The sequence below is a fragment of the Anomaloglossus baeobatrachus genome, chromosome 6 (genome assembly GCF_048569485.1).
Source record: "Anomaloglossus baeobatrachus isolate aAnoBae1 chromosome 6, aAnoBae1.hap1, whole genome shotgun sequence".
Taxonomy (NCBI): domain Eukaryota; kingdom Metazoa; phylum Chordata; class Amphibia; order Anura; family Aromobatidae; genus Anomaloglossus; species Anomaloglossus baeobatrachus.
The window spans coordinates 100,588,876-100,733,054 of record NC_134358.1 but is presented as its reverse complement, the minus strand read 5'-3'; positions in this window follow the sequence as shown (position 1 = coordinate 100,733,054).

Genomic DNA, 144,179 nt, shown 5'->3' with positions numbered 1-144,179 from the left:
CTGAGATGAAACAATGGTGGTTTATTTTGTCCAAAGGTTAAGGACATGCAAAAGTACAGCGGTCCAAGTACTTGGCATTGTAGTTCTCCTGTGATGCTTGTCTCTGAAGCTACTATGGTCAGAAGACTTTGCTTCTAGCAGCTCCAATAAGGGATGTTGTTCTCACAAACTCTGGTTTGGAATGAACATACCAGGATGGGATGCAAGAGGGTCATCAGACACTCCCATGGGCTGGACAAAAGAAACAAAGGAGCCGAAAGATCTGACCAGTAGATGGCAGCAGAGACAAGCATGAAAAACATTAAATAACAGTTTTAACTAAGACAAATAGAAACAGCATACTCCCCGTCTGAAATTCACTTTGGGGATTTCACTATTATGTCCATAATACAACCTGAAAGGAAAGGCATGTTAAATGCAAAAACAAGATCAATTGAGTCCAAACAAGGAGGATGGCTCAAAGTTCAGGTCCGGTAGCGTTCATCCCGTAGGGACGCTCTCTATGAGCAACAGCAGAACAAGTTCGTGGATTGGCCTTGCAAAGGTCTTCGTCTCACCTTTCCTGATGACCTTTAGCTCTACCTTCCGAACATTTCCGTCCTGGCTAGGCAGTATCCTAGTAATCAGTCCCATAGGCCAGTCAGTCCTTTCTGTGGTCTGGTCTTTCATGAGGACTAGGTCTCCTTCCTTGAGGTTCGGCTTGGGATGTCGCCACTTCTTTCTTCCTTGAAGAATGGTGAGGTATTCCTTCCTCCATCAGTTCCAGAAGTAGTCAGCCAAATATTGAACCCGTTTCCAGTGTTTTTGATAAGCGTGGGTGAACTCTCCACTAGGCATTACCGCGTTGTCAGTTTTTTGGGTAATAAGAATAGTAGGAGTCAATATGGTTGGTGTTTCTGGATCCATAGTCACCGGCACAAGGGGTCTTGAATTGATAATGGCTGAGACTTCAGCTAAAAGAGTGACTAGAGTCTCATGTGTGAGTATTGAGGAATTGACGTCCATTAGCATGGAGTTCAAGATGTTGCGTGAAATCCCGATCATCCTCTCCCAGGAGCCTCCAATGTGAGAACTGTGAGGGGGATTGAAGATCCAGGTGCAACCTTTCTCTGCCAGCTGATCTTGGATAGGTTTGGTGTCGATGTTCAGTTCTCTACATGCACCGACGAAGTTGCTTCCACGGTCAGACCTCAGCTGTTTCACTGGTCCTCTGATGGCAAGGAACCTTCTCAAGGCGTTGATTAGGCTGGAGGTATCCATGGACTCTAACACCTCAATATGAACGGCTTGAACACTCATGCAGGTGAATAACACAGCCCACCGCTTACTGTTTGCTTGGCCGCTGCGAGTTCTGTGTGTGGATACCATCCATGGTCTGAAAACGTCTAGGCCCACGTAGGTGAAAGGTGGCTCTGTAAAAAGTCTGTCTGTAGGCAAGTCAGCCATTTGTTGGTACAGTTGTTTTCCTCTCGCTTTACGACAGTGCACACAATCGTGTAGTATTTGTGCTACACGTCTCCTCATCCCAATAATCCAGAGGCCTGCAGACCGTAAAGCGCCCTCTGTAATTTGCCTGCCTTGGTGTTCAGTCTTTTCATGGTGGTGTCGGATCAGCAAGACTGTAACATGGTGTTTGTTGGGAATGATGAGAGGATTTTGTTCTGCAACTCCAAGATGAGTCTGATTTAAACGACCGCCAACTCTCAGTAAGCCGAAACTGTCGATGACTGGGTTTAAATTGGCGAGAGGACTTCTTAATGGAATCTGCTGTTTGTTGTATAAACACTTCCATTCTATGGCAAATTCACTCTGTTGGAGGTGGCGTATTCTGAGGGACTCACTATGGGAGATGTCCTCAGCAGAAAGGGGTTTGTGGCAGACATGCCAGCGATGACAGTCTTTGTTTTTACGGTCCGTATGATAGCATCTGGCGATGTGCACTAACCTAGCGACAGTCCTGACGAGCCTCATCCAGCTGGAGAAACGTTCAAAACGTTGGCAACCGAGGTTGGAAGTTTTTTCTGCACTGGTGGCCAGGGTATTGACTTCAGCTCGGACATCTGGATCGTTGTCTGGATCTAGGATGCTGAAGGCTTCCTGGACACCTTCTTCTGACTGTCTCAGCAGGAACTCTGGACCTGTAAGCCAAGAAGAGTTAGCAAAAGAACTTAAAGACGTAGGTCTAGTTGCGTGATCTGCTGGATTCAGTTCAGCTGGTACAGGTTCTGCCAGGTTGTTGCAGACTTTCTTGTCCATAAAGGCGACGCTGTGTTCTCTCATTTCAGGTTTGCTGTTCATAGAACGCTGAAGAGAGTTAAATCTGGTCTGAGCTTGAGCTCGGTTGTTTGGGAGTCTTACCCGGGTAGATTGGAAGGGTAATGGAGAGACCCAGTGGTTGGTTTTGTCTTTAGAAAACTCACAATCCATTATTTTGATGAATTCTCTGTCCTCTACTGACAAGGCTACTTTATCGTCGTCCTTGGTTCTGTGAAAGACTGATCTTCCCAAGTTATCGATATGCAGAGAAGAAGCGATGTCAGGTAGCTGAATTGTGTCTGGAGACTTCTCTTTCACTACATAGTGATGAGGACATGGCTTTAAGCAGGTTGTGCGCCCATCTCCATGCACATAAGTCTTGAATGAGTCAATTTCTGATTGATCAACGCACACATTTCCTATGACTACCCATCCCAAGTCCAGTCTCTGAGCGTATGGTGCATAGTCAGGCCCATTACACTGTTGTCGCACCTTGTGTACCCTTAGATTGTCTCTGCCGAGCAGGAGTAAAATCTCTGCGTTATTGTCCAAAGGTGGGATAACACTAGCGAGGTGTCTTAGGTGCGGTTGATGAAATGCAGCTTCTGGGGTAGGAATTTCATTCCTGTGGCTGGGTATTTGGTCACATTCAATGAGCGTTGGTAGAGGTATTTCAGTCTTCCCATTGATAGGAGAAGCAATGAATCCCTGGGCTCTTCTGCCGCTAGTCTCTATGCGACCCGAGCAGGTGTTCAAGGTGTAGGGTTCTGATGGTCCATTAATTCCGAAGGCTTCAAAGAATTTGGTTCCTGCTAGGGACCGGTTGCTTTGGTCATCTATGATGGCATACACCTTCATTGCCTTTTCTGGATGTCCCTCGGGATAAACCTTGAGGAGGCATATTCGGGCACAACATTTCTGCATTTGGCCCTCTCCACATACCTCTGAGCATGAGCAGAAGACGGCTGTGGTGGTGTCAGTCTGATTCTTGGACTCCCCGCCATGACTTGGAGTGGGAGCGGTGGTGACTGCAGCCGGTGTGTCTCTAGCTAGCTGGGTTGGGTGCATGGCTGAAACGTGTTTTTCGCTATGACACCCCTCACACTTGATGATGGATTGACAGTCCTTGGCCATGTGCTCAAGTGATGCACAGCATTTGAAACAGATCCCAAGCTCTGTGAGGACTTTCTTGCGCTCCTGTAGGGTTTTGGATCTAAACCCTCTGCACTTGTTCAGTGAATGCGGTTTTTTATGGATGGGACATTCTTGATTGAAAGACTTATCTCGTGATGAGATGGTGTACTGTTTATCTGTGGGTGCTGCAGTTGATGGAAGCTTAGTCTTCCTGACACTCACAGTGTTCTTAATGTCTCTGCGTTTGTGTATGGCACCTTCATACCTTGATGATGATGTTGCAGCTGCCGAAGTGTTGAACTCTAGGAAGTCGAGGCTGGGGTCGTTCCTCATCTGGGCCTGCTCGTCGATGAACTTGCAGAAGTGAATAAATGGGGGAAAGGTGACGTCTTGCACTCTTTTGTACCTTGAGACTGACGTTGCCATTTCTTCTGCAGACTGTATGGCAGCTTCACCATGATTGGGTTCACTCCATGGGCTGTATCCAGGTAGCACAACCCAGACTGACAAGGATCTCTTTTGGCGAGCTCCAGTTCCATGAGCAGATCACTTAGGTCTTGAAGCTTGTGGACTTCTTTAAGGTTGATCTTTGGGATGTCCTGCGGTCTCTTGAATAGGGCTTTCTCTATTGCTTCTGCACTGCCAAAGGTGCGTTCCAGTCTTTGCCATGCAGCAGCGAGACCTGCTTCTGCTTGTCCCACATAGACGGTTCTGAGGCTCTTGATACGGTTTGTAGAGCCTGGGCCCAACCACTTGATCAGGAGGTCGAGCTCCTGTTCTGCAGTTAAGTTGAGATTGGCGATGGCTGCCTTGAAAGTTGCTTTCCAGGCCCTGTAGCTCTCTGCACGATCATCGAATTTCGTGAGACTAGTGTTGATTAGCTCTCTGCTCACCATGAACCTGGTAAACTCAGACATATCTGATTTCTCACCACTTGTTGCCACGACGACTCGTGATGCCCCTGGGGCGTATGGGCCGCCTGGCATGAATGGATGAGATGTTCCCGGGTAGAATGACGTTGCTGCAGGGTTGAGCTGTGGTTTAGCCTCTGTAGATTCTGATGACTGCTGCTTGAGCTGTGGAAGTGGGTCAGGAAACACTTGATTGCCATCTTGCCGTGGTGACTGTGTTTGAGAGGGCACCTCTTGGTGACTGTTATTAATTTGCTCAGGTGCTTTAGGTGGTACTGGCACTGGTAGAGGTAAGTTGGAGGTTTTGGTGTTGTCGGCTTGGACGGTACTGCAAACCGGGGTTGCTACAGGTAACTGATTCAGTACATAGTCTCTTGTGCGATCAACTGGATTGTCTGCTTCCAGTGGTGGCGAGTGAGCTGTATCAGGACCTTGGATCAATGCTTGCTCAAGTAGTCTCACTTTAGCTAGTGCAACTTCCTCTTCCATCTGTGACCGAAGAATCTTTATCCGAGCCTCCGCTTCTGCCCTTTTGGCTTCTGCTTTAGCGGCTTCTGCTTTTCCAAGGGCTTCTGCTTTTGCGGCCTCTGCTTTTGCAAGGGCTTCTGCTTCTGCCTTTTTGGCCTCTTCCTCTACTTCTCTTTCTGTGAAGGAACGTCTCACCTTGGATTCCTCTGCTCTTATGCGGGCCTCGTCATGGCCAAAAGTTTTGAGAATGACACCAAAATTATATTTTCACATGATCTGTTGCCCTCTGGTTTTTAATTGTGTTTGTATGATGTTTACATCACATATAGAAATATAATTGCAATCATATTATGAGTACCAAAAGGTTATATTGACAGTTAGAATGAGTTAATGCAGCAAGTCAATATTTGCAGTGTTGACCCTTCTTCAGGACCTCTGCAATTCTCCTTGGCATGCTCTCAATCAACTTCTGGACCAAATCCTGACTGATAGCTGTCCATTATTGTATAAGCAATGCTTGCATTTTGCCAGAATTTGTTGGGTTTTGTTTGTCCACCCGTCTCTTGATGATTGCCCACAAGTTCTCAATGGGATTAAGATCTGGGGAGTTTCCAGGCCATGGACCCAAAATCTCTATGTTTTGTTCCATGAGCCATTTAGTGATCACCTTTGCTTTATGGCAAGGTGCTCCATCATGCTGGAAAAGGCATTGTTGGGCGCCAAACTGCTCTTGGACAGTTGGGAGAAGTTGCTCTTGGAGGACATTCTGGTACCATTCTTTATTCATGGCTGTGTTTTTAGGCAAGACTTTGAGTGAGCCGATTCCCTTGGCTGAGAAGCAACTCCACACATAAATCGTTTCAGGATGCTTAACAGTTGGCATGAGACAAGACTGGTGGTAGCGCTCACCTCTTCTTCTCCTAATAAGCTGTTTTCCAGATGTCCCAAACAATCGAAAAGGTGATTCATCTGAGAAAATGACTTTACCCCAGTCCTCAGCAGTCCACTCCCTGTACCTTTTGCAGAATATCAGTCGGTCCCTGATGTTTTTTCTGGAGAGACGTGGCTTCTTTGCTGCCCTCTTTGAAACCAGGCCTTGCTCAAAGAGTCTCCGCCTCACAGTGCGTGCAGAAGCACTCACACCAGCCTGCTGCCATTGCTGAGCTAGCTCGGCACTGCTGGTAGTCCGATCCCGCAGCTGGAACAGTTTTAAGATACGGTCCTGGTGTTTGCTGGTCCTTCTTGGGCGCCTTGGAGCCTTTTGGCAACAATGGAAGCTCTCTCCTTGAAGTTCTTGATGATGCGATAGATTGTTGACTGAGGTGCAATCTTTGTAGCTGTGATACTCTTCCCTGTTAGGCCATTTTTGTGTTGAGCAATGATGACTGCACGGGTTTCTTTAAAGATAACCATGGTTAACTGAAGAGAAACAATTATACCAAGCACCAGCCTCCTTTTAAAGTGTCCAGTGGTGTCATTCTTACTTAATCATGACTAATTGATCGCCAGCCCTGTCCTCATCAACACCCACACCTGTGTTAATGGAACAATCACTAAAACAATGTTAGCTGCTCCTTTTAAGGCAGGAATGCAATGATGTTGAAATGTGTTTTGGGGGGTTAAAGTTCATTTTCTTAGCCAATATTGACTTTGCAAGTAATTGCTGTTAAGCTGATCACTCTTTATGACATTCTGGAGTATATGCAAATTGCCATTAGAAAAACTTAAGCAGTAGACTTTGTAAAAATTAATATTTGTAGCATTCTCAAAACTTTTGGCCATGACTGTAGTATCCTGTCGCTCAGGGCTGAGCTTCTTGAGGATGATGACCCGGATGACCGAGAGGAACGTCTAGATGAGGTTGATCAGTGTGATCTGGTTTCTTGCTGGTGAGAGATACGGTGTTTGGCCTTGTCTACGGCACCTTGTCATTTCTTTCCTTGTCCACCTCTTCTGCCTTGCTCAGGTCTGAAAGAGCTTCATCAATTTTAGAGTCTTTTAGAAAGGTAATGTACCTTGTTGACAGTCTCTTGTATCTTTCATGAGCTGTGTTCAGCCGTTCCAGAGCGGCTTGTAAGCATGCAGCATCACCTGATGAGGATTCAAGTCTTGACATGTAATAGGTGACTCGTTCCCACTGTTCTTCCAGGTGTTCTCATAGCTCATCTTTCATAGTGTGATAGTTTTCAGAGGCCTTTATCGTGGGTTTGGAAGAGCGCTTCGGTCGGACAACTTGGTCTGCTGGAAGCGCGGGATCTGCCTCCTGGGCTTCATAATGGACAGTATCAGATTGTATTTGCTCTGTTTCAGCAGTGGGGAACTGTCCGAGGTCTTTTTTCGGCCATTTTGATTTAAGGTGTACTGTCTCTATAAGAAACGACTTTTGAATAGGGGCCCGAAAATTGTTGTGCAGCTCTACAAGGACTCCCTGATGAAATTCCCAAGGTGTCTTTAGCAAAACTTGGGGTTCGCAGTCCAGCAATGTGCAGTAATGAGGTACAATGTACTGCAAGTCTATAGAAGGCGTATAGCAAGAGAGAAACAGCAGGTGCATAAACTGTCCCTTTACAATGCAAGCAGAGGTGATAAAGGATGTGGCAGATGGGAGAGCTTCCCCTTAGGCTTGTCCAGGCATGCACTGTTGCAGGCAGACTAGGCACAAGGCTTGTTGCTAGGCAGATTACAAGTGAAGTTACAGGGTTCTTAGGGATCTGTAGCCGGGGTATTGAGCTGTTAAGCAGTCTTCTGACTGATTGGGCTCTCAAGGAAGTTTTTGCTTTGGGCTGTTAAGCAGTCTTCTGACTGTTCTATCCCCACTTAAAAGCGATGGAAAGTGCGTAGTTGTGAGAGGTTGTGAGAATCTTACCTTCGTTTTTCCTATAGGTGAGGCAGACAGGACCAGAGCGCTCCAGAGTTAAACATGCACATGCTGAGATGAAACAATGGTGGTTTATTTTCTCCAAAGGTTAAGGACATGCAGAAGTACAGCGGTCCAAGTACTTGGCATTGTAGTTCTCCTGTGATGCTTGTCTCTGAAGCTACTATGGTCAGAAGACTTTGCTTCTAGCAGCTCCAATAAGGGATGTTGTTCTCACAAACTCTGGTTTGGAATGAACATACCAGGATGTGATGCAAGAGGGTCATCAGACACTGCCATGGGCTGCACAAAAGAAACAGAGGAGCCAAAAGGTCTGACCAGTAGATGGCAGCAGAGACAAGCATGAAAAACATTAAATAACAGTTTTAACTAAGACAAATAGAAACAGCACATATTGCTATGATCAGTAGGAGTCTGACCTGTAGGACCACCATGGATCCTGAGACTTGAGGGGCTGGATGACTGGTTTGGTTCCCTGCACAACGCAATAGCCAGGAGCAGCGGCGGGCTGGCCCAGGGGGCAGGGGGGCAATTGCCCCCCGGGCCGCCATCCCAACCGCTGTAAAGGGCCGGCCGCATGCTGCATAATGTCATCATCACACACACATGGCCGCGCACAGTTCACTGCGCACGGCCGTGTCTCTGGTATTGTGATGCCGCGGGGCCGCATTTAAACAAAATTTGACCGGTGCAAAAGTATGGGCACCTCAACACAAAAGGGATATTAATATTTTGTAGACCCTCCTTTTGCAAAAATAACAGCCTCTAGTCGCTTCCTGTAGCTTTTAATGAGTTCCTGGATCCTGGATGAAGGTATATTTGGCCATTCCTGTTTACAAAACAATTCCAGATCAGTTAAGTTTGATGGTCGCCGAGCATGGACAGCACGCTTCAAATCATCCCACAGATTTTCAATGATATTCAGGTCTGGGGACTGGGATAGCCATTCCAGAACGTGGCATATGCCACGGGAAATGCAGAGTGATAATGTAAACGCTTCATTAAATATGACCTGCCTAACCCAGGAAGAAGTGCAGAACCGACTTAGTAACATTAAAATTGACAAATCACCAGGCCCTGATGGCATTCACCCTCGGGTATTAAGGGAGTTAAGTAATGTGATAGACAGGCCTCTATTCCTTACATTTAAAGACTCTATAGAAACTGGGTCTGTTCCACTGGATTGGCGGCTAGCAAATGTGGTACCAATATTCAAAAAAGGGTGTAAAAGGAAACCTGGAAACTATAGGCCGGTAAGCTTAACATCTGTTGTGGGTAAAATGTTTGAAGGGTTTTTAAGGGATACTATTATGGAATGTCTCAATGTTAATAATTGTTTAACTCCATATCAACATGGATTTATGAAGGATCGCTCCTGTCAAACTAAAGGTCCAGTCACACTAAGCAACTTACCAGCGATCCCAACAACGATAGGGATCGCTGGTAAGTTGCTAGGAGGTTGCTGGTGAGATGTCACACTGCGACGCTCCAGCGTTCCCACCAGCAACCTGACCTGGCAGGGATCGCTGGAGCGCCGCTACACAAGTTGCTGGTGAGCTCACCAGCAACCAGTGACAAGCCCCCAGCGCCGCGTGGAAGATGCTGCGCTTGGTAACTAAGGTAAATATCGGGTAACCAACCCGATATTTACCTTGGTTAGCACCGCATGTGCAGAGAGCTGGGAGCAGCGCACACTGAGCGCTGGCTCCCTGCTCTCCTAGTTACAGCACACATCGGGTTAATTACCCGATGTGTGCTGCAGCTAAATGTGCACAGAGCAGGGAGCAGCGCACAATGCTTAGCGCTGGCTCCTTGCTCTCCTAGTTACAGCACACATCGGGTTAATTACCCGATGTGTGCTGCAGCTACATGTGCACAGAGCAGGGAGTAGCGCACAATGCTTAGCGCTGGCTCCTTGCTCTCCTAGTTACAGCACACATTGGGTTAATTATCCCGATGTGTGCTGCAGCTACATGTGCACAGAGCAGGAGCCGGCACTGAGAGTGAGAGCGGGAGGCTGGTAACAAAGGTAAATATCGGGTAACCAAGGACAGGGCTTCTTGGTTACCCGATGTTTACATTGGTTACCAGCCTCCGCAGAAGCCGGCTCCTGCTGCCTGCACATTTAGTTGTTGCTGTCTCGCTGTCACACACAGCGATCTGTGCTTCACAGCGGGACAGCAACAACTAAAAAATGGCCCAGGACATTCAGCAACAACCAACGACCTCACAGCAGGGGCCAGGTTGTTGCTGGATGTCACACACAGCAACATAGCTAGCAACGTCACAAAAGTTGTTCGTTAGCAGCGATGTTGCTAGCGATGTTGCTTAGTGTGACGGGGCCTTAACCTGATCAGCTTCTATGAGGATGTAAGCTCTCACATGGACCGAGGAGAATCATTGGATGTCATTTATCTCGACTTCGGTAAAGCATTTGACACTGTCCCACATGAAAGACTGCTAAGTAAAATGAGAAAGCTTGGGCTCGGGGAAAATGTGTGTAGATGGGTAGGTAGCTGGCTTAGTGGTAGAAAACAAAGAGTGGTTATTAATGGTGTGACGCCCTGGGCAAGCCAGGGGTCACAGGTCATTACACCACCACACCCTACACCCCAGTTAGGAACACACAGCTAACCACAAAATCCTTGATGCCTTCCTCCAGAGGCTGATGTTCACACCAGGGGGCGGGCCAGGCGGTTGGCTCCGCCCACCGAGGAGTTCACAGCTCTGGAGGCGGGAAGAACCAGGCAGATTAGCTCAGGGAGAGCTTGAGTGAGGAGTAAACAAGTAGTAAAGTGAAGTGGTAAAGGAGGAGTAAGAGAAGCTGAAGGAAGGTGAAAGGTGACAGAAAGAAAGCCTGAAGTGAGTCCAGCTGTGTGCAGGACAGGGTCAGCAAGGTCAGCAGACGACGGTGACTGTCTGGAGAGGTGACTGTTCGGGAGTTCCTGGAAGGACCGCGGACGGGTGGTGACCCGGCGGTCTGGAGCAGCGTGCAAAGCACAGTCAGCACCAGGGCAGGGGCCTCTCGGACCCCGGCAAGGCTAGGAGTCGCCAAATTTGCCGAATCCGTCAGTAAAGGGGACGTAGATCCCCCAACAACCAAGTCCCGATTGAAGGCAACAGCTCAACCATTACAGTAGAGACACCGCCACCGCCAGGGCACCAGTTTCTTAGGGCCAGCGCCTGCGGGCAAAGAGTAGAGCTCCTCCGGTCCAGCTTGAAGCCGGGGAGCGGGTTACCGGTGGGGACCCATCGCTACCAACACACGAACATTAGGTGCAGGACAAAGGGACATCACCGTTACCTACTGGGGACCGCAAGTGCAGCCGTCCGTGGGAACCGTCTTTCCAGCCGTGTGGTTTACCGTAAAACTGTGTCAACGTCTCAGGCTGAGTGAGTACCACAGTGCCGCAAGGCACAGCGCTGCCCCTGCGTCCCCGCGCCCACCAGGCCCTGCATCCCACATCTAACCCCATCTCCGGGCCCCGGGATCACCAACCCCTACCCACGGAGGGGCAACACAACAACTCGCTGCTATACATCATCACTCCCGGGATCCCCATACAAAGCAGCGGTGGTGAAATCACCATAACCGTGGGTGGCGTCACGGACAATATCCCAACACCCAAACCCCCTTTCACTCACGGGCGAGGAGCGCCGCTCGAGAACCCCCGGGATCCGGCCCACCGCTCGAGCCACCACTGAGCAGCAGCTGCCGGACCCGAGCAGAGGGGTGAGCGCAGTGCTGACACCCTCCTCCCCGCCCGCGACAACTTGGCGTCATGAACAGGATCTTACCGCTCTGCCGTTTGGTAGAGGTGCGCCTTGTTACCGCCGGAGGTATCCGGCTGAAAAATTTCAGAAGCCGCCATCTTTGGCGCAAAAAGTCCCCGCTCGAGCGTCTTCTCGAGCAGTAGAGGCGCGAAGGCCAAAACCCCACCCCAAAAGGGGAGTGGCTGAAGAGAAGCTAAGGGGGACGGAAACAAGATGTCTGCGCCCGACGGAGCCGCTGGAGGAGCGACGGTCGCAGCCGCAGTGGCACCCGTGGATGGGAATGGGCCTGCCCCGGGCCCAGTCGCGCTAGCGGGAGGTGCCGCGGCCCCCGCACTCGCTTAGGTGATGCTGTTCTCCTTGCCCTATGCGCCCGGAGCTACCTGGCTATCGCAGTATGACGGGAAACCTGACGCTTTACAGGTCTTCCGGAAAAAGCTTAACCCGTTGCTAGAACTGTACCCCCTGACCGATAAGCAACGTGCGGCGGTAGTGTTGGGCCAGTTAACCGGCGCGGCGGAGCAGGAGGCGGAGACCTGGGCCGAGGGGGACCGGCTCTCTGTAGCCGCCATCTTTGAGAAGCTACAGACTGCCTTTGAGACCCGCACTGAAGCTGAGCTGAGGATGCAGTTTTACCAGTGCCGGCAACGGGCTGTGGATAGCATTCGAGACTATGCTTTACGTCTGCAAACCGCCCTCCGCACGCTAAAGCGGGTGAACCCCATCAATGAGGTGGATAGCAATAAGATATTAGTGGAGCAATTTGTGCAGGGAATGAAATCCCCCGAGGATCGCAAACAACTCCGGCTGTGGGCCCTAGAACACCCTGATGTGGACTTTGCTGTGTTAAAGGAACGGGCTATTAAAGCACTACAGCCTCCAGCTTCAGAAGTCCTGGAGCCAGCCCCGTGGCCCGTCGAGACGGCCCCCGTTGTGGTGGCTCCTGCCCCGCCAAACTCTTCAATACCTGCAGCCCCAAGCAGCATCGTGGAGGAGCTGGCAGCTCAGGTCCGTCGCATAGATGGAGACCTCGCCAAGATCCTTGCTGCACTACAACCTTTGACCCGATCCCAGCCTCCCGCACAGATACAGCTTGCTGACAGCCCCGAGGACGTTCCCTGGATGCAGCGGAGAAGTACTAATATCCCGCAGAGCCGACCTCCAATCTGCTACAAGTGCCGTAAGCCTGGTCACTACTTCCGACAGTGCCCGTTAAACGAGCAACCCCTGGGGCCCCGGGCCAATCCTCAGGAGTAGAACATCGTGGCCCCCCGGACTGGCGAGACCGATATATCGGGGCCCGACCCATCATCCCCGTGGCTGTGGACGGCATACCAGTGATGGCTCTCTTGGACACTGGATCACAGGTAACCACCATACCATACACGTTGTACCAGCGGTATTGGGGAACAGACGAACTGGCACCCCCAGATACTAGTATAACACTAATTGCTGCCAATGGACTCCCATTGACCCAAGTGGGGAATAAACAAGTGGCTATGACAGTGGGGCAAGCTGAACTGCAACATCAGGGTATGATTGTGATTATGAACGAACCCAGTGATCATAACCCGAAGATAGTGCTGGGAACCAATGTAATGGAGCACTGCATGACTGATGTGTTGACCCTATTGCAACAGCTGGCCGCCACAGCGGCGGGAAGCCGGCAGAGAGCTGTGCAGCGTGAGATCCGGGCTCTAATGTACCACCAGCATGTAAGCTCAACAGGAGGGGAGATTGGTGGAGTGAGAGTAATGGATGTTGCTCCGTTGACTGTGCCCCCTAGGAGTGAGATGATGATTTGGTGTAGGGCAGCAGTAGGGCCTCAGGGGCGTGACTACCCGGCCATGATGGAGCCCATACCATCTGAGCACTGGCCCACTCTAATGGCCGCCCGAGGGGTGGTGGATGTAAAGAAGGGGAGAGTGCCTGTGAGGGTGTTGAACTGTGGGGAGGAAGAAGTTAGGCTTCCCCGGTATGCCACCATTGCCAAGCTGCTCACCCTGGATCCCCACACTATCCATGAAGCCAGTCCCTCAGTACTCCCACCTACCACCAGCACTTCCCCGCCCCAAGGGGAGGCAAAGGAGTGGCACCAACAGCTACATGTAGGCACTGATGATACCCCTACACATCACAGGGCAGGGGTATACAGGGTGGTGCAGGAGTATGAACAGGTTTTCAGTAAACATCCACTAGACTTTGGGCAGATCAAAGGGGTCCAACACCACATCCCCACCAGTGAACATCCCCCTATCAAAGAGAGGTATAGACCTATTCCCCCTGCACATTACCAGTGTGCCAAAGATATGCTGAGGAATATGAAGGAGGCAGGGGTTATTCGGGACAGCTGTAGTCCCTGGGCCGCTCCGTTGGTACTGGTCAAGAAGAAGGATGGTACCATGCGGATGTGTGTGGACTACCGGAAGATTAATCAAATAACCCATAAAGATGCCTACCCACTGCCTTGTATCGAAGAGTCTTTGGCTGCACTAAGAACTGCAAACTACTTCTCTACCCTTGACCTCATCAGTGGGTACTGGCAAGTGGCCGTGGCCCCGGAAGACCGGGAGAAAACCGCCTTCACCACCCCGATGGGGCTCTGCGAATTCAATAGTATGCCGTTCGGGCTGTGTAATGCCCCAGGAACCTTCCAACGGCTGATGGAGTGCTGTCTGGGACACCTAAACTTCGAGACCGTCCTGTTGTACTTGGATGATGTGATTGTTTATTCCCAGACGTATGAAGCCCATCTGGAGCACCTGGCCGAGGTGTTCGCATCCCTTGCCAAATACGGGATGAAATTGAAGCCCTCTAAGTGTCACCTGCTGAAACCCAGAGTGCAGTACCTGGGGCACGTGGTAAGTGCAGACGGTGTTGCCCCCGACCCTGAGAAGATCACTGCCATCCAGAGCTGGCCGAGGCCAACCACAGTGAGGGAAGTAAGGCAGTTTTTGGGCCTGGTGGGGTACTACCGGCGCTTCATCAAGGGGTACACGAAGATGGCTGCCCCCATGCAAGATCTCCTCGTGGGACAGACCAAAGGTGGTAGACCCATCGGAGCCCCACTGGTGTGGGAGGAAAAGCATGAGGAATCCTTTTGCCAGCTGAAGGCGGCCTTGACCGGAGACGAGGTCCTGGCGTACCCTGATTATGGCCGTCCGTTCATCCTCCACACAGACGCCAGTAATGTGGAGTTGGGAGCAGTCCTGTCCCAGGTCCAGGATGGAAAGGAGAAGGTGATTGCCTATGCTAGTCGAAAACTCCGGCCGACTGAAAGGAACCCTGAGAACTACAGCTCCTTCAAGCTCGAGCTCCTGGCGTTGGTATGGGCTATCACGGAGCGGTTCCGCCACTACTTGGCTGCAGCAAATTTCACCGCTTTTACGGACAACAACCCGTTGACTCACCTGGACACGGCCAAGTTGGGCGCGTTGGAGCAGCGGTGGGTGGCCCGGCTAGCCAACTATGATTTCACCATAAAGTACCGAGCTGGTCGTGTCAACATAAATGCTGATGCACTCTCCCGAATGCCCCATTTGTCAGAAGAAGGGTGCGAGGATGACGACCTCGAGGAGATCGAGTTGCCTGCATTCCACCAGCCGCCCACTGAGAAGGTACAAGTACACCAACAACGGGTGGATCTGGACCCACGACACAGTCAAGAGTGGCAAGAAGCTCAAAACCAGGCGCCGGCTGTCCGCCTCGTCAAGACCCTGTTGGAACAGGGTGCTGTGGGAATGGACCCTGCCGCTCCAGCCGAAGCCCAGCGCTTGTGGAAGGAACGGAAACGGCTTTATCTACATCAAGGGAGGCTGTACCGTGAGCTGATCAACCCGAAGACCCATGAGAAAATCTGCCAGTTGGTTGTTCCTCAAGCTGATGTGGCTACTGTCTTGCGGGCATACCATGATGGTGCTGGGCACTTCGGGTGGAAGAAGCTGGAGATGCTGTTGAGGGAGCAGTTCTACTGGAGTGGGATGCGGGAGTCGGTAGAGGCCTGGTGCCGGGAGTGCGGTCCTTGCACGCTGAGGAGGAAGGACGAGACCAGCCAGAAAGCGCCCCTACACCCGATCATCACACATCAGCCACTGGAACTGGTCGCCCTAGACCATGTCAAGCTCACCCCCAGCCGAAGTGGGTACACCTACGCGTTGACCATCGTCGACCACTATTCAAGATTCATGGTGGTTGTCCACGTCAAGGACCTAACTGGTCGAACTGCTGCTCGAGCGTTCCAGGCTTATTTCTGCCGACCACATGGGTATCCAGAAAAGGTGCTTACTGACCAAGGACCAGCTTTTGAAGCGGAGGTGTTCCACGAGTTCTGCCAGTTGTACGGCTGCAAGAAGATCCGGACCACCCCTTACCATGTCCAGACCGACGGCATGTGTGAGAAGATGAACCACTTGGTCCTGGGACTTCTCAAGACACTACCGCTGGAAGAACGGAACCTGTGGCCGGAAAAACTACCCGACTTGGTCGACATGTACAACAATATCCCGTCCAGCTCGACGAAGTGCACCCCAGCATATCTGATGAGGGCTCGGCCTGGCCGCCTGCCGGTGGACCTGGAGATGGGGTTGGAGGCCCCAGAAGCACTCCCTTCGACAGTTGAGTGGGAAAGTCGGAGGAGAGCACAATACCGGCAAATTCAGGAGTACGTGGAGAAAAATCTAAGTCGAAGTCGAGAACGGCAAGAGCACCGATTCAACCAGAAAGCGTCTGCGGGTCCTTTCCAGCCAGGGGATGTGGTGTTAAAGCGGAAGAGGAAGACCCACAAGCTGGATGATCAATGGGAACAAATCCCATACGTCATACAACCCACAGAATGGGAAGATGGAAAGGCCTACCAGATCAGTCGTGACCAAGGGGGCACTCTGGCCACGGTTTCCCGGGACCATCTGAAAAGGTGCCCACCGGCATTGAGGGTGGCGGCAGAAGTGCCAGTACCTCCACCAGCAGAGAAGGCAAAAGAGGTGATTCACACTGTCATGGGTGACTTCCCAGCAGACTGGCCTACACAGAACGGCGCGGTGATTCTTCCAGTGATACTGTTCCCACAACCTGTGGATGAAAAAGTGGTGGAAGCAGTCAACCGTGAGCCAGAACCAGTGCCAGTGCCCAGGGATGAACCTGTGCCCAGCTCCCCTATGCCTCCTCCTGCCCCACACGATAGCAGGGAGGAGGAACCAGTTGTTCCCTCTGCCCCATTGCATAGCCCCACCGACACCGGACCCCGGAGGTCCACCCGTTCCAACCTAGGTAGACCCCCACTTAGGTACAGGGAGACCGTCCTTTGAGTAAGGGGGTCAGGGAGTTTAAAGAGTTGTTTTGTTTGTTTTGAAAGTTTTGCAAAATGATGAAAATGATAATAACCGTGTACCTCACCTGATTGACCGTGATTTGCAACCGGCCGGAGCCGGCACTGTTGTCCCCGTGGGGACCGTTTAAAAAGTTGGCATGGGAACTATCCATGGACAAGCCCGTGAACTTGCAGGGCAACCACAGACGCTATTGGCTTGTAAATAATTGTTTACCGTTACCGTTTTCCGCAATGCCGCCTCCGGAGAGGCAGGTTGGAGGGAGGGCCCGCAGCAGAGCCGGCTGGGGCCCAGCCACCATAGGAACCGGTGGCTACCCTCTAGAGGGGAAGGACAGATCCCGCTCGGGTACCGTGTGCTGGACTGTGGGTCAAGGGGTGCTGCCTGGGTTTTAGGGGCAGCATCAGGGCCAGGTTACTTGGGTGGGAGAGAGCGGAAACCGTAACCGTAAACCGTTTGAAACGTTAAAGTAATGTGCCTCCCGTTGTGGGAAGAATTATTAAAAATGTAAATATGTTACCGTTTACCCTTTTATGCCTTTTCAGAAAAATAAAACCGGTGTTGGACGGGCAGCCCGCGGATGGTCTGCATTTTGCTAAGGGGGAATGTGACGCCCTGGGCAAGCCAGGGGTCACAGGTCATTACACCACCACACCCTACACCCCTGTTAGGAACACACAGCTAACCACAAAATCCTTGTTGCCTTCCTCCAGAGACTGATGTTCACACCAGGGGGTGGGCCAGGCGGTTGGCTCCGCCCACCGAGGAGTTCACAGCTCTGGAGGCGGGAAGAACCAGGCAGATTAGCTCAGGGAGAGCTTGAGTGAGGAGTAAACAAGTAGTAAAGTGAAGTGGTAAAGGAGGAGTAAGAGAAGCTGAAGGAAGGTGAAAGGTGACAGAAAGAAAGCCTGAAGTGAGTCCAGCTGTGTGCAGGACAGGGTCAGCAAGGTCAGCAGACGACGGTGACTGTCTGGAGAGGTGACTGTTCGGGAGTTCCTGGAAGGACCGCGGACGGGTGGTGACCCGGCGGTCTGGAGCAGCGTGCAAAGGACAGTCAGCACCAGGGCAGGGGCCTCTCGGACCCCGGCAAGGCTAGGAGTCGCCAAATTTGCCGAATCCGTCAGTAAAGGGGACGTAGATCCCCCAACAACCAAGTCCCGATTGAAGGCAACAGCTCAACCATTACAGTAGAGACACCGCCACCGCCAGGGCACCAGTTTCTAAGGGCCAGCGCCTGCGGGCAAAGAGTAGAGCTCCTCCGGTCCAGCTTGAAGCCGGGGAGCGGGTTACCGGTGGGGACCCATCGCTACCAACACACGAACATTAGGTGCAGGACAAAGGGACATCACCGTTACCTACTGGGGACCGCAAGTGCAGCCATCCGTGGGAACCGTCTTTCCAGCCGTGTGGTTTACCGTAAAACTGTGTCAACGTCTCAGGCTGAGTGAGTACCACAGTGCCGCAAGGCACAGCGCTGCCCCCGCGTCCCCGCGCCCACCAGGCCCTGCATCCCACATCTAACCCCATCTCCGGGCCCCGGGATCACCAACCCCTACCCACGGAGGGGCAACACAACAACTCGCTGCTATACATCATCACTCCCGGGATCCCCATACAAAGCAGCAGTGGTGAAATCACCATAACCGTGGGTGGCGTCACGGACAATATCCCAACACCCAAACCCCCTTTCACTCACGGGTGAGGAGCGCCGCTCGAGAACCCCCGGAATCCGGCCCACCGCTCGAGCCACCACTGAGCAGCAGCCGCCGGACCCGAGCAGAGGGGTGAGCGCAGTGCTGACACCCTCCTCCCCGCCCGCGACAATGGCACATACTCAGATTGGGCCAGGGTTACCAGTGGGGTGCCACAGGGGTCTGTATTGGGCCCCCTACTATTTAATATATTTATTAATGATCTGGTGGATGGTTTACAGAGTAAAATATCAGTATTTGCAGATGATACAAAACTAAGTAAGGTAGTTAACACAAAGGAGGACAGTTTGCAACTACAGATGGATTTGAGTAAATTGGAGAATTGGGCTGAAAAATGGCAAATGAGGTTTAACACAGATAAGTGTAAGGTTATGCACATGGGAAGGAGAAACAGATGCTACGATTACTTACTAAATGGGAAACCGCTGGGGAAATCAGACATGGAAAAAGACTTAGGCATTTTAGTCAATAAGAATCTAAATTGGAGTGCCCAGTGTCAGGCAGCAGCCACCAAAGCAAATAGGGTGATGGGATGCATTAGAAGAGGTCTGGGGGCACGAGATGAAAACATCATTCTCCCTCTGTACAAATCACTCTTCAGACCACACTTGGAGTATTGTGTGCAATTTTGGGCACCGGTGCTCAAGAAAGACATTACTGAACTTGAAAGGGTTCAGAGGCGGGCTACTAAAATAATAAATGGTGTGGGTGCATTACAATACACGGAAAGGTTATCAAAATTAGGTCTATTTACTCTAGAAAAGAGAAGACTTAGGGGAGACCTAATAAATATGTACAAATATATCAGAGGGCCATATAGAGATCTCTCCCATAATCTGTATGTACCAAGGTCTATGACAAGAACAAGGGGACATTCTCTTCAATTGGAGGAAAGAAAATTCCTACATCAGCATAGAAGAGGGTTCTTCACGGTAAGAGCAGTGAGGCTCTGGATCTCTCTTCCTGAGGAAGTGGTGATGGCCAACTCACTGATTGAATTTAAGAGAGGAATGGATGCTTTTCTTGAGAGCAAAAGCATAGAAGGTTATAAATAGCATAATCTTACAGGTAGATAGAAGAGCGACCTAGATTATTAGAGGAATGGGTGGGCTGCAATACCAAGACAGGTTATTAAACTTGGGGTTATTTAGTTTGGAAAAACAAAGGCTTAGGGGGGATCTAATCACAATGTATAAACATATGAGGGGACAGTACAGAGACCTTTCCGAAGATCTCTTTACACCTAGGCCTGCGACTGGAACACGGGAGCATCCGCTACGTCTCGAGGAAAGGTTTATTCATAACCACAGACGAGGATTCTTTACTGTACGAGCAGTGAGACTATGGAACTCTCTGCCACATGGTGTTGTAATGAGTGATTCACTACTAACATTTAAGCAGAGCCTGGACGCCTTTCTTGAAAAATATAATATTACCAGTTATGTATATTAGATTTTATGACAGGGTGTTGATCCAGGGAACTAGTCTGATTGCCGGATGTGGAGTCAGGAAGGAATTTTTTTTCCCCATTGGAGCTTATTTGACACATTGGGGTTTTTTTGCCTTCCTCTGGATCAACATGTTAGGCTACGGGTTGAACTAGATGGACTTAGAGTCTCCCTTCAACCTTAAAACTATGAAACTATGAAATTGTAATTGTTCCTCTGCATGAATGCCTGAGTAGATTTGGAGCGGTGTTTTGGATCATTGTCTTGCTGAAATAGCCATCCCCTGCGTAACCTCAACTTCGTCACTGATTCTTGCACATTATTGTCAAGAATCTGCTGATACTGAGTTGAATCCATGCGACCCTCAACTTTAACAAGATTCCCGGTGCCGGTAATGGCCACACAGCCCCAAAGCATGATTGAACCTCTACCAAATTTTACTGTGGGTAGCAAGTGCTTTTCTTGGAATGCCGTGTTTTTTTGCCTCCATGCATAACGCCTTTATGTATGACCAAACAACTCAATCTTTGTTTCATCAGTCCACAGGACCTTCTTCCAAAATGTAACTGGCTCGTCCAAATGTGCTTTTGCATACCTCAGGCGACTCTGTTTGTGGCGTGCTTGCAGAAACGGCTTCTTTCGCATCACTGTCCCATACAGCTTCTCCTTGTGCAACGTGCGCTGTATTGTTGACCAATGCACATTGACACCATCTGTAGCAAAATGATGCTGCAGGTCTTTGGAGGTGGACTGTGGATTGTCCTTGACTGTTCTCACCATTCTTCTTCTCTGCCTTTCTGGTATTTTTCTTGGCCTGCCACTTCTGGGCTTAACAAGAACTGTACCTTGTGTTCTTCCATTTCCTTACTATGTTCCTCACAGTGGAAACTGACAGTTTAAATCTCTCAGACAACTTTTTGTATCCTTCCCCTGAACAACTATGTTGAATAATCTTTGTTTTCAGATCATTTGAGAGTTGTTTTGAGGAGCCCATGATGCCACTCTTCATAGGAGATTCAAATAGGAGAACAACTTGCAAGTGGCCTTTGCTTAAATACCTTTTCTCATGATTGGATACACCTGCCTATGAAGGTCAAAGCTCAATGAGGTTACAAAACCAATTTAGTGCTTTAGTAAGTCAGTAAAAAGTAGTTGGGAGTGTTCAAATCAAGAAACTGATAAGGGTGCCCATACTCTTGCACCAGTAAAATTTAGTTTAAATGCGGATTGCACATTTTCTGTTAGTACAATAAACCTCATTTCAATCCAGAAATATTACTCAGTCCATCAGTTATTAGATATATGAAACTGAAATAGCTGTTGCAAAAACCCAAATTGTTATAAAGAAAAAAGGTTAACATTAATAGGGGTGCCCAAACTTTTTCATATGACTGTATACTCATTATATCCTATGGTGCTGCTCGCATGTCTGTGTATTTACACAGACCGTGTGTCCATGTGATCCACATAGCGTTGTCTGTTTTTTTTGCTGCAGCACAGATGACTGTGGTCAATAGAAGTCTATGCGTCGTGAAAAATACGCACAGCACACGGATGGCATCAGTGTATAGTCCATGTGCCATCAGTTTGCTGTGCGTGTTTAATATTGAAAATATAGGAGAAGCAACAAGTAGTTAGCTAGGTTATGTTACTGTAACTATGTAGTAAGCATGGTTTTGCTCCCATATCTATATAGTAAGCTCAGTTATGGTACCATATTTAAGTAGTAAGCTTTGTTTTGGTACTATGTGTATGCAGTAAGATTGTTCTGTTCCTGTATGTATGTAGGAGCCTTGGTTCTGTTGCTGTTTCTATGTAGAAGACTGAGTAAGTACGATTGTGTTCCTGTATTGATACACTAAGCTCGGTCCTGTTCCCATATCTCTGTAGTAAGCTCAGTTCTGCTCCCATATCTCTGTAGTAAGCTCAGTTCTGCTCCCATATTTATTTAGTAAGCTTGGTTCTGCTCCCATATCTATTTAGTAAGCTCGGTTCTGCTCCCTTATCTCTGTAGTAAGCTTTATTCTGCTCCCAAATCTCTGTAATAAGCTTGGTTCTGCTCCCATATTTCTGTAGTAAGCTCGGTTCTGTTCCTGTATCTCTGTAGTAAGCTCGGTTCTGCTCCCTTATCTCTGTAGTAAGCTCGGTTCTGCAACCATATCTCTGTAGTAAGCTCGGTTCTGCTCCCATATCTCTGTAGTAACCTCTGTTCTGCTCCCACATCTTGGTTCTGCTCCAATAAGCTCGCTTCAGTTCCCGTATCTACAGTATCTAGTCATCTTGGTTCTTTTGCAGTATCTATGTACGCAGTAAGCGCGGTTCTGTTCCCATATACGGTATATACGTACCAGCCTGTTCATAAAGCCTATTACCACTGCTGCTTTCAAGCAGAGGCCAGAGATGAACAGTCCAATGGTGGGCTGCCGCAACTTGAGGGCAACTGCTTTGTGATTGCCCCCCAGGCTAAATTGTGCCAGCCAGCCCCTGCTCTCCAACATACAGTACCATATGTAGTATGTAGTAAATCGTGCACAGGATCTCCCGGCAGCACGACAGCAACGACAGCACTCCTTCTCACTCCTCAAACTCAGCCGCCGGCTGACAGATCCTCCCCACCCCCCCCCCCCCTCCTCAATCTCAATCTTGACCGCCGGTGCCTAACAGCCTCCTCGTCTCAGAGATGCTTACCAGCAAATATTTTTTTTTACAAAAAAAGCACTGACTATAATCCTCATCTTTCTTGCACCTGACAGCTCAAGTGGTGCATTCCCTGATGCTTCAGTTTCCAGTGGCTGGAGACATCACATTCCAGGTGCCTCATGTGACCGCTGCAGACAATCACTGGTTTCAGACTCTTGTGCCGTATACCACTGACAAGCTACAAAACACACAGGGTATCCAGTTTGTGCCATCTCCAATGTAAATAAAAGCATTGGAGACAGCGCTGAAGCTGCAGCAGATAGATCGGTGGCAGGACTGTGCTGTGTTATAGTCAGATGGTAGATATGGAGCTTATTTATTGTTTAGATTTGATAGTTGTGTCGTCAACTAGGAAAAAACAGTAGAACCTATATGTTTACATTTTTTTGTTGTGGTATAAGGGAGGAAGGTGGAGGCCCAAAAAGATTTCTTGCACAGGGGCCCCCTGCAGTCTGTGTCCGCCCCTGCCCACACCCCTCTGCTACTGCGATGTACCACAGGTCCAGAGCTGCATCTACAGACTAACTACTAGCTGGAAATGAAAAAACTGCCTACTGCGAGTCTTTTGTTAGGACCTGTTTGAGGCCGTCGGCTCAAAAAGGCTTCCAAGGACAGACTTGACACTAGCCACTCTATCCTACAGGTTCCAAAGGAACCCTGACCTTCACTTTTACACCCCTGTACAGAGATAGAGACTTACCACAGGCAATGGGTTGCATCTACAGAGTAGCTGCTGGCCGGAGGAGCGAGCTTGAGGCTAGTGGTTGATTCAACAATAAGTTAAATATAGCAAACAAAAAGGCAACAGTATTTATCTGCCCAGGTCACAGGTAACTGATACACTAACAGGATACAGTAGGTCTCCTTGATATAGATGAAGGCACAACAGGGGCAAAATACTGATGAGACAACCACTCACAACCTACCAATTCATGGAGGGGGTGATTGCTCAGTATTAAAATTGCACAGGCATTAATTATGTCACCCAGGGATAAGGGGTACCCAGATCCGGGCCAAGGGGGTCACTTCTGTGAGTCTCACGGTGGCGTGACCCGGTCTGTGATCCCAGGCTCCACAGCAAAAAGGGGATTACCGTATTTTTCGGACCATAAGACGCACTTTTTTCCCCCAAAAGTGGGGGGTGCATCTTATGGTCTGAATGTAGGGCTGCGCGGAATGAGGGTGCTGCGGTGGAGCGTGTCATCGGCGGCACGAGCAGGCTGCAGCAGCACCGGCCGTGACCACGTGGCCCCGCTCATTTAATATGCACACCCATCCTCCCGCCCATCATCTCTCAGCGCTGACAGGTGATCACCCCTGGCAACTACAGCCTGGAGTGATCATGTGCAGCTGTATTTACTGCCCCCCGTGCATCATCATCAGCGCTGGGTGCAGTGAATCAGTACACTCACCTGTCACCGTTCCCCTGCAGTACCGCAATCTCCTCCTAGTGGCCGGCGGCCGCTGAGTGGAGCCGTCCCCGTTCCCCTGCAGCACCGCGACATCCTCCTGTCTGTGCCGGGCTGCGGCCGCTGAGTGGAGAGGCAGCCGTCAGCAGCCAGGAGGAGATCGCGGTACTGCAGGGGAACGGGGACGGCTCCACTCAGCGGCGCTGCCGCTGACACAGACGGGAGGAGGAGCGATGCTGCAGGGAGTGAGGTGAGGTAAGGTGAGTATAAACGTTTATTTTTTTTAAGTCCCACAGGATGCGGGCCGTATACCAGCATGGGGGTGTATAGCAGGATGGAGTGTATAGCAGGATGGGGGTATATTATGAGCAGAATGGGGGTATATTATGAGCAGGATGGGGGTATATTATGAGCAGGATGGGGGTATATTATGAGCAGGATGGGGGTATATTATGAGCAGGATGGGGGTATATTATGAGCAGGATGGGGGTATATTATGAGCAAGATGGGGGTATATTATGAGCAAGATGGGGGTATATGAGCAGGTTGGGGGTATATGAACAGGTTTGGGGTATATGAACAGGTTGGGAGTATATGAGCAGGTTGGGGGTATATGAGCAGGTTGGGGGTATATGAGCAGGATGGGGGTATATGAGCAGGATGGGGGTATATGAGCAGGATGGAGCTATACCCGGATGAGGGACATATACTGTATATACAAGGCATGTAGATCATTACCAGGATGGGGTATCTTAGTAGAGAATTTGGGGACATTACCCCCATAATAGTGTCAGCAGCAGATCCTCGCCCCATAACAGTGTGTCATGACTCAATTTTTTGCTTAAAATTTTATTTTCCTATTTTCTTGCTCTAAAACCAGGGTGCGTCTTATGGTCAGGTGCGTCTTATAGTCCGTAAAATACGGTATGTACAGGGGAATTGTCCGTGACGCCACCCGTGGGTTGCAGTGATGAGATGGTGGCACCGCCGCTGCCTCAGGGGACCGTGCCCGGGACTGGTGGTGTGGGGCAGCAAGGTGGAATCCCCTCCACGGGTATGGGAGGGGAGTTGTAGTCCCGGGGCCCAATTGGGAGTTGTGGTGGTGGCAGGGATTACAGGGAATAGTACACTCACAGTTCGGTTACCGTGGTGCTGGATGAAGCTGGATTAATGTGGAGGGTCAGGAACGCAAATGGAAGAAATACTCAGAGTCTTTTGTAAACCAAATTGCTGGTAACTGGTGCCCACGGATGTTGTGGGGACGGGTCCCACACCCGTGTGTGTAATTCAGGTGTTGTTTTCCTGTCTGAGGTCTGTGTCTGTGTCTGTTCCATGCACCGGTCCCGACAGCTGGCACCGGGGGGCCACTACCCTCTCCCAGTCCACTTCGGGTCCCCACAAGCGGCTGGCCTATTCCTGAGGCCCTCACTACCACTTCTCCTAGCCCCACACAGGGGCTGCTTACGGACTCCTCTCCTCCTGCAGACTGACTGAAACTACATATTTTGATCTCACCAAGCTCCTCTCCCCCCTCCCATTTTACTGAGGAGGGGGCGAGTGGGGCCTGATTGGCAAGTGTGTGCTTGTGCGGGAAACTCCCCAAGGGAGAGATCTGGACCAAAAGATGGATGCAGACCTCTGTGACACCCTGGTTTTGCCAGGGCGGCACACTTGTATACGAGACTGGTAATTTAGTGCACCTGGCTTACAGCCTATTACTCGTACTGAAGCCCCTACTATTAGATCAAATGGACTACCCAGCACTCTATGATTGCACTTCACCAGGACAGACAACGTACCCAGCACTCTATCATACCTCTCAACCGTCCCGATTTTCATCTGCTCTGGGTTTTCAGGACAGCTGGGACTCAAACTCGTGAACTCATTGTCCATAGGCAGCAGCTCTACCGCTGAGCTACTGCCTCTATTGAAACATAGGAAGATATGGTAATCTTGACCTCTGTAGTACAGTAGAGCAACAGAAGCAGATCATTCAGCTACAAGGATGGATGGATGGATGGATGAATGAATGAATGGATGGATTTAGATAGATAGATATTGCATCTCTTTGTAGGTGAAGGAAAGAGTCAGATTAATTTGTTCCCATAAAACTACTATAAAGAAATGAGGAAAAAAATACAAACAGATATAAAACAATTTTCATTATTTTCACCACCTTGGATTCAAACCAGTAACTTTCAAACATGTGTCCAGTAGCCCTTAGCTGGTGAACCACAAGGAACAATGATGTAAGAGGGAGGATTTTATATAGATGAACTTACAATGCAGCCTCTGATTACAAGCTGATCACACAGGGTACAGAGCTCCATTATACAGAGCAGCATCTCTATGTTCTGTATTCTAGAGGGAGAAGAAAAGAGATTTTTCTTTTCTTCTAATAAAATTACTAAAGTAATTAAAAAAATAGAATAATGTCATTTTATTACACTTTTTTATAAAATAATAAACATCACAAATCAGCAAATAACATGGACATAATTGGTGTCTCTGTAATTGTAACGACCCGAACAAGACAGCGATCAGATTATTTATGGGGATCGGTAAATGGTGTAAAAAAAAAAATGGTGCAATTTATTATTTTTCTTTATTAAAACCCATAAAAATGAAATAAAAATGTATTGTTGAGGCCATGTTCACACATAGCATAAATGCTGCGTTTTTTTCTGCAGGTGTTATTATTATTATTATTAACTAGCTGTACTACCCGGTTTCGCCCGCGTTAATAACTGTTGTTAACAAAATAGAATGTATTAACAAAAATTTATTCTGCACACAAAAGCCACAAAACAAATAGATAGAAATGTAATTATTAAAAGGCAAAAACTAAGCTAATAGAAGCATTTCACAACATATATTTCAACACCACGGATATTCCACACAGATTTAACTAAATTGGCCAAGTAATGTGCCCCGTCCGTCTCTTTCCCCGTCCGTCTCTTTCCCCGTCCGTCTCTGTCTGTCTCTTTCCCCGTCTGTCTCTAACTCTCTGTCTCTATCTGTCTGTCTCCCCACCGACATCTTATTACCTCACATATAAGCTTCTTATACTATGAATGTCTTTTGTTCCTATAGCAACCAATCACAGCTCATACTAATAACCTGTAGTTCCAGTACTTCCAGGCTCCATTTACTTTAATGGAGCCATGTTTTTTGGAGAGTAACTGTAAAACGCGGGGTTACATTTTCCTGTCAAAACATAGTCTACGACGTTCCCTGGGTCACATGAGGTATCTATGCAAAATTTCGTGATTGTAAATGCGACGGTGCGGATACACTTTTCGTTTCACTTTTTCCCTATTATGTAGATAGGGGCAAAATCGATTGGCAAATTGGAACGCGCGGGGTTAAAATTTCACCTCACAACATAGCTTATGACACTCTCGAGTCCAGAAGTATGAGTGTGCAAACTTTTATGGCTGTAGCTGCGACGGTGTAGATGCCAAACCCGGACACACACACACACACACACACACACACACACACACACACACACACACACACACACACACATACTCGTTTTTGGTGGTTTAGAGGGACACCTGACTGGAACATGTATTGTGGGGACTACCATTCCCTGCAGTGATATTAACAAGGCAATCATATAGGAATATTTTAGTGCAATGTGTAACCACAGTTATCACTTGAGCTAATCAATATTGCTTAAAATAAGGAACCTGACTTTTACTATCCTTGTGAGGACCGTTTCATGAACAATGACCATCTGAGGACATCTGTAAATACACACATCTCAGGGTTTTAACCACCTGGGGACTAAGATATTTTTCTGCTGTTAGGTCACTAACAATGGAGGTCTATAGGAGAAATTACATTTAAGGCTCGCCCACACAAGCGTATTTGCCCGTCTGTGCAGTGTCCGCAAATAGGGACCAAAGCTTTGGTCCCTAATTGCGGATAGTGCACAGACGGGCAAATACATTCGTATGGGAGAGTCCTAACCTGTTGAAAAAAAAATCACCACAGCAAGACCATGCTGTTTTTTTAAACAAACTGCCAATTACCCAAGAAATACAAAGTGAGAAAATGCTCCATCTACAATGCTTTTCCTTTTGTGGTTATTATACTTTCCCTGTTCAGTGCTAGCCAATCTGTCAGCAGCATTTTTCTGCGAAAAAAAACAGGTATAAACATTTACTCTGTTTGAGAACAAAAATTGTTTGATTTTCCCATAATAACCAATCACAGCTTTGGTATCAACCTTTTGATTAGTTGCTATAGGTGATTAAGACAGTGATAAGTACAGGCCAATGGATTTTTATAGAAAATGGTGCGTGTAACACCAGCCTTACCAATTTTACCATTGATGTTGCATTCAGGCCCTTAAAGTTCATGTATTATTTCCTTCCCGCAAAATGACCTAACTCTACATTAAAGGGGTATTCTGGGAATACAGAATTCCCAGTACCTGGCAGGACACCTGTAAGGAGAGAAGGGGGACTGGTGCTTATAGTCTCGTCACCGGCGGCCTTCCATGCCATGCAGCAGCCTCCATCACCGGCGCCGCAAAGTCCCAAAGTGTTGGGCCGGCATCTATCGTTCATGTTACCAGCGGCTACTCACGCTTCACTGGTTAGGCTCGATCTGCTTCTGAAGCCTGTGAGTGGCTGGCAATCACGTGTACAATGACGTGGTAACAGACACTTCCGGTTTTTGTAGCGCCGGTGACGGGAGCCCCTGCTCAGGACAAGAGACCGCGGATGATGGTAAGTACCAGTCCGCCTCCTATCCCTACAGGTGTCCTGCCGGCTGACAAGAATTCTCTATTCCCGGAATACTCCTTTAAGTTTTTAAGAGACTAGTTTACAATTGACATATGGTAACATGATTTGGATGAAGTGAGCACAAAAGCAGTACAGCTGGGCTATTGCTACAATGGATGGGGTTGGAGCGAACTATGATCCCAGTACTGAACTTAGACAGTAATACAGTTAGACCTACAGTGTAGGTAAATTAATAAATAAATGTGACAGACAAATATTGAATGCCAAAGTAACAAATTTATTCAACATTTTATATAAAATACATATGTAAAACAATTGAAGTTGCAGGGTTGAAACAGAGTGGAGTAAGAACAGTTCACAAGTTGTGGAAGGAGGGCGAGTACACTGAGGTCACAAAAAGCCTTTGGTAAAACAGATCAAAATCTTGGAGTTTCTTTTAGCAATACCTTTGTTGGTCCTGAGTTTTTGGGAAACCTTCTTTCCATTTAAAATTTAAGTTGAAATTAACCCAAAACTATTTAGTCATGTTGACTAAACAACTAGACACAATGTTAGCAATGGTAAAATGCTTTAGAGAAACCGAGAACAAAAATAATTTCATTCTATCTAATACTTACCATTCAATATGTCCAAGTAAAAGCTTATGTAACTGAGCAACATAAGCTTACAGCACTATGAAAATAAGTGTGAAAAACAAAACGCACAGTCAAGATTTACAGGTGTGCTATTCATATAATAGGGCCTATTGATATCCCTAGTGTACCATATCAAATAAAGGACAAGCGGCTATATTGCACACTTGCTTGTACTATACCACTTTCAGACATGCAGGTACAAGTCTTTTATTATTAAACCTAAAGGGGTTCTGGAACCAAACAGGTGTACTCGCCTATTGTTGCGCCCCAAGGTCCTGGTCCGGACAATAATGGTGTTCCCAGAGCAATTCTGGCATCCTGGCTCTCCAGCACCTCTGTTAGAAACACTCTTCTTGAGCATTTCTAGCCACTTGTGGCTGAAGGACTAAAGGCCGGAAGGTGCAGTGTATCCGAACATCATATGATGGCGTTCCAACCCATGAATGGGGCGGCACCTTCACGAAATCCCAGGCATGCACAGTGGAATCATTGCCTGGGATGGTGGTGAGATTTGCTCCACAGCAGTCAAATGCTCCGCACCAATGCATCCTGGAATACCTGCCAGTAAACAACAGCAAAGAGGACCGGAGAAGACCTGGAGGAGCGGTGGGAGGACGCAAGTCGCATTTCTGCAACATGCTATGGCACACCGATTACCATATCATATTGCAGAAAAAAAGTTGTGACAACAGAACCCCTTCAACAACTCAACAGTTATTGTTAGCACATATTGATCATCATGTGTTACACACACTTTTGGGATTATAGGGTTTTTTTTAAACAATTGCCACAAATGTTTTCTGTAATAACTGTTTCCAGCACCTTAATCTTTTATAATTTTACTTGCCCATCATCTCTTGCATTTGTATATTGCCATACATTTTTGTTGTTTTATTGACTAGGGATGACTTTGAAGACTGAAGGAAAAAAATGTTTTTCAAATTAATGCTGGAGAGAGAAAGATCAGATTTGGGCATCTCAATCCTGATTATAAGTGAAATCAGGTCAATCTGGTTTGACCCGAACATCAGTGGGGTCGCTTGTTTTTATTGATCACTTACAAACATTTCATTATCATGGCGGCAGTTGTCCTGCTGCTGGGTAGGGCCAGCTGTTCAATAAAGGGACATTAATTGGCCTTATCATATCAATAACTCACTTGCAATGCTTGACTGTGTGTATTGGCTATTTATATTGGTTCATTTTTGTAGTTATTTTTATGTTGCCCAGGTACATGGACTTTTATTTGGATATATTAAAGGAGCTCTGTCAGCTATTATGAATCCCATAAAGTAACATATAGGGCTTAAAGGGGTACTGTCATTTGACAAGTAAGATAGAGAGCTGTGGCCATGCCGTACTGGTTGCAATACGTACGGCCCCGTTCTCCGCCCGCCTGCTATGTGTCGGGTTGTAATACCCAGGCGCATGCTCTCTGCCCAACACAGCAATGCAGTACCTCTTGAAAGTAGGGGGACCAAGGAGTCTGGGGTTTTATACTCATATGGTCACCCATTCTTGCACTGTTCTAAAACAAAAATAGTTGACTAAAAAGGAAGGAAAGAGTGGTGCCACTTGGGGATGACCAAAGCAGTAAAAAAATATATACACACAATAACCCCCTGGAAGGACTTGGCCAAATTAAATGGCTACCCCACACATGGTGGTGGGACCGCATGGTGTATACCGGAAAACTGATACGTGTTTCCGTAGAGTTTACAACAAGAGAACCAATAAAGTCACCCACGATCAAGTCGATGGAACCATTACTTCTGTAGGTCTAAATTTACTATAGGGGTATAACATGACAGTTGTTAGACGGATATAAAATGAAAAGTTTTTATTAACAATAAATACTAGACCATGGTAATGTGGCAACGTTTCGGGATCCAAGCCCTTTGTCAAGCCGTAACATAAAATGCGCAGGGTCTAGAATGAGAATACATATAATCAATTAAAATATTAATAAACACATAAGAAAATTAAAAAAGTTTACATGTCGTACATAATATAAATAAAACCGGGTTATCCTGATTCTGAATCATAAACACACAATTATGTATATACACATATACACACACGTACATATGTCGTATCTCCACTAAATAATAGTACATCATAAATCATTGTTTGTTGAATTAGTCATAGAAAATCCATTGATACACAGATATGCATAGGCTATTACCTTAAGCAGTGTATAATACCATAATATGTCCAGTTACATTATTCTATATAGGGGAGAGAGTTAAGAAACAGGTCCCAGTGACTCCTGTACAATAATGAGTTTTCAAAGATAGTGAGGAATAGCTTACCTAGAGTGCTTTGGTTATGTGACCAACGGCCCCATAGTGTAAAGTGTAGAGCTTCAGAGCAGTTGATAGGCAACACCTAAAAGTTAGCCAGAGTATTACAGGGCGTTGGTCACATAACCAAAGCACTCTAGGTAAGCTATTTCTATGCATATCTGTGTATCAATGGATTTTCTATGACTAATTCAACAAACAAATGATTTATGATGTACTATTATTTAGTGGAGATACGACATATGTACATGTGTGTATATGTGTATATACATAATTGTGTGTTTATGATTCAGAATCAGGATACCCCGGTTTCATTTATAGTATGTACGACATGTAAACTTTTTTATATCTTCTTTTGTGTTTATTAATATTTTAATTGATTATATGTATTTTATCATTCTAGACCCTGCGCATTTTATGTTACGGCTTGACAAAGGACTTGTAGCCCGAAACGTTGCCACATTACCATGGTCTAGTATTTATTGTTAATAAAAACTTTTCATTTTATACCCCTATAGTAAGTTCTTGCACTGTGTCGTTCCAAAGTCTGAGCATAAACAGAAAAGTGACTTTTCACTCTGCTTTCCCATAGAGAATAGAATGAAAAGAGTCACTCTTCTTGTGCATCTACTGACTGTGGACTAGCACAGTATGGGAATGGGGGAAGTATAAAAAATACATCGCCGGATTTCCTGTTCCACCTACTATAAGCCCCATGACTTTGAGGCTCAGAGTACGGGATAGAACTGTTAGGTTTTAGGTAGAATTAAATTTCTTTTGTTCTTTTCTAGTATTCTAACCTATAATTTAACCAAACTTAAAACCCGGTGCCTGGCTCAAAATGTTGTGTTTATTCTATCGGATTGCGTTTTAGAGCTGTTATGCGGTTCTTTATGTAAAACTTAACAGCAAGCCAGTTTCTGTCTTTCAGTGCAGATGGTTCTGCAGCGATACATGCCACACAGTCATTTTTTCCAGGCACTTTACATTTATGAATAAATTTAATCATATGTTTCTCTATAGCCTTCACTTCCTCCCTGTTCCAAGGTATCTTCTTTACAGGTTTTCGGCCTGAAAAATAAAAAAATATATATATTTTAAAATACCGGTTTTCATATCAATATATGAGAATTACATGATATAGTATTCCAATACAACAATATAAAATTTAAAAGAACACATGCATTCTGATTTCTTTAGTTTATGGTCCTGCCCAAGCTCTGACTCACTTTGGTGCCGAATTTGTTCCAAAGAAGAAAAAGATTATATATATAAAATAAATACTGTATATACTCGTGTATAAGCCAACCCCCCTGACTTTTAACATAAAAAAGTGGGAAAAAACTTTGACCCTCATATAAGCCGAGGGTGGGAAATACAGCAGCCTGTGCCCCTCTGTAGCCCCCCACTGCTCTTCTGTAACCAGTATGTAAGTCCCCTGTACCCTCCTGTAGCCAGCCTGTAGGTACCCTGTGCCCTCCTATGCTGGGTTGGCCAAGAACAAGTCGGCACCGGCAGGGTTAGCCGGGAAATGTAGCAGCCTGTGCCCTTCTGCGCTCTCCTATAGCCAGCCTGTAGGTCACCTCCTGTATGCCCTCCTGTAGCTACCCTGAGCCCTCCTACAGTCCTCATGTGCTGGATCGGCTGAGAACAAGCCAGCACCAGCAGGGTCGGCCAGGAAATGCAACAGCCTGTCTGTTTTCTGCGCCTACATAGTAAGACAGGACACAAACCTGTAAATAAAGTAAATAAATCATGGCAAATTTACCTTAGCCGCGGGCAGTCCTGCATATACAATAGAACACGAACGGCTGAATAGAAGCGGCCGCGTTCCATTAAAATCGTGGCCACGTTCTATTTATATTCGCCGCTGCAAATACAATAGGGCGCGTCTAGCTCAATAGAAACGGCCATGTTCTATTTACATTCGCTGTGCAGCGAACAATAGCAGCTGTATAGCAAATGTAAATGCCTTGTGTGGCATGGCGCACCAGCGCTTCTCACTGGTGCGCCATGCCACACAAGATTTCTTTTTCTCAATCTGTAAGTTATTGTGTATATTCCACCTGACAGGTTTCCTTTTAAATGAGTTTTTGAGTTTTGCATGTTAATGCAATATCGTCAGGATAGGCTTGAATCTGATCAGAGGGTGTAGAGCCACCATAGCAAGATCTACATTGTGAAAGGAGCCCGAAGCAGATAGCTAAATTTACTATGCAGTGGCCATGCCAGACTGCAGCAGCTCAGCTCCCATACTAGTGACTCTGAACTGAGCTAAATTAACCTGGCAGATCCATTACACAGTGAACAAAGCCATCTGCTTCTGGTTCTGTCAGGGAGACATCGATGAATAGCAGATTAGTGGGAGTGTCAGATGTCTGCACCCCACCAATCAGCATTTTCAACACTAAAGACAAATCGTGTGATTGGTGCATGACCTGAAATGTGTGTGAGTATGTCCCCACGAGCACCGTGACCTGAAAGGAAGAGGCAGGGTGCTTTGAATGTTGGTTATGAAGTCTGGATGTGGTGAATGTCCCCATTTGGTGCATGACCTGAAATGTGTGTGAGTATGTCCCCACGAGCACCGTGACCTGAAAGGAAGAGGCAGGGTGCTTTGAATGTTGGTTATGAAGTCTGGATGTGGTGAATGTCCCCATTTGGTGCATGACCTGAAATGTGTGTGAGTATGTCCCCACGAGCACCGTGACCTGAAAGGAAGAGGCATGGTGCTTTGAATGTTGGTTATGAAGTCTGGATGTGGTGAATGTCCCCATTTGGTGCAAGACCTGAAATGTGTGTGAGTATGTCCCCACGAGCACCGTGACCTGAAAGGAAGAGGCAGGGTGCTTTGAATGTTGGTTATGAAGTCTGGATGTGGTGAATGTCCCCATTTGGTGCATGACCTGAAATGTGTGTGAGTATGTCCCCGCGAGCACCGTGACCTGAAAGGAAGAGGCAGGGTGCTTTGAATGTTGGTTATGAAGTCTGGATGTGGTGAATGTCCCCATTTGGTGCATGACCTGAAATGTGTGTGAGTATGTCCCCGCGAGCACCGTGACCTGAAAGGAAGAGGCAGGGTGCTTTGAATGTTGGAAATGAAGTTTGGATGTGGTGAATGTCCCCACTTGGTGCATGACCTGAAATGTGTGTGAGTATGTCCCCACGAGCACCGTGACCTGAAAGAAAGAGGCAGGGTGCTTTGAATGTTGGTTATGAAGTCTGGATGTGGTGAATGTCCCCATTTGGTGCATGACCTGAAATGTGTGTGAGTATGTCCCCGCAAGCACCGTGACCTGAAAGGAAGAGGCAGGGTGCTTTGAATGTTGGAAATGAAGTCTGGATGTGGTGAATGTCCCCATTTGGTGCATGAACTGAAATGTGTGTGAGTATGTCCCCACGAGCACCGTGACCTGAAAGGAAGAGGCAGGGTGCTTTGAATGTTGGTTATGAAGTCTGGATGTGGTGAATGTCCCCACTTGGTGCATGACCTGAAATGTGTGTGAGTATGTCCCCACGAGCACCGTGACCTGAAAGGAAGAGGCAGGGTGCTTTGAATGTTGGTTATGAAGTCTGGATGTGGTGAATGTCCCCACTTGGTGCATGACCTGAAATGTGTGTGAGTATGTCACCACGAGCACCGTGACCTGAAAGGAAAAGGCAGGGTGCTTTGAATGTTGGAAATGAAGTCTGGATGTGGTGAATGTCCCCACTTGGTGCATGACCTTGTTGTGGAAATATCTATGAATTCACTAGATAGATAAGTTCTATAGTTCTAAAGTATTGTTCAATGTGTAGTCAAGTCTCTTATTAGATGTCTAGAAGACTGTGACCTTTAACTCTGCTTTCTCTAAACACAAAGTGTTCAGCACATTCTGTAATGTCCTAAGTAGTCTATCTATATTGCCTAAGTGGCTATCGTTGGACATTAAGACCCAGGATAAGTTGAAGTTTAAACACTTAGTATACTTGTTAACCAGTTTTCTGTGTAACCATATCATTTTCTTAGTAATTTCTTTGTCCAATACTGCCTCCAAAGGTAGGATGCTGCATTGGTACTGTGTACTCATAACTAAACTGAAATTCGTTGAAATGGAGCCCACATGACGAATATAACCCATGTTTATATATACTAACCAATTATCTTCTGTAAATTAACAGATGTTTTGTTACCTCACCATATGATATAATTGGAGGTATTTAACCTCGTCCATTGTAATTATACAATACAACCTTTTCGAAAACTCTACGACATTGTGTGGCGTAGATTTATTGGGCTTGCAAGCAAAGGGTAATGATAATTGCGGACACGAGTTAGGGTACCGTCACACTTTAGCGACGCAGCAGCGATCCCACCAGCGATCTGACCTGGTCAGGATCGCTGCTGCGTCGCTACATGGTCGCTGGTGAGCTGTCAAACAGGCAGATCTCACCAGTGACCAGTGACCAGCCCCCAGCCAGAAGCGACGTGCAAGCGACGCTGCGCTTGCACGGAGCCGGCGTCTGGAAGCTGCGGACACTGGTAACTAAGGTAAACATCGGGTTAAAGTGTGACGGTACCCTAATCCTGCTTGTGGAGCTCATTTGCATATAAATTGTGATGAGCAAGCACCAAAGTGCTCAGAAGAGGGGAAGGTGTCCGGATAATACTACTAGCAGGGAACAGCCTGCCTCAAGGTATCCCTGCCCTCTGGCGTACAGACCAAAGTGCCAGATGGAAGGCAAACCCAAGGATACACTCTTTGGAGACACGGTGGGCGGGGACAGCCTGGGAACACTCCTACAGTGTCACTGCAGAAGGCTTTACCGGCTGTCCCTTTCCACATTGACGCACATGGAGTTTCCATGTGTTCCCACCCACCAGCACGTCAAAGTGGGTGGGAAGAACAGGGACTTTGAATTTAGTAGTCCCTGCTCACATTTGTGAGGCGCTGGTGGGTGGGAACAACAGTGCGTCATCAGGGGATTGGAGCCTGCCCCTGACGCGTCATATGACGCAAAAAGATGCTGCACACAGCCCGACCCGGAAGCACTCCAGGCCAGGCAGTGTCAGGAAAGTGACACCAAAGCGCCGCCGACCGGAGGACGGACCCATTGACTGCTGGCAGCGTCTGCAGGAGCAGGGGAGTATAATTTCTTTTTTTGCCCTGACAGAACTCCTTTAAATCTCTATAATTAAATAACCTAAGTTGGTTTCTGCTGTCTGACCACCGTGCCTACCAAACAGTGAGAGAACTCCACACTGAAAAACTGGTGACAAAATTCCCTTGTTACAGTCATCTTAACATAAGAAATGACACTGGTTGACATCTATTAAAGGAATTTTTCACCAGTTTGATGCTAGCTAAACTGCCAACGGCCATGGAAAGGGAAAGTATACATCTCTGCTTTTAATTTAGACATTTTGCTGCCTTTGTTGTGCTGGTAAAGTCAGAGAGGCTATATCTTCACTGTAATGAGAGATTTCTGGGTATACCAATATGTTTAAAAGCCCTAAGGCTATATGCACACGTTGCTTTTTTTTCAGCGCGGAAAAAAACGCACCCTCTGGCAGAGGGGAGAATTGTAAGCAATGCTTTTTGAGAAAAACGCATCGAAAACGCATGCATTTTTCATGCGTTTTTCATGCGTTTTTTTAGGTGCGTTTTTTAAGACTTGTCAGTGTTAATAAAGTTGGTTGAACACAGACCTTTGGAAAAAAAAACCTGTGATGTAATTTCCTTCTTCTCCACATTCTGTTTGGATAAATGGGAGGGCTTGCAATGGAAGGAGCACCATTTGAATTTTGGAAAAGTTGAAATAAACTTCGCGCACCATGTCACATTAGCAGGGCCCCTTGGGTACCTATATGTCAGAAAACCCCCACAAGTGACCCCATTTTGGAATCTGCACCCCTCAAGGATTTTAGTCAGGAGTATATTAAGCATTTTGAATCCACAGCTACTTCACCCAAAATGTTGCTGTAGCAACAATATTCTCACTTTTAGGCCCGTTTCACACGTCAGTGAAAAACACTGACGTTTTTCACTGGCGTGTAAAACATGCACATGTCCCTCCGTGTGCCGTGAATCACGGCACACGTGGGTTGTCTAAGTGCAATCCGGGCTCCGTTCTCCGTGGCCCGTGATTGCACTTAGTAATCAACTCACCTGCGCCCGCTCCCGCTCTCCATGGTGCTGATCGCTCCCGCGGTGCAGCATCCGGCCGGCGCTGACCCTCGCAGCAGCTGCTTCCGGGTCGGCTGTGTCGCGCATCATGAATATGCGCGACAGTAATGAGCCGGCACAGAAGCAGCAAGCTGCACGGGCTGCAGAGGACATCGCTGGACGCCGGGTGAGTAAAAATTATTTTTATTTTAAAAGCACGTTTTTTTCTGGCACGTGTTTCATGGACCACACCACTGCGTGGTCCATGGAACATCAGTGATGCCAGAAAAAAATGGACATGTCTCCGTGCAGCAATCACGCACACGCGGGTACGCCGCACGGAGACACGTGCAGTGAAAAATCACTGACGTGTGAGCAGACCCATTCATTATAATGGGTCTGCGTATGTCAGTGATTCTGGTACGTTTAAAAAAAAGCACAAACGTACCAGAATCACTGACGTGTGAAAGAGGCCTAAGGCTATGTGGCCATGATCCAGCGACACGGCGTCTAGTACACAGTGTCAGCCTTCCTGCAGAGATGTGAGTGTTGTCCATGGGAGAACGCAGCTGCCCATGCCAACGATTTGGGTTCAGGCTGCTGTGGACTTTAGTTCTATTCTACCTGCAGAGAACACTCTCGTCTCCGCAGCATAAATTGACATGCTGATCCTCGGGAAGCCACGCCACAGGTCAGTTTATGCTGCGGAGAAAAGAAGCACAGTGGGCATGGGATCTCCAAAAATCCTTCCACTGTGCTTCTACTGCACAACGCAGCGTTAAGGACGCAGGGAAAACACTCAGAGCCCAAACCACTGTAAAACCTGATTGTGGGCACACAGCCTAAAAAGCGTCAATGGATGAATGGATGTCAAATATATATAACGTCCCACCCCCGCCTGCATATTCTAAGCTGGCACCTTTAGTACCTTTCATGTGGCACTAAAGGGTGCCTAGCTTAGTATTTATCCAAAAAAAAAAAAAAAAACAATGAAAAAAATGGCGTGGGGTCCCCCCTATTTTTGATAGCCAGTCAGGGTAAAGCAGACAGCTATAGCCTGCAAACCACAGCTGGCAGCTTCATCTTGTCTGGTGATCAATTTGGAGGGCTCCCCAGGCTTTTTTTTTTATTTATAAATAAAGAATTAAAAAAAAAAAAATAACGTGGAGTCCCCCCAAATTAGATCACCAGCCAAGGTGAAGCTGACAGCTGGGGTCTGGTATTCTCAGGGTGGGAAGAGCCATGGTTATTGGACTCTTCCCAGCCTAAAAATAGCAGGCCACAGCCGCCCCAGAAGTGGCGCATCCATTAGATGCGCCAATCCTGGCGCTTTGCCCCAACTCATCCCGCGCCCTGGTGCGTTGGCAAACGGGGTAATAAGGGGTTGATACCAGATGTGTAATGTCATCTGGCATCAAGCCCAGCAATTAGTGATGTCACGGCGTCTATCAGATACTAGACATAACTAATTGACAGTCAACAAAAGCAAAAAAAAAATGACAAAAAATTTTTATTAGAAAAAACACTCCCCAAATCATTCCCTTGTTCTCCAATTTAATCAAAAAATTTGAAAAAAATGGGTCCGCAGAAATCCATTTGGATGTCCCACGTCGGCTCTGGACCTTCTAGAATATGGTGGCACGTTCAGGGAACGTATCCCCCATTTTCTAGGAGGGCAGACCCTCCATTTGAGGAGAGTGGGTGCCAAAAATCTGCACCCACTCTCCACGGGTCACAGCTGCAGAGTGCGAGCAGCCAGCACAGCTCTCTGAACACAGTGGTGGCTGTCAGCTGCTCTGCTCATGTGACCGCACTGACCAGCGTCTGCTGTGAAGGAGGAGGGGGCCGCGGGGGATCAGCGCTGCGACCGGACAGGTAAGGTGGAATACCGGGGGGAATAGGGGGTGACCTGGCAGGGCCTGGGGGGCATTTTTCTGTCGCATGTCTCAAGGCACATGCGACAGAAATCATAGGAGCAGGGCGGCCAGTGCGCTACTGTGCGCACGGCCATGTTGGATTTTCGGGGGGGGGGGGGGGTCGGGGCGGGCACTTTGGCGACATCGGGGGCTTTCCAGGACTTTGCCAGGAAGTGAGGTCAACAGGAAACCTCTTGACCTCACTTCCAGGTAAATGCCTGCGTTCTGTGTGCCGACAAAGCCCGTGGACCGCAACAAAAAAGCAGCTCACTGCGGTGTAGCTGCGTTCTGACCCCACATCATTGATTCAATGGGGGAGAGAACGCAGCCACACTGCACAAAAGAAGTGACATGCTGCTTTTCTTTCCGCACCGATTTTTGGCATCCAAAACGCTGCGTTTAGAAACGCAGCGTGTGCACTGATTTTTCGGCTTTCTCATACACTTTGCTAGGAAAGCTGAACGCATGCAATTTGCCACTGAAACGCTGCGGTTCTAAACGCAGCCTTTCCGCGGTAAAAAACGCAACGTGTGCACACAGCCTTAATCTACCTGCTATAGCTATTAAATAGCAAACTAACCCCTATTCATATTGCCCTCTTAAGAGCTAAAATACATCTGAAAATATTTCAGATTTCGGATCCGAAATTCGGACCCCATTGAAATGCATTGATTTCAATGGGGTAAAACACACGTCCGAATTTTTTTCGGCCGATCCAAAAAAAAAATTCGGATGCATGTCCGTATTTTCATTTTCAGACTGAATTTCAGCCCCATTATAATAAATGTGAAAAAAAATTTCGGTCCGAAATTCGGTTGTACTTGTAAACGGAACCGAATTTCAGGCCGAAATTTTTATTTATTTTTTTTCATTTTCCCATTTAATTTACATCCGAATTTTGGATGTCCAAAAAAAATTTCGGATCCGAAATTGCGCAAATTCAAACCCGAAATTTGGATCCGAATTTTTTTTTGATGTGTGTCTTAGGCTGGTTTCACACTACGTTTATTTAACATCCGTCCATAATGTTTTTTTAGCGGAAAAACAGATCCAGTGCAAATGCGTTTTCACTTCAATGCATTTGCAATGGACTCGCGTTAACATGCGTTCACCTGCGTTTGCGTGCGTTATAGTGAGGATCCAGCGACTTGCAGTTTTTTAACATCTTTCAAAAACGCTACTTGTAGCGTTTTTGAGTTGCGTCCAAATACTGCATGTCACCGGATCCTGACTAAACAGCACGCAAACGCAGGTGAACGCTGGCGTGCTGATAGACAGGATCCTGCTTGCTCTACTGAGCATGCCCAGAACCAGTCTCGCGTGATCTGTCTCTCTCTCCTCCTCCCTCCCTCACCCTCTCTCTCTATCTCTGTCTTTCCCCCTTCCTCTCCTCCCTCTCTCTCCCACCTGAGAGCTGCGGACACTCGTAACCAAGGTAAATATCGCGTAACCACTTCTCTTAGTTACCCGATGTTTACGTTGGTTACGTGTGCAGACAGCCCTGCTCCTACCGTGTTTCCCCGAAAGTAGGACCCCCCCGAAAGTAAGGCAGGGTGGGGGTTTCGGGGGGGTCCGCCAATGTAGGGCACCCCCCGATTGTAAGGCAGGGTAGCGGGGGGGCCGGGGAATGTAAGGCCGCATATGGGTGGGGGTCCCTGGGGAAAGTACAGGAACTTACCGCTGCCGCTGTTCCTTCGCTCCATCCAGGCCTTCTCCAGTCTCGTGCCACCCGTGGTCCGCCTCCGGTGAATGGCCCCCGCAAGGCTGCCTGCTGGCCATCAGCTCGAGCTGTGATTGGCCAGTCAGCCGGCTCGCAGCTGATTGGCCCTCAGCTCGAGCTGTGATTGGCCGGTCAGCCGGCTCGCAGCTGATTGGCCCTCAGCTCGAGCTGCGATTGGCCGGTCAGCCGGCTCGCAGCTGATTGGCCCTCAGCTCGAGCTGCGATTGGCCAGTCAGCCGGCTAGCAGCTGATTGGCCGAAATCAGCCGCGACGTCACCGCCTGCAGGCTCGCTCCGATTTCGGTAAGTTCCGAAACTCTGTGTGTGTGTGTGTGTGTGTGTGTGTGTGTGTGTACGTACGGTATGTGTATGGGTGCCGTATGGGGCTGTGTGTGTGTGTGTACGTATGGTATGTGTATGGGTGCCGTATGGGGCTGTGTGTGTGTGTGTGTGTACGTGTACGTACGGTATGTGTATGGGTGCCGTATGGGGCTGTATGTGTCAGTGTACGGTACCGGTACGATATGTGTGTGGGTGCCATGTGGGGCTGTACCGGTACCGTATGTGTCAGTGTGTGTGGTGGCAGAGTGGGGGGCAGAACCACTGTATGGGGAGGCTGCAGGGGGGAGGATGGGGTGGATGCCGGATCTCAAACAATGGGGAGGCTGCAGGGGGGAGGAAGGGGTGGATGCCAGATCTCAAACAATGGGGAGGCTGCAGGGGGGAGGAAGGGGTGGATGCCGGATCTCAAACAATGGGGAGGCTGCAGGGGGGAGGAAGGGGTGGATGCCAGATCTCAAACAATGGGGAGGCTGCAGGGGGGAGGAAGGGGTGGATGCCAGATCTCAAACAATGGGGAGGCTGCAGGGGGGAGGAAGGGGTGGATGCCGGATCTCAAACAATGGGGAGGCTGCAGGGGGGAGGATTGTCATTTTTTTTCCAATGTAAGGCCTCCCCCGAAAGTAAGGCAGGGTGGGACTTTTGGGGGTAAAATTAATGTAAGACAGGGCCTTACTTTCGGGGAAACACGGTAGCAGCTGCAGACACTCGTAACCAAGATAAATATCGGGTATCCAAGCCCGATGTTTACCTTGGTTACCAGCGTCTGCAGCTGTCAGAAGCCGGCTCCCAGTCTAATTCCCCTCACTCCCGATCACATGACTCCAATGCCCGCCCCTAAACATCCAGTGACAGGATCCTGCAAAATAACAGATGCGTTTGCATGCGTTTTTTGCTGTAAAAGCAGGATCCGCTTTTGCAGCAAAAAAACGTTCCTGACGCATGTTAAATAAACGTAGTGTGAAACCAGCCTTAGCCCTAAGGGTGCTCCTTTATGTTACCTGATGTTTCAAAAATGGTGCTGCCTCAGTAACTGACTGCAGTGGATTCACATGATCAGCAGAGACAGGACATAATCTGGACTGGCTATCAACTAGGGAAAGATGGATACCCTCTAAAATGCATTAAAAAAACTGATTACTTACCACCATATTTTTTCATTCCACTGAAATTCGTACATGAAGTTCTTAAAATTTTCTGGCTCTCATCGAAATTGATGAGCTCGCCTCGATATTCTGCAGCAAAACTCCCTTTTTCGATTTCAGTTTCAGCAAACGCTCCTCTTCCTGTAGAAAATATTTATCATTACCTAAGACAGTCATTCTAATGCATGACAATATTAAGGCAATTTAGTTAAAACTTGTTTTAACTCACCTTTAAGGGGATTGATGTATTTCATGGTCAGTCCAGGTTTGTCGGTGATGGCACTGACATAAGGTATGGCGTCTTTTTCGGGCGTTATCCTTCGCCTTTTCATTGTGAAAATCCAGTTGCCTATAGCAAAGCAAATTCTACTACTTGTAAAGTATGCAGAAAATGAAATGTAGAGCATATAACATGAACTGCTTAGGAACGCATCATAGGTTAGTACTTAAAGGGATATTGTCATGTTCTAGTCATAATGCAAGCCGGACATTTTTCATGTTACCCTGTAATCGCCGGCCTGTTCTAATGCTCACAAGATATAGGCTCAGCTGCTCAGGCTCCCCTCTGCCTTCTGTCTGGGGGCCCTGAGTTATGTCCCAGACACACATGTGCAGTAGGGGATATCCCTGCTGAGATGCCAGGGCTAGAGCACGCGTTTGCTGTGGAGTAGGGGATATCCCTGCTGAGATGCCAGGGCTAGAGCACGCGTTTGCTGTGGAGTAGTGGATATCCCTGCTGAGATGCCAGGGCTAGAGCACGCGTTTGCTGTGCAGTAGGGGATATCCCTGCTGAGATGCCAGGGCTAGAGCACGCGTTTGCTGTGGAGTAGGGGATATCCCTGCTGAGATGCCAGGGCTAGAGCACGCGTTTGCTGTGGAGTAGGGGATATCCCTGCTGAGATGCCAGGGCTAGAGCACGCGTTTGCTGTGGAGTAGGGGATATCCCTGCTGAGATGCCAGGGCTAGAGCACGCGTTTGCTGTGGAGTAGGGGATATCCCTGCTGAGATGCCAGGGCTAGAGCACGCGTTTGCTGTGGAGTAGGGGATATCCCTGCTGAGATGCCAGGGCTAGAGCACGCGTTTGCTGTGGAGTAGGGGATATCCCTGCTGAGATGCCAGGGCTAGAGCACGCGTTTGCTGTGCAGTAGGGGATATGCCTGCTGAGATGCCAGGGCTAGAGCACTCGTTTGCTGTGGAGTTGAACCCTATGTGAGCAGTTCTTACCTTCAATGAGCAGAAGTCTCTTTTTTCAGATTTCAATATCTCTGTGGGTATCTGGCAGAAATATGGAATACTCTTTACTGCTAAGACCCTGTACACCACTACTGCTAAGTCACATGACCAAGACTGTATCTGTGTCCCCACAACACGACAAATGTGTGTGTGAGCCTGCATTGTGGGGTATATACAATATATTATAGAGCTGGGAAGGATCGTTCTAAGCAGTGAGCTGACCCAGTATTTGTAGGAAAATACCCAGTAGAAGCATCAAACACAGCACCAATACCTCCCATCAGTATCCCACCACAGTGCCATGTAACCCATGCCCTGCACTCCCATCTACACCAATACTATACAGGCACAAGCTAGTATATCTGACTAACAGCCCCCAAAATATGAAGAACAGCCTATAGTTGAGTGTGGATATAAAATCTATGTGAGCAGAGCTAGAATAGAAATCACTGATCGCATTGAAGTCATTCTGACCATAAATCACCATGATATCAAGGTGAGGAGTTGTGTGTTACTGCTGGGAGGAAAGGGTTAACAGTGGAATATTAAGGTGCATTTCTGTGTGCAGTGTTGCTAGTAAATGTAACAATTCAGTATGAGCTGCTCTTGGTGCCGGGGGAGGGAGATGCTCTCCTGAGCAAGCTAGATGGGGAATGAACATGATATCTATATAGTGTAAGGCTATGTGCGCACTAGGCGTTTTTGCCGCGTTTTTAGCGGCGTTTTTTACCGCGTTTTTGTGCTGAAAACGCAGTGACATTGCTTCCCCAGCAATGTCAATGGGTTTTCAGAAGTGCTGTCCTCACACAGCGTTTTTTTTTAGCTGCGTTTTTGTGGTGACCACAAAAACGCAGCATGTCAATTATTTCTGCGACGTGTACAGGAAGAGGATTCCTTCTGTTGGTAAACACAGAAGCAGGAATCCTCCCGGTACCGTCACCGCTGCCTCCACCTCCCGTCCGGTGCCATGTCAGCTCCGTGCGGCGCCATGTCTGGGCGGGAGGTGGAGGCAGCGGCGAAAAACAAAGTGAACAGTAGAAAAATAAAAAAATGTCATATACTCACCTGTCCGCAGGGTCCCGGTGCCATGCCCGCTCCCATCTCCTCCCGGTCCCGCCGCTCTGGCTGTGTGCAGTCTCCCCGGGGCAGGACCTTGCTTGCAGGACCTGGCGCTGATCACCTGATGCAGTCACCTGACGCATCAGCTGATCGCGGTGTCGCCGGCTTTTTCGGCCGGCTATCAGCTGATCCTGCCGTCAGGGGACTTCATCAGCTGATTACCGGCAGCTCCGGCAGCGATCGTATAGGATCAGACTCCTGTCCAATCGATCGCTCCAGGAGCTGCCGGTAATCACCACAGCACATAAGTGAGTATTATTATTTTTTTTTTTTTCTACTGATGCATCAGCTGATTGTATAACCGGCTTTTATACAATCAGCTGATGTGTGATGTGATTCAGGCACTTGATCCTGACACATCATCTGATCGCTTTGCCTTCCAGCAAACCGATCAGATGATATTGGATCCTGATTGGACGGCGCGGGACCCTGACCCAGGATTACTCCGGAGGGGGGTTTATTTCAATAAAGATGGAGTCACTAATTGTGTTGTGTTTTATTTCTAATAAAAATATTTTTCTGTGTGTTGTTTTTTTTTTTATCATTACTAGAAATTCATGGTGGCCATGTCTAATATTGGCGTGACACCATGAATTTCGGGCTTAGGGCTAGCTGATAATATACAGCTAGCCCTAACCCCATTATTACCTAGCTAGCCACCCGGCATCAGGGCAGCTAGAAGAGTTGGATACAGCGCCAGAAGATGGCGCTTCTATGAAAGCGCCATTTTCTGGGGTGGTTGCGGACTGCAATTCGCAGTGGGGGTGCCCAGAAAGCATGGGCACCCTGCACTGTAGATTCCAATCCCCAGCTGCCTAGTTGTACCCGGCTGGACTCAAAAATTAGGCGAAGCCCACGTCATTTTTTTTTTTTAATTATTTCATGAAATAAAAAAAAAAGGGCTTCTCTATATTTTTGGTTCCCAGCCGGGTACAAATAGGCAGCTGGGGGTTGGGGGCAGCCCGTATCTGCCTGCTGTACCCGGCTAGCATACAAAAATATGGCGAAGCCCACGTCATTTTTTTTTCTTTTTGGGCAAAAAACTGCATACAGTCCTGGATGGAGGCTGCTGAGCCTTGTAGTTCTGCAGCTTCTGTCTGCTCTCCTGCATACACTAGTGAATGGAGGATGCTGAGACTTGTAGTTCTGCAGCTTCTGTCTGCTCTCCTGCATACACTAGTGAATGGAGGATGCTGAGACTTGTAGTTCTGCAGCTGCTGTCTGCTCTCCTGCATACACTAGTGAATGGAGGATGCTGAGACTTGTAGTTCTGCAGCTGCTGTCTGCTCTCCTGCATACACTAGTGAATGGAGGATGCTGAGACTTGTAGTTCTGCAGCTGCTGCCTGCTCTCCTGCATACACTAGTGAATGGAGGATGCTGAGACTTGTAGTTCTACAGCTGCTGTCTGCTCTCCTGCATACACTAGTGAATGGAGGATGCTGAGACTTGTAGTTCTGCAGCTGCTGTCTGCTCTCCTGCATACACTAGTGAATGGAGGATGCTGAGACTTGTAGTTCTGCAGCTGCTGTCTGCTCTCCTGCATACACTAGTGAATGGAGGATGCTGAGACTTGTAGTTCTGCAGCTGCTGTCTGCTCTCCTGCATACACTAGTGAATGGAGGATGCTGAGACTTGTAGTTCTGCAGCTGCTGTCTGCTCTCCTGCATACAATGAACATTTTGAAGAAGGAAATGGCATCAGACCTTTTTTTTTTTTTTTTTTTTTCATCAACAATCTTTAATGGCATTGTGCACTGATTAAAACCGCAGTGAGCAAAAACGCAGCAAAAAACGCACCAAATCGCGGCAAAAACGCATGCGTTTTTGTCGCGTTTTTTAGCCGCGGGTGCGTTTTTTAGACAAAAACGCACATAAAAACGCAGCGTGAAAAAAACTAGGCGTTTTTGCCGCGTTTTTAGCGGCGTTTTTTACCGCGTTTTTGTGCTGAAAACGCAGTGACATTGCTTCCCCAGCAATGTCAATGGGTTTTCAGAAGTGCTGTCCTCACACAGCGTTTTTTTTTTAGCTGCGTTTTTGTGGTGACCACAAAAACGCAGCATGTCAATTATTTCTGCGTTTTCCACTGCGTTTTTCACTCATTGAATTCAATGAGATGTTAAAAACGCAATGAATAACGCATATAGCCGCGTTTCTATGACTAAAAACGCAGCTATAAACGCAATGGGTGGGCACTACAGTGACGTGTACAGGAAGAGGATTCCTTCTGTTGGTAAACACAGAAGCATGAATCCTCCCGGTATCGTCACCGCTGCCTCCACCTCCCGCCCGGTGCCATGTCAGCTCCGTGCGGCGCCATGTCTGGGCGGGAGGTGGAGGCAGCGGCGAAAACCAAAGTGAACAGTAGAAAAAAAAAATGTCATATACTCACCTGTCCGCAGGGTCCCGGTGCCATGCCCGCTCCCATCTCCTCCCGGTCCCGCCGCTCTGGCTGTGTGCAGTCTCCCCGGGGCAGGACCTGGCGCTGATCACCTGATGCAGTCACCTGACGCATCAGCTGATCGCGGTGACGCGGGCGCCCGGCCGGCTATCAGCTGATCCTGCCGTCAGGGGACTTCATCAGCTGATTACCGGCAGCGATCGGACGGGATCAGACTCCTGTCCAATCGATCGCTCCAGGAGCTGCCGGTAATCACCACAGCACATAAGTGAGTATTATTTATTTTTTTTTTTTCTACTGATGCATCAGCTGATTGTATAATCGGCTTTTATACAATCAGCTGATGTGTGATGTGATTCACGTCCTTTAACCTGACACATCATCTGATCGGTATGCCTTCCAGCAAACCGATCAGATGATATTGGATCCTGATTGGACGGCGCGGGACCCTGACCCAGGATTACTGCGGAGGGGGGTTTATTTCAATAAAGATGGAGTCACTAATTGTGTTGTGTTTTATTTCTAATAAAAATATTTTTCTGTGTGTTGGTTTTTTTTATCTGTACTAGAAATTCATGGTGGCCATGTCTAATATTGGCGTGACACCATGAATTTCGGGCTTAGGGCTAGCTGATAATATACAGCTAGCCCTAACTCCATTATTACCTAGCTAGCCACCCGGCATCAGGGCAGCTAGAAGAGTTGGATACAGCGCCAGAAGATGGCGCTTCTATGAAAGCGCCATTTTCTGGGGTGGCTGCGGACTGCAATTCGCAGTGGGGGTGCCCAGAAAGCATGGGCACCCTGCACTGTGGATTCCAATCCCCAGCTGCCTAGTTGTACCCGGCTGGACTCAAAAATTAGGCGAAGCCCACGTCATTTTTTTTTTTAATTATTTCATGAAATAATTAAAAAAAAAGGGCTTCTCTATATTTTTGGTTCCCAGCCGGGTACAAATAGGCAGCTGGGGGTTGGGGGCAGCCCGTATCTGCCTGCTGTACCCGGCTAGCATACAAAAATATGGCGAAGCCCATGTCATTTTTTTTTCTTTTTGGGCAAAAAACTGCATACAGTCCTGGATGGAGGCTGCTGAGCCTTGTAGTTCTGCAGCTTCTGTCTGCTCTCCTGCATACACTAGTGAATGGAGGATGCTGAGACTTGTAGTTCTGCAGCTGCTGTCTGCTCTCCTGCATACACTAGTGAATGGAGGATGCTGAGACTTGTAGTTCTGCAGCTGCTGTCTGCTCTCCTGCATACACTAGTGAATGGAGGATGCTGAGACTTGTAGTTCTGCAGCTGCTGTCTGCTCTCCTGCATACACTAGTGAATGGAGGATGCTGAGACTTGTAGTTCTGCAGCTGCTGCCTGCTCTCCTGCATACACTAGTGAATGGAGGATGCTGAGACTTGTAGTTCTGCAGCTGCTGTCTGCTCTCCTGCATACACTAGTGAATGGAGGATGCTGAGACTTGTAGTTCTGCAGCTGCTGTCTGCTCTCCTGCATACACTAGTGAATGGAGGATGCTGAGACTTGTAGTTCTACAGCTGCTGTCTGCTCTCCTGCATACACTAGTGAATGGAGGATGCTGAGACTTGTAGTTCTGCAGCTGCTGTCTGCTCTCCTGCATACACTAGTGAATGGAGGATGCTGAGACTTGTAGTTCTGCAGCTGCTGTCTGCTCTCCTGCATACACTAGTGAATGGAGGATGCTGAGACTTGTAGTTCTGCAGCTGCTGTCTGCTCTCCTGCATACACTAGTGAATGGAGGATGCTGAGACTTGTAGTTCTGCAGCTGCTGTCTGCTCTCCTGCATACACTAGTGAATGGAGGATGCTGAGACTTGTAGTTCTGCAGCTGCTGTCTGCTCTCCTGCATACACTAGTGAATGGAGGATGCTGAGACTTGTAGTTCTGCAGCTGCTGTCTGCTCTCCTGCATACACTAGTGAATGGAGGATGCTGAGACTTGTAGTTCTGCAGCTGCTGTCTGCTCTCCTGCATACACTAGTGAATGGAGGATGCTGAGACTTGTAGTTCTACAGCTGCTGTCTGCTCTCCTGCATACACTAGTGAATGGAGGATGCTGAGACTTGTAGTTCTGCAGCTGCTGTCTGCTCTCCTGCATACACTAGTGAATGGAGGATGCTGAGACTTGTAGTTCTGCAGCTGCTGTCTGCTCTCCTGCATACACTAGTGAATGGAGGATGCTGAGACTTGTAGTTCTGCAGCTGCTGTCTGCTCTCCTGCATACACTAGTTCTGCAGCTGTCTGCTCTCCTGCATACAATGAACATTTTGAAGAAGGAAATGACATCAGACCTTTTTTTTTTTTTTTTTTTTCATCAACAATCTTTAATGGCATTGTGCACTGATTAAAAACGCAGTGAGCAAAAACGCAGCAAAAAACGCACCAAATCGCGGCAAAAACGCATGCGTTTTTGCCGCGTTTTTTTAGCCGCGGGTGCGTTTTTTAGACAAAAACGCACATAAAAACGCAGCGTGAAAAAAACGCCTAGTGCGCACATAGCCTAAGGGATATATATTCCACATACTCCGCTTTCGAGCGGCCGCAATTGCGTCCCACTTTTGCAAGAACGGACCGCAAATGCGGCCACAAAAACAGCAGCAGTGTGAATGAAGTGCAAATAGTAAATTTGACAAGTCATTTAAGGGTACGTTCAGACGTGGTGGATTTTTCACAAGGTTTTGCACGGAAATGCCACTGCGTCCACGCCCTCCATTATACCCTGTGTGAACTGCAAAAAGCAGTTCACACTGGGCGGAAAATTGCCGCCGTGGAAAGCAGGCCGCAGTGCGGCAATTTTCAACCGCATCTTGTCAATTTGCTGCTCGGATTTCTTGTGGAATACAAACGGAAATTGCTTATAGGTTAGACTTGAACCGCTGTCAGACCGCTCTTGCAACATCTTAGCAGTGTATTTTTTGGCGCTTTTGCCGCACATAAGAGCGCCAAAAAAGCACCTCAAAACCTGCAGAAAAGGTGGAATTAATTTTGCCAATTGCAATAACAAGCATGAAGTCTGTGACAGAATTACCTAACAGATGAGAATTATGGCTCGTCCACACATGCCGGATTTGTGGCGGCTGATCCGTAGCCACCAGCAAAACCAGTACTGATGTCATTGGTCGGATTATTTTCATCCGGAAATTGATCTGGACTGCCGTTATTCTCAACCGCATCATGTCAATTTGACGGACAGGATCCGTCCGATAATTTGACATGCTAGAATGGCAGAAGCCGTGGCTAAATATCAGCCGCGGCTTCTTGCGGGAATTAGCGGTGGTAAGGAACTACCGCCGCTATTCCACCCTATTACTGCCATATATACGCCGACCAATTGGTATACATACTCTGGAATACCGCCGCATTTAGCGGCCAAAGTCCATACGGATTCCAGACGCCATACACCCGCAGCGTGTGGACGTACCCTTAGACTTAACTCAGATTTAAGGTCCACTAAGAGGTCCCCTTATCCTTTATATATTACACATATATCATGTTTATTCACCAACTATTTAATCGCTTAGGAAAGTTACTGGAAAGCTGGGTATGTGGGATATATCTATTACACTGTATACTGTACATATATCATGTTCATTCCCCATGTCTCTTGCTCAGTACAGTTAATGGAAAGCTGGGTATGTGGGATATATCCATTACACTGTATACTGTACATATATTATGTTCATTCCCCATGTCTCTTGATCAGGAAAGTTACTGGAAAGCTGGGTATTTAGGATATATCTATTACACTGTATACTGTACATATATCATGTTCATTCCCCATGTCTCTTGCTCAGTACAGTTACTGGAAAGCTGGGTATGTGGGATATATCTATTACACTGTATACTGTACATATATCATGTTCATTCCCCATCTCTCTTGCTCAGTACAGTTACTGGAAAGCTGGGTATGTGGGATATATCCATTACACTGTACTGTACATATATCATGTTCATTCCCCATGTTTCTTGCTCAGTACAGTTCCTGGAAAGCTGGGTTTGTGGGATATATCCATTACACTGTATACTGTACATATATTATGTTCATTCCCCATGTCTTTTGCTCAGTACAGTTACTGGAAAGCTGGGTATGTGGGATATATCCATTACACTATATACTGTACATATATCATGTTCATTCCTCATGTCTCTTCCTCAGTACAGTTACTGGAAAGCTGGGTATGTGGGATACTGTATATCCATTACACTGTATACTGTACATATATTATGTTCATTCCCCATGTCTCTTGCTCAGTACAGTTACTGGAAAGCTGGGTATGTGGGATATATCCATTACACTGTATACTGTATATATATCATGTTCATTCCCCATGTCTCTTGCTCAGGAAAGTTACTGGAAAGCTGGGTATGTGAGATATATATATTACACTGTATACTGTACATATATCATGTTCATTCCCCATGTCTCTTGCTCAGTACAGTTCCTGGAAAGCTGGGTATGTGGGATATATCCATTACACTGTATACTGTACATATATCATGTTCATTCCCCATGTCTCTTGCTCAGTACAGTTACTGGAAAGCTGAGTATGTGGGATACTGTATGTCCATTACACTGCATACTGTACATATTATGTTCATTCCCCATGTCTCTTGCTCAGTACAGTTACTGGAAAGCTGGGTATGTGGGAAACTGTATATCCATTACACTGTATACTGTACATATATCATGTTCATTCCCCATGTTTCTTGCTCAGTACAGTTCCTGGAAAGCTGGGTTTGTGGGATATATCTATTACACTGTATACTGTACATATATCATGTTCATTCCCCATGTCTCTTGCTCAGTACAGTTACTGGAAAGCTGGGTATGTGGGATATATCCATTACACTGTACTGTACATATATTATGTTCATTCCCCATGTGTCTTGCTCAGTACAGTTACTGGAAAGCTGGGTATGTGGGATATATCCATTACACTGTATACTGTACATATATTATGTTCATTCCCCATCTCTTGCTCAGTACAGTTACTGGAAAGCTGGGTATGTGGGATATATCCATTACACTGTATACTGTACATATATCATGTTCATTCCCCATGTCTCTTGCTCAGTACAGTTCCTGGAAAGCTGGGTATGTGGGATATATCCATTACACTGTATACTGTACATATATTATGTTCATTCCCCATCTCTTGCTCAGTACAGTTACTGGAAAGCTGGGTATGTGGGATATATCCATTACACTGTATACTGTACATATATTATGTTCATTCCCCATGTCTCTTGCTCAGGAAAGTTACTGGAAAGCTGGGTATGTGGGATATATCCATTACACTGTATACTGTACATATATTATGTTCATTCCCCATGTCTCTTGCTCAGTACAGTTCCTGGAAAGCTGGGTATGTGGGATATATCCATTACACTGTATACTGTATATATATCATGTTCATTCCCCATGTCTCTTGCTCAGGAAAGTTACTGGAAAGCTGGGTATGTGAGATATATCTATTACACTGTATACTGTACATATATCATGTTCATTCCCCATGTCTCTTGCTCAGTACAGTTACTGGAAAGCTGGGTATGTGGGATACTGTATATCCATTACACTGTATACTGTACATATATCATGTTCATTCCCCATATCTCTTGCTCAGTACAGTTACTGGAAAGCTGGGTATGTGGGATATATCCATTACACTGTATACTGTACATATATTATGTTCATTCCCCATGTCTCTTGCTCAGGAAAGTTACTGGAAAGCTGGGTATGTGGGATATATCCATTACACTGTATACTGTACATATATTATGTTCATTCCCCATGTCTCTTGCTCAGTACAGTTCCTGGAAAGCTGGGTATGTGGGATATATCCATTACACTGTATACTGTATATATATCATGTTCATTCCCCATGTCTCTTGCTCAGGAAAGTTACTGGAAAGCTGGGTATGTGAGATATATCTATTACACTGTATACTGTACATATATCATGTTCATTCCCCATGTCTCTTGCTCAGTACAGTTCCTGGAAAGCTGGGTATGTGGGATATATCCATTACACTGTATACTGTACATATATCATGTTCATTCCCCATGTCTCTTGCTCAGTACAGTTACTGGAAAGCTGAGTATGTGGGATACTGTATATCCATTACACTGCATACTGTACATATATTATGTTCATTCCCCATGTCTCTTGCTCAGTACAGTTACTGGAAAGCTGGGTATGTGGGAAACTGTATATCCATTACACTGTATACTGTACATATATCATGTTCATTCCCCATGTTTCTTGCTCAGTACAGTTCCTGGAAAGCTGGGTTTGTGGGATATATCTATTACACTGTATACTGTACATATATCATGTTCATTCCCCATGTCTCTTGCTCAGTACAGTTACTGGAAAGCTGGGTATGTGGGATATATCCATTACACTGTATACTGTACATATATTATGTTCATTCCCCATCTCTTGCTCAGTACAGTTACTGGAAAGCTGGGTATGTGGGATATATCCATTACACTGTATACTGTACATATATCATGTTCATTCCCCATGTCTCTTGCTCAGTACAGTTACTGGAAAGCTGGGTATGTGGGATACTGTATATCCATTACACTGTATACTGTACATATATCATGTTCATTCCCCATATCTCTTGCTCAGTACAGTTACTGGAAAGCTGGGTATGTGGGATATATCCATTACACTGTATACTGTATATATATCATGTTCATTCCCCATGTCTCTTGCTCAGGAAAGTTACTGGAAAGCTGGGTATGTGAGATATATCTATTACACTGTATTCTGTACATATATCATGTTCATTCCCCATGTCTCTTGCTCAGTACAGTTCCTGAAAAGCTGGGTATGTGGGATATATCCATTACACTGTATACTGTACATATATCATGTTCATTCCCCATGTCTCTTGCTCAGTACAGTTACTGGAAAGCTGGGTATGTGGGATATATCCATTACACTGTATACTGTACATATATTATGTTCATTCCCCATGTCTCTTGCTCAGTACAGTTACTGGAAAGCTGAGTATGTGGGATACTGTATATCCATTACACTGCATACTGTACATATATTATGTTCATTCCCCATGTCTCTTGCTCAGTACAGTTACTGGAAAGCTGAGTATGTGGGATACTGTATATCCATTACACTGCATACTGTACATATATTATGTTCATTCCCCATGTCTCTTGCTCAGTACAGTTACTGGAAAGCTGGGTATGTGGGAAACTGTATATCCATTACACTGTATACTGTACATATATCATGTTCATTCCCCATGTTTCTTGCTCAGTACAGTTACTGGAAAGCTGGGTATGTGGGATATATCCATTACACTGTACTGTACATATATTATGTTCATTCCCCATGTCTCTTGCTCAGTACAGTTACTGGAAAGCTGGGTATGTGGGATATATCCATTACACTGTATACTGTACATATATTATGTTCATTCCCCATCTCTCTTGCTCAGTACAGTTACTGGAAAGCTGGGTATGTGGGATACTGTATATCCATTACACTGTATACTGTACATATATCATGTTCATTCCTCATGTCTCTTGCTCAGTACAGTTACTGGAAAGCTGGGTATGTGGGATATATCCATTATACTGTATACTGTACATATATTATGTTCATTCCCCATGTCTCTTGCTCAGGAAAGTTACTGGAAAGCTGGGTATGTGGGATATATCCATTACACTGTATACTGTATATATATCATGTTCATTCCCCATGTCTCTTGCTCAGGAAAGTTACTGGAAAGCTGGGTATGTGAGATATATCTATTACACTGTATACTGTACATATATCATGTTCATTCCCCATGTCTCTTGCTCAGTACAGTTCCTGGAAAGCTGGGTTTGTGGGATATATCCATTACACTGTATACTGTACATATATCATGTTCGTTCCCCATGTCTCTTGCTTAGTACAGTTCCTGGAAAGCTGGGTATGTGGGATATATCCATTACACTGTATACTGTACATATATCATGTTCATTCCCCATGTCTCTTGCTCAGTACAGTTACTGGAAAGCTGGATATGTGGGATACTGTATATCCATTACACTGTATACTGTACATATATTATGTTCATTCCCCATGTCTCTTGCTCAGTACAGTTACTGGAAAGCTGGGTATGTGGGATATATCCATTACACTGTATACTGTACATATATCATGTTCATTCCCCATGTCTCTTGCTCAGTACAGTTACTGGAAAGCTGGGTATGTGGGATATATCCATTACACTGTATACTGTATATATATCATGTTCATTCCCCATGTCTCTTGCTCAGGAAAGTTACTGGAAAGCTGGGTATGTGAGATATATCTATTACACTGTATACTGTACATATATCATGTTCATTCCCCATGTCTCTTGCTCAGTACAGTTACTGGAAAGCTGGGTATGTGAGATATATCTATTACACTGTATACTGTACATATATCATGTTCATTCCCCATGTCTCTTGCTCAGTACAGTTCCTGGAAAGCTGGGTATGTGGGATATATCCATTACACTGTATACTGTACATATATCATGTTCATTCCCCATGTCTCTTGCTCAGTACAGTTACTGGAAAGCTGGGTATGTGGGATACTGTATATCCATTACACTGTATACTATACATTTATTATGTTCATTCCCCATGTCTCTTGCTCAGTACAGTTACTGGAAAGCTGGGTATGTGGGATATCTATCCCTCATCATCCACATTACGAGCCTTGTGTACACTTATATTCATAATCCACATTATGCAACCCTATGTGCAGTCACGCCAAACATATAAAGAGCAACATACAGCATAAAATAGAGAGTTGTTTGCTGTGGAGTTGAACCCTATGTGAGCAGTTCTTACCTTCAATGAGCAGAAGTCTCTTTTATCAGATTTCAATATCTCTGTGGGTCTCTGGCAGAAATATGGAATACTCTTTACTGCTAAGACCCTGTACACCACTCCCACTAAGTCATATGACCAAGACTGTATCTGTGTCCCCACAACACACTTTAAACAAATTTGTGTGAGAGCCTGCAGTACCTCGGTTTGCCAGAGGTGGAATCTTGAGGCTTTTCTGAAGTGTGTATCAGCTTGCAGTACCACAAAGGCACCAGAGAGGGAGTGTACACACATTGAGCACACGCACTCATACACACTCATACACACTTTCTCTTATATATGTGTATAAAGAGGACACTTGAGATTTTGATGCTAGGTGTATAAACAAGGTCTTCTCCATTGATTAGCATTGGCAGCTTTGTGGGGACCTGATTTTTGGTCCCCACGAAGACAGAGGTCCCCACACTGTTGGTGTGTATTCAGGTCCATGTCCCCACAAGTATAGCAAAACAAGTACACACACACACACACACACACACACACACACACACGCACACACACACACCTTTATATATATTAGATAAATAGATAAATAGAAAAGGCATACAAAATGCAGCAAAAATGGATTGTGTAGTTTGGTGCGGACAGCAGCAGAAAAAACTCCCCAGAATCTATGCAACGTTTGAACACGGCCTTATAGACAGAAATAAGCAATATGTCGTATAGTGACACATACAAAAGGAAGAAAATTTTGGCTGCTTTGACTATGAATCAACAGTCTGAGGCAACTGCTGAATGACCCTTACTGCAAAATGGGTGTGGCTAGAGGTGTGGCTAAAATTAGCAGCGGTGCGTGTAGCGCGCCTCTCACTTTGTCTCTCTTTCCTTTCTTCAAAAGTTGGGAGGTATGCTCTGTCATTGCACTCCACCGGGACAGACACCATAGTTTACAAGACCAGCATAGATGGGATTGGCTGAAATCAAGAATCATGTACATTTTAAATATGATAAATAAATGAGGTATTGGTTAATATTTTAGCCAAAATACGCAAGCTCACAACCCAACGTCCTCATTATTTTTTGAGTCCGTATACTAAAATTATGAGCAAAGCCACAGAAAAATTAAAATTGCTCAAAATTTCATAAGTTCAATATAGCAAAAAACGGGCAAAGGTATTCATCTGCCCAGGTTACCGAATCTAATGCTGATGAGACAACCACTCACAACCTGCCAAATTATGGAGGGGTGATTGCTCAGTATTAACATTGCACACAAATAAGGCCTGTATAGGGCAGTGCCTGGCTTACAGCCTATTAGTGACGCCCATAGTATTACATTAGGCGGGCTGCCCAACAGTCTATCAGTGCACCCCACCATCACAGACACCCTAGTTTACAAGGCCAACATAGATGGGCTTGGCTGCATCCTTCATAAAGAGATATAACGTGCAAAAATATATAATAAATTTATGTGGCATGGGTCAATATTTTGGCCAAAATATACAAGCTCGCAACCCACGTCAAGGGTCCTCATTATCTTGCGAGTCCCTACCTAACATTAAATGCAAAGCCACAGAAAAAGGAATTAAAATTCCCTGAAAGCTGATAAGTTCAATATAGAAAGAAAAAAACCCTAAATCTTTCTGTGGCTTTGCTTTTAATTCACCCTTAAAGGGGTTTACCCATGAATAAAGTTAAACTTAATTAAACAAGATCCCAGCTGATTCTTTTTGTGATGTAAAACATTTCCCTACTTGCTTTTAAAAATGTTTTACCTCAAAGAGAAAATATTTTGCGATCAAGTCCTCCCCTGCCTAGGAGTATGATCAGACCATGTCCCTGTACGGTCAGACACGGCCATTACAGTAACAGGGGCACATATATAAGATTAACTCCGCACAGGAACATTTTTTTTAATTACATCCAATTATGGAAATTATTATTATTCCAAGATTTGATTAAAATTTGTAAAAATTAAGTTTGCTCATGGGAAAACGCCTTTAACTAACTAAAGCTTTTTTTCCCCCCTCAATGTTGGGATCTGTCTAAGCACGTCAGCTCAAAAAGGCTTCCTGGGATAGACTTGGAGCAAAACACTCCATTAATGCTGGTCCCAAAGAAACCCCGGCCTACACCCTTGAGCCTCAATACAAAGACAGTTTCATAGTCTTAAGGTTGAAAGACTTAAGTCCATCAAGTTCAGCCTAAAAGCTAATGTGTTGATCCAGAGGAAGGCAAAAACCCCATGAGGCAGATGCTAATTGCCCCATATTAGAGGAAAAATTCCTTCCCGACTCCACGTATGGCAATCAGACTAGTTCCCTGGATCAACGTCCCATATAACAAAATCTAGTAACAATAACCTGCAATATTCTATTATTCACAAAAAGCACATATGCTATCCATGAACTTTTTTCTTTCAGCCGGGGAAGTAATGGAGATGTCTGATAGACACCTCTCCATTACTAACACCCGGGGTTGATGCCAGCTGTCAATTCACAGCTGACATCAACTGCAAAAGTATTAAACAGATTGCCACCACACAAGGGCAATCAAGAAAAGCCAGGCAAAGCACCAGAATGGCTGCATCTAATGCATGTGCCACTTCTTAGGTGACTGGGGGCTGCTATTTTAGGCTGGGAAGGGCCAAATAACCATAGGCCTTACCAGCCTGATAATACCAACTCCCCGCTGTCTGCTTTGCCTTGGCTAGTTATAAACATAGGGGGATCCCTCGCCATTTTTTTTTAAATTATTAATTTTTGTTCACAGCAATCATCCTCATGCAATAAAGTTTGTTAATTGGTTGCACTGCAGCCTTTCAACAAACTTTATTAGCAAACTAACAGCATTCAAATTCGGACACAGAGTTTTTTTTAAAACACTGTGTTGGAGTTCGAGCCCTGAACAACCAGTGTCTGGTATGATCCCCGAACTTTACAGTTCAGGTTCGCTCATCTCCAATCATAACACAATATGTTATAACTGGCATGCAGACACTTAGCCAATATAATATTAGAACTTGTTAAATATTTTAATCTGGTACCTTGCAATTTAGTATAAGATATACCATACAGTATCTGTTGATAATAACACTCAAGGGTAAATCCCTTCAGTAATTAAGAAAATGTCTCCAGCAACAGACAAGGACAATATACAAGACAAGATGAGATAAAAGTTCCCTCGCACTCCTAGACCTGAAGTGCTGAGATAAAGTCCAACGACACCGCCTCTTTATATCCAAAGACGTTCCAGTTAATAAAAAATCAGCTATTCAGAGCACCACCGGCGCGGGCTCTACTAACTCCACAATGATCGTGACAAGGTCCCACTCGACCGCCGCAGGTGTGACAGTGCGTACAGGTCACGCTCAACCACCGCAGTTGTGACCCCGCGTCCACTTTTGAAACGTGGAGGTTTCAGTCACCCAGTGTTACTAATAGAAATTCACATATAACAATACCTGTTCCTAAAATCAGCTATTCAGAGCACCACCGGCGCGGACTCTACTAACTCCACAGTGATCGTGACAAGGTCCCACTCGACCGCCGCAGGTGTGACAGTGCGTACAGGTCACGCTCAACCACCGCAGTTGTGACCCCGCGTCCACTTTTGAAACGTGGAGGTTTCAGTCACTCAGTGTTACTAATAGAATTTCACATATAACAATACCTATTCCTAAAATCAGCTATTCAGAGCACCACCGGCGCGGACCCTACTAACTCCACAGTGATCGTGACAAGGTCCCACTCGACCGCCGCAGGTGTGACAGTGCGTCCAGGTCCCACTCGACCACCGCAGTTGTGACGCCGCGTCCACTTTTGAAACGTGGAGGTTTCAGTCAGTCACTCAGTGTTACTAATAGAATTTCACATATAACAATACCTGTTCCTAAAATCAGCTATTCAGAGCACCACCGGCGCGGACTCTACTAACTCCACAGTGATCGTGACAAGGTCCCACTCGACCGCCGCAGGTGTGACAGTGCGTACAGGTCACGCTCAACCACCGCAGTTGTGACCCCGCGTCCACTTTTGAAACGTGGAGGTTTCAGTCACCCAGTGTTACTAATAGAAATTCACATATAACAATACCTGTTCCTAAAATCAGCTATTCAGAGCACCACCGGTACAGTCTCTACTAATTCCACAGTGATCGTGACAAGGTCCCACTCGACCGCCGCAGGTGTGACAGTGCGTCCAGGTCCCACTCGACCACCGCAGTTGTGACACCGCGTCCACTTTTGAAACGTGGAGATTTCAGTCACCCAGTGTTACTAATAGAAATTCACATATAACACCAACTGTTCCTAAAATCAGCTATTCAGAGCACCACCGGCGCGGACTCTACTAATTCCACAGTGATCGTGACAAGGTCCCACTCGACCGCCACAGGTGTGACAGTGCGTCCAGGTCACGCTCAACCACCACAGTTGTGACACCGTGTCCACTTTTGAAACGTGGAGATTTCAGTCACCCAGTGTTACTAATAGAAATTCACATATAACAATACCTGTTCCTAAAATCAGCTATTCAGAGCACCACCGGCGCGGACTCTACTAACTCCACAGTGATCGTGACAAGGTCCCACTCGACCGCCGCAGGTGTGACAGTGCGTACAGGTCACGCTCAACCACCGCAGTTGTGACACCGCGTCCACTTTTGAAACGTGGAGATTTCAGTCACTCAGTGTTACAAATAGAAATTCACATATAGCAATACCTGTTCCTAAAATCAGCTATTCAGAGCACCACCGGCGCGGACTCTACTAACTCCACAGTGATCGTGACAAGGTCCCAATCGACCGCCGCAGGTGTGACAGTGCGTCCAGGTCCCACTCGACCACCGCAGCTGTGACCCCGCATCCACTTTTGAAACGTGGAGGTTTCAGTCATCCAGTGTTACTAATAGAAATTCACATATAACAATACCTGTTCCTAAAATCAGCTATTCAGAGCACCACCGGCGCGGACTCTACTAACTCCACAGTGATCGTGACAAGGTCCCACTCGACCGCCGCAGGTGTGACAGTGCGTACAGGACACGCTCAACCACCGCAGTTGTGACCCCGCGTCCACTTTTGAAACGTGGAGGTTTCAGTCACTCAGTGTTACTAATAGAATTTCACATATAACAATACCTATTCCTAAAATCAGCTATTCAGAGCACCACCGGCGCGGACCCTACTAACTCCACAGTGATCGTGACAAGGTCCCACTCGACCGCCGCAGGTGTGACAGTGCGTCCAGGTCCCACTCGACCACCGCAGTTGTGACCCCGCGTCCACTTTTGAAACGTGGAGGTTTCAGTCAGTCACTCAGTGTTACTAATAGAATTTCACATATAACAATACCTGTTCCTAAAATCAGCTATTCAGAGCACCACCGGCGCGGACTCTACTAACTCCACAGTGATCGTGACAAGGTCCCACTCGACCGCCGCAGGTGTGACAGTGCGTACAGGTCACGCTCAACCGCCGCAGGTGTGACAGTGCGTACAGGTCACGCTCAACCACCGCAGTTGTGACCCCGCGTCCACTTTTGAAACGTGGAGGTTTCAGTCACCCAGGGTTACTAATAGAAATTCACATATAACAATACCTGTTCCTAAAATCAGCTATTCAGAGCACCACCGGTACAGACTCTACTAATTCCACAGTGATCGTGACAAGGTCCCACTCGACCGCCGCAGGTGTGACAGTGCGTCCAGGTCCCACTCGACCACCGCAGTTGTGACACCGCGTCCACTTTTGAAACGTGGAGATTTCAGTCACCCAGTGTTACTAATAGAAATTCACATATAACACCAACTGTTCCTAAAATCAGCTATTCAGAGCACCACCGGCGCGGACTCTACTAATTCCACAGTGATCGTGACAAGGTCCCACTCGACCGCCACAGGTGTGACAGTGCGTCCAGGTCACGCTCAACCACCGCAGTTGTGACACCGTGTCCACTTTTGAAACGTGGAGATTTCAGTCACCCAGTGTTACTAATAGAAATTCACATATAACAATACCTGTTCCTAAAATCAGCTATTCAGAGCACCACCGGCGCGGACTCTACTAACTCCACAGTGATCGTGACAAGGTCCCACTCGACCGCCGCAGGTGTGACAGTGCGTACAGGTCCCATTCGACCACCGCAGTTGTGACACCGCGTCCACTTTGGAAACGTGGAGATTTCAGTCACCCAGTGTTACTAATAGAAATTCACATATAACAATACCTGTTCCTAAAATCAGCTATTCAGAGCACCACCGGCGCGGACTCTACTAACTCCACAGTGATCGTGACAAGGTCCCACTCGACCGCCGCAGGTGTGACAGTGCGTACAGGTCACGTTCAACCACCGCAGTTGTGACCCCGCGTCCACTTTTGAAACGTGGAGGTTTCAGTCACCCAGTGTTACTAATAGAAATTCACATATAACAATACCTGTTCCTAAAATCAGCTATTCAGAGCACCACCGGCGCGGACTCTACTAACTCCACAGTGATCGTGACAAGGTCCCACTCGACCGCCGCAGGTGTGACAGTGCGTACAGGTCACGCTCAACCATCGCAGTTGTGACCCCGCGTCCACTTTTGAAACGTGGAGATTTCAGTCACCCAGTGTTAATAGAAATTCACATACAACAATACCTGTTCCTAAAATCAGCTATTCAGAGCACCACCGGCGCGGACTCTACTAACTCCACAGTGATCGTGACAAGGTCCCACTCGACCGCCGCAGGTGTGACAGTGCGTACAGGTCACGTTCAACCACCGCAGTTGTGACCCCGCGTCCACTTTTGAAACGTGGAGGTTTCAGTCACCCAGTGTTACTAATAGAAATTCACATATAACAATACCTGTTCCTAAAATCAGCTATTCAGAGCACCACCGGCGCGGACTCTACTAACTCCACAGTGATCGTGACAAGGTCCCACTCGACCGCCGCAGGTGTGACAGTGCGTACAGGTCACGCTCAACCACCGCAGTTGTGACACCGCGTCCACTTTTGAAACGTGGAGATTTCAGTCACTCAGTGTTACAAATAGAAATTCACATATAGCAATACCTGTTCCTAAAATCAGCTATTCAGAGCACCACCGGCGCGGACTCTACTAACTCCACAGTGATCGTGACAAGGTCCCAATCGACCGCCGCAGGTGTGACAGTGCGTCCAGATCCCACTCGACCACCGCAGTTGTGACCCCGCATCCACTTTTGAAACGTGGAGGTTTCAGTCATCCAGTGTTACTAATAGAAATTCACATATAACAATACCTGTTCCTAAAATCAGCTATTCAGAGCACCACCGGCGCGGACTCTACTAACTCCACAGTGATCGTGACAAGGTCCCACTCGACCGCCGCAGGTGTGACAGTGCGTACAGGTCACGCTCAACCACCGCAGTTGTGACACCGCGTCCACTTTTGAAACGTGGAGATTTCAGTCACTCAGTGTTACAAATAGAAATTCACATATAACAATACCTGTTCCTAAAATCAGCTATTCAGAGCACCACCGGCGCGGACTCTACTAACTCCACAGTGATCGTGACAAGGTCCCACTCGACCGCCACAGGTGTGACAGTGCGTACAGGTCACGCTCAACCACCGCAGTTGTGACACCGCGTCCACTTTTGAAACGTGGAGATTTCAGTCACTCAGTGTTACAAATAGAAATTCACATATAACAATACCTGTTCCTAAAATCAGCTATTCAGAGCACCACCGGTACAGACTCTACTAACTCCACAGTGATCGTGACAAGGTCCCACTCGACCGCCGCAGGTGTGACAGTGCGTACAGGTCACGTTCAACCACCGCAGTTGTGACCCCGCGTCCACTTTTGAAACGTGGAGATTTCAGTCACTCAGTGTTACTAATAGAAATTCACATATAACAATACCTGTTCCTAAAATCAGCTATTCAGAGCACCACCGGTACAGACTCTACTAACTCCACAGTGATCGTGACAAGGTCCCACTCGACCGCCGCAGGTGTGACAGTGCGTACAGGTCCCATTCGACCACCGCAGTTGTGACCCCGCGTCCACTTTTGAAACGTGGAGGTTTCAGTAACTCAGTGTTACTAATAGAAACTCACATATAACAATACCTGTTCCTAAAATCAGCTATTCAAAGCACCACCGGCGCAGACTCTACTAACTCCACAGTGATCGTGACAAGGTCCCACTCGACCGCCGCAGGTGTGACAGTGCGTACAGGTCACGTTCAACCACCGCAGTTGTGACCCCGCGTCCACTTTTGAAACGTGGAGGTTTCAGTCACCCAGTGTTACTAATAGAAATTCACATATAACAATACCTGTTCCTAAAATCAGCTATTCAGAGCACCACCGGTACGGACTCTACTAATTCCACAGTGATCGTGACAAGGTCCCACTCGACCGCCGCAGGTGTGACAGTGCGTACAGGTCCCATTCGACCACCGCAGTGTTGACCCCGCGTCCACTTTTGAAACGTGGAGGTTTCAGTCACCCAGTGTTACTAATAGAAATTCACATATAACAATACCTGTTCCTAAAATCAGCTATTCAGAGCACCACCGGTACGGACTCTACTAATTCCACAGTGATCGTGACAAGGTCCCACTCGACCGCAGCAGGTGTGACAGTGCGTACAGGTCCCATTCGACCACCGCAGTTGTGACCCCGCGTCCACTTTTGAAACGTGGAGGTTTCAGTCACCCAGTGTTACTAATACAAATTCACATATAACAATACCTGTTCCTAAAATCAGCTATTCAGAGCACCACTGGCGCGGACTCTACTAACTCCACAGTGATCGTGACAAGGTCCCACTCGACCGCCGCAGGTGTGACAGTGCGTACAGGTCACGCTCAACCACCGCAGTTGTGACACCGCGTCCACTTTTGAAACGTGGAGATTTCAGTCACCGAGTGTTACTAATAGAAATTCACATATAACAATACCTGTTCCTAAAATCAGCTATTCAGAGCACCACTGGTACGGACTCTACTAATTCCACAGTGATCGTGACAAGGTCCCACTCGACCGCCGCAGGTGTGACAGTGCGTCCAGGTCCCACTCGACCACCGCAGTTGTGACCCCGCGTCCACTTTTGAAACGTGGAGATTTCAGTCACCCAGTGTTACTAATAGAAATTCACATATAACAATACCTGTTCCTAAAATCAGCTATTCAGAGCACCACCGGCGCGGACTCTACTAACTCCACAGTGATCGTGACAAGGTCCCACTCGACCGCCGCAGGTGTGACAGTGCGTCCAGGTCCCACTCGACCACCGCAGTTGTGACCCCACGTCCACTTTTGAAACGTGGAGGTTTCAGTCACTCAGTGTTACTAATAGAAATTCACATATAACACCAACTGTTCCTAAAATCAGCTATTCAGAGCACCACCGGCGCGGACTCTACTAACTCCACAGTGATCGTGACAAGATCCCACTCGATCGCCGCAGGTGTGACAGTGCGTACAGGTCACGCTCAACCACCACAGTTGTGACACCGCGTCCACTTTTGAAACGTGGAGATTTCAGTCACCGAGTGTTACTAATAGAAATTCACATATAACAATACCTGTTCCTAAAATCAGCTATTCAGAGCATCACCGGCGCGGACTCTACTAACTCCACAGTGATCGTGACAAGGTCCCACTCGACCGCCGCAGGTGTGACAGTGCGTACAGGTCACGCTCAACCACCGCAGTTGTGACCCCGCGTCCACTTTTGAAACGTGGAGGTTTCAGTCACTCAGTGTTTCTAATAGAAATTCACATATAACAATACCTGTTCCTAAAATCAGCTATTCAGAGCACCACCGGCGCGGACTCTACTAACTCCACAGTGATCGTGACAAGGTCCCACTCGACCGCCGCAGGTGTGACAGTGCGTACAGGTCACGCTCAACCACCGCAGTTGTGACCCCGCGTCCACTTTTGAAACGTGGAGGTTTCAGTCACTCAGTGTTACTAATAGAAATTCACATATAACAATACCTGTTCCTAAAATCAGCTATTCAGAGCACCACCGGCGCGGACTCTACTAACTCCACAGTGATCGTGACAAGGTCCCACTCGACCGCCGCAGGTGTGACAGTGCGTACAGGTCCCATTTGACCACCGCAGTTGTGACCCCGCGTCCACTTTTGAAACGTGGAGGTTTCAGTAACTCAGTGTTACTAATAGAAATTCACATATAACAATACCTGTTCCTAAAATCAGCTATTCAGAGCACCACCGGCGCGGACTCTACTAACTCCACAGTGATCGTGACAAGGTCCCACTCGACCGCCGCAGGTGTGACAGTGCGTACAGGTCACGTTCAACCACCGCAGTTGTGACCCCGCGTCCACTTTTGAAACGTGGAGGTTTCAGTCACCCAGTGTTACTAATAGAAATTCACATATAACAATACCTGTTCCTAAAATCAGCTATTCAGAGCACCACCGGCGCGGACTCTACTAACTCCACAGTGATCGTGACAAGGTCCCACTCGACCGCCGCAGGTGTGACAGTGCGTACAGGTCCCATTCGACCACCGCAGTTGTGACACCGCGTCCACTTTGGAAACGTGGAGATTTCAGTCACCCAGTGTTACTAATAGAAATTCACATATAACAATACCTGTTCCTAAAATCAGCTATTCAGAGCACCACCGGCGCGGACTCTACTAACTCCACAGTGATCGTGACAAGGTCCCACTCGACCGCCGCAGGTGTGACAGTGCGTACAGGTCACGTTCAACCACCGCAGTTGTGACCCCGCGTCCACTTTTGAAACGTGGAGGTTTCAGTCACCCAGTGTTACTAATAGAAATTCACATATAACAATACCTGTTCCTAAAATCAGCTATTCAGAGCACCACCGGCGCGGACTCTACTAACTCCACAGTGATCGTGACAAGGTCCCACTCGACCGCCGCAGGTGTGACAGTGCGTCCAGGTCCCACTCGACCACCGCAGTTGTGACCCCGCGTCCACTTTTGAAACGTGGAGGTTTCAGTCACTCAGTGTTACTAATAGAAATTCACATATAACAATACCTGTTCCTAAAATCAGCTATTAAGAGCACCACCGACGCGGACTCTACTAACTCCACAGTGATCGTGACAAGGTCCCACTCGACCGCCGCAGGTGTGACAGTGCGTACAGGTCACGCTCAACCATCGCAGTTGTGACCCCGCGTCCACTTTTGAAACGTGGAGATTTCAGTCACCCAGTGTTAATAGAAATTCCCATACAACAATACCTGTTCCTAAAATCAGCTTTTCAGAGCACCACCGGCGCGGACTCTACTAACTCCACAGTGATCGTGACAAGGTCCCACTCGACCGCCGCAGGTGTGACAGTGCGTCCAGGTCCCACTCGACCACCGCAGTTGTGACCCCGCGTCCACTTTTGAAACGTGGAGGTTTCAGTCACCCAGTGTTACTAATAGAAATTCACATATAACAATACCTATTTAGGTATATAATATTCTATTACCAGGAGACAAAATCCAACAAGGTACCGGAATAAAATATAAAAGTTCATCTTATTTTTGGCTCCTCAATTAGTATTATGTTTTCTTGGTTTACATAGGTGACATCACCCATTTTTAGTCGGCAGATTGTATAATATATACACCTGTTGTACTGTAATAACATAAGGGTATGTAAGCGAGTCCGGACCAGGGGACCAGAGAATCTCCTCTGTAGGAGAATGCAGGAGACCGCAGCGGCCCGTGCCTACAATCAGGGTTCAGGGCGCTGTGGTCTCTTGCTTGTGTTCTCCCTACGGAGGACATTTGCGACTCCGCAGCAAACAATCGACATGCTGCAGCTCAGGAAAGCCGCACCACAGATCAGTTTTTGCTGCGGGCCGCACACGTACAGTGGGCATGTGATTCCTAGAAATCCCATTCACTGTGCTTGTACTGTACAACGCAGCGTTTTGGATGAAGCTGAAGCATGCTGCATCCAAAACGCTGCCAACACTGATCGTGGGCACGCACCCTAAGGAGTTCACACCTCAAGCTGTTTGCACCAGAACATTTTACGAGGATAACTATTAAACTTTAATAAAATGGATTTCCAGTAGGAAACAATCATTTTAATCTATGTAATATATAATAAAATGTAACTTTTGTCTTAAAGGGGATGTCCAGGCTTGAGGTTAACAGACTTTTGAATCCTAACAGGGAACTGCACTGTGCGCTGTGAGGATTTGCCTGTGCCAGTAGCTGGCAGTCGTCACCACAAGTATGTGACTTGCATACATGCGTTCAGGTGCTGACACCTAGAGCAACTGCAGACTTATACCCTCAAGCCTGGAAAACCCCTTTAACAAACCTGAATTAAAATTTGGAAATAAAATATTTACACAGAGTTTTTCACAGGACTTATCACCAGAAATCTCATAAAAAAAAACGCTAATTGTTTTGCATATTTTACACTGCACCCTGTACATGAGTCTCCCAAGGAGCTGAAGATACAGGGAGAAGTCACAAGAGACCCTGAATCCAGCGATGTGTCACTTACTGAGCCTGTTTGCCGTCAATGTTTTCTCTGCTGCAGATGGAGGAGTTATACAAAGCTCATGAATATGCTGGACTACCTTCCGCATGCCAAGTAGTCCTGTAGTGATAACCTCCTGCTGATTACACAGTGATTTTATCAAAACTACACTAAGCAGCACAGTAAGGGACACATCATTGAAATCAGGATATCTACCCATAAATTATTCAGATTAGGAAGCAAAAACCTCCTGACAGATTCCCTTTAAAAGATGAGTCAAATTCATTAAGAGGAAATGAATTTGGTGCATCTTACTCCAATGGGCGCTTCATGAAGGTTGGTATAGAAAAACACCAGCCTTGATTAAACGCCACCAAAGGGCTACATGACATCAGCAGATACAGAGGAGGTGGGTGGCATACGTCACCAGCTGGCCTGATGCTCGTGGTCCTAGGTCGTCCTCCATCGGCTCTTTTTCCATTCTGATGAAAATGTAGCGTTCTTATCCCGTTTCTCTCCAAAAAGGCAAGAGCTGCACTTATGTCTTTCTGGCTGCCAGAGTTCGGCTCTATCGTCCTGTCTCTATAGAAAAAAGTGAGAAATGGCTGTAAACCTCCCAGGAGCAGTTTGTTTAGAGCCTTTGATCATTGTGACATCACAAAGTGATGACATAGTTAAGCGTATGTACTTAACGAGTGTGATCGTGATGACATAGGCAGGCGAGTCACCTTTATTTACTTAACGAGTGTGATCGTGATGACATAGACAGGCGAGTCACCTTTATTTACTTAACGAGTGTGATCGTGATGACATAGACAGGCGAGTCACCTTTATTTACTTAACGAGTGTGATCGTGATGACATAGACAGGCGAGTCACCTTTATTTACTTAACGAGTGTGGTCAGATGGAATTTGCATATTATATAACGTTGGATGGAATCTGCATATTTCATGATGCCATAAACCTCTGATGTCACCACAATGAGAACAGACATAAACATTCCATTCAGGGCCCGGTCATTAGTATCATCTGAACCATCCGTGACTGCGGCGCACAGATGTCAGTGTTCAGTTTTCTTGTGTAGTTACAAAGCAGAGACTTAGTGCTATAAAAAGCAAATGTGCGATCAATGGTTGCCCTGAATTCACAGCTCTAGAGCCGGAGGATCAGCCACTAAGGATTCTGGGAAAATTCAGTGACAGATGTGGAACTAAATAAAAACTGAGAAATTTTTAGAAATCCGGGAGAGACCCCTGGAGATGTAATGGCGCCCGTGTCTTGTGTTATACAGCCTTGTACAATAAAATATATATATATAAATAAATGGCACTCGCCAATAAACTATATTATGGGTGTTTAGTCTCACAACAAGTCTCCTTTTGGTGATTTTTGGTCCTGCGGTCATGCTTTACACAGTACATCTCCTCTCTTATCCCGTTATATACATCCTGCAGTACATGGCTCATCTCATCTATATACAGCCCCATCCTGCAGTACATGGCTCCTCTCATCTATATACAGCCTACTCCTGTAGTACATGGCTCCTCTCATCTATATACAGCCTACTCCTGTTGTACATGGCTCATCTCATCTATATACAGCCCCATCCTGCAGTACATGGCTCCTCTCATCTATATACAGCCTACTCCTGTAGTACATGGCTCATCTCATCTATATACAGCCCCATCCTGCAGTACATGGCTCCTCTCATCTATATACAGCCCCATCCTGCAGTACATGGCTCCTCTCATCTATATACAGCCTACTCCTGTAGTACATGGCTCCTCTCATCTATATACAGCCCCATCCTGCAGTACATGTGTGGCGCCCCTGACCTGGTCAGGCACCACTGAGTACTGCACCCATGCTGGGGACAGTACAATACAGGTAATCCAGAAGGCTGACCGAGGTGTGACTACACAGGCGCATAGTGATCAGGTCTCACACATGTACCTTTGAGAGGACCCCTGGGGATCCCAGGAGGGGGCGAAGCCTCCACCTCCACCCGAGGGGTGGAGGGGGCGAAGCCTCCATCTCCACTCGAGGGGTGTGGTAGAGAGCCTGGTTGCTAGGTGGCGTAGGCAGGCACAAAAGGGAAAAGAGGAAGGAGTCTGAAGCAGAGTGTGGAGGAGTGAGGAGCATGGAAGTGGAGCTCAGACAGGAGCAGCAGTGCAGGTCCCACGAGTGAGCCGGTTTAGTGTGCAGCTCAGGGAAAGCAGACGTGAGGAGCAGACCCTGGAGCTGTGGCAGTCTAACAGCGTCCGCGCAGTGACTACCGACGGGGGAGAACGGTCACCTGGGAGTGCTACCCAAAATCCACACACAGCTAAAGAGAGAGCAACGGAGTGGAAAGTAAGGAGACTGTCAGGGAGAACCAGGCCCAAACGGGTAGCAGGTCCCAGTGCAGGGATAGATCCACCTTTCCCTTGCCAAACCTGCATGAGGGGGCACTTTACACCCCCAAGACCACACTACAGAGTCCGCAGCCACGTAGCCATAGTTAGGGCCCATAGTTCACAGGAGGCAAGCAGCCGGAGTGTCCTGGTCCAGGCTACAAGCAAACGGGCCAAAACGAAGGGGAGAGAGGCGCCAGCAACTTCCCTGGGTGACCCCCATAGGGACTAAAAGTCGGGGTTACCCCAAAACGTAAAGGGCTAAGGAAGGCGAGTCGGTAGCCACCCTCATCAGTCAGCCTGAAGGACACCTGGTTCCAGCCTGGTTCATCCCAGCTACGCCCGGGTTACTCACCCTGCCATCAACAGTGAGTAAAACCCCTGAAAGACATTCTGCTTGTGTTGAGTTATTCTGCGCCTTGTGGTTCTACACACTTACACAGGGCCCTGGGGCTTGCCTCACTCTCAGGAGGCTACTACAACTGACTGCACCCACCATCAGCCCCAGGCGTCCCTCAATCTGCAGTGGCGGTCCTCACTGACCGCAATTCTGAGAGTGGCGTCACGACAATCCTAGATAGAAGATTTCCTACCTGTGACAGGATCAAGCCGAGTGGAGTCCCTGAAGGTAATGCACCGACACAACACTTGCGGGGCTTCACACATGGCTCCTCTCATCTATATACAGCCTACTCCTCTAAGACAAGAGGAAGAAAAAAACAGCTCACCCTTTCAGGAGATTAGAGTATCAGCCAGAACGGTGCACAGACTTTTGGTAGTTAGACCTAGTTACCACGAGGTTCAGGGAGAGGAAGATAATCCAGCATCCAGTTCCAGAAATTTAAAACATCAATTTTATTCAGAAAATAGTTAAAATTCCATGTTCCATAGTTGCATTAAAAGCGCATCATAGCAGGTGTAAAATGGATACGCGTTTTGGACGTATGTGTCCTTAGTCTAGATAACACTATGCAAAATGACATGTTACTATAAGGCTAAGAACAGGAAGTGGTAGAACAATCAAGTCAAGTGAGATATACATGTTTCACAGGTTTCACAAGAGAGGAAAGGGGGAAAGTGAAATAATTTAGAGGACATTGGCAATCTCATTTTTCACATTCATGCCATGCGGCATTCTGGTTTTCAGTAGAAACATCCATTTTGCCTCTCTACGCAATAAAGTTTCCCCATGTCACCACCTCTCTTTGGTAAAACAATTTTTTCAGCTGCAACAATTTTTAAAGAATCCAGGTTGCCCGCATGCTGGCTCTGAAAATGTCTAGATACCGCAGACAAGGCACGGGTAGTAGTGTGACTGACATCATAAACATGCTCACATATGTGTCTTCTTAGTGCACGTGATGTAGAATCCACATACTGGATATGGCACTGTGTGCAAGTTACAACATATATCACACCACTTGTGCCACAATTTATCAATGTGAGGATTTTAAATTCCTGTTCAGACACACTTGAAACAGCTTTAGTAGTGGCTGTCATGAACTTGCATGACAGTTCCAGGAGAGATTTGTCCGGTCGTTGATTCCTGTATTACTCCCAATTACCCCTACCTTGTATAATTAACACACCGACACTGCTTATGACTTGGTTGAATTGGCCACAGCAGCCCTTTATTGCCTATTGTTTACACACTAACACAAGGGGGCGCCGTCCAAGGGGTGTCCCTAACATTTAACAATAGATAATACCATAATAATACAGTACGTAATACAATACGTAACCCTGGGTAGGCCAGGTCCAGAAACCACCTTCCACCACCAAAACATGATCCCTGGCCGCAACACACACCGGGCTGGAGATGAGGTATTAATCACCTACGGATCAATACTCCAACCTTGCAGGACCCCATGCCTGTAAGATCCCTGTAACCGGAGCCACTATATCCTACAAGTGACTCTCCAATCAAATAACATTATCCGTTAAACCACCTCTGGACCAGACCTACCCACCGCCATAAGTCCGGTCCAGAAGCCATATTCCACCACCAGAACACGATCCCTGGCCGCAACACACCGACTCAGATGTGAGGCATTAATCACCTGCGGATCAATACCCCAACCTTGCAGGACCCCATGCCTGCAAGATCCCTTTAACCGAAGCCACTGTACATATATTCCACCACCAGAACATGATCCCCGGCCGCAACACACCGACCCAGAGATCGGACGTATTAATCACCTACGGATTAAACCCCCAAGTTGCATCAATTATAAACGGAGCCTCAAATCCGACACCTTACTCTTCACCCCCAACCCCATGTCATCCCCGGCCGCAAACCTCCAGCCCAGAGATATGAGGCATCAATAACCTACGGATCAATTCCCCCATGTGTGTAACAGTAAACGTGAACTCAAAACCTTAAAGCCTGTTAGGCCCCTTTCACATTGCGTTTTACCTTCCGCTCACAGGTCCCGTCGGAGGATCCGTCCGAACCGCCCCTTCTCCACTCTGCCAAGCGTGTTCCAGACGCATGCGCCCGGCAGGGCCATTCACTGTGTATGGAGCGCACTGCGTTAGCGTGTGCTCTGTTTTGTGCCATTTTGTGCACATATACGTTTCTGCAGACGGACACCCGAATGTAGTCCACCTACGTTCGGGTGTCCGTCTGCAGAAACGTATATATGCACAAAATGGCACAACACAGAGCACACGCTAACGCAGTGCGCTCCATAACAGTGAATGGCCCTGCCGGGCGCATGCGTCTGGAACACGCTTGCCAGAGTGGGGGAGGGGCGGTTTGGACGGATCCTCCGACGGGACCTGTGAGCGGAAGGTAAAACGCAATGTGAAAGGAGCCTTAGCGACTTTAATGTAACAACATCCCCGGCTGCAACCAGCCCAGAGATAAGAGGTATTAATATATCCTACAAGTGACTCTCCAATCAAATAACATTATCTGTTAAACCACCTCTGGACCAGACCTACCCCCCGCCACAGGACAGGCCACGAGACACCTTGCGTGGCCTGGACCCCCCACACACCCAAAGCTTGCTTCTCTAACCTGCAAGCCGAAACCAACCGTTAAACCCTTCCATCCATCAACTTAAGCTCTGAGCCTCCAATATGCACCAGCCAACGTTACCAGCTCACCTTACTACACCGCACTACCATCATCCTTGGTGACCGCACATGCCACCTCAAATCTCTTCGAACCTACCCGTATCCCAATTTATTCACTTTTTTTTGTTTAAATCGCCCTTCAATACGGGCCACGACACCATGGCCACCCCATAACAAGGCCACCACCATGTATCAATCAACCCTGATACCACGACTCGGTACCCAAAACAACGTACATGAATCCACCTCATTCCTTTCCACACCATCCTACTTATAAGCCAGTACCACCCCGTAGTACTAAACAACTTTTAAGTAACCCTGTCTCCTCCTCAACAGGGACCCAGCCACATCACTGGCTCCCTCTGACGGCCACTCAGGCACACCCCGACACACCGTGCCACAAGCTCCCAAACCATGCCTGGATCACTGCCATGCCCCACCGGCATCAGTTAAACCAATTAACTGCAACACTGACAGTACCATCGGCCTACCCATTACTGACCAAATAAACTGCCGTACCGTCACCATGCCCCTCCTCCTGTCTCCAGCTGGATTCAACTGCAACTGGGGTTAATATATTCCAAACAGGATCACACTTACACTGCCTACTTAACTGGGTCACCTCGTACCCTGAACCAGGTTCCCCCCTGGGAAATGGCTAAAGTGACCCCCACTTGGCAATAATTCCAATCCATAACCTCCAAATTTCCCGAAAAGTCGTCCTAGCAGCCTAACCAAGAGGCGAGAGAATAAACTGCCCTCGGCCTTTCCCCAGACTCATAACACATGCATTAGACATACCACTCCCTAGAGCAATAAATCACTACCGGTCTCCCCCGACCGATGTAGCCCGTCATCCAAACCCTCTGAAAACAACAAGGCTCAATCTGCCATACCCAGAAAAGTTCCAAGACCTTCCCACGTACTCAACCACCACACTATTGGACAACCATCATCCGAATTTGGGCCCCTTAAACTTTCCAGGAAGCCCACCTGGCCTAACGGAACCATGTCCACCAAAGTTAACACGCCTACAAAACCACCACACAATCACAACCCTCGCCCTGCACCCATGGCTGAGGCAAAGATGCCGAAGCATTACTTTCAAACCCCAAGGTCCCCAACAACCTCTCCAAACAATAATTTGCGTCCCACTTCCTTCCGCAAACCACACCAACGACAAGTTGCCTGCACTTCAAAGTACACCGTAAAATTGCCCCCCATACCACTATCCTGATTGACTCCATACGCAACTATGGGCATCAGGAGACACAAACTTTCCAAACACCATGTCCAAACATATTGTTCCGAAAGGAAACCTTGTAACACACAACCCCCTGCGAGCCCTCATATCAGAGGTCCAAACCCAACTTGCATCGCCCCCCATCCTCACGGGTATACGAGGAATGCCACCGTTCCATCTGCAGCCCCCCATTGCTGATTACCGAGTTCACCAGCAACCGTCCAAAGCTGCCCACCACCTACAGGAACCCCAATTCAGGCCCGCCGGGCCCTCAGCCCCCCCAGCACCAAACTCCATAATGGGATAATAAGAGAACTAACCACAAAGTAGCCACTAGGCTACCATCCACCAAATTAATCCATCCAGCTCCCAGGACCAAGCCATACTGTCCTCGAACTAATGATACCCCAAACCGTACCAAACACGCCGCACCTAAGATGCGGTTCCAAACCCACAAGAAAAACCATGACAACAACCAACGCCACACCAGCTCCCACATTTCCGCTCTCCTTACTCCACCTATCCACAGCAACCCTAATGCCATACCGGAGCCCTGCCCTCACACTCATCACTCACAAAATCCCCCGAAAACTCCCCGCACACTCCGAACTGCGGGACCCCTTTGCCTATTTACCTCGGCCAGCGTAATCCAACCAATATGAACTACCATGCAGAATAAGATTCCTCATAAAACCCTACCAATGAACCTTCAAATAAATGCTCCAAGCCGCGATCATCAGCACCCGTAACCAATCCTCAATGACCTAAAATTGCATCCCCCACCCTGAACTGTGACCACCGGCCTGACGTCACATGCACCCCCATGGCTATACCGCCATGGCACCACCTCGTCCCTAACTCTGGCCCGGCCTCCACTACATGACCCAAACCCCCCGGGGACCATGTCTCTCACCCAACTGCAGCTCAGCGTCCCCCCGGAACTGCCGCCCCATTGTCCTCTGCCATCCATCTGTCCGAATGTTACTGACATCCTGATGTCCTTCTCCCTCCCCGCCGTCGTCCACTTCCATCTTGGATCCGTGAGGCAGCTCCGCCGCGCCTCCCCCACCACGGCCACCCATGCGAGCCGCCGCGTGGGCATAGTTGTCTCCCGCTCCGTTGCTTGTCCCGCGGTGACAGCCCCAGGACACCGTCCTGTCCCCCGTGCCTCGACGTCTTGTGACTGTGCCCCTCCCCCTCGCCGATTGCCGGGGGGTATGGCTCCACACCCGACCTCACTGACGCCCGGCTCTGGACCGCAGCTGTCGCCGTCCCCAGCCCTCCAGGGCCACTGCAGGCCTCCTGTCGCCGGGTCCTCCCTCCCCAAGGGAGACCGCTGCTACCGGGGGGCTGCACGATCAATGTACGTGACTTGGCGGTCCCTCAGAGCTCCCGCCGTCAGGCTCACTCACTGCCACCAGGGACCGGCACACCCGACCTTCTCCTGGCACCCGATCTCCTGCCGTCTGCAGCCCCGCGGTCCCCCCGCCGACTGCAAGGGGTTCTGCTGGCCTCACTCTGCCGCCGGACGCGCTCCCAACCAGGAGCCGCCGCAGTCACTCCTACTCTAGCCGGAGGCCCGGGACTGGAAGTAGGCCCCGTGTTGGCCACTCCCACCTCCCGACCGTCGCAGCCAGAACACAGATTCCTCCCGCCGGCCGGAGCAGCCGCCCGATGCTGCTACTGCTTGGCCCGCCGCGGAGGGTCACCGGAGGGGCTCTGACATCACCCCCTCGCCCCCCCGCGCCCAGGGAATACCTGCGGGGGGGCCGTGACCGCCACCCGCTGCTACTGGGGAGCGAGGGGAAGGCGCCAACGGGTAACCCCGGCAGCCCTGATGTGGGACTGCACTGCCAGGAGTCCGTGCGCCGCTACCGCTGATCACCTGGAGATCCTCTCTGCAATCGCCGTCCTGTTCAAGCTGTCCAAGCTGCAGATCTGCAATGTCCGGATCCATCAGGCTGGATGTCATGATGGAGGTTCCCCAGCCCGTCCAAGCTGTCATCCAGGAAGTGCAAGAGAAGGTAACTGGCCCCCACCTCCTCCTATATATCCATGCAGCTCCTCCTTTTCCTCCCACCATAATCCCCTCCCTAACCAATCATCATCTTCTTCCACCTTCCTATGATACCACCATTACCCCCATCAACTCCCTACCCTCCAGACTCATGTCGCCCCTACACCCTATGGGTTCCATGGCTTTCTAAGTCCACAATTTTTTTGTCCGCACTTGTAAGAGCCAACAGTAGGCAACCAACTTTGCTGAGCATTTTTATTTCTGTTTTTAGCATTTTTATTTTGGTGGTTGCTAGGGGCAACCATATTTGCAATGGTTTTATTGCGTTTAGAAACAAATTTTACACCGTCTTTTAGGATGGTCCTTAAAGTGTCATCCACATATAGAATTGGCAAATATTTTTTTATGACATTATTATTATTATTATTCATTATTATAGCGCCAGCAATTCCATGGCGCTTTACATGTAAAAGGGGTGTACATAATAGGGACAAGTACAATAATCATAAACAATACAAGACACAAACAGGTACAGGAGGAGAGAGGTCCCTGCCCGCGAGGGCTCACAGTCTACAAGGGATAGGTGAGGATACAGAAGGTGAGGGTAGAGCTGATAGTGCGGCGCTGTATCAGACTGAGGGTTATGGCAGGTTGTAGGCTTGTCGGAAGAGGTGGGTCTTCAGGTTCCTTTTGAACCTTGCCAAGGTAGGCGAGAGTCTGATGTGTTGTGGCAGAGCATTCCAGAGTATGGGGGAAGCACGGGAGAAAACTTGGATGCGATGGTGGGAAGAGGAGATGAGAGGGGAGTAGAGAAGGAGATCTTGTGAGGATTGAAGGTTACGTGCAGGTAAGTACCGGGAGACTAGGTCACAGATGTAGGGAGGAGACAGGTTGTGGATGGCTTTGTATGTCTTGGTTAGTGTTTTGAACTGGAGTCGTTGAGCAATGGGAAGCCAGTGAAGGGATTGGCAGAGAGGAGAGGTCGGGGAGTAGCGGGGGGACAGATGGATTAGCCGGGCACCATAGTTTAGAATAGATTGTAGGGGTGCGAGACTGTTAGAAGGGAGGCCACAGAGCAGGAGGTTGCAATAATCCAGACGGGAGATAATAAGGGCATGTACTAGGGGTTTTGCAGCTTTTTGGGAAAGGAATGTACAGATCCGGGAAATATTTTTGAGTTGGAGGCGACAGGAGGTGAAAAGTGCTTGGATGTGTGGCTTGAAAGAGAGATCAGAGTCTAGGGTTACTCCCAGGCAGCGAGCGCGTGGCACTGGGGAAAGTGAGCAGCCATTGACATTGATGGATATGTCAGGTGGGGGGGTTGAGTAAGGAGGAGGAAAGACAATGAATTCTGTTTTGTCCATGTTCAGTTTTAGGAATCGAGCAGAGAAAAAGGATGAAATAGCAGACAGACATTGTGGGATTCTGGTTAGTAGGGAGGTGATGTCAGGTTCAGAGAGGTAGATCTGCATATCATCAGCATAGAGATGATACTGAAAGCCATGGGACTCTATGAGCTGTCCCAGGCCAAAGGTGTAAATGGAGAACAGCAAGGGTCTAAGAACTGAACCTTGGGGGACCCCGACAGATAGGGGGCGAGATGAGGAAGTGGTGTGAGAGTGGGAGATGTTGAAAGTTCGGTTGGATAAGTATGAAGAGATCCAAGATAGCGCCAAGTCTGTGATGCCCAGAGATGAGAGAATCTGTAGTAGGAGGGAGTGGTCTACTGTGTCAAAGGCAGAGGAAAGGTCCAGGAGGAGGAGGATAGAGTAGTGTCGCTTGGCTTTGGCGGTTAGTAGGTTGTTGGTGACTTTGGTCAGGGCAGTTTCAGTGGAATGATGCAGTCGGAAGCCAGATTGTAACTAATCAAAGAGAGAGCAGGAAGAGAGGTATGAGGACAGTTCAAGATGGACATGTTGTTCCAGTAGTTTTGAGGCATAGGGGAGAAGTGATATGGGGCAATAGTTTGACACAGAGGAAGGGTCAAGGGAGGGCTTTTTGAGGATGGGTGTGATTGAGGCATGTTTAAAGCATGAAGGAAATACACCAGTCGTTAGTGATAGGTTGAAGAGATGGGTAAAGGCTACTTTACACACTGCGATATCGGTCCCGATATCGCTAGTGTGGGTACCCGCCCCCATCTGTTGCGCGACATGGGCAAATCGCTGCCCGTGCCGCACAACATCGCCCAGACCCGTTACACATACTTACTTGCCCGGCGACGTCGCTGTAACCGGCGAACCGCCTCCTTTCTAAGGGGGCGGTCCATGCGGCATCACAGCGACGTCACTGAGCGGCCGCCCAATAGCAGCGGAGGGGCGGAGATGAGCGGGACGTAACATCCCGCCCACCTCCTTCCTTCCTCATAGCGGCCGGGAGGCAGGTAAGGAGACCTTCCTCGTTCCTGCGGCGTCACACATAGCGATGTGTGCTGCCGCAGGAGCGACGAACTACATCGTTACTGCTGCAGTAACGATTTTTGAGAATGGACCCCCATGTCACCGATGAGCGATTTTGCACGTTTTTTTTTTTTTAACTATATTTTTATTCAAATTTTTCAATAACATAACATTGGCATAAGCGAATTCAGCATTGTAAATTCAACATTACATTGTCATGTTTGATCATCCCAAATTCCATACCAATTTTTAAAATCAATAACCATAACATGGCAAGATAAAGCAAAGGAAAGCAGCGACCCCTTAACCCATCATTCTTATCATTCCCCCCATTGAACCCTTGTGAACATGGTAATGACATATAATAAAGAAGTCCCACTCAAATCGGTTATTTCCCCCTCTCCTTTTAGTCACCTTTCGGCATTTCCTCCCCCACCTCCAAGCCATCCAATGTATCCTTCAATTTTTCAGTATGATACCAGACTGTGTCTTTGAAAGGTGACATAATCCTGACTATCTCCTCCCGAGTACAATAGGCCAGTATGAATTTCTTCCATTTGTTAAAGTGCTGTCGTATTCTATCCGCCCTCCTTTCTGCATCCAATCCTTCTATTTCAAGAAGATGCATGAGCTGACCCAAGATCTCTTCAATCGCGGGGACCCTAGACTCCAACCAATTTTTTAGTATCGCTCTCTTGGCTGCCAGAAGTATCACATGTATAAGTCTGGGTGGGTTAGTCATCTTCCCTTTGGTATCGTTCCCCTCCTCCCAATGGTGAAAAATAGCGAACCCAGGTGAGAGCCGAACTTCAAGACCCCACACCTTTTGTATACAACTTTTGATCTGTGACCATAATGGACTCAAATGGGGGCAGGACCACAACCCGTGAAGGAGATCAGTTCCACTACTCTTACACTTAGGGCAATACGTAAGCCTGTCTGGCTTTGTTGCTGATGGAGGGAGATTAAAACCATAAATTGCCTTGTGCATAATTCTAAATTGGGTTTCTCGCCAATTCTCATTTAAAATTGATTTACGAAGAGCATTCCACCCTCCCCTAATTTTTACCCCCATAGACGGGTCCTCAAATTGTTTTTCCCAAGATTTAAATAAACCTTCCGGGTGCTGTCCTATTAATAGATCACGCATGGCTCCATAAAGAAAAGAGATAGATGATGAAGTTATTGAGTTCTTTACCAGACAATCAAAAGAGTTAAATACTACCTCCTGGGTCACATCATGCAACTGAGTCATAATACTATATCTCACTTGGTCATATTGGATTACTTGGTTAGTCCCCAGGCCATACTGCGCTATAATTTCGTCTCTACTCAACCATCTAGGCTCTGAGGTGTGCAAGAGATGAGCAACAGTCCTTATACCCCGCACCTTCCACTCTTCAAACAGCTTATTGCTTGTCCCCTGCACAAACTCTGGATTCCCCCATATAGGCAAGTATTTGGATATTTTATGGGGAAGTTTGTAGTTTTTCCTCAACGCCTTCCACGCTGCAATCGTGTTTTTAAATAAGGAAGAGTGCTTGATTTTCACAGGGAGATTAGCCTGCCTAGTATGAAGCAATGCCACCAGATCCCAAGGTTGTGCATAGTCTCTCTCAAGCTCCAACGCTGAATAATGCCTAGAGCCTTTAATCCAATCCAATATATATCTAGTCAAACAGGCTATATTGTAACCCCGAATGTTCGGCAAACTCAGACCTCCATGAACCTTAGATGCCATCAGCTTCTTAAGCCCTATACGAGGGCGTTTCCCCCTCCAAATGAAGTGTGAAAAAGCTCTATTTAGCTGGACAATATCTTTATGCTTGAGAAGCAGGGGAAGTGTTTGAAGATGATACATTAATTTTGATATCGACATCATCTTAATTAGGTGGACTCTACCAATTATGTTCAATGGAAGGTCGTGCCATCTTTTAAGATCTTGCTCTATTTGGCTCAGAAGGGGTGGATAGTTTAGACTATAAAGGGTTGCCGGAACCTTACCTATTTTAACTCCCAGGTATGTGATATATGACTTAGCCACTGTAATTCCTTCAAAAGGGTTCTGCTCCCGTGTTTGAACATTTGTCCCTCCCAGGTATAGGAGCTCGCACTTTGACGCATTAATCTTGAAGCCTGAGTACGCTCCAAACTCTCGCAAAATTTGTAAAATCTCGGGGACCTGCTGAGCTGGATTCGAAAGGAAAAGCAAAATGTCATCCGCAAAAAAAGCTGACTGAATTTGTCTATTATTTACAGAAATACCCTGGAAGGTGCTATGTGTAGATAACAATCGTACCAATGGTTCCAGAGCCAGATTAAACAGTAATGGGGAAAGGGGGCAACCCTGTCTGGTTCCTTTCAGTAACGGAAAAGGGGCTGACAGATATCCTGGAATGTAAACTTGAGCCTTCGGATTTGTGTAAATTTCTCTAATGTAGGTATAAAATGACCCCGAAAAACGCATTTCATCTAGAACTCTATAAAGCCATGACCACTCAATATTGTCAAAGGCTTTCTCGGCATCTATTGTAAGCAAAGCGGGAGATTCTCCTTTCAGAGGCCGAAGGTTAACCCTATCCAGGACAAGAAGAACTTTTCTAATATTTAGTGTCCCTGATCTTTTCTGAATGAAACCGGCCTGTGCTGGGGAAATCAGTTGGGGAAGAATTATAGCTAGACGATTTGCCATAATCTTTGACATTATCTTCATATCTAGGTTGATAAGTGATATGGGCCTATACGAACCCGGCTCCTTCGGGTCCTTCCCCTGTTTAGGGATCAATTTTATATATGCCCGGTTATTATTTTGGAAAGACGCATTACCGTCTAGTATGCTATTATACAGCTCTAGTAATGTAGGTAAGATCTCTTCCTTTACTGTTTTATAGAATTCTCCCGTAAATCCGTCAGGGCCAGGGGCTTTATAATTATGCATGGAGTTGATTGTCCCCAATACTTCTTCCCCCGTAATTTTGGCATTCAGAAAAGTGCGATGCTCTTCTGTGAGTCGAGGTAGTGTCACTTTAGATAAAAGATTATTATCAGGAAATTTGTCTCGCTTTTCCGACGAATAAAGGTTTCTATAATACGTGCCTAAAGTCTCAATTATTGTCTTAGGGTTTTTGTGTATCTCCCCCTTTTGATTTTTTATTTCCATGGGTCCCTGAGTTATAATCCTATTTTTCGCTAAGTTGGCCAGTATTTTCCCTGCTTTATTTCCAAAGCGATGTAATGTAGCTTCTTGCATTGACCTAGCCATTTGTTCCCGTTTTTCCGCCCACTCATTAAAAGCTCTTTGGGCTATTACCCATCTATCTCTATGGTCCCTATCAGGATGCTTTTGAAAAGAAGTATATGCTTCCCTCAATTTATGGGAGGTTTCAGTAAATTTAAGATGAGCCTTTTTCTTCAAATAGGAAACATGTGCTATCGTTCTGCCCCGTAATACTGCCTTCGCCGTGTCCCATAATAACATAGGTGTGTCTTTATGTTGATCATTATGTACCATTTTGCACGTTTTTGCAACGATGCAAAATCGCTCATCGGTGTCACACGCAGCAACATCGCTAATGCGGCCGGATGTGCATCACAAATTCCGTGACCCCAACGACTCCGCATTAGGGATGTCGTAGCGTGTAAAGCCCCCTTTAGGGTCGGGAGGAGGACTGTAGTGAGATTGGGGATGAGGTGGGATGGGAGTGGATCAAGCAGGCAGGTTGTGAGATGTGACCTTGATAGTAGAGTGGAAAGATGTTCTGTCATGGTGGAGAAACTGGATTTGGAGGAAGAAGGCCAAGTAGTTGTTAGGAGTGGCTGTGGTGATTGTGGGCCAAAGCTTGCTCTGATGTTGTCAATCTTCTGCTTGAAGAAAGAGGCAAAGTCTTCAGCTGAGATGAGAGGCGAGGGAGGTGGTGCTGGTGGACGGAGGAGAGAGTTGAAAGTGTTGAATAGCTGTTTAGGGTTGTGGGATAGAGAGGATATGAGGGATGAGAAGTAGGTTTGTTTTGCAGCAGTGAGGGCAGACTTGAAAGTGGTGAGAGCTTGTTTGTATGTAACAAAGTGCTCAGTGGAATGAGACCTCTTCCATCTGCGATCAGCAATTCTGGAAGCCCGTCTCAATTCTTTAGTCTGACTCGTGTGCCAGGGTTGCCTATTGATTGTGCGGGTTTTGGTGTGTGTGAGGGGGGCAGCTGATTCGAGAGCTGCAGAGATGGTGGTGTTGTATAAAGTGGCAGCAGCATCTGCATTGTTTGAAGAAGCAATGTCTGCAAGAGGGAAAAGAGACTGAGAAAGTGTGTGTAAGTCAAGGTGTTTGAGATTTCTGCGGGGGTGTGAAAGTTTGTGGAGGGGGGTTGTGTACTTGGAGAAGAGAGGGATGAGAATGAGAGTAGGTTGTGGTTAGACAGGGGGAGAGGTGCGTTAGAGAGGTTATATAGAGAACAGAGGTGAGTGAAGATGAGGTCCAGCGTGTGGCCATCTTTGTGAGTAGCTGCAGAGGACCATTGGGTGAGACCGAAGGAGGAAGTGAGTGTTAGAAGTTTGGAGACACATGAGTGGGAAGTGTCAATGGGGATGTTAAAGTCACCCATGATGATGGTGGGGATGTCGGTGGAAATTAAATGTAGTACCCAGGTGGTGAAATGGTCAAAAAAGGCAGTGGCTAGCCCTGGGGGGCCATAAATGACAGCCCGTAGGAGGTTGGAAGGGGAGTAGATGCGTACGGAATGCACCTCAAAAGAGGGGAGAGTAACCGAGGGTGGAAGTGGAATTAGTGTAAAGGAGCATTGGTCAGACAGGAGCAAACCAACTCCTCCACCATGCTTGTTACTGGGGCGAGGTGTGTGAGAGAGTTGGAGACCACCATAAGAAAGTGCAGCAGGAGAGGCAATGTCAGAGGGGGTGAGCCAGGTTTCTGTCATGGTGAGGAAGGAAAGTTTATTAGTGATGAAAAGATCATGGATGTAGGAAAGGTTATTGCACACAGAGCGAGCGTTCCATAGAACTCCTGTTAGTGGGACTGGGGGAGCGGGGTGCCGGGTGGATGGGTATGAGGTTAGAAGGGTTGCGGAAATTAGCGTTGTGTGGATAGCAGTTAGATGTGACAATCGGGATGTGGTGAGGAGGGGCAGGATTTGGGGAGATATCCCCAGCAGTGAGGAGAAGCAGAGAGAATGTTAGTAGGTGGGAGCAGGAGAGACTGTGAGGTGGCCATGTGTGTCTGGAGACACAGGGTGTAAAGTGGAGGAACAGATCTGAGTTGAGGGTGAGATGCAGGGGCGGGCTGGGCCGGGGGGGCGGAGGGGCAATTGCCCCCCGGGCTGCTCTCCCAGGTATTGTAGAGGGCCGGCCGCCTGCTGCATAATGTCATTATAACACACATGGCCGCGCACAGTGAACTGCGCGCGGCCGTGTCTCCTGTACTGTGGCCGGGCACACTGACACTTCTACAGGCACATGACCGGCCATATAGTTCAGGAGACCCGGCCGCTCGCAGTGCACAGTGCGCGGCCACGTGTGCTATAATGACGTCATGCAACACGCGCTGCCTCCATCCAGCCGAGGAGCATCAGACAAGGTTTGCAGCTACATCCCAGTTTCTAGGAGCTGCCTGGGTAGTGGGCGTGACCGGCTTTGTTAGTGGGCGTGGCCATGTTTCCTCCCGTCCACTATAATCATGCAGGCTGCGCCCCCCCTCTACCCTCCCTCCCTGCGCCCCCCTGAACCACCCATCTTGAGGTCTTACCTCAGACCCCCGGTTCTTGTATAAAGAACTCCAGGTCACCTGGAGTTTCTTTCTGTTTTCAGCTGTATTGCTGAGGCCCCGCCCCTTATGATCACATGAGCGTGACGTCACCACCAGTCCTTTAGCCCGTGGGATTTGATTTTACCATCAAAGAAGTCTGTGGCTGCACGGGAGAGAAGAAGAGAGAAGTGTCCCCCAATCATCAAAAGTAAAAAAGCCCCCCAGTATGTGTGTATAGGATTGTCTCTGTGTATGAATTTTTGTATGTGAATGTTTTCAAATATGTATACACTTCTATGTGACTATATCTGTGTATGTGTCTGTGTATATGTGTGTGTATATACAGCTGTACGCAGGTGTGTGTATGTGTATATGGCTGTACTCAGGTGTGTGTGTCTATGTGTATACGGCTGTACGCAGGTGTGTGTCTATGTGTATACGGCAGGATGCAGGGGTGTTTATGTGTATATGGCTGTACTCAGTGGTGTGTGTATACGGCTGTACGCAGGGGTGTGTGTGTGTGTGTATGTGTATATGGCTGTGTGTAGGGGTGTGTGTATGTGTACACTGCTGTACGTAGGGGTATGTGTGTGTGTATACGGCTGTACGCAGGTGTGTGTATGTGTATACGGCAGTACGCAGGGGTGTTTATGTGTATGTGTATATGGCTGTACTCAGTGGTGTGTATACGGCTGTACGCAGGAGTGTGTGTGTATATGGCTGTATGCAGGGGTGTGTGTATGTGTACACTGCTGTACGCAGGGGTGTGTGTATACGGCTGTACGCAGGGGTGTGTGTATGTGTACACTGCTGTACGCAGGGGGGTGTGTATACGGCTGTACGCAGGGGTGTGTGTGTATGTGTACACTGCTGTCTGTAGGGGTGTGTGTGTATACGGCTGTACGCAGATGTGTGTATGTGTATACGGCGGTACGCAGGGGTGTTTATGTGTATGTATATATGGCTGTACTCAGTGGTGTGTATACGGCTGTACGCAGGGGTGTGTGTGTATACGGCTGTACGCAGGGGTGTGTGTGTATGTGTACACTGCTGTACGCAGAGGTGTGTGTGTATACGGCTGTACGCAGATGTGTGTGTCTATGTGTATACGGCGGTACACAGGGGTGTTTATGTGTATGTGTATATGGCTGTAGTCAGTGGTGTGTGTATACGGCTGTACGCAGGGGTGTGTGTGTGTGTGTGTATGTGTATATGGCTGTACTCAGGGGTGTGTGTATACGGCTGTACGCAGGGGTTTGTGTGTATGTGTATACGGCTGTACGCAGGGGTTTGTGTGTATGTGTATAAGGCTTTATGCAGGGGTTTGGTTTGTGTGTATGTGTATACGGCTGTACACAGGGGTATGTCTGTGTGTGTGTATACGGCTGTACGCAGGTGTGTGTGTATATGGCTGTACTCAGGGGTGTGTGTATACGGCTGTACGCAGGGGTTTGTGTGTATGTGTATACAGCTGTACGCAGGGGTTTGTGTGTATGTGTATACGGCTTTACGCAGGGGTTTGGTTTGTGTGTATGTGTATACGGCTGTATGCAGGGGTATGTCTGTGTGTGTGTATACGGCTGTACGCAGGTGTGTGTGTCTATGTGTATACGGCTGTACGCGGATGTGTGTGTATATACGGCTGTACGCAGGTGTCTGTATGTGTATACGGCTGTATGCAGGTGTGTGTGTCTATGTTTATGTATGTCTAGGTGTTTATGTGTATATGACTGTACTCAGTGGTGTGTGTATATGGCTGTACGCAAGGGTGTGTGTGTGTATGTGTATATGGCTGTATGCAGGGGTGTGTGTATATATACACTGCTGTACGCAGGTGTGTGTGTGTATACGGCTGTACGCAGGTGTGTGTATGTGTATACGGCGGTACGCAGGGGTGTTTATATGTATGTGTATATGGCTGTACTCAGTGGTGTGTATACGGCTGTACGCAGGAGTGTGTATGGGTATATGGCTGTACTCAGTGGTGTGTGTTTACGGCTGTACGCAGTGGTGTGTATGTGTATATGGCTGTACTCAGGGGTGCGTGTATACGGCTGTACGCAGGGGTGTGTGTGTATGTGTACACTGCTGTTCGCAGGGGTGTGTGTCTATGTGTATACGGCGGTACACAGGGGTGTTTATGTGTATGTGTATATGGCTGTAGTCAGGGGTGTGTGTATACGGCTGTATGCAGGGGTGTGTGTGTGTATGTGTATATCGCTGTACTCAGGGGTGTGTGTATACAGCTGTACGCAGGTGTGTGTCTATGTGTTTACGGCTGTACGCAGGGGTTTGTGTGTATGTATATACGGCTTTACGCAGGAGTTTGGTTTGTGTGTATGTGTATACGGCTGTACGCAGGGGTGTATATGTGTGTGTATACGGCTGTACGCAGGGGTGTATGTGTGTGTGTATACGGCTGTACGCAGGGGTGTGTGTATGTGTATATGGCTGTACGCAGGGGTGTGTGTGTATGTGTATACGGCTGTATGCAGAGGTGTGTGTATGTGTATACGGCTGTACGCAGGTGTGTGTGCGTGTGTAGGTGTATACTGTGTCGGTGTATATGTCTATATATGTGTACACATCTCTGCACTGTGTGTTTACAGTCTGTGTTTCTGGGGTTCTGTGTGTGTGTAAGATGCCTGTAGGTGAGGCTGCGTGCCCACCATCAGGGTTCACAGCGTTTTGGATTCAGAGTGTTTTCTCTGCATTGGACAGTACAAGCACAGTGGATGGGCTTTGTACAAATCCTGTGCCCACTGTGCGTGTACAGCCCACAGCGAAATCTGACTTGTGGTGCTGCTTCCCGAGCCCTGGCATGTCAATTTATTGCTGTGTAGCCACAAGTGTCTCCACAGAGAGAACAGAAGAGAGACCACAGCGGCCCGAACCCTGACTGTGGGCACAGGCTGCTGTGGTCCCTGCGGAGAGCAGTCGTGGCCCTGCAGGAGAGGACATGCTGCGTCCAGGACACACCATGTCCAGACCGTGGGCATGTAGCCTTATAGTGTATTGTGTATGTGTAAAACATTTGTATCTGTAGGACACAACACTAAGGGGCACTTTGCACACTGCGACATCGCAGGTGCGATGTCGGTGGGGTCAAATTGAAAATGACGCACTTCCGGCATCGCATGCGACATCGCAGTGTGTAAAGGCTGGATGATACGATTAACGAGCGCAAAAGCGTCGTAATCGTATCATCGGTGCAGCGTCGGCGCAATCCATGATTACGCTGACGCGACGGTCCGATGTTGTTCCTCGCTCCTGCGGCAGCACACATCGCTGTGTGTGAAGTCGCAGGAGCGAGGAACGTCTCCTACCGGCCTCACTGCGGCTTCCGTAGGATATGCGGAAGGAAGGAGGTGGGCAGGATGTTTACATCCTGCTCATCTCCGCCCCTCCGCTCTGATTGGCTGCCTGCCGTGTGACGTCGCAGTGACGCCGCACGACCCGCCCCCTTAACAAGGAGGTGGGTCGCCGGCCACAGGGACGTCGCACGGCAGGTGAGTGTGTGTGTGAAGCTGGCGTAGCGATAACTTTCGCTACGCCAGCTATCACCACATATCGCTGCTGCGACGGGGGCGGGCACTATCGCACTCGGCATCGCAGCATCGGGCTGCGATGTCGTAGTGTGCAAAGCCCGCCTAAATCTATACGGGTGAGTGCCCACCATCAGACGTCCTCACGGTCTCGAGACGCAGCGTGCTTTCTCTGCTGGAGATGCTAGTCTCTGGGGCTGAAGATCACGCTATCCGTGCACACCATCAGACAGACTGTCAGCGGATGCTGTATTCTCCCGCTCAGAGCACTAGCATCGCTGTTAGAATAAATTGACATGCTGAGGATAGGAAAGCAGCGTCACAGGTCAGTTTATGGAGCGTCTAAAAGAGCCCAGGCGGACGGAGATTTCTATAAATCCATCCACTGTGCCTGTGCTGTACAATGCAGCATTTTGGACTCAGTGAAAAACACTCTGCGCCCAAGACGCTGCCGACACTGATCGTGGGCACGCAGCACTAAGGGCTTATTCACATACAGTTAGGTCCAGAAATATTTGGACAGTGACACAAGTTTTGTTATTTTAGCTGTTTACAAAAACATGTTCAGAAATACAATTATATATATAATATGGGCTGAAAGTGCACACTCCCAGCTGCAATATGAGAGTTTTCACATCCAAATCGGAGAAAGGGTTTAGGAATCATAGCTCTGTAATGCATAGCCTCCTCTTTTTAAAGGGACCAAAAGTAATTGGACAAGGGACTCTAAGGGCTGCAATTAACTCTGAAGGCGTCTCCCTCGTTAACCTGTAATCAATGAAGTAGTTAAAAGGTCTGGGGTTGATTACAGGTGTGTGGTTTTGCATTTGGAAGCTGTTGCTGTGACCAGACAACATGCGGTCTAAGGAACTTTCAATTGAGGTGAACCAGAACATCCTGAGGCTGAAAAAAAAAGAAAAAATCCATCAGAGAGATAGCAGACATGCTTGGAGTAGCAAAATCAACAGTCGGGTACATTCTGAGAAAAAAGGAATTGACTGGTGAGCTTGGGAACTCAAAAAGGCCTGGGCGTCCACGGTTGACAACAGTGGTGGATGATCGCCGCATACTTTCTTTGGTGAAGAAGAACCCGTTCACAACATCAACTGAAGTCCAGAACACTCTCAGTGAAGTAGGTGTATCTGTCTCTAAGTCAACAGTAAAGAGAAGACTCCATGAAAGTAAATACAAAGGGTTCATATCTAGATGCAAACCATTCATCAATTCCAAAAATAGACAGGCCAGAGTTAAATTTGCTGAAAAACACCTCATGAAGCCAGCTCAGTTCTGGAAAAGTATTCTATGGACAGATGAGACAAAGATCAACCTGTACCAGAATGATGGGAAGAAAAAAGTTTGGAGAAAGGGAACGGCACATGATCCAAGGCACACCACATCCTCTGTAAAACATGGTGGAGGCAACGTGATGGCATGGGCATGCATGGCTTTCAGTGGCACTGGGTCACTTGTGTTTATTGATGACATAACAGCAGACAAGAGTAGCCGGATGAATTCTGAAGTGTACCGGGATATACTTTCAGCCCAGATTTAGCCAAATGCCGCAAAGTTGATCGAACGGCGCTTCATAGTACAGATGGACAATGAACCCAAGCATACAGCCAAAGCTACCCAGGAGTTCATGAGTGCAAAAAAGTGGAACATTCTGCAATGGCCAAGTCAATCACCAGATCTTAACCCAATTGAGCATGCATTTCACTTGCTCAAATCCAGACTTAAGACGGAAAGACCCACAAACAAGCAAGACCTGAAGGCTGCGGCTGTAAAGGCCTGGCAAAGCATTAAGAAGGAGGAAACCCAGCGTTTGGTGATGTCCATGGGTTCCAGACTTAAGGCAGTGATTGCCTCCAAAGGATTCGCAACAAAATATTGAAAATAAAAATATTTTGTTTGGGTTTGGTTTATTTGTCCAATTACTTTTGACCTCCTAAAATGTGGAGTGTTTGTAAAGAAATGTGTACAATTCCTACAATTTCTATCAGATATTTTTGTTCAAACCTTCAAATTAAACGTTACAATCTGCACTTGAATTCTGTTGTAGAGGTTTCATTTCAAATCCAATGTGGTGGCATGCAGAGCCCAACTCGCGAAAATTGTGTCACTGTCCAAATATTTCTGGACCTAACTGTATGTGTTAGGGAATGTCATTTGTCCTTCCATGTTTATGAAAAGAAGTGAAATTAACCCCTGCACTGTGAGGTAGCTATGTCACCACCTTATGGCCTCCTTCACGTGTCTGTGTCTCTGTATGTGGTATCTGTCGTGTCCGTTTTTTTCACGGTTACAATCAGTACCCATTATAATCTATGGTGCTGCTCACATGTCTGTGTGTTTACACAGACCATATGTGATCCCTATGGAGACATCTGTTTTTTTTTCCGGCAGCACAGATAACAAAGGCAAATAGAAGTCTATGGGGCCATGAAATACACATACAGCACACAGATGGCATAAGTGTATAGTCCGTGTGCCCGCCATGTTCTGTACGAGTTTAACATTGAAAATATAGGATAAGCTTTGTAATTGCTGTATATGTAGTTAGCTGGGTTATGGTACTGTATCTATGTAGTTTTGCTCCTATTTCAATACAGTAAGCTCAGTTATGGTACCATATTTAAGCAGTAAGCTTAGTTATGGTATTAAGTCTATGCAGTAAACTTGTTGTCCTTGCTTGGTGTCCTGTTGCTGTTTCTATGTAGTAGACTAAGTAAGTACAATTTTGTTCCTGTATGGGTATAGTAAGCTCGGTTCTGCTCCCATATGTCTGTAGTAGGCTCGGTTCTGCTCCTGTATCTCTGTAGTAAGCTCGGTTCTGCTCTCATATCTCTGTAGTAAGCTTGGTATTGATTCCCTTATCTCTGTAGTAAGCTCGGTTCTGCTCCCTTATCTTTGCCATAAGCATGGTTCTGCTTCCTTATCTCTGTAGTACAGTAAGCTCGGTTCTGCTCCCTTATCTCTATAGTAAGCTCGGTTCTGCTTTCATATCTCTGTAGTAAGCTCGGTTCTGCTCCCATATCTCTGCAGTAAGCTTGGTTCTGCTCTCACATCTCTGTAGTAAGCTCAGTTCTGCTCCCATATCTCTGTAGTAAGCTCGGTTCTGCTCCCATATCTCTGTAGTAAGCTCGGTTCTACTCCCATATCTCTGTAGTAAGCTCAGTTCTGCTCCCATATCTCTGCAGTAAGCTTGGTTCTGCTCCCATATCTCTGTAGTAAGCTCGGTTCTGCTCCCATATCTCTGTAGTAAGCTCGGTTCTGCACCCATATCTCTGTAGTAAGGTCGGTTCTGTTCCCATATCTCTATAGTAAGCTCAGTTCTGCTCCCATATCTCTGCAGTAAGCTTGGTTCTGCTCTCATATCTCTGTAGTAAGCTCAGTTCTGCTCCCATATCTCTGTAGTAAGCTCGGTTCTGCTCCCATATCTCTGTAGTAAGCTCGGTTCTGCACCCAAATCTTTGCAGTAAGCTCGGTTCTGCTCCCATATCTCTGCAGTAAGCTCGGTTCTGCACCTCTATCTCTGTAGTAAGCTCAGTTCTGCTCCCATATCTCTGTAGTAAGCTTGGTTCTGCACCCATATCTCTGTAGTAAGCTCAGTTCTGCTCCCATATCTCTGTAGTAAGCTTGGTTCTGCTCTCATATCTCTGTAGTAAGCTCGGTTCTGCTCCCATATCTCTATAGTAAGCTCAGTTCTGCCCCTGTATCTCTGTAGTAAGCCCGGTTTTGTTCCCATATCTCTGTAGTAAGCTCGGTTCTGCACCCATATCTCTGTAGTAAGCTCAGTTCTGCTCTCATATCTCTGTAGTAAGCTCGGTTCTGCTCCCATATCTCTGTAGTAAGCTCAGTTCTGCACCCATATCTCTATAGTAAGCTCGGTTCTGCACCCATATATCTGTAGTAAGCTCAGTTCTGCTCTCATATCTCTGTAGTAACCTCGGTTCTGCTCCCATATCTCTGTAGTAAGCTCAGTTCTGCTCCTATATCTCTGTAGTAAGCTCAGTTCTGCTCTCATATCTCTGTAGTAAGCTCGGTTCTGCTCCCATATCTCTGTAGTAAGCTCGGTTCTACACCCATATCTCTATAGTAAGCTCGGTTCTGCACCCATATATCTGTAGTAAGCTCAGTTCTGCTCCCATATCTCTGTAGTAAGCTCGGTTCTGCACCCATATCTCTATAGTAAGCTCGGTTCTGCACCCATATATCTGTAGTAAGCTCAGTTCTGCTCCCATATCTCTGTAGTAAGCTTGTTTCTGCTCTCATATCTCTGTAGTGAGCTTGGTTCTGCTCCCATATATTTGTAGTAAGCTTGTTTCTGCTCTCATATCTCTGTAGTGAGCTTGGTTCTGCTCCCATATATTTGTAGTAAGCTTGGTTCTGCTCCCATATATCTGTAGTAAGCTCAGTTCTGCTCCCATATCTCTGTAGTAAGCTCGGTTCTGCACCCATATCTCTATAGTAAGCTCAGTTCTGCTCCCATATCTCTGTAGTAAGCTTGGTTCTGCACCCATATCTCTGTAGTAAGCTCAGTTCTGCTCCCATATCTCCGTAGTAAGCTTGGTTCTGCTCTCATATCTCTGTAGTAAGCTCGTTTCTGCTCCCATATCTCTGTAGTAAGCTCGGTTCTGCTCCCATATCTCTGTACTAAGGTCAGTTCTGTTCTCATATCTCTGTAGTAAGCTTGGTTCTGCTCTCATATCTCTGTAGTAAGCTCGTTTCTGCTCCCATATCTCTATAGTAAGCTCAGTTCTGCCCCTGTATCTCTGTAGTAAGCCCGGTTTTGTTCCCATATCTCTGTAGTAAGCTCGGTTCTGCACCCATATCCCTGTAGTAAGCTCAGTTATGCTCTCATATCTCTGTAGTAAGCTCGGTTCTGCTCCCATATCTCTGTAGTAAGCTCGGTTCTGCACCCATATCTCTGTAGTAAGCTTAGTTCTGCACCCATATCTCTGTAGTAAGCTCAGTTCTGCTCCCATATCTCTGTAGTAAGCTCGGTTCTGCACCCATATCTCTATAGTAAGCTCGGTTCTGCACCCATATATCTGTAGTAAGCTCAGTTCTGCTCCCATATCTCTGCAGTAAGCTTGGTTCTGCTCTCATATCTCTGTAGTAAGCTCAGTTCTGCTCCCATATCTCTGCAGTAAGCTTGGTTCTGCTCTCATATCTCTGTAGTAAGCTCGGTTCTGCTCCCATATCTCTGTAGTAAGCTCGGTTCTGCTCCCATATCTCTGTAGTAAGCTCAGTTCTGCTCCCATATCTCTGCAGTAATCTTGGTTCTGCTCTCATATCTCTGTAGTAAGCTCGGTTCTGCTCCCATATCTCTGTATTAAGCTTGGTTCTGCTCCCATATCTCTGTAGTAAGCTCGGTTCTGCACCCATATCTTTGCAGTAAGCTCGGTTCTGCTCCCATATCTCTGCAGTAAGCTCGGTTCTGCACCTCTATCTCTGTAGTAAGCTCAGTTCTGCTCCCATATCTCTGTAGTAAGCTTGGTTCTGCACCCATATCTCTGTAGTAAGCTCAGTTCTGCTCCCATATCTCTGTAGTAAGCTTGGTTCTGCTCTCATATCTCTGTAGTAAGCTCGGTTCTGCTCCCATTTCTCTATAGTAAGCTCAGTTCTGCCCCTGTATCTCTGTAGTAAGCCCGGTTTTGTTCCCATATCTCTGTAGTAAGCTCGGTTCTGCACCCATATCTCTGTAGTAAGCTCAGTTCTGCTCTCATATCTCTGTAGTAAGCTCGGTTCTGCTCCCATATCTCTGTAGTAAGCTCGGTTCTGCACCCATATCTCTGTAGTAAGCTTAGTTCTGCACCCATATCTCTGTAGTAAGCTCAGTTCTGCTCCCATATCTCTGTAGTAAGCTCGGTTCTGCTCCCATATCTCTGTAGTAAGCTCGGTTCTGCACCCATATCTCTGTAGTAAGCTCGGTTCTGCTCCCATATCTCTGTAGTAAGCTCGGTTCTGCTCCCATATCTCTGTAGTAAGCTCAGTTCTGCTCCTATATCTCTGTAGTAAGGTCGGTTTTGCTCCCATATCTCTGTGGTAAGCTCGGTTCTGCTCCCATATCTCTGTAGTAAGCTCGGTTCTGCACCCATATCTCTATAGTAAGCTCGGTTCTGCACCCATATATCTGTAGTAAGCTCAGTTCTGCTCCCATATCTCTGTAGTAAGCTTGTTTCTGCTCTCATATCTCTGTAGTAAGCTTGGTTCTGCTCCCATATATTTGTAGTAAGCTTGGTTCTGCTTCCATATCTCTGTAGTAAGCTTGGTTCTGCACCCATATCTCTATAGTAAGCTCAGTTCTGCTTCCATATCTCTGTAGTAAGCTTGGTTCTGCACCCATATCTCTGTAGTAAGCTCAGTTCTGCTCCCATATCTCTGTAGTAAGCTTGGTTTTGCTCTCATATCTCTGTAGTAAGCTCGGTTCTGCTCCCATATCTCTGTAGTAAGCTCGGTTCTGCTCCCATATCTCTGTAGTAAGGTCAGTTCTGTTCTCATATCTCTGTAGTAAGGTCGGTTCTGCTCCCATATCTCTATAGTAAGCTCAGTTCTCCCCTGTATCTCTGTAGTAAGCCCGGTTTTGTTCCCATATCTCTGTAGTAAGCTCGGTTCTGCACCCATATCTCTGTAGTAAGCTCAGTTCTGCTCTCATATCTCTGTAGTAAGCTCGGTTCTGCTCCCATATCTCTGTAGTAAGCTCGGTTCTGCACCCATATCTCTGTAGTAAGCTTAGTTCTGCACCCATATCTCTGTAGTAAGCTCAGTTCTGCTCCCATATCTCTGTAGTAAGCTCGGTTCTGCTCCCATATCTCTGTAGTAAGCTCGGTTCTGCACCCATATCTCTGTAGTAAGCTCGGTTCTGCTCCCATATCTCTGTAGTAAGCTCGGTTCTGCTCCCATATCTCTGTAGTAAGCTCGGTTCTGCACCCATATCTCTATAGTAAGCTCGGTTCTGCACCCATATATCTGTAGTAAGCTCAGTTCTGCTCCCATATCTCTGTAGTAAGCTTGTTTCTGCTCTCATATCTCTGTAGTAAGCTTGGTTCTGCTCCCATATATTTGTAGTAAGCTTGGTTCTGCTTCCATATCTCTGTAGTAAGCTCGGTTCTGCACCCATATCTGTATAGTAAGCTCAGTTCTGCTCCCATATCTCTGTAGTAAGCTTGGTTCTGCTTCCATATCTCTGTAGTAAGCTCAGTTCTGTTCGCATATCTCTGTAGTAAGGTCGGTTCTGTTCCCATATCTCTATAGTAAGCTCAGTTCTGTCCCTGTATCTCTGTAGTAAGCCCGGTTTTGTTACCATATCTCTGTAGTAAGCTCGGTCCTGCACCCATATCTCTGTAGTAAGCTCAGTTCTGCTCTCATACCTCTGTAGTAAGCTCGGTTCTGCTCCCATATCTCTGTAGTAAGCTCGGTTCTGCACCCATATCTCTGTAGTCAGCTTAGTTCTGCACCCATATCTCTGTAGTAAGCTCAGTTCTGCTCCCATATCTCTGTAGTAAGCTTGGTTCTGCTCCCATATCTCTGTAGTAAGCTCGGTTCTGTACCCATATCTCTGTGGTAAGCTCGGTTCTGCTCCCATATCTCTGTAGTAAGATCGGTTCTGCTCCCATATCTCTGTAGTAAGCTCAGTTCTGCTCCTATATCTCTGTAGTAAGGTCGGTTTTCCTCCCATATCTCTGTAGCAAGCTCGGTTCTGCTCCCATATCTCTGTAGTAAGCTTGGTTCTGCACCCATATCTCTGTAGTAAGCTCGGTTCTGCACCCATATCTCTGTAGTAAGCTCGGTTCTGCTCCCATATCTCTGTAGTAAGGTCAGTTCTGTTCTCATATCTCTGTAGTAAGGTCGGTTCTGTTCCCATATCTCTTTAGTAAGCTCAGTTCTGTCCCTGTATCTCTGTAGTAAGCCCGGTTTTGTTACCATATCTCTGTAGTAAGCTCGGTTCTGCACCCATATCTCTGTAGTAAGCTCAGTTCTGCTCCCATATCTCTGTAGTAAGCTCGGTTCTGCTCCCATTTCTCTGTAGTAAGCTCGGTTCTGCACCCATATCTCTGTAGTAAGCTTGGTTCTGCTCCCATATCTCTGTAGTAAGCTCGGTTCTGCTCCCATATCTCTGTAGTAAGCTCAGTTCTGCTCCCATATCTCTGTAGTAAGGTCGGTTTTGCTCCCATATCTCTGTAGTAAGCTCGGTTCCTCTGCTCCCACATCTCTGTAGTAAGCTCGGTTCTGCACCCATATCTCTGTAGTAAGCTCGGTTCTGCACCCATATCTCTGTAGTAAGCTCAGTTCTGCTCCCATATCACTGTAGTAAGCTTGGTTCTGCTCCCATATGTTTGTAGATAACAGAGAGTGAACGGAAAACGGGTTGTAAATCCGCGCCAAGGACTCAGAGAATTCAATGGAGATTTATGCTTCTTTTATTGGCATGCACATGTCTACGCGTTTCAGGAGACACAGCTCCCTTCGTCAGGACAGCAAGCAAAGAACATCAAATCTGCTACAAACAGAAACGGAGAAGTATAAAAAACCTTTGTAATGACATCATCAGACCAACCACTGTTCAAAAAAACGTCAAAGGCACACCCATCCCGAGTGAACCTGACATACTGGTATCAAATAGTAAAATGCAGAGCAAATAGCAATATATAAATATATATCGAGACATACTTAAAAATTCTTTAATCGATCGTGCTCAAGCATAAAAAACACTTTAAAGAGTCATAAAAAACAAACAAAAAAGAAGAAAATCAAAAATAATAATGATAATAAACACAAAAAGGATTTTTTTATATTAATATCTTTTTAGACCAGGATAGATATAACAGAGGAGTAGAATCGGGTTTACTGGGGGTAGGGTATTTGACCACAAAAACATTTGTTCGTGCATAAAGTATTGTCTTGAAAAAACCTAAGGCTTAGAAATTTAAGAGTACAAAAAATGTATATTGTAGATTTAATAGAAAAACTGAGCAATTAATTGAATGACGAGCGGCAGAAAAGCTCTCACTACTGCATTATCGGACAACTAGATTCAAAAGCGAGTGATAGAGGAGCCGTACTGCACATGACTCCAAGAGGTTCTACAAGTTCACTTCAAGAAACCTTGTTGAACAGGTGAAGCGAGTTCAGAAGCGTGGGAAAAAGACTTACCACGCATGCGCCGCAACTGAAGCCAGAAGGATGTGTCAAAGATATTCCCAGTGCCCTGTACAGCAATGCCTCCATATCAAGGCTGCATCGCGTGTATGGAATCCCAAACGAAAGGCTCATTAGTAGGCTATATTCTGAAACATATGAAACTCAAACATGGTTTGGAGGTGTACCAGATCATTCGATCGAGTGTGGAAAGAATGCCCCCATTTGAGATACGTCTCATAGAGGGAAAACGAAAAAATAATAGAAAAATAAGTGGGTCCGGGGAGGGAAATAAGTTGATGTTAAAATGATAAAGTTTATTAATACAGTTTAAAACCTACATATCTATATAGGACGGAAAGGGGTAGACCTGAAAGAAGGGGGGGGGGTTAAGTGTATGTCTCAATAGGAAATAATTAAGTGAATGTCTCATTAAAATTATATCTTTAAAGGGCAAAAATATAAATATAACCCCTAAACCAAATATTGATAATAATATTTTATAATTTTATGAAGGGAAAAAAAATATATATAATATATATATATATATATATATATATATATATATATATATATATATATATATAAAAAATAATTAAAAATTATTATGTATCAAAAATGTATATACGATATATTAATATATTCACCAGTGGATCCATCCAATTAGAGGTATACGTTAAAAAATATCATAGAAAAATTATTATAATAAAAATCTGGTAGAAAAAATTGTATTATAAGACAATAAGATCACGGAAATATTAGACTAATAAAATAAATATATCTTATTAAGCATTTCACTCCGATTGGGAATCTGTGATGGAATCTGCTCAATCGGTGTGACTCTTAAAGAGACTTTTTTATTATGTACAATAGTGACATGTCTTGATAATCCATGTAAAAGAAAGCCAATTTTGACATTATGGCGTTGTGAGTTTAACCTGTTGTGTAAGGGTTGCATCATCCTCCCTATATATTGTTTCTCATATTCGCATTCAATCAGATATATAACGAAGTCAGATTGGCATGTGAGGTGGGTCTTAATCTGAAAAACATCACCCCCTATGGAGGAACAAAATTGCAACCTTCTATGTTGTATAGAAGCACAACAGAGACAGTTCTTTGTATAACATTTGTAGGCCCCCGCAGGTTTGGTGGTGGATTGCAGCTGGTGGGAATTCTTCAGTCTACTAGGGGCCACAAGATTTTTCAAGTTAGGGGCCCTCCTAAACATGACTCCAGGTCTCTCAGGTAGGCATTCTCTTAAAAAAGGATCATTGCGAAGACCTGTTTTCCGTTCACTCTCTGTTATCAGCCAATTTTGGGACTGCTGCCGGACTTGGATTCTCACATGCGTGCATAGTGGTTGTGACTGGCACAACCATTATAGGTGAGTTTAACACTTTCTTTCACCTTCCCATCACCTGGGTAAGACCCTATTGCGCTTTCTTTTTCCACAGCCCTTTTTATCCCATATGTTTGTAGTAAGCTTGGTTCTGCTTCCATATCTCTATAGTAAGCTCAGTTCTGCTCTCATATCTCTGCAGTAAGCTCGGTTCTGCACCCATGTCTCTGTAGTAAGCTCAGTTCTGCTCCCATATCTCTGTAGTAAGCTCGGTTCTGCTCCCATATCTCTGTAGTAAGCTCAGTTCTGCACCCATATCTCTGTAGTAAGCTCGGTCCTGTTCTCATATCTCTGTAGTAAGGTCGGTTCTGCACCCATATCTCTGTAGTAAGCTCAGTTCTGCTCCCATATCACTGTAGTAAGCTCGGTTCTGCTCTCATATCTCTGTAGTAAGCTCGGTTCTGCTCCCATATCTCTGTAGTAAGGTCGGTTCTGCACCCATATCTCTGTAGTAAGCTCAGTTCTGCTCCCATATCTCTGTAGTAAGCTCGGTTCTGCTCTCATATCTCTGTAGTAAGCTCGGTTCTGCTCCCATATCTCTGTAGTAAGCTCAGTTCTGCTCCCATATCTCTGTAGTAAGCTCAGTTCTGCTCCCATATCTCTGTAGTAAGCTCGGTTCTGCTCCCATATCTCTGTAGTAAGCTCAGTTCTGCTCCTATATCTCTGTAGTAAGGTTGGTTCTGCTCCCATATCTCTATAGTAAGCTCAGTTCTGCTCCTGTATCTCTGTAGTAAGCCCGGTTTTGTTCCCATATCTCTATAGTAAGCTCAGTTCTGCTCCTATATCTCTGTAGTAAGCCCAGTTTTGTTCCCATATCTCTGTAGTAAGCTCGGTTCTGCTCCCATATCTCTGTAGTAAGCTCGGTTCTGCACCCATATCTCTCTAGTAAGCTCAGTTCTGCTCTCATATCTCTGTAGTAAGCTTGGTTCTGCTCTCATATCTCTGTAGTAAGCTCGGTTCTGCTCCCATATCTCTGTAGTAAGCTCGGTTCTGCTCCCATATCTCTGTAGTAAGCTTGGTTCTGCTCCCATATCTCTGTAGTAAGCTCAGTTCTGCTCCTATATCTCTGTAGTAAAGTCGGTTCTGCTCCCATATCTCTATAGTAAGCTCAGTTCTGCTCCTGCATCTGTGTAGTAAGCCCAGTTTTGTTCCCATATCTCTGTAGTAAGCTCCTTGCAGTTCCCATATCTCTGTAGTCATCTTGGTTCTGTTGCAGTATCTATGTAAGCAGTAAGCGTGGTTCTGTTCCCATATATACAGTGCTGGCCAAAAGTATTGGCACCCCTGCAATTCTGTCAGATAATACTCAGTTTCCTCTTGAAAATGATTGCAATCACAATTTTTTTTGTATTATTAACTTTATTTATTTTGTCTTCAATGAAAAAAAATAAAAAAAATTGTCATAAAGCCAAATTGGATATAATTCCACACCAAACATAAAAAAGGGGGTGGACAAAAGTATTGGCACTGTTTGAAAAATCCTATGATGCTTCTCTAATTTGTGTAATTAACAGCACCTGTAACTTACCTGTGGCACCTAACAGGTGTTGGCAATAACTAAATCACACTTGTAGCCAGTTGACATGGATTAAAGTTGACTCAACCTCTGTCCTGTGTCCTTGTGTGTACCACATTGAGCATGGAGAAAAGAAAGAAGACCAAAGAACTGTCTGAGGACTTGAGAATCCAAATTGTGAGGAAGCATGAGCAATCTCAAGGCTACAAGTCCATCTCCAAAGACCTGAAAGTTCCTCTGTCTGCGGTGCGCAGTGTCATCAAGAAGTTTAAAGCCCATGGCACTGTGGCTAACCTCCCTAGATGTGGAAGGAAAAGAAAAATTGACGAGAGATTTCAACGCAAGATTGTGCAGATGGTGGATAAAGAACCTCGACTAACATCCAAGTTCAAGCTGCCCTGCAGTCCGAGGGTACAACAGTGTCAACCCGTACTATCCGTCGGCGTCTGAATGAAAAGGGACTGTATAGTAGGATACCCAGGAAGACCCCACTTCTTACCCTGAGACATAAAAAAGCCAGGCTGGAGTTTGCCAAAACTTACCTGAGAAAGCCTAAAACGTTTTGGAAGAATGTTCTCTGATCAGATGAGACAAAAGTAGAGCTTTTTGGGAAAAGCCATCAACCTAGAGTTTACAGGAAAAAAAAGAGGCATTCAAAGAAAAGAACACGGTCCCTACAGTCAAACATGGCGGAGGTTCCCTGATGTTTTGGGGTTGCTTTGCTGCCTCTGGCACTGGACTGCTTGACGGTGTGCATGGATTATGAAGTCTGAAGACTACCAACAAATTTTACACAGCCTAATGTAGGGCCCAGTGTGAGAAAGCTGGGTCTCCCTCAGAGGTCATGGGTCTTCCAGCAGGACAATGACCCAAAACACACTTCAAAAAGCACTAGAAAATGGTTTGAGAGAAAGCACTACTAAAGTGGCCAGCAATGAGTCCAGACCTGAATCCCATAGAACACCTGTGGAGAGATCTCAAAATGGCAGTTTGGAGAAGGCACCCTTCAAATCTCAGGGACCTGGAGCAGTTTGCCAAAGAAGAATGGTCTAAAATTCCAGAAGAGCATTGTAAGAAACTCATTGATGGTTACCGGAAGCGGTTGTTCGAAGTTATTTTGGCTAAAGCGGGCTTTGCACGTTGCGACATCGCAAGCCGATGCTGCGATGTCGCACGCGATAGTCCCCGCCCCCGTCGCAGGTACAATATCTTGTGAAAGCTGGCGTAGCGAAAATTATCGCTATGCCAGCTTCACATGCACTCACCTGCCCTGCGACCGTCGCTCTGGCCGGCAACCCACCTCCTTCCTAAGGGGGCGGGTCGTGCGGCGTCATAGCGACGTCACACGGCAGGCAGCCAATAGTGGCGGAGGGGCGGCGATGAGCAGGATGTAAACTTCCCGCCCACCTCCTTCCTTCCATATAGCCGCCGGCGGCAGGTAAGGAGATGTTCCTCGCTCCTGTGGCTTCACACACAGCGATGTGTGCTGCCGCAGGAACGAGGAACAACATCGTACCTGTCGCGGCACCGGCATTATGTAAATGTCGGTGAATGCAACGATGATACGATAACGACGTTTTTGCACTCGTTCATCGTATCATCTAGCATTTACACAGTACGATGTCGAAAGTGACGCCGAATGTGCGTCACTTTCGATTTGACCCCACCGACATCGCACGTGCAATGTTGCAACGGGGCAACCAAGTAATAGGCTAAGGGTGCCAATACTTTTGTCTGGCCCATTTTTGGAGTTTTGTGTGAAATGATCAATGATTTGATTTTTGTTTCATTCTCTTTTGTGTTTTTTCATTGCAAGCAAAATAAATGAAGTTAATAATACGAAAGAATTTGTGATTGCAATCATTTTCAAGAAGAAACTGAGTATTATCTGACAGAATTGCAGGGGTGCCAATACTTTTGGCCAGCACTGTATGTACCAGCCTGTTCATAAAGTCTGTTACTGCTGCTTTAATACAGTGGCCAGAGATAAACAGACTAAAGGTGGGCCGCCGCAACTTGAGGGCCACTGCCTTATGATTGCCCCCCAGACTAAAATGTGCCAGCCAGCCCCTGGCCAGGAACCATGTTGTGTAAGAAAAAGGGGACATAGAAAGTTTCGGTGGGCTTCCCACAGGTAAGATTGTGACGGGGTGTACATCAGAGCAAAGAGAGACAACAGGCCGAGGATGATCCAACAGGTTTACTAACAGGAATACAGGAACAGCACACGACAAGTCCAAATAAAACAGATTCGGGGGCACCTCCCGATAATCCAAAGTGCCAGATCACAACGTAATAGTCCTTTTCAGAGTCCCAGAAATCCCACACAATCCACTGGACGCCACACAGGCCTAGCTCCATCCGTGTCCACAGCCACCCAGGCTGGGGCTCCTGCTCTCTTCAAGTTTCAGCTCACTCTGACTGAATCTCCCAGGTAAGCAGAGTTTACACTAGTTGGACTCTAGGCCCACCTCCCCCTACTCCCAGGGATGGAAGTGCCTCAAGAGGATACAACCTTGCATTTTAGGGGGTGATTACCTACAACAATAGAAATGTACACAGAAGTAGTTCAAATAAGACAATGAACCCAGCTTGAAATAGGAATCTGTACAGCAAGATACACCTCCCCCATAGCCCACCATCACAAAGATCTCCACTGATCATACAGTGATTTCCTATTCCTGAGATATTCAATACATTAATAAGATGTGAACATTATGTGTAATATTATTTTTTTTACCCAAATTCTACCAAAATGCGTCATTCTGTTAAAAAAATTGGTCATCTGTAGTGCTGCATTGAATAACCTTGATCTGAGTGCAGTGGATTTTTTTCATGGATAGCACTTGGACCGAAAATATGAACGAGTCTTTATAGGAAGAGAGAAGTAAACTGCTGCCAGACACCTCTGGGGGTGTCTCATCTCAAAACTAATGGATCAGATCATTGAAATCGAACTGCCTGACCTTCTTAGGCTGCTTTCACACATCCGGCTTGAGCTCTGCGGCTCAATCCGGCTGTGCAAGCTATGCAACGGATGCGGTGAAAACACCGCATCCTTTGCATAAGTTTTTCCTTTGCGGCCAGTCCGGTTTTTGCCGCTTGCGGCATGCTACTGAGAAAGCGCAGTGGCAAAAACCGCATGCGGCGGCCAGATGCGGTTATTGCCGCATCGCGCCGCATCCGGCCGCCCTAGGCATGCATTGAAAATTGCGCCGCATCGGCCGAATGCGGCGCGATGCGGTTTTTTTTGCCGCACGAAAAAACGTGCCAGGCAACGTTCCATCCGGCCGCCGCATCGGCTAAATCTGCTGCATGCGGCAAAAACCGGACGGAACGCAAGGCCATGCGGCACAATGCGGCACTAATTAAAGTCTATGCAGGAAAATCGCAACCGGCAGCAAAAAAAAACGGTTGCGATTTTCCTGCAAAGTGCCGGATTGTGCCGCATAGCAAAAACCGGAGGTGTGAAAGCAGCCTTACATCAGACATCTGCCATCATCGGAGAGACCCGCATACACATTGGATGGTTGGCCAGTCACATCTGATATGTAAAGCCCTGCTCAGGCACAAAGGTAGGAGACCTGAGTACACCTTTGCACAGAATTGTTTTTAATTACTTTTACTATGTTCCTAAATCTCTTCCTAAAAGTTAAATATTCCTACCATTTGGCTGCTTCAAGTGTCTGCAAGCACTTCAGCTAAATGCTTTGCATAAAAATTACAAATCCAAGCATGTACTGTCTGATGGAGCAATAGATAACAAGTTATAGAAGAGGATGAAATAACATAAACAGGAAATAAGTGCAGTATTGAAGCTGATTTTATGGATGATCTACGGTAGTTACTGCAGCAGTACCCTGAATATACACAGATGCCAAATACAGCCTATATTACAGACAGGGACACTCCTACAAAAGAAATATCTGGCACACTTCATATAGGGGGGTCTTAAAATGAATGCGGAAATGAAGATGGCAGAACCCTAATGTGTATTATCATTTTTAATGCCAAAGGTATTCTTAGCCTTTAATTGTGATTCACACAATTTTTCAAGTTTCCTTTGTTCCTTGTTTCAAGTTGGGTATACACCTTTCTCCAACCTCATCATTCAGATTACCGTATATGCTCTGTCACATAGGGAGGAGATTTATTTATCCTGTAACAGGCTGTGAATTGTGTCTGTGTAGGAAAGTGGACACAACAGCATTACTCAGACAGGTCTGATAGGATTAGAGACAGGACACTGCCCTCTGCTGGCCGAAGATATCGCTCAGGAATAAAGAATCACCCAGGGCCAAAAATTCAGCAAAAAGGTTCCTGGAGGGAAGTTGTCCAGCGGAGGACAAAATCAAGGGGGAGGGTTGTGGCTAAATTGCAGTGGCTAAAAGAACCTTTCTGGTTAGTGGGCGTGACTGGCTTGAATAGTGGGCTTGGTGATGCACACTATAATTATGCACAGGGGGCTTTGTCTCCCGGCACCCACCCCATCTGGGGTCTTACCCCTAGATCCCCGCTTCTATTATAAACAACTCCATGACCACGTGGAGTTTCTTCCAGGTATCAGCTATGTTGCTGGAGACACCGCCCATTCTGTTTATATGATAATAAATAAATTCACTGCACTCATAGATTGTGATGCAAAAAAATTTCAAATTTATTGAGGCGACTGTGAAGTCATTCGACGTTTCGACCCCGCCTGGGTCTTAGTCAAGAGTCGCTTAAAGATGGGTGCATGGGATATGGAAATTTGAGTGGATTAATAGCGTTGGTAGAGAATACCTTGAGGATAAAGGTCCTGGGTTTAGCCAGCGCAGCAGCGCTGTGGCTGGTGATATGGTGTATACATCCCGAAAATAGGTGGACCACCCTCTGGAATAAAAATATTAAGTATCAGGAGTAAAGGTGTATTTACAGTTATAAGTGTGAAAACTGCTGGACACAAACAAAAATGGCACCTTGTGCTAAAAAAATAAATGGGCCCTTTGCAATCCAATAGCTCATCATAATGTACAATTCCACCTGCTATGGAGGTATAAATTATGTATAAATGCAACACAGGTTGCAAGCTATGTCCGCCCATGAGTGTGAATGTGACGCCCTGGACTCGCCAGGGGTCACAGGTAACAACACACACACACACACACACACACCCACCCTAGGCAGTTACAGCAGTCAGACAAAACCCTTGTTGCCTCCCTCCAGGGGCTAATGTCCACACTAGGTGGGGCGGAGCCAGGCAGTTGGCTCCGCCCATCGAGGAGTTCACAGTCCTGGAGGTGGGAAAAGAGTTCAGAGTAGTTTAGAGGTTGAAGTGGAAGGAGTAAACTACTGACGTGTCTGGGTTGGAGCCCAGGCACCTACAGCAAGGTTGGCAGATGGTGGTGGCCGTCTGCAGGAGTCAGCGGAACTCTGCGGAACCGTAGGACCGGGGTTGGGCGGTGGCCCACCGGTACCGAACCGGGGAGCAGAGTGAAGTTGAGCACACAGGCAGGTCCATCGGACCCCGACCAGGCTTGGAGCCGCTGACAATACTCAAATCCGAGAGTGACAGGAACCCTAAGGGTTTCCTAACTACCCAAGTCCCGTCAGAAGGCAACCGCTCACACCATGAGGATATACAGCCACCGCCACAGGCTAGAGATCCAAGGGCCAGCGCCTGCGGGCAAAAGGGCTCCTACGGTACCTATGCGCCGGGGAGCGGACTACCGTTTGGGGAACCATCGGAGTCAACACAGTACACAAAGGTGCAGGGAATGACAGCCACCATCAGCCGTCCGGGGAGAGCACAACATCAACACTGCAGCCGGCTGCGGGACCCGTCCATCCGGCCGTTTTGGTTTACCAGAGACTTTGTCAGTGATTGTCTGAGTGAATACACCAGTGCCGTCCGGCACCGCGCCGCGCAGTCCCTGCACCCCAGCTGTCCAGCCTCCCCGTCACACCACCGGGCCCCGGGGTTACCAAACCCTCTACCCACGGAGGGGACAACATCCCAGCTGCGCCCTACCATCTCCCCCGGGATCCCCGTTACCAGCAGCGGTGGTGCCACCATCACCACGTCCCGTGGGTGGCGTCACGAACAATCTGCCTAACCAAAACCATCCCTTTTCACTCACGGGCGAGGAGCGACGCTCGAGTCCCCGGGTCCGTCCCACTGCTCGAGCCACCGAGCAGCAGCAGCAGAAGCCCCGGACCCGAGCGTGGCGAGCGCGCCCCGCCGCCCGCGACATGAATATTCCAGAGCAAACCTTTAAAGGGTCTCAGGGAAATTCAAAAACATCCATGTGAACAGAAATATCCAAGAAATAAGTAAGATACCAACGGACGCAAACCCCATGAGTCAATTTAGGGGGTGTCTCTACAGCAATTGTAGCCTCAGACTCAAGCCAGAGGGACCAGACCTTCTCAAACTTGGACATTTCCTGGATATATAAAGTACTTTGTAGAAGAGAATATATTTGTTAACTAGATTAAGTCAATGAAACTAGTAGGGAATATCTGTTAACTTCATCACTCTATCCACTTTCTGGCATAGAAAATAACAATGCGAAAGAAAGAATTGTTTGTATAAATACTGGAGTAAATCATCCACGGACCATAACCTCTAGGAGACACAAATATGCGTCAAAATCTCTTTTTTGCTCATCAGCAAAGACAAAAGGAGATCTGCACTTCTTCCCAATCATCATCCTTCAGGTCTGGTATGTCCCTCTTCCACTTAACCAGGGCACCAGGGTTTAAGGGAAGATGCAGATAATAATGAATTATAGACATTGTGTGCACACTTATTATACAGGTGAGTACATGTACCATATCATCATTTTAATGCAGATTTTGATGTTCCAACAAGCGAAACGCGTGTTGGGGTGCGTAGCAGGGGAGTAGTAGAGCAATCTATTTATGTTCATTGATATGTTTATTTAGCTATAACACTTACTGCTTTGGCCACTCTTGTGTAAATTGCTTATTACACAGATCATTTTGTCATAGGCACTGTGGCTGTTTGTCTGTATATTGATTTATGCACTGGCACTTTAATTAACATTAAAGACTGCTACTTCTAGTCTTCATGATGGTTGTGCCCTATTAGGGTTAATATACAGTTGTATTTATTATTTAATGACTTGATTAATGTTACAGATTTAATTTACTATTAATTTGGCCTTTATTTAAATACTAGCTGTAGTACCCAGGCCTTGCCCGGGATAGTAACTGTCTCTCTGTCTCTCTCCCAGTCTGTCTGTCTATGTCTGTCTGCTTATATCTTTCTGTCTGTGTGTCTGTCTCTGTTTGTGTGTGTGGCTCTGTCTGTGTGTGTGGCTCTGTCTGTGAGTGTGGCTCTTTCCCTGTCTGTCTGTGTGTCAGTCTCTATCCATGTCTGTCTGTCTCTGTATCAGTCTCTCTGTCTGTCTTTCTATCTCTGTCTGTCTGTCTCATTCTAGGTCTGTCTCTTTTCCCCCTCTGTCTCTTTTCCCATTTGTTTTCGTCTGTTTCTCTGTCTCTTTCCTTGTCTGTCTCTTTCCCCGTCTGTCTCTTTCCAGGTCTGTCTCTTTCCCAGGTCTGTCTTTCCCAGGTCTGTCTCTTTCCCTGTCTGTCTCACCGTTTCTTTTCCTGTCTCTTTCCCTGTCTGTCTTTTTCTATCTCTTTGTCTGTGTCTTTTCCTGTCTGTCTCTTTCCCTGTCTGCATGTCTCTGTCTGTCTCTTTCCTTGTCTGTCTCTATTTCTCTGTATTTTTCCCCATCTGTCTTTATCAAGGTCTGTCTCTTTCCTCATCTATCTTTGTCTGTCTCTCTGGCTGTCTCCTCTTTCCCTGTCTGTATGTCTCTTTCCCCGTCTGTCTCTTTCCCCGTCTGTCTCTTTCCCCATCTGTCTGTCTCTTTCACCGTCTGTCTATTTCACCGTCTGTCTGTCTCTATCTCTCTGTCTCTCTCTGTCTGTCTCTCTCTATCCGTCTCTCCACCAACATCATATTACCTCACACATAAGCTTCTTATACTATGAATGTCCTTTGTTCCTATAGCAACCAATCATAGCGCCTATTAAAGCCAGTAGTTCCAGGCTCCTTTTACTTTAATGTAGGCATGTTTTTTGGAGAGTAACTGTAAAGCGCAGGGTTAAATTTTCCTGTCAAAACATAGTCTACGACGTTCCCTGGGTCACGTCTGTGCAAAATTTCGTGATTGTAAATGCGATGGTGCGGATTCCTTTAGTGGACATACATATACACACACACACACACACACTGTACATACATACATTGAGCTTTATATATTAGATATAAATACACATATCTTTTATTGTGCATATTCATCAATTTTTTATTACCACCATCCTTTGGACTATTTAACTTCTGGTGCTCCCCATGCCTTACTTCCTTTTTAATTTGTCCATGTCTTCATGTTTTTTAACAATTTTTGTTTTTGTAGTTGCATTAAAATAAAATTATAATATTCTATTTAAATATTTGTTTTATTGTCCATTTTTTGGGGTCTTAAGCCTGCTTTACACGTTGCAATTAGTTGTACAATCGCATTTGCGATGTGACACGCCCAGGTTGCATACGGGATCTTAAGAGATTGCACGTAGGTCGTTCATTTGCTGTCACACGTGCGTTAGTAGTCTATGTTAAATTGATCAATTTTGTGTGCGATCCTTTAGATCATATGTTCTGTGACGTATGCATTGGGAACCCTTTTTTTTTTATTGACTTGCCAAGCGTGTGTAATGTGTAGGGATGCGTTTTTACTATGTCATCTGCCATTCAGCTCTACTACATGGCCGCTGACAGCAGACACAGACAGTCATGTAGCAGAGCTGAATGGCAGATGACAGCAGACACAGAAAGAGCCGCACGATCAGAATGAACTCGGGTTAACTTAACCCGACTTCATTGTCATGCTGCGGCTCTGTCTGTGTCGCGTCCTGATTAGCGGATTAGCGGTCACCTGTGAAGGACTCACCGGTGACCGCTAAACTCCTGAGTGACTGAATTGAGCAGCCCTCTCTCATATACTCACTGATCCCCGACGCGGCGCTGCACTGCATTCACACTGCTCCGGCGGCTTTTACTATTTTAAAAAAGCCGGCCGCCCATTAAACACTCTCGTATTCCCTGCTTTCCCCACCCACCGGCGCCTATGATTGGTTGCAGTGAGACACGCCCCCCCGCTGAGTGACAGGTGTCTCACTGCACCCAATCACAGCAGCCGGTAGGCGTGTCTATACTGTGCAGTGAAATAAATAATTAAATAATTTAAAAAAATGGCGTGCGGTCCCCCCCAATTTTAAAACCTGCCAGATAAAGCCATACGGCTGCAGGCTGGTATTCTCAGGATGGGGAGCTCCACGTTATGGTGAGCCCCCCAGCCTAACAATATCAGCCAACAGCCGCCCAGAATGGCCGCATACATTAGATGCGACAGTTCTGGGACTGTACCCGGCTCTTCCCGATTTGCCCTGGTGCGTTGGCAAATCGGGGTAATAAGAAGTTATTGGCAGCCCAAAGCTGCCAATAACTCCTAGATTAATCATGTCAGGCGTCTCCACGAGATATCTTCCATGATTAATCTGTAAGTGACAGTAAATAAACACACACACCCGAAAAATCCTTTATTAGAAATAAAAAACACAAACATATACCCTGGTTAACCACTTTAATAAGCCCGAAAAAGCCCTCCATGTCCGGCGTAATCCACGGACCTCCAGCGTCGCTTCCAGCTCTGCTGCATGGAGGTGACCGGAGCTGCTGAAGACACCGCTGCTCCTGTCACCTCCACGCAGCAACTAAAGACAGCCGCGCGATCAGCTGAGCTGTCACTGAGGTTACCCGCTGTGACTGGATACAGCGGTGGCCGCGGGTAACCTCAGTGACAACTCAGCTGATCGCGCTACTCACCTCAGTTGCTGCGTGGAGCTGACAGGAGCGGCGGTGAGTAGCGCGATCAGCTGAGATGTAACTGAGGTTACCTGCGGCCACCGCTTCATCCACCGCTGGATCCAGGTAACCTCAGTGACAGCTCAGCTGATCGCGCGTCTGTCTTCAGTTGCTGCGTGGAGATAACAGGAGCAGCTGTGTCTGCTGCAGCTCCGGTCACCTCCATGTAGCAGAGCTGGAAGCGACGCTGGAGGTCCGTGGATTACGCCGGACATGGAGGGCTTTTTCGGACTTATTAAAGTGGTTAACCAGGGTATATGTTTGTGTTTTTTATTTCTAATAAAGGATTTCTTTTGGGTGTGTGTGTGTTTATTTACTGTCACTTACAGATTAATCATGGAAGGTATCTCGTGGAGACGCCTGACATGATTAATCTAGGAGTTATTGGCAGCTTTGGGCTGCCAATAACTCCTTATTACCCCGATTTGCCAACGCACCAGGGCAAATCGGGAAGAGCCAGGTACAGTCCCAGAATTGTCTCATCTAATGTATGCGGCCATTCTGGGCGGCTGTTGGCTGATATTGTTAGGCTGGGGGGCTCCCCATCCTGAGAATACCAGCCTTCAGCCGTCTGGCTTTATCTGGCTGGTTTTAAAATTGGGGGGGACCGCACGCCGTTTTTTTTAATTATTTAATTATTTATTTCACTGCACAGTATAGACACGCCCACCGGCTGCTGTGATTGGGTGCAGTGAGACACCTGTCACTCAGCGTGGGGGCGTGTCTCACTGCAACCAATCATAGGCGCCAGTGGGCGGGGAATGCAGGGAATACGAGATTGTTTAATGGGCGGCCGGCTTTTTCAAAATAGTAAAAGCCGCCAGAGCAGTGTGAATGCCGTGCAGCGCCGCGCCGGGGATCGGTGAGTATGAAAGAGGGGGATAGACTGACATGGACAGAGAGAGAGGGACAGAGATAGTGACCGACTGACAGAGATTAGTGAATGACAGACATTGTGAGGCGCTTCAGAACGCTGCTTTTCAGCTGCGCTCTGAAGCGGACCTTTTTTAAGCTGCGGTGCAGAGCGCACACCTGCGCACATAGCATCAGACACCAAAATCGTATGAGGGATGTCACACGTTACAATTGACTAGGTTCGTGCAACAAAACGCTCAATTCTAGACAAAGATATGATGTGTTTGCGATCAACAGTTTTGCGTTCAATCCTGATCGCACGTAGCTGTCACACGCAGATACCTCACAAACCATGCCGGATGTGCGTCACTTACAACTTGACCCCGATGACGGATTGTGAGATATATTGAAGCGTGTAAAGCGGGCTTTAGTGGTTGTTGTTTGGTCTTCAGTACAAGTTCATAGATAACAAACCTATATATATATATTTTTTTTTATTTAATTGGTGAAAAAAGTAAAAAAAATGTAAAAAAAATAGCGCTTTTGTCGCCATTTTCGAGACCCGTAACATTCTAATTTTTTGGGATCTTGGGCTCTGTAATGGCTTATATTTTGCTCCCTGAGTTGACATCTTTACAAATACCATTATTGGGAAGATGTGATGCTTTCATTGCCTCTTATTGCATTCTATTGCAATGTCTTGTGTTTTTATTTTTATTTTCATTACGCTGTTTACCGATCAGATTAATTTATTTTAAATATTGATAGCTCGGACATTTCTCGGATCAGTCCCTTTTAGTGAGTGAGAAAAGAAGTTGCCCAGCTGAAGGTTACTAACACAGGGGAATAGTCTCTAGGAGCCTACTACTTGCTGGGTACTCTAATTACAGCAATACACATTGACCCATGTGGTTAGATACCTGCGTGACAGAGATAAACCAAACTCCCCCTCCCACCTTGGTAGCCAGTTTGAACATGTCACCATTCATAATGGAAGAGTGTGGTAAGCAGAACGCACTGTGTGGTACTGCACAGTGTGCATCAGAAGATGAGGTGCAGGCCTGCGGCTAAGAAGTACCGGTGCGAAAAGGTAAAGCTTTCACACACTCAATCACCCTTGTCTGTTGCCGGCATGATGACACCGAATCCCTCGCCCATGGCTATCCGCTGAGCATGATTACACATGAATGAATGGCACAATAATGTGCCTCAGGATCTCGTCACGGTATCTCTGTGCATTCAAAATGGTATCAATAAAATGCATCTGTGATCGTTGTGCATAACATACACCTGCCTAAACCATAACCCCACCACCACCATGGGCCATTTGATTCACAACACGTACGTCAGCAAACCGCTGACCCACACAATGCTATACACGCAGCCTGCCGTCTGCCCTGCAGTGAAAACCAGGATTAATCCTTGAAGAGACCACCTCTCCCACCTTGGCCAGATACAATCGAATGTGATTATTTGCCCACTCAAGTTGGTTACTACAACAAACTGCAGTCAAGTGGAGACCCCAATGAGGATGATGAGCATGCAAGCTCAGTGTAGATATTCTCCTAAGAAATGAAAAATACAATATTTTATATATATATATATATATATATATATATATATATATATATATACTCACTTAAATATTCAGGTGTCATGCAGTATAGGGGGATTACCGGGGACCAGGGCTCCTACAGTAGACTGGCCCTCAGGCTAGGGGGCTCTCCCGTATCCCTGCGATACTTCTAATGGTGATGAGGTCTAGACCGCTAACTCTAATACCCCCTCTCCTCCACCCCAGGGGAGGGCTGGGACAGCAGTGATTAAACCCACACAAATAGACAAACAGGAAAACCAAAACTCTACCTCACAGCAATCACACACAGAGGTATTAGACAATATGTGGTAAGGAGGAAACAAATAGACGACAAGAGAATATCCACAACACCAAACAGCATTTAGTAGTTCACCAGCAACTGAATCATAATAGCACAGGGACCAATCTGCATAGGATGTCAGTTTCCACCATCTTTAAAAGGCGGGAGAAGATGTGATAGGTTTCTCATAATATATGATCCTAGAGGTAACCAGCAGGCTAGGAGAGATTAACCCCTGCCAGCCTGATCACTAATAAACACAGAGTTGGTGCATGCCCGAGCCTGCCTGTGCAAGTCAGAAGCCCCAGAGAAACCACAGTGTGGAGTGTCCGAGAATGTGGTGTGAACAGCGGCAGATACCACCCTGACACTCGGCGAGTTTTGAGCCAAAAACCGTTTGACATCAGGTTTATGAATTTTTTTGGATTGACCAACACCAAAAATACAAATTGCTTAAGAATCAAAGGTTTTGTCAGTTCTGTTGACTTTTCTCTAGAATCACTTATTTAGGATCATTATTCATTTGATTTCTTTAGATTCACAAGCTTTGTATTGCCTAGTACAGGCCTCTGCTGTGCAATGTTTGACTTTCCCCATAAGTAAATGACACATTTCTTTTTACAAACAGTGAGGTTAGATCTTTTCAAATTCACAGGTGTGCCACATACTATTATTTAATGTGCTTACTTATAAAGCATTATCATATTTCATAACGCTTTACAGACGTGATAATCACTGTCACCACTAGTCTTCAAAATATGAATTGCCTACTAGTATGTCTTTGGAGTATGGTGTGAAACCAAAGGTCTGGGAGAAAATACATGCAAACTTATGGAGAACATACAAACTCCATTCTATAAAATTTGGATGATTGACTTTGGCTCCATTCACACACTCATGTTTCACAAACAGTATGTGTTTTCCAGACAGAACATGTAGCTATTACAGCTGTTCAATATGGATCTAATTTTTAGACCAAAATAACCCGTTGAAGTCAACATGTCACAGCTTAGCCATAGAGACACCATAGAGATAGGGAAAAACAGCCTTAAAACACTGATTAAATTGTACAGATAGTGTGTTAGAATGCGAAGAAAAATTAATAATTCATTAGAAAGAGAGAGGAGAACTAGCAGTGATTGATGACATTGGTTACAACAATGCTGCTGCTGTATTTCAGTCACACATTTTTTGTGTGTAAATGCAGAAGTAGGCCACCAGTATTCCCGTAAGACAAAAAGCAAAACAGTGACTGCCTCACAAAGTGTGCGTGTCACACACTACTAATTTTTGTAATGCTCGCAGGAGTAAACCCATTATGCGGCAGCATCGGTTCACTTTAGGACCGTGACTAGGCACTTTCCGGGTTTTCACCAGAGCCTTTGATGGTGAGGTTGTGCTTGGCTTCCGGTAGCCACCAGGTGCTACTCAGGGAGACATGATACTGCGACAACTGGCACCAGGGGTTGGGGTAAGGATATAGACAGTTTTTGATGCTGGCAGGTATAATTGGGATGGCAGATGCAGACTCCATGGCTGTGAGCAAGAGGGATGTAAGATTTGGCTGATGTGGCAGATGTGGCAGATGTAGCCAATTTAGTCAAATTTGACCTATGAATACACCACACTAGTAATGAGGCCAGTTGCCGCTGTTGTTTTTTAGTCGTGCCAGCATTTCTAGGTTGGCCTTTTTTGCGAGAATTTTGGTTCAAAACAGTGACAAAAGTTAAATCTAGTGTAGTAAAAAATATATGGTAAAAGACAAAATGTCAATGGAGTATACAATGTAAAATAAAAAAAAATATCCTTGCAACTATCAATAAGAGAGTGAAAGTGGAAGCAGCAGCACCTCTGGTACCAGCTGTCCGGGCAGTTACCCCAGTTGTCCTTATATGCCTCTGGCAAACGAAACGTATTAGTCTGAAGGAATTGGAGGACATTATGGACTATATGGCAGATCACTCATTTCAGTCAAAGCAGGATCATGTTACCTCTGATAGTGACACTGTCAGTTTGCGGCAGTGTTCTGCACATTCCCAGGACTGGGAACCAGATTGGGATGATGATAAGGTGATATCCTTAGAGGAAGAGGATGGTGATAAAGAGTGAAGTAGATATTTGTACAAAAGATTTTCCGGGGCAGATTTGCTTTTTGTGCGGTCAGCTCGGGAGTAGGTGTTGCCACAGTTGCTATGTGTATTCAACTTGGTTGTGTAAAATCTTTTCTATATTGTCTGGAGACAAATCTTTTGCAGGGTGCAGGCTCTCCAGGTGGAAAATTAGCTGTGGCATTTCTGACAAAAATCAACCATTAACATCAGCCTTCCTCAGCATCATCACCTTCTCACATGTGAAAAGCAAAACCACCAGCAGTATGAGTAAGGTTCAAGCTGTCCCGCTCTTTGTCCTTGCACTCATGTTTCTGGTAGCCAGGCCGCATCCTCAAGTACTATCTGGTTGGGGTCATCATTACCATGTAGTGCTTGTTGTTCTTCTTCTGCTCCTCTTCCTACTTCTTTGTCACACTGTCTCATAGCAATGTCTGATTATATGGGCAGGAATCAATCATATGCTCCAAGTCACTTGTGTGCCAGCTCAATTCCTGGTCAAGTTGCTGGTGGTGCAATCACTTCCATAACATTTAGTAGATTCCACTGATGGTGTGTACTCAACTTGGCTGCAAGATACCCAGCCTCTATTATTTCTCACAACAAAGAGGTGATCGCTCTGTGCTCTCAAGTGGAGAGGAACATCGGCAGTTCTGAGACTTGTCAGTGAGCTTGAAATTGCACTGCACAATAGACATTTTAAGTCGCAATTATTGACAGGGACAGTACACTATGTGCAGAATTATTAGGCAAATTAGTATTTTGATCCCATGATAATATTTATACATGTTGTCCTACTCCAAGCTGTATAGGCTTGAAAGCTAACTACCAATTAAGTAAATCAGGTGATGTGCATCTCTGTAATGAGGAGGGGTGTGGTCTAATGACTTCAACACCCTAAATAAGGTGTGCTTAATTATTAGGCAACTTCCTTTCCTTTAGCAAAATGGGTCAGAAAAGAGATTTGACGGGCTCTGCAAAGTCCAAAATTGTGAGATCTCTTGCAGACGGATGCAGCAGTCTTGAAATTGCCAAACTTTTGAAGTGTGATCACCGAACAATCAAGCGTTTCATGGCAAATAGCCAACAGGGTCGCAAGAAGCATGTTGGGCAAAAAAGGCACAAAAAAATGCCCATGAATTGAGGCAAATCAAGCGTGAAGCTGGCAAGATGCCATTTGCCACCAGTTTGGCCATATTTCAGAGCTGCAACATTACTGCAGTATCAAAAAGCACAAGCTCTGCCATACTCAGGGACATGGCCAAGGTAAGGATGGCTGAAAAACGACCGCCTTTGAACAAAAAACATAAGATAAAATGTCAAGACGGGGCCAAGAAATATCTTAAGACTGATTTTTCAAAGGTTTTATGGACTGATGAAATGAGAGTGACTCTTGATGGGCCAGATGGATGGGCTAGAGGCTGGATCAGTAAAGGGCAGAGAGCTCCACTCCGACTCAGACACCAGCACGGTGGAGGTGGGGTACTGGTATGGGCTGGTATCATCAAAGATGAACTTGTGGGACCTTTTCAGGTTGAGGATGGAGTGACGCTCAGCACCCAGACCTACTGCCAGTTTCTGGAAGACAACTTCTTCAAGCAGTGGTACAGGAAGAAGTCGGTATCGTTCAAGAAAAACATGATTTTCATGCAGGACAATGCTCCATAACATGCACCAACTACTCCACAGCATGGCTTGCCAGTAAAGGTCTAAAAGATGAAAAAATAATGACATGGCCCCCTTGTTCACCTGATCTGAACCCCATAGAGAACCTGTGCTCCCTCATAAAATGTAAGATCTACAGGGAGGGAAAACAGTACACTTCTCGGAACAGTGTCTGGTAGACTGTGGTGGCTTCTGCACGCAATGTTGATCTTAAACAGATCAAGCAACTGATAGAATCTATGGATGGTAGGCTGCTGAGTGTCCTCATAAAGAAAGGTTTCTATATTGGTCACTAATTGTTTTGGGTTTTGTTTTTGCATGTCAGAAATGTTTATTTCTAAATTTTGTGCAGTTATATTGGTTTACCTGGTGAAAATAAACAAGTGAGATGGGAATATATTTGGTTTTTATTAAGTTGCCTAATAATTCTGCACAGTAATAGTTACCTGCACAATCAGATATCCTCCTAAGTAGAGTTGAGCGCGGTTCGTGGTTCGTGGTTCTCCAGTTCGCGGCTCGAGTGATTTTGGGGCATGTTCTAGATCGAACTAGAACTCGAGCTTTTTGCAAAAGCTCGATAGTTCTAGAAACGTTCGAGAACGGTTCTAGCAGCCAAAAAACAGCTAAATCCTAGCTTGGTTTCTGCTGTAATAGTGTAAGTCACTCTGTGAATCAAACTATTATCACATTTCAGTGTATAGTGTGCGTGAACAGCGCCTTCAGATCACTGCTGTTTCTATAATGGCGATCGCCATTTTTTTTTTTTTTTTTCTTGTCTTCCTTCCCTAAGCGCGCGCGTCTTGTGGGGCGGGCCAGCATGTCAGCCAATCACAGACACACACACAGCTAAGTGGACTTTGAGCCAGAGAAGCAACGGCATGTGTGATAGGATCTGCATGTCACATGTCCCTGCATTATAAAACCGGACATTTTCTTCACGAACGCCATTATCTGCCTTCTGCGTCTTTGGTGTCAGACATCAGTGTCGCAGCTCCGTCCTCCTGAGTCCTATAGCCGATACAGCTGTATGCGCTGCATACACAGCGTTAGACAGCATAGGGAGAGCACTTTATAGCAGTCCTTTTAAGGGCTCAAACCGGCAGGGTCAGAGAGCCATAAGTGACAGGTCCTGCAAACAGCAACAGCGTCTGTGTAGCCCAGGTCAGGGATTTCCTCCCTGCATTTCACCATTAGGAGGGAATAGAAAGGCAGGCTTCCATTCCTCTACCCAGAGCACCACAATCCTGCCACTGTACCCTCTTGTCCTCTGCACACTCCAACTCATTCTAAGTAAGCCATTATACTAGCAAACATTCAGTGTACCTAGTGGCATCCTATACGTGGCTATTGGACTTTGCTATAGTCCCACTAGTGCAAAGACATTTGCAGAGCACGTCTGCCTGCATTGCACACTACAACTTTTTTAAACTAAGCAATTTTACTAGCAAACACTCAGTGTACCTAGTGGCATCCTATACGTGGCTATTGGACTTTGCTATAGTCCCACTAGTGCCAAGACATTTGCAGAGCGCATCTGCCTGCGTTGCACACTCCAACGAATTATAACTAAGCCATTATACTAGCACACACTCAGTGTACCTAGTGGCATCCTATACGTGGCTATTGGACTTTGCTATAGTCCCACTAGTGCAAAGACATTAGCAGAGCACATCTGCCTGCATTGCACACTCCAAGTTTTTTAAACTAAGCAATTTTACTAGCAAACACTCAGTGTACCTAGTGGCATCCTATACGTGGCTATTGGACTTTGCTATAGTCCCACTAGTGCAAAGACATTTGCAGAGCACGTCTGCCTGCATTGCACACTACAACTTTTTTAAACTAAGCAATTTTACTAGCAAACACTCAGTGTACCTAGTGGCATCCTATACGTGGCTATTGGACTTTGCTATAGTCCCACTAGTGCCAAGACATTTGCAGAGCGCATCTGCCTGCGTTGCACACTCCAACTAATTATAACTAAGCCATTATACTTGCACACACTAAGTGTTTTTTAGTGGCATCCTATACGTGGCTATTGGACTTTGCTATAGTCCTACTAGTGCCAAGACATTTGCAGAGCGCATCTGCCTGCGTTGCACACTCCAACTAATTATAACTAAGCCATTATACTAGCACACACTCAGTGAACCTAGTGGCATCCTATACGTGGCTATTGGACTTTGCTATAGTCCCACTAGTGCCAAGACATTTGCAGCACGTCTGCCTGCGTTGCACACTCCAACTAATTATAACTAAGCCATTATACTAGCACACACTCAGTGTACCTAGTGGCATCCTATACGTGGCTATTGGACTTTGCTATAGTCCCACTAGTGCCAAGACATTTGCAGCACGTCTGCCTGCGTTGCACACTCCAACTAATTATAACTAAGCCATTATACTAGCACACACTCAGTGTACCTAGTGGCATCCTATACGTGGCTATTGGACTTTGCTATAGTCCCACTAGTGCCAAGACATTTGCAGCACGTCTGCCTGCGTTGCACACTCCAACTAATTATAACTAAGCCATTATACTAGCACACACTCAGTGTACCTAGTGGCATCCTATACGTGGCTATTGGACTTTGCTATAGTCCCACTAGTGCCAAGACATTTGCAGCACGTCTGCCTGCGTTGCACACTCCAACTAATTATAACTAAGCCATTATACTAGCACACACTCAGTGTACCTAGTGGCATCCTATACGTGGCTATTGGACTTTGCTATAGTCCCACTAGTGCCAAGACATTTGCAGCACGTCTGCCTGCGTTGCACACTCCAACTAATTATAACTAAGTTACATTGTCAGGGATATTTATTCTTTATTATTCTGCTGTTAATAAAGCTAGACCACCACTGCAATCTTCACCACCTCTCAATTTTTACTACCACATTTTCAGTCCACAATCTTGTCGCAATCAACATGAGTGGCAAAATGACAGATGCTGGTGGAAAGGGGAAGAGGCGTGGTGGAAAAGGAAAAAAAGGTTTTGTCAGTGGGGAAGGTGCCAAAGCTCCATTATCATCTGCTGAAGATAGACCATCTACTAGCAAAAGTAAGATGTCTACTACTTATTGTGGACAATCCGATGTGCTCCCTTTTTTACGGACACGAACAAGAGGAACAAAGGTAGATGATGGGCAAAAAAGGAAAATGCTTGAATGGATCTCAAGTGGTCCAACAAGTGCCCTCTCAGCCACTTCAAGTACCGCATCCAAAAAACACCATTCCTCTGAGTTGTCATCCCAATCACACTTGATTTCTCCCAGCTCTGAAGTCTCCATCAGCCCTGCACAGTATGGTGGAACTGAGATGGCTGAGTCTGCAGAGCTGTTCAGTCACACTATAGCCTGGGAATCAGAGGTCTGCTCCCAAGCTACAGTGAGTACAGAACAGGAAATGGTCTGCAGTGATGCCCAGAACCTTTGTGACTCAGATTCAGGCCGTGAGGACCAAGTTTCTGAGCATAATGTTGACCCTTTGTCACAAACTGTAACACCTGTGGTTATAGACAATGAGGAACATACTGATGAAGATGAGACGCAGATACCCGATTGGGATGACAACCCTAAATATTCGGTCAGGGCAAGAAGAGGCTCGGTCTGAGGGGGAGGGGAGTGCGAACACAACAATTGATGATGACGTTCTAGATCCCACCTACTGTCAACCCCCAGTCAGGCACTCGAGGAGGTCAACAGAGGCGGTGGAGGAGGATGCAACCGACGACGAAGTTACCTTGCGCCTTCCTGGACAGAGTCGGAGCACTGGTAGCACGTCTACAACTGCATCCTCAGCCACCACTCTGCCTATGAGCATTATTCGGGGTGGATCAACAGGTCGCATGGCCTCTAAGCCTTGCCTAGCCTGGGCCTTTTTTCACATCGAAAAAGATCGCCCAACTCATGTGATATGTAACATTTGTCATGATTCTGTTAGTAGAGGTCAAAACCTCAGCAGTTTGACAACTTCTTCCATGAATCGTCACATGAATAAATATCATAAGTCCCGGTGGGAAGCTCACCGTGCTGCAATGCCGGCTAGCGGAGCGAACCATCCACCGCCCGCCCCTTCCAGTGCATCCGCGCGCTCTTCATCTTCTAGGACTGTGGGGACAGCTGTCACACCTGTTTTTCCACGCAAAACTTCCACCACTGTAACCGCAACAGGCAGTTTGCTTGTAAGGTCGTCAGTTGGTTTGGAAGGGGAAACAAGTGAGTGTGTACAGCTCTCTCAGACATCGATAGCACCAACGTTGGATGAAGGCAACATCATGTCTCCGCCTGCACTTTCCTCACAAACCTGCATTTTTCCAGGGACACCCTACTCAACACCGTCTACACACAGCAGCCAGATCCCTGTCCCTCAGATGTGGTCAAATAAAAGGCCACTTCCTCCGACCCATGACAAAGCTAAGAGGTTGACTCTATCCCTCTGTAAGCTGTTGGCTACCGAAATGCTGCCTTTCCGCCTAGTGGACACACAGGATTTTAGAGACCTTATGTCTGTCGCTGTGCCCCAGTACCAGATGCCTAGTCGCCACTACTTCTCTAAGAAAGGTGTGCCCGCGCTACACCAGCATGTCGCACACAACATCACCGCTTCCTTGAGAAACTCTGTGTGTGAACGGGTGCATTTCACCACCGATACTTGGACCAGTAAGCATGGACAGGGACGTTACATGTCGCTGACTGGGCACTGGGTAACTATGGTGATAGATGGTGAAGGGTCTGCTGCACAAGTCTTGCCGTCCCCACGACTTGTGTGTCAATCCTCTGTCTGTCCAAGTTCCGCCACAGCTTCTGCATCCTCCACCTCATCTGGGTCCTCCACCTCCGCCCCAAGCCTGCCTGGTCAGGCCACCAGCGTTCTCACTGCGCAGAAGGAATCACGCACGCCTCATTACTATGCTGGCAGCCGAGCGCAACGGCATCAGGCGGTCTTTAGCTTGACATGTCTTGGTAATAAGAGTCACACAGCTGAGGAGTTGTGGTCAGCTCTGCGGTCCGAGTTTAATAAATGGTTGTCTCCACTCAACCTGCAGCCTGGTAAGGCCGTGTGCGACAATGCTGCAAACCTGGGTGCGGCCCTTCGCCTGGGCAAGGTGACACATGTACCTTGTATGGCTCACGTGTTGAACCTTGTCGTGCAGCAATTTTTAACACACTATCCCGGCCTAGATGGCCTTCTGAACAGGGCACGAAAACTGTCTGCTCACTTCCGGCGTTCAAGCGCCGCAGCTGAGCGACTTGCATCGCTACAGAAGTCTTTCGGCCTGCCGGTTCATCGCCTGAAATGCGATGTGGCGACACGCTGGAATTCAACTCTCCACATGTTACAGCGACTGTGGCAGCACCGCAGAGCCCTGGTGCAATACGTCATGACGTATAGCCTGGGCCAACGAGATGCAGAGGTGGGGCAGATCACCCTGATGGAGTGGTCTCAGATCAAGGACCTATGCACCCTTCTGCACAGTTTCGACATGGCGACGAATATGTTTAGCTCTGACAATGCCATTATCAGCATGACGATTCCAGTCATTTACATGCTGGAGCACACGCTAAACACTATTCGGAGTCAGGGGGTGGGACAACATGAAGGGGAGGAACTACAGGAGGATTCATATGTGCAAGGGACAACAACATCACCAAGGTCCAGACGTTCATCATCACCAACGCAGCAGGCATGGGACCATGGGGAACAGGGATCGACAAGGGCGCATAGTAGCAGGCGAAATGTTGAGCAAGGTGCAGGAGAACATGAAGAAATGGAGGACGAACTGTCCATGGACATGGAAGACTCAGCGGATGAGGGAGACCTTGGTCAAATTTCAGTTGAAAGAGGTTGGGGGGAGATGTCAGAGGAAGAAAGAACGGGTAGCACCTCTATGCCACAAACACAGCGTGGACTTGGTCCGCATGGCTGCGCAAGACACATGAGTGCCTTTTTGTTGCACTACCTCCAACATGACAGTCGTATTGTCAAAATTAGAAGTGATGATGACTACTGGATTGCCACACTATTAGATCCCCGGTACAAGTCCAAATTTTGTGACATAATTCCAGCCATAGAAAGGGACGCACGTATGCAGGAGTATCAGCAGAAGCTGTTACTCGATCTTAGCTCGGCTTTTCCACCAAACAACCGTGCAGGTGCAGGGAGGGAATCTCCCAGTTGTAACTTGACAAACATGGGACGGTCTCGTCATCTTCACCAGTCTACCCGTACCAGTAGGACCGTATCTGGTGCCGGTAACAGCAATTTTATGGAATCTTTTCATAATTTTTTTAGACCCTCTTTTGCAAGGCCACCAGAGACAACAAGTCTGACACATACTCAACGGCTGGAGAGGATGATACAGGAGTATCTCCAAATGAACATCGATGCCATGACTGTGCAACTGGAGCCTTGCTCCTTTTGGGCTTCAAACATAGAAAAATGGCCAGAGCTCTCCAGTTACGCCTTGGAGATTTTGTCGTGTCCAGCTGCCAGCGTTGTCTCTGAACGTGTATTCAGTGCTGCTGGGTGTGTGCTGACAGATAAGCGCACGCGTCTGTCCAGTGACAATGTGGACAGACTGACGTTCATCAAAATGAACAAGTCATGGATCCAGAAGGAATTTACTACCCCTGTGTCATCCTGGGGAGAGTAAATGCTTGTGGATTTGGAATGTGCTTGATGCAAATCAAAACATCCTGTTTGCAACTAGGGCCCAAGTGCTGCCACTGATGGGGTGGGTGTCTGTGTGGCCCAATTTTTGGAAAAAAGGGAGACTCCGCTTGGAGTAACCCTTGCTTACATTGTTTTTAAAAGAAGCCAAGATGAACAAGTCATGGGTCAGCAAAGACTTTGCTACCTACCCCGGTGTCATCCTGGGGACGGTTAATTATGGGGTATTTTTGAATGTGATTGATGCAAATGTAGCTGTGAAGTGTACAACTAGGGCCCAAGTGCTGCCACTGATGGGGTGGGTGTCTGTGTGGCCCAATTTTTGGAAAAAAAGGGAGACTCCGCTTGGAGTAACCCTTGCTTGATGTGTTTTTAAAAGAAGCCAAGATGAACAGAGCTGGGATCAGCAAAGACTTTGCTACCTACCCCGGTGTCATCCTGGGGACGGATAAGAATGGCGTATTTTTGAATGTGCTTGATGCAAATCAAAACATCCTGTTTGCAACTAGGGCCCAAGTGCTGCCACTGATGGGGTGGGTGTCTGTGTGGCCCAATTTTTGGAAAAAAAGGGAGACTCCGCTTGGAGTAACCCTTGCTTGATGTGTTTTTAAAAGAAGCCAAGATGAACAGAGCTGGGATCAGCAAAGACTTTGCTACCTACCCCGGTGTCATCCTGGGGACGGATAAGAATGGCGTATTTTTGAATGTGCTTGATGCAAATCAAAACATCCTGTTTGCAACTAGGGCCCAAGTGCTGCCACTGATGGGGTGGGTGTCTGTGTGGCCCAATTTTTGGAAAAAAAGGGAGACTCCGCTTGGAGTAACCCTTGCTTGATGTGTTTTTAAAAGAAGCCAAGATGAACAGAGCTGGGATCAGCAAAGACTTTGCTACCTACCCCGGTGTCATCCTGGGGACGGATAAGAATGGCGTATTTTTGAATGTGCTTGATGCAAATCAAAACATCCTGTTTGCAACTAGGGCCCAAGTGCTGCCACTGATGGGGTGGGTGTCTGTGTGGCCCAATTTTTGGAAAAAAAGGGAGACTCCGCTTGGAGTAACCCTTGCTTGATGTGTTTTTAAAAGAATCCAAGATGAACAGAGCTGGGATCAGCAAAGACTTTGCTACCTACCCCGGTGTCATCCTGGGGACGGATAAGAATGGCGTATTTTTGAATGTGCTTGATGCAAATCAAAACATCCTGTTTGCAACTAGGGCCCAAGTGCTGCCACTGATGGGGTGGGTGTCTGTGTGGCCCAATTTTTGGAAAAAAAGGGAGACTCCGCTTGGAGTAACCCTTGCTTGATGTGTTTTTAAAAGAAGCCAAGATGAACAGAGCTGGGATCAGCAAAGACTTTGCTACCTACCCCGGTGTCATCCTGGGGACGGATAAGAATGGCGTATTTTTGAATGTGCTTGATGCAAATCAAAACATCCTGTTTGCAACTAGGGCCCAAGTGCTGCCACTGATGGGGTGGGTGTCTGTGTGGCCCAATTTTTGGAAAAAAGGGAGACTCCACTTGGAGTAACCCTTGCTTACATTGTTTTTAAAAGAAGCCAAGATGAACAAGTCATGGGTCAGCAAAGACTTTGCTACCTACCCCGGTGTCATCCTGGGGATGGATAAGAATGGCGTATTTTTGAATGTGCTTGATGCAAATGTAGCTGTGAAGTGTACAACTGGGGCACAAGTGCTGCCACTGAAGGGGTGGGTGTGTGTGTGGCCCAATTTTTGGAAAAAATGGAGACTCCGCTTGGAGTCACCTTGCGGTGTTTTACATGATTTTAGAAGGGCGTGCCATGCCTATATCTGTGTGTCCTCCTCTTTTTCCTTGTCCAGCTGTTTTGTTTTCGCATGAGTATATGTCCTTGTCACTTTCCAATGTGTTTGAGTTGTTTGTCACCTTTAGGACACCTTTGAGGGTGTTTTCTAGGTGTTTTTCTGTGTTTGTGATTGCCTGCCATTGTTTCCTATGCAGTTCGAGTTCGGTTCGTCGAACGTTCGACGAACCGAACTCGAACGGGAGGTCCGTTTGGCGAACCAACCTCGAGCCGAACCGCGACCGGTTCGCTCATCTCTACTCCTAAGATAGCCAAATCTAAAAAAAACCTAACTTCCAAAAATATTAAGCTTTGATATTTATGAGTCTTTTGGGTTGATTGAGAACATAGTTGGTGATCAATAATAAAAAAAAATCCTCTAAAATACAACTTGCCTAATAATTCTGCACACAGTGTACATTGGCCCACTGGATAAATGTTTGAGTGGCAGGAATTCACCACAGTAACCAGGATAGGTGGTAAAGCCTCCATGGTTGGGCTCAAGTTCTAGTTCCAACACCAGATAGAGCTTATCCACTGCCTCTTACATCTCCTCTGCTACCTCTGAATTAGACATCATGCTATCCCCAACAGCAATATGTTAAAATGTTGCACCACTCCTGGTCATCAGTCTTTTCATGCTTGTAAACTTAAGTACTACCAAGCTATTTTACAGCTTTGGACAAAAACTATATAAAAGAAGAGTTGCTCGTCTACATTCCGGTCAGCATTAGGTAAACGTGAACAAACTAAGCCATAGTCTAAGCTCTAAACACCAGAAAAGCCCCAAGCAAGACCCTAGGCTGGGTGGGCTAGTCAGGCTATGGCTTGTGAGAAATAACCCTATAAATGTGCAAACACTCTTTCATTAGGTCATTTGATCTTTCATGCGGAAACAAAAAACATTGTTATGTGCAGCACAAAGTGGCCATCTAAACAGGAAATGTCGTTCTACCCCATCAATTTCCATCAGTCTGTGTAAAAAGACATAAAAAAACAAGCAAGAACAACTTGGCTATAGTCGACCACCCCTTGTTTAATGGTCTGAAATCACATGTTCATTAACATCAATGAAGTTTTATTTTGGTAAACAAAATTCTTACAAATTTGCTACAAGAGGCTGCAATTGTCTTCCATTAGACTTGTCCACAGTCCTCTTCTGCAGCTTCCTGCTCCAAGATATGATGTTAAGGGGTACTTTGCACGCTGCGACATCGCAAGCCGATGCTTGCGATGCCGAGTGTGATAGTCCCCGCCCCCGTCGCAGCAGCGATATCTTGTGATTGCTGACGTAGCGAACATTATCGCTACGGCAGCTTCACATGAACTCAACTGCCCTGCGACGTCGCTCTGGCCGGCGAACCGCCTCCTTACTAAGGGGGCGGGTCGTGCGGCGTCATAGCGACGTCACACGGCAGGCAGCCAATAGAAGTGGAGGGGCGGAGATGAGCGGGACATAAACATCCCGCCCACCTCCTTCCTTCCGCATAGCCGGCCGGGCCGCAGGTAGGAGATGTTCCTCGCTCCAGCAGCTTCACACACAGCGATGCCGCAGGAACGAGGAACAACATCGTACCTGTCGCTGCAGCGGCATTATGGAAATGTCGGACCCTACACCGATCATACGATAACGACGCGTTTGCGCTCGTTAATCGTATGTAAAAGGCTTTACACACTACGATGTCGACAGCGATGCCGGATGTGCGTCACTTTCGATTTGACCCCACCGACATCGCACCTGTGATATCGTAGTGTGTAAAGTACCCCTAAGAGCTGCTTGTACCCACGGTCAGGGTTCAGTGCGCTGCGGTCTCTCGCTTATGTTCTACCTACGGAGGATGCATGCGAATCCGCAGCAAACAATTGACATGCTGTGGCTTAGAAAGCCGCACTGCAGGCCAGTGTTTGCTGCTGAAAAAACAAGCACAGTGAGCCCGTAATTTCTAGAAATTCCGTCCACTATGCTTGTGCTGTACAAAGCATTTTTGACGTAGCGAAAACACCCCACATCCAAAACGCTGCAAACACTGATCGTGGGCACGCACCCTAAGGGTTTGCTCACACGAGCATATATGTAGCGCCCCTGAGCCACTCAGGGCACTACAAGGAACTGCATCTGTCGCGGGCGGGGGGGGGGTGTGCGCTGCTCGACCGCGCTTGCGGTTCGGGTCCGGCTGCTGCTGCTGCTCGGTGGCTCGAGCGGTGGGCCGGATCCCGGGGCTTGAGCGGTGCTCCTCGCCCGTGAGTGAAAGGGGTGGTTTGTTGGGGTTTAGGATATCGGTTTGTGACACCACCCACGGTGTGTGGTGAGGTTGGAACACCACCGCTGCTCTGTACGGGGATCCCGGGAGCGATGACAGGGAGCAGCTGGGATGGTTCTCTCCCCTCCGTGCGTAGGGGAGGTTTGGTGGTCCCGGGGCCCAGTGATGTTGGTTGGAAGGTAGATGGCGGGGCCTGGGGTGGTGCAGGGTCGCGGGGGCAGCGCAGTGCCAGACGGCACGGTGGTACTCACTCAGCCAGTAACGTACACGGAGTCTTTGGTAAAACAAACGGCTGGATGGACGGGTCCCACAGACGGCTGCGGTGTTCACTCCCGGTAGGTTGGCGGTGACTATCTCTCCCTGCACCGGTGTTGTGTCTTCGGCCCCGATGGCTTCCCACCGGTAGCCCGCTCCCCAGAGATGTGTTGGCTAAGGGAGCCCCTTTTTGCCCGCAGGCTCTGGCCCTGGGAGCTCTAGCTCTGACGGTAGCTTTATCTCCCTCACGGTTTGGACGGTTGCCTTCAGTCGGGTCTTTACTGCTGGGAAACCCCAGAGGTTCCTGTCGCTGACGGATTTGACCGGTTTAACGGCGACTCCAAGCCTGGTCGGGGTCCGTAAGCCCTGCCGAATGGTGCTGGCTTCTCTTCTCTCCCCGGTCCGGTACCGGCGGGCCACCGCCCATCCTCGGTTCTTACGGTTGTGCGTCAATCGGCCACTCCTGCAGACGGTCACCGCCGTCTGCCAACCTTGCTCTACGGTGCCCGGGCCACGTACCCGGACACGGTCAGTCTCTTTCAGCTCCTCCACTACCACTCTCTGCACTCCTCTCCACTCCACAACTCCTCCAAACTCTCACTGAGTCCTTTTTCCCGCCTCCAGGACTGTGAACTCCTCAGTGGGTGGGGCCAACCGCCTGGCTCCACCCCACCTGGTGTGGACATCAGCCCCTGGACGGAGGCAACAAGGATTTGTATGTGCGACTTAGATGTTCCTAGCCGGGGTGTGGGGTGTGTTGTTGCAGTACCTGTGACGTCCTGGCTTGTCCAGGGCGCCACACATCCTCTTGGGGATGCAGGACCTATCCCCTGGGACCTGGAGTACCAGTGCCGATACCATCAAAGCACAACCAAAATCATTCCTAGTTCTCCACTCCACACCGGGACTAAAGGGTTAAACAAGTAAGAGGATGGTCGCCTAGAGTTAGGAACGAGTCCTGGGATTAGCCAGCTTGGTGGGAGAAGACACACACATGGTCAGGAAGAGAGAACTGTGGCACACAGAGAGGTGTGCGGACGTGCTCGAGCTGGGTCCATGCAACGGTGACCCAGGGGCACAGGAGAGAGGTCACTAGGGCAGGTACGGACAAATACCGCTGGGACCGGAGCACGCACAGGTCACAGGGCCCTAGATCAGGCGCCAGTTCTACACGGCTTGATAATTACCTGCACGGTGTGGACACCTTCATGGACTTCACCGAAACAAATAATCCAGGGGCATCAGCAGTAAACTAGGATCAGGGTTCGGACACTTACCTCCCCACAGGGTCCGCACTGCCCGCCGTATGGAGAAAGAGACTGATACCCCAAAAGGGACAGTCGGGCCCCAAATGCTCTATGCTACGGGGACCTAATCAATAGAGAGTGCTGGGGACAGAGCAACCTGGGTCACTACATTGGCACTGATACTCCATGGCACCTGAACCAGTCATCCACGGGTCGGAGTAAGTAGAGACTGTTGGTTCCAACCTTGTGTGGTCTCCGTTATTGCCCTTCACAACTTCCAGAAACGGCCCTACCTGCGGAGGGCCCAACATCATTGCTGCAACCACCACCAGCCCTGGGAGTACCCACATTCAGCAGCGGCGGTTCTCCACCCTTAACCGCAACCCGCAGGTGGCGTCACGTACACTAACTTTCATCCCTACTTAACATAATTCCCCTTTTACAAGAGAAGCCCCAGGGCATGGGACTGGGCAACGGCCACCAGAGTAACATTCCCATTTGCAACCGCCCGGGACCGAGTACTCCCTTCCCTGGGCGACACATATAACTCAGACGAGTTCCCATGCAAGAGAAACTGATCACAATAAGGGTGCAATCAGAAGACTTTATAAATCAGACTAAGATCGGACTGCAATGCACAGACTGGCAGGAGGGGCTGAGTGTGACAGGTTCATAGAAATATATGAAGCTGTCAAGCTAGCGTAGGGAGACCCTCCAGGCAGTCTGTACACTGCGTTCTGATCTCATTCCGATTTATACAGTCTTCTGATTACACCAATACAGTGGTTATTTTTTCAGCGCTGGAGTGGTGCTTTAAATCTTTAGGGGGCTTTACACGCTGCGATATCGCTAATGATTTATCGTCGGGGTCAAGTCATTAGTGACGCACATCCGGCGTCCTTAGCGACATTGCAGCGCGTGAGACGTACGAGCGATCTTAAACGATCGCAAAACAGGCAAAAATCGTTGGTTTTGGAGAGGTCGTCCTAAAACCAAATATCGTTGCCTGTTTCTTAGCGATGTTGTTCTTCGTTCCTGCGGCATCACACATCGCTGTGTGTGACACCGCAGGAGTGACGAACATCTCCTTATCTCCGTCCACCGGCAAAGAGGAAGGAAGCAGGTGGGCGGCATGTTACGGCCGCTCATCTCCGCCCCTCCTTTGCTATTGGACGGCTGCCGTGTGACGTCGCTGTGACGCCACACGACCCGCCCTCTTAAAAAGGAGGCGGATCGGCGGCCAGAGCGATGTCGCTGACCAGCTCTATGTGCGTGTAACGCTGCCGTAGCGTTTATGTTCGCTACGGCAGCGATCACACAATATCGCACGTACGACGGGGGCGGGTGCTATCGCGTTCGACATCGCTAACCGATGCTAGCGATGTCGCAACGTGTAAAGCCCGCTTAAGTCCTCTTCCCCCGGTTTTAAATTCACCCTCCATCGTTTTCATCCCTTTTGATTGATTTGTGACCTCCTGCGCCCTCCATGAAACATTGGAGCAAGAAAGGTAACAAATCGGTAGAAACCTACTGGAGTGATGCTGGAAAAAGATGAAGATGGCGGCAAATGAGCATAAGACAGGGGTCAGGGGTCTTCCATTTAGAGCACCACTTCAGCGCTGAAATAAAAAAAACACTGGAGCCAGGCTTTGATGACACTCAGCTCAAACTGTGATCAGCGCGTCATTAATATAAGCGGCCCCATTCTCTCGCATGAGAGAATCAACAGCTGTGTGAGTGAGCCCTAAGGATGAAGACACTTGTTAATCCTCTGTCAACCCACCATAGATGTGCTCATAAAGCGCAATCTGTGATTGGCTGACAGGGGATGAGACCCTGGGTGCAGTGCCTGTAAAATTAGTGATGGGCAAATAGAAACTATTCGTGTTCAGATAATGCTTGCCGAATACCGAGTTCTATTCCAGTATTCTTCACGACAAGAAAAATGCTTCGTTTCCCCATTGACTTGCATTTGGTTAGTTATTCGCGACAAATTCCGGAATAATACTTTGTATGTACATTATACAGGTGATACTGCCAGCAGTCACAGTATCAGCTGTATAATCTATATACAGCAGTCTATATACATTACATAGGTGATACTGCCAGAAGTCTGTATACAATTTATAGGTGATGCTGCAACTGCTGTATATAGGTTACATAGGTGATACTGCCAGCAGTCTATGTAATTTACAGGTGATACAGCGACTGCTGTATGTACGTTAAGTAGGTGATACTGCGACTGCTGGTAGTATCACCTATGTAACGTATATATAGAAGTCACAGTATCACCTATGTAATGTATATATAGCAGTCTTGGTATCACTTACATAGTGTTTATATAGCAGTCTATATACATTATCTTATCCAGGTGATATTGCGAGTGCTGTATGTACATTAAGTAGGCGATACTGTGACTGCTGGCAGCAGAAAGAGTAGGACCCCCCTATTGAGATTCGTGGCAGGGGCGGCTCAAAAAATGGATCAATTATTTGCTAAAAATCTCATTTTGCATTATAGTACAGTTGAAATAATATGTAAATTTTCACTTTTAATTGTTTGCAAGCCATTCTCATGCAGTGCTGGCTCTCCCTTTTTCTGTGACTGCTGGTAGTATGACCTATGTAATGTATATAAAGCAGTCTTGGTATCACCTACATAGTGGATATACAGCAGTCTATGTACATTATCCAGGTGTTATTGCGACTGCTGTATGTACATTAAGTAAGTGATACTGTTGGCTGCTGGCAGTATCATCTATGTAATGTACATACAGCAGTCGCAGTATCATCTATATAATATAGATACAGCAGTCTATATACATTATATAGGCGATATTGCGACTGCTATATATACGCTACATACTGTACGTGTGTGGCGCCCTGGACAAGCCAGGGGCCACAGAGAACAACACCTACACACCCCACACTCCCGGTCAGGCACACCGAAGTCAGACACAAAACCCTTGTTGCCTTCCTCCAGGGTCTGATGTTCACACCAGGGGGGTGGGCCAGGCGGTTGGCCCCGCCCACCGAGGAGTTCACAGTCCTGGAGGCGGGAAAAGTTTACAGTTTAGCTTTGGAGGTGAAAGTGAGAGGAAGGAAAGTGGTAGTGGAGCAACTAACTGACAGCGTCCGGATGTGTGGCCCGGGCGGTACAGCAAGGTTGGCAGACGGTGGTGACCGTCTGCAGGAGTGGCCTATCGGAGTCTACCGTAAGGACCGTGGACGGGCGGTGGCCCGGCGGTACTGGACCGGTACGCAAAGAGAAGTCAGCACCATCTGGCAGGGGCTTACGGACCCCGGCAAGGCTAGGAGTCGCCGTGAATTTGCCGAATTCGTTAGTGAAGGGAACCTCCTGGGTTTCCCAGCAGCCAAGTCCCGACAGAAGGCAACAGTCCAACCCAGAGAGGGAGACACCGCCACCGCCAAGGCAACCGTTTCTCAGGGCCAGAGCATGCGGGCAAAAGGGGCTCCTCCAGCCCATATCCAAGCTGGGGAGCGGGTTACCGGTGGGAACCCATTGGAACCATCTACCGTACATAGGTGCAGGGAAAGGCAGTCACCATCAACCTGCCGGGAGAAACAACACCGCAGTCGTCCGTGGGACCCGTCCATCCAGCCGTGTGTTTTACCGAGAACTGTGTCCTCATCATTGGCTGAGTGAGTACCACCGTGCCGTACGGCACAGCGCTGCCCCCGCGACCCTGCACCACACCAGGCCCCGGAACCCGCCTGCCATCCACCCCTACCCCATCACCGGGCCCCGGGACAACCAACCCCCTACCCACGAAGGGGAAAACTAACAACAAAGCTGCTCCCTGTCACCGCTCCCAGGATCCCCGTCCAGAGCAGCGGTGGTGTCACCAACTTCACCACAACCGTGGGTGGCGTCACGGACAATAACCCAATCCCCACTATCCAATCAAACCCCTTTTCACTCACGGGCGAGGAGCGCCGCTCAAGTCCCCGGGATCCGGCCCACCGATCGAGCCACCACAGAGCAGCGGCAGCAGCAGCCGGACCCGAGCAGTGGGAGAGCGCAGCGTCCCCTCCTCCGCCCGCGACAACTTGGCATCACGAACAGGATCCTACCGTTCTACCGACTGGTGGAAGTGCGCCTTGTGTGACCACCGGAGGTGTCCGGCCGGAAAATTTGTGAAGCCGCCATCTTGGGCGCGAAGAATTCCCGCTCGAGCGTCTCCTCGAGTAGTGGAGGCGCAAAGGCCAAAATCCCGCCCCTGTAGAGGAGGAGCCGGAAAGAGACTAAGGGGGACGCGGATGGAGAGATGGCGGCGTCCTCGAATTGGAGCGCGGGAGTGCCCACTACCGGAGCGTCCAAGCTCTGGGGGAACCGAGGAGGAGTAGCCTTTGAAGACTGCGGCCCGGGTGAGCTCCCCGCCGGGACCGCTGCGTGGCTGGAGCGGGAGCTGGGCCGGTTCTGCTTGAAGGTGAGGGTGCAGAGCCTGCAGCAGCTGTTGGACTGGAAGGCGGAGATGCGCAGAATGGTTGCCGTAGTGGGGGCCCGTGAGTGTAAGACCTGTTAACATTCATATATATATATATATATATATATAGGTTAAAAGACTGTTTGGTGGACTTCCTTGTGTTATGCTGCCACCTGCTGTCAAAACAGAGAACAGCGGGCAAAAGTCCTGCTGCTCAAGTGACTTGATTGAGTCTGGAACAGGAGGAGGAGGAGTCTACATGTGGCTGTTTGGCATAGAGGAGTGTGCTGGAGTGGGCTGTAAGATAGAAGGCCTCAGTCTGCCCTGTTTTTCCGAGGTCCAAGTACCTTAGAGTGTTGCGTGGTGTCCCCCTCAAGACACAGATCCAAAGAGACCACCATTAATTGAATAAGATCCATAATATCATGAATTTTAATATCTCTGAACCATGATCCCAAAATTTACATTGAAGCCTACAAATGATCATTGGTTATTAATTAACCCATAAATGACAATCCAAATGGACACGTCTTTTTTTGAAAAAATTATATATAAATCTTTATTATCAAAATTGATTTTTGTGAGGGCACATAGTATGGATAGACAGTGTTATTAAAAACATGTGTAAACCACCATATTAAAAACCAACAGGGCAGTGTGGTCAGTAAGTAATATCATTCAAATAAAGCATAATACAGCGGTCATGATTGTACATCACAGGCTCAATTGTCCCTACGGGGATAATAATCAGCGCATTACAATTATATAACAGCTTAAAGTAGTATTACCCAGGTCACATACACTGGGAGCTTTCAATCCATAGAGCACAAATATCACATCTACAATTAATCCTGACAACCAGCAAAGTAGTGCAATTTATTGGCAGCATATATAGAGGTAGTCAGTATTTAGCCTCCTTATTATAGATGATATAGACAATTTTATCAGCCAAAATTGCAAACATAATTGCGGGTAGTCATGAGTCAAACATGATTATAGACATTATATCCAAAGGAGCACATGCTTGCAGCCAGCAAAAGTACAGCTAGTTAATACACATAAATATAATCAAATAGTACAGCCAGATACATCAATCCATATGTGCAGCCACGGCTGTAGCAGATTTTTAGCGGACAGTCAAGCATGCACAACTGTATGTCAAGATTGTAGATAGCATAATATTGAGCCAGAAAATAATGTAGGCATAAGCCCAAGTTTTAGAAAAACCTTAGGATGTTTGTCTGAAAATACAGACCCGCTGTAGCCATGGTACCAATCCGACCACACTGCCCTGCACCTCGACGCGTTTCACAGGAAAGCTTCGTCCAGGAGGTGCAGAGGCAGTGGGGAAGGCACTTTTTAAGGACACCGGGATATAACGCACCTGTGTACATCGGCGCACGCCATCCGGCCACGCCACCATCGCCGCGGCTCCCGGCGTCCCGGAAACCAGACCGCGCATGCGCGCGCGGAATGGATCCGATAGGACGCCACGAGTCACGGGGAGGGGAGGAGAGACCCGAACAGCGCGCGCACCACAGTGCTGCTAATACGGCCATATCATGTGAGGGCAATCTAAGGGCAAATCCTCTCCAATAGGTAAACATTATCAATATAATACATTCATCCACACAGGAGAGCCAGGGGCGCACAACTCTACAATGACAAACATCATACAGTGTGTATAATATATATGATGTAAGACATGGTTATTAACCAATTCTCTGGAGAACTATATTTACCAAATTTTATATATATTATAGAGTTCTCGCACCCCGACTACAACTGCGCAGACAAATGCAAATGCATATGCACCATGGTAGCAAGTGACATATTAATAAATCATCTTTGCTTGATCTCAGATGTCCTTCAGCATATTCATTTGTAAATTGATATTCGCGCCAATCCACACAGCCCTGTAAATTAAGAAATATAAAACACACATTAAAAACAGTGCTAGGGACAAATCACTGCAGTCATTGTTACATACAGCGGAGAGCTACAGGAAGGGTCTGAAACTGATTGCATCATTTAACCCTTTCGGTTTAATTGTATCCAAAAGGGTGATCCACTTGGCCTCTTTCTGAGCAAGTAAGTTTTTGAAATTGCCTCCTCTCATTCCTGGATATACCCTATCAATTCCCCTGAATTTCAGGAGTCTCCAGTTATTCGCATGAAATTCCCTAAAATGCTTAGGGATATTTTTAAGGGCTTCCACATCTTCCCTACTGACGGCTTTACTGGCATTCTTGATATCTCTTATATGTTCCATAATCCTCACTCTGAGTTCTCTAGATGTCAGCCCCACGTATATGAGCCCCCATATAGGGTCTTATACAAGAACATCCGGTAACTCCCACAATATACTTCTTACCTAAGATACACAAGATTATAGAACAACCTCCCGGAAGACCCATAGTATCGGGAAATAATAGCTTGTGTGAGCCGATATGTAGATTCCTAGATCACTACCTTAAGATCAGTGTGTGTACTTTGCCTTCTTACATAAGGGATTCTACAGAATTCTTGAATAGGCTAGAAGATCTGACCATGGAAGCTGACATGGTCATGGTCACCGCTGATGTACAATCGTTATATACATCTATAGCGCATCAGGATGGGCTTCGTGCAGCTGAGTTTTACTTGAGAATGACAGACATGGACCAACAGCTGGTGGATCTCCTCCTCCTACTTTTAAAATTTGTGTTAACCCACAATTATTTTTTATTCAAGGACCGCTACTACCTCCAGGAGAGGGGGACCGCAATGGGGGCGTCTTGTGCGCCCTCGTATGCTAACCTCTTTCTTGGATGGTGGGAGCGGTCCATTGAATTTCCGTCTGGTCCAACTGGCGCAGTCCACATGTGGCTGCGTTTTATAGATGATGTATTTATGATTTGGGAGGGGGAGATCCAACAGCTAAAACAGTTCATGGATGGACTTAATAACAACAGGTTAAACATTGGACTTACTTTCAATTTCAGCAGCGAAAGCATTGAATACCTGGATGTCAAAGTATCAAAAGGGAGCGACGGCATGTTAATAACAGACGTTCATCGGAAGGGAACTGCTGTCAATTCCTTGTTGAGTGCGAGGTCCTCACATCCGGCACAAACCATCAAAGCTGTTCCAATAGGTCAGTTTCTACGTGCTAAACGTATTTGCTCAACTAATACGTTGTTTGAATACCAAGCAAATGACCTAAAAAGGCGTTTTCGTTCCCGTCACTACAGGGAGGACTCCATACATAAGGGCTATATACGAGCAAAAGAAACTCCACGATCCCAGCTTCTTAAAACGGCTACAAGAGAACAAGATCACAAGGTAAGATATATTACCCCATATCACGCCCAATGGCGTGAAATGACGAATATTATTAATAAATACTGGCCCATCCTGTTGTCAGATAACGATCTAGCTGGTGTTTTAACATCCAGACCAGCTATAACCCCTAAAAAATCCAAAACCATCAAGGATTTAGTTGTTCGCAGCCACTATGTCCCCCCTCCTAATAATTTTCTGGGCAGTACAAAGGGCCCAAGATGGGGGTCTTACCCTTGTGGTGACTGTGGCGCCTGCTCACAGCTTATGAGGGTTAGTGACTTCTCCAACAATGATGGCAGCCCCACGTATAGGATCCTACATTACATAAATTGTCGCACGACAGGAGTCATCTATTGGGCTATATGCCCATGTGGGCTCATATACGTGGGGCTGACATCTAGAGAACTCAGAGTGAGGATTATGGAACATATAAGAGATATCAAGAATGCCAGTAAAGCCGTCAGTAGGGAAGATGTGGAAGCCCTTAAAAATATCCCTAAGCATTTTAGGGAATTTCATGCGAATAACTGGAGACTCCTGAAATTCAGGGGAATTGATAGGGTATATCCAGGAATGAGAGGAGGCAATTTCAAAAACTTACTTGCTCAGAAAGAGGCCAAGTGGATCACCCTTTTGGATACAATTAAACCGAAAGGGTTAAATGATGCAATCAGTTTCAGACCCTTCCTGTAGCTCTCCGCTGTATGTAACAATGACTGCAGTGATTTGTCCCTAGCACTGTTTTTAATGTGTGTTTTATATTTCTTAATTTACAGGGCTGTGTGGATTGGCACGAATATCAATTTACAAATGAATATGCTGAAGGACATCTGAGATCAAGCAAAGATGATTTATTAATATGTCACTTGCTACCATGGTGCATATGCATTTGCATTTATCTGCGCAGTTGTAGTCGGGGTGCGAGAACTCTATAATATATATAAAATTTGGTAAATATAGTTCTCCAGAGAATTGGTTAATAACCATGTCTTACATTATATATATTATACACACTGTATGATGTTTGTCATTGTAGAGTTGTGCGCCCCTGGCTCTCCTGTGTGGATGAATGTATTATATTGATAATGTTTACCTATTGGAGAGGATTTGCCCTTAGATTGCCCTCACATGATATGGCCGTATTAGCAGCACTGTGGTGCGCGCGCTGTTCGGGTCTCTCCTCCCCTCCCCGTGACTCGTGGCGTCCTATCGGATCCATTCCGCGCGCGCATGCGCGGTCTGGTTTCCGGGACGCCGGGAGCCGCGGCGATGGTGGCGTGGCCGGATGGCGTGCGCCGATGTACACAGGTGCGTTATATCCCGGTGTCCTTAAAAAGTGCCTTCCCCACTGCCTCTGCACCTCCTGGACGAAGCTTTCCTGCGAAACGCGTCGAGGTGCAGGGCAGTGTGGTCGGATTGGTACCATGGCTACAGCGGGTCTGTATTTTCAGACAAACATCCTAAGGTTTTTCTAAAACTTGGGCTTATGCCTACATTATTTTCTGGCTCAATATTATGCTATCTACAATCTTGACATACAGTTGTGCATGCTTGACTGTCCGCTAAAAATCTGCTACAGCCGTGGCTGCACATATGGATTGATGTATCTGGCTGTACTATTTGATTATATTTATGTGTATTAACTAGCTGTACTTTTGCTGGCTGCAAGCATGTGCTCCTTTGGATATAATGTCTATAATCATGTTTGACTCATGACTACCCGCAATTATGTTTGCAATTTTGGCTGATAAAATTGTCTATATCATCTATAATAAGGAGGCTAAATACTGACTACCTCTATATATGCTGCCAATAAATTGCACTACTTTGCTGGTTGTCAGGATTAATTGTAGATGTGATATTTGTGCTCTATGGATTGAAAGCTCCCAGTGTATGTGACCTGGGTAATACTACTTTAAGCTGTTATATAATTGTAATGCGCTGATTATTATCCCCGTAGGGACAATTGAGCCTGTGATGTACAATCATGACCGCTGTATTATGCTTTATTTGAATGATATTACTTACTGACCACACTGCCCTGTTGGTTTTTAATATGGTGGTTTACACATGTTTTTAATAACACTGTCTATCCATACTGTGTGCCCTCACAAAAATCAATTTTGATAATAAAGATTTATATATAATTTTTTCAAAAAAAGACAGATCCAAAGAGGCTGGATGTGGAGCGAGGAGCCAGGCAGCACGTGCAAGTTACAGACCCGGGACAAAGACTGAACTTTAGAGGTGTCTGCCAGCGCAATACGGGCCCCAACGGTGACGAGGTACCCCACGCTGAAACCTGCAGTTAAGTGTGCACACTACTTTTAGTTAGGGACAGATAGGAAAAGACTCTGCACTGTGTTATATGAGTAAGGTAACAAGGACTCTGCGTTTTTTTTGTTAAATAAGGATTTCTGTGTTTTGCTTTTGGGAGTACAATCTGAGGCTTCCTACCCTTGACAAGTTATTCAAAGTAGTTGTATGTATATTGCATTATCTCTACTGCTGTGCACCTTTCCGGCTTTTCTCCCCTTCCCACACTTTTCCTCTACCTGTGTTGTGCAATACATTATTAAATTTGCATTGATTAACCCCCGTGGTTCCGTGCAGTCCTTGCGTATCCCGTTACCTGCAGGTTATTACATTTGGCGTAGTCGGCAGGATACGCAGGCTGGTACGGAACAATGGACGGACAGGGGGGTGTCGCTGATGGGGGTGTCGCTGATGGAGGTGTACTAATACAACCTGATGGGGGAATACCAGCAAGGCAGCTGTCCCTGGGGGCTATGCTGACCCATATACCAAAATTTACTGGCAACAATGTACCTCTCCATGACTGGGCGCAGAGAGTGAGGGGCATGTTGAGAGTAGCAGGAGTGACTGCGGAAAATCAAGGGGAGATACTGTTGATTGCCCTTGAAGGCCATGCTCAAGAGACTATTTTATTGCGCCCTGAGAGTGAACGAAAGACGTTAGAGCAGGTGGTGAAGATTCTTGAGAGAGTGTATGGCGGGAAACCAGAAGCAGGAGATTTACAGGCGCAACTGTTCTACAGGCTGCAGGGTGAAGAGGAAGGTCTGCCACAGTATGCAAATGCACTCCAGAGAATAATGAGACAAATGCTTACAGCAGAGCCAGAGCTAGCACAAACCCCCAGTTATGCTGACCGTACCCTACGAGATCAATTCTTCCGTGGGTTACATAACCCCAAGATCAAAGGTGCACTCCGTGAACGGCTCAGGGTAGAAAAAAAACTAACTTTCCAGGAGATATTGGAAGAAGCAGTCTCCCGCACACAAACTGAAAATTGCGACCCGCAGAACGCCTTGGGTGAAGTTTGTATGCATAAGGTAGTCCCGGGTGAGAAAAACCGAGAACCGAGCCAACTTGAGGCTAAAGTGGATCAGTTACAAGAGACTGTTACTGCTCTACAAGAGTTGCTGAAGAATATGCAAGCCCCGGCGTCAGAAATAAGAATGACAGCACCGCGATCAAATACCCCCAAAGTACTACCAAGAGGTAAAAGAGCTTTTGGCGCAGATGCTGAAGAGCGGGGTGGTAAGAGAAAGTCAGAGTCCATGGGCTGCCCCAATCGTGCTGGTCAAGAAAAAGGATGGGTCTACCCGCTTCTGTGTTGACTACCGCAAGCTTAATGGATGCACGGTTCGTGATTCCTACCCTCTGCCCCGGATAGAGGAGTCCCTGTCGGCGTTGGGAAAGGCACGTTACTTCTCCTCCCTCGATCTGGCCAGCGGATATTGGCAGGTCCCTGTGGCAGAGAAAGACAAGGCCAAGACCGCATTTATTGTACCCATGGGACTCTTCGAGTTCAATCGCATGCCTTTTGGAATAAATAATGCCCCAGGAACTTTTCAGCGCCTCATGGAAAGTTGCCTTGGAGACATGAACTTCGAGGCCACATTGATTTACCTGGACGACATAGTAGTGTATTCTGCAACCTTTGAGAAACATCTAGAAAACCTGGGCCAAGTGTTTCAGCGGTTACGGGCCCATGGGCTTAAACTAAAACCAAAAAAATGTCGGATCTTTCAGGAAGAGATTGAATATCTCGGACACAAGGTGTCGGAAGCCGGCGTACAGCCCTCCGATGGGAAAGTGAGAGCAGTGCTACAATGGCCCACACCCAGCACAGTGCGGGAGGTTCGAGCTTTCCTGGGGCTAGCCGGTTATTACCGTCGCTTTATCAAAGATTTCGCGAAGGAGGCGGAACCTTTGCACGAATTGCTCAGAGGCACTGCGAAAGGACCAAAAGCACAGAAAATTTGCTGGGGACCAAGACAAGCAGAAGCCTTACACCGATTGAAAGAGGCCTTGGTTAGCGCCCCTGTGCTTGCCTATGCAGACTATAACCTCCCCTTTCGGTTGTATACAGACGCGAGCCTCTACGGCCTGGGTGCAGTACTGGCCCAGGTACAGAATGGTACTGAACGGGTGATTGCATATGGAAGTCGGACGTTGCGAGAAGCCGAGCGCAACCCCGAGAATTACAGTTCCTTTCGGTTGGAGTTACTGGCACTAGTATGGGCAATAACTGAAAGGTTCTCGGAATATCTCACGGGAGCTCAAATTGAAGTCTATACGGATAATAACCCCCTGGCTCACATCTCCACCGCCAAACTGGGAGCAATAGAACAGAGGTGGCTGGCACGACTCTCCAGATACAATTATCATGTGCAGTACCGCTCTAAGCATGAAAATCAGAATGCGGATGCCCTTTCTCGTGTTACCACCGAAGCCCCAGTGGGGGAGAGAGATGAACAGTTGGAGGAAGACGAAATTCCGGACTTTAGTAAATTCACCGCTCAAGTGGTAGAGGCTCGTATGCTGGAAATTACGTCGGGCACGACATCACGCCTGCTTGGCCAAACCAGAGAGGAATGGGTGAAAATCCAGTCATCTGACCCAGAACTGCTTCAAGTGAAAGAGTGGGTGATCCAGCAGCGCAAGCCTAGAAAGGAAATACGGGCCACGCTGTCGCACGTGGCCCTCCAGATTCTCAGCCAGTGGGATAAGCTGTCGGTGCAAGAAGGGATGCTGTATCGGAAAGTGCACCTAGCTACAGAGTTGGAAGTACGGTGGCAAGTAGTGATACCCTAGAAGATGGCAGTACCATTGGCCCGAGAGGCGCATGAGAAGGGAGCCCATTTCGGACCGGACAAGACTTACCAGTGGTTGCAAAGAATAGTATACTGTCCTCAGATGCTTCGGGCAGTAGAGAAGGCCTGTAAACTGTGCCGTTCCTGCGAGTTAAGTAAGGCTCCTCCACAGCAAGCACCAGTACAGACTATTGTAACCAAAGAGCCGTTGGAAGTACTCATGATCGATTATCTCAAGATTGGCCACTCCCACCGGGGCTATCAGTTTATCAGTTCTGCCTTGTGATGACAGATCACTTCTCCAAATTTGCGGTGGTGACGCCCACCAGAGATCAGACGGCTGAATCAGCTGCTCGAGCCATCAGTGATGACTTTATCCGGGTGTACGGCTGCCCCAAAAGAATACATTCTGACCAAGGAGCTTGCTTTCAGGGCAGTGTCATGAGAGAGCTGCAAAGGATTTACGGAATGCAGAAGTCAAGGACTACGCCTTATCATCCACAGGGCAACGGAGCCTGCGAGAGATTTAACCGGACCCTCCTACAAATGCTACGCACGTTGGAGGATGATCGTAAGAATCACTGGCCCGGCTATCTCGCAGAACTCGTGTGGGCGTACAATAATCGTGTCCACTCCACCACTGGGTACACCCCATACGTGCTACTGTTTGGAAGAGCCGGAAGAGGCATTGAAGAGCTGAACCTAGCTCCCCCCGAGATCGGTGAAGGTCAGAGCGTAGGTTCCTGGGTTGATTGTCACCGTTGACGGCTGGAGACTATCCATCGAATTGTCACCAAGCGGTTGCAAGAAAAGACACACCCGCAGCGGAAACCTGTGTGTGAAACCCCGTTCTTACCAGGAGACAGAGTACTAGTTGCAGAGAAACACCCGAGACACAAGTTGAGCGAGCGCTGGAAAACAGAGCCGTACATTGTGATCAGAAGAATCTCACCCCATGGATCAGTATACGAAGTGAGAGGCGAGCAAAGAGGCGGCACCCTCATCCTGCATCGTAATATGCTGAGGCCCTG